Source organism: Pteropus medius, unplaced genomic scaffold (genome assembly GCF_902729225.1).
Source record: "Pteropus medius unplaced genomic scaffold, Ma_sr-lr_union100, whole genome shotgun sequence".
NCBI classification, from domain to species: domain Eukaryota; kingdom Metazoa; phylum Chordata; class Mammalia; order Chiroptera; family Pteropodidae; genus Pteropus; species Pteropus medius.
The window spans coordinates 5,797,667-5,941,845 of NW_024342475.1; the positions used below are offsets into that span (position 1 = coordinate 5,797,667).

Here is a 144,179-nt window from a genome sequence, read left to right on the forward strand (position 1 = left end):
AAATGTGTACAGGAATAATTGGATTGAGAGTTTTCATGCCAACTTTCCATTTGGAATGAAATCTAGAGATCGTTACTTCATAAACCACTGAAAATATGAGCACAAAATGAAAAGGGTAAAATATTATGGAATATAAGTGTAATCAAACAAAACAGACCCTAGAAGGAACCACTGATTTACCATCTCCCAGAGTGTGGTTCAGCACAGGGACCTCTTTTATGTAACAAAGCATTCACAAATAATTGGTTTTACCTGAATCCCATAATGACTTCTGGGAAGAGAAATGCAATACACATGAAAATCTGTATGTGAACACATAATGCAAAATGCTAATCCCACACTGGTTAGTTTTTAAGCACAATACTATTCTTGATTATTCATAAAGATGATATACCAGCTCCCGTAATTTTTCCTTTACAACACAAATCTTAGTTGTTCCTTGTTACTGACTCTGGCAAAAATCTAATCCTTGGGTGCTAAGCAAGTGCATTTTAGCACAGAAATCAAGTATAAGAAGTTTATTTCAGATTGAGATTTGTTATAGCAGTCCTGCCAAATGACCAGAGATGAATCATGCGCCCAAACGTGTAAGTATACAGGAAGATGTTACTTATCTCGTGATTTCAGATTTAATTTTCCATTCACACCTTTCATTCCGAAAGCTCTGTCACTTAGGGAACAGACAAACCCTCCTCCATTGCAAATCAAGTTTCTGTTTTCAGTGGAAGTCCCTTCCAAACCATTCATCTCTGTCAGTGTTTCCAGTGCACACTTTTTCATGAACAGCTTCCAGAATTAAGTAGAGCAATCCTGTCTACCATCTGGCTCTGTGAGCAAAAGTTGTTTTCTATGCAAAAATATAAAACCGACCTGCCCTATAGTCTAGACTTATAATCTTTCCAAGGATATTGTCCATCTCCTTATCCATTCCAAATGAATGGAATTTTAGCTGGACCAGTAATCAGAGGCAAAAGGACTGGAATCTTATTTCATATGCTTACTTAAGTTGTTTTTAAAGAACATAGAAGAAGCTGGAATAACTTTTTTAAGAGTACCGCTATCCCTGGGAACGAGCCCAATATTTACTTTTACTATGTGACAATTGAGCATATTTTCAAAAATACAGTAGGAAACATTGCATAACAGAAGCGACGTGGGTCTTATTTAGCTGTTGCAGATGTCGGTGGTTAAAACTACCCAGCTTTCACTGGCTGATCTGGAATTAGATGTCCTACCCTTGGTAATAATTCTAACCACATAAGTTTATGCTAATGTACTAGATAAAATCACAGTTAGGGAAAAAAAGCATAAACAATCACTATAACGAAAATTAGTTTGATCTCTCTTTAATTGTTCTTTTAATTCAATGGATTGTCTGTATGTGCCAAGTAAGTTTGGGTTTCAGGCATGAAGTTGTTTTTTTCTCCACCCTTCTTTGGCCCCACCAGAACAATAATTGTATAATGACAAATACGGTCAAGGCAGTAGAGAATGAGTCCTCTAGCATCTATTGCTGTGAAAATTTTAAATTGATCATTTTTAAAATACCTGAACCACCACGACAAGATTTTCTTAAACAAATCTTATTATCTTTGTTTTATAAAAAGCAATTAATGAAATTGGTGTCCATTACAAGGAAAAGAGTATTCTCATCTCTACCATGAAAAACCACAGAAGTTGAGGCCATCTGGATTCCAATTCATCAGTATAGAACACAGCTTAGCATCCTGAAGGATATGATATAATTCTGCATGCTAGATTAAGCTTCAGTACAAGGCTAAGCTCTTTCAGACATAATAGCACTGATAATCAGTCAGTGTTGTCTGAAAGATCTTGGGAGATCCACTGCAACGTGCCTGAGTCAACTGGCTGAATGTCCCACTATCAGAAAAGCTCATACTTCCCAACTCCAGCCACTCACTCCTCCAGCTGGATGAGCAGCTCCAGTGCCGTGTGCTGGCCAGATTGCCAGCTGGAATCTGCTCCCTCACTTACTTGCTAAGTGACTCTAGGCAAGTCTCAGTTTGTCTGTGCAGGGAATGTTATAACCACTTACCTACCTCATAATGTTGTTGGGAAGATTTAATGAGTTAACAGGTAAAATAAAGAATGAAGGTCTTTCATTCAGCCCCTTACCTATACCACTGACATTTGGGGGAGAGAAATTTTTGTAAGGGTTCATGAAGTATCCATTTTAAAAAGCAGTGCCCGAAGAGAGATGGAGTAAAGCTATGAGCTCCCTATTCACACTCTTTTCCAACTCCTAGAATGCTCCCCTTCCTCTGTCCCCACTTCTCAATCTGTTCTTTAGCTTCTCTGAGGCACGAACACTGACATAGCTCCTTACAGTACTGTTTTTCCCCCTCTTTCCAGTGTCTCAGAGTTGGGCGTTGAGGATTAACCAGGGAAAGGAGAAAGAGTTGGTAACTAACTTGAATAACATCTGCCTATAGGTATGAATATTTGACTTTAGCCCAAAGTAATTGTATCATTTGGCACAGGATAAAATTTTTAGCTGTAGAAGTATCTTCCTAGGCTTTTTCATATCATATGATTCATCACACCCTTCTTAAGACTATTATCTTCCTCAGAAACTCAGGCATAACCCTAGTGTTAGACAGTTTTTTCAGCTAAGCATGTTGATCCCACTCAAAAAGGCAATCAATGTGACTAATAACAATCTTACAGAACCATTTACATTGCAATTCAGATATAAACGTTCAGACAAAAACATTTATTTTTTAAAATTATTTTTTATGTGTAATCATAGAAATATATCTAAAAGGCTTGACTATATGACTGATTTATGTAGTTGTAAATTTTTATGTGTATATCGTAATCAAATAATAACAGAATAAGTATCTCACAATTTATGATGGGACTGTCTGTTGTGGTTAAAATAAAAGTTGAACCTCCCCTGACTGATACATGTTTGCTTACTCCCATTTTAACATCTTTTCAGTCTGCATTAGAGCAGATAAGCTGGAGCTGTTATAAGCCACACTCTAATGGGTGATTTGCCGTACTTGCCGCTAGGGGGAGGTGAAGCTAAGATACTGACTCTGGTCTGCAAAGAGAGAAGTGGAGAAAAGGCAGGTAACGAAGACAATGCCCAAATACAGGGGAAAAGAGAAGGTGCGAGGAGGGAGGGAAGCTCCAGCTGGACGTCAGGAGTATTTAGGGAATCAGTCAGCAATTTCTTCAGACTAATGATTAGATGCCCTGATAAATAAGCAAAGGTACAGCCTGCTAAAGCAAGATTGCCAGGAGCTTCCGTTTCTGAGGGAAGGGGAGTTCCAGTTCCCTCTTTCATCTTTGCAGGAAAATGAAATCATGCGTTCCTGACAAGAACCAGCATTTTTGAGGAATTATCGGCTGTGACATGGAGCCTACTGATAACATGCTTGGTTTAGTTTGGCTTTTGTTTAGTTTTCCTACATAACACAAGCTTCTTCCATAACCTCAGTGAGGGGACAATGCTAAGTGTGGGGGCTGCAAATCAAGCCCTAGGGAGAAGCTCTGTAAAAATGAGCATCTCCAGGTTAAAAAACCATCTCTCCTCCGAAAAGTCATGTTGCATTCAGCATTTCTCAAAAATAATGGCAAAAGTCACCATTGAAATGGATCATTAATTGTCTGGCTTCAGTCACTGCTAAGGGTAAATCTGCTGAGGCCAGTAGGGCTTTTGTCACTGTGACTCATAACACCCTTGTTCCAGCAGTAGGGATCCCAGGAGGATAAGCGAAATAAGGGAAGGGAAAGGAGGTACTTGGCCCTCTGAGAAAAACTACCACCCATATGACCAAACTCAAGGGGGCTAGAAGAACCCCCATCCAATTATCACCAGGAGCTCAGAACTTGTATCTATGGGAGCATTTGGGGCCAAGCTAGAGTCTGCACTATTCCTGAAGACAATGGGAAGCCTTAGATAGCCATTCCATCACTCTATCATATTATCCTAATTCTTGGCATTGTATTTGTCACTAATATTTTATCTATCCATTTGCGCCTTCATTTATTCATTTCTTTATTGCAATGTCCTACCTCTTTCCACTAAAATGTAAATACCATGAGAGCAGGGACTTTATCTGTATCGTTTACCATGGCATGCCCAGAAAATAATCTAAGTAGGACATGGCACGTGTCAGTAACTATTCTTGCATGAAGATTTGCATTTGAGAAAGTGTCTTCTAGCAGTAGTGTGGATGAGTGATGGGCTGAGGTTTGAGGGTAGAAGGAGAGAGCAAATTGTGCACCAAGACAAAAAGTAGGAAATATGAAGTAAGGTATCCATCCCATTTCCACTTTCATCCAGGTTGTGATATCAGTGCTGAGGACAAGAGGATGGAAGCCTGAGTCTACAACATGTGGGGCAGGGGAGGCAGTCAAGGCACAAGGACAGGGGCAGTGTTTAGGGGGCAAATCAGAAAGTTGGGCAGGCAATGCAAAATGTGGGCAGTCCAAAAGGGTGAGATTCAATTAGAAGTATAAACCAGTGGGTGGAAAACCATAACACTCAAGGCACAGGGAATAGTTAAAGCCACGGGAGTAGATGTAATGCTTCTGACCCCCATCTCCAAAGAAATGTGCATCAAAGAAGAAAAAGCCTGAGAAGGAGCCTGAGGAGAATCAATGCTTAATAAGAGACAGATGGGTCAAGAGGCTTTTTTAAAGAAATAGTAGTGGCTGCAGTGGTTCCCAGGACCCCCACATTGTTCCCCAGCTGCTGGGAGTATTGGTGGCTCTCAGATCTCTGCTGAGTCTCTCTCTGAGAACTGTCATTGGTGAAGAAGTTACCCTACCCAAGTATCTCCCCAGGGGCAGCCTGCATCCAATGACTGGTGGATAAAGTCGGGTATAGAGACCTGGCCCTTCTCTCATGGTAGGACAATTCTGAAAGGCCAACCCAGCTGAGACTCCCAGTGGGATTGACTGAGGCCCTTATTTATAACTTCAACAACAAAATTCAAATTCGCCTTCTGCCCAGGCTTACTTCCGTTATTACTTTATAGGTACAGATACCAAGGTCACTCCTCAATAAACTTGTTTCACACAAATCTTTATCTCCACATCTATTTCCCCAAGTATCTGACCTAAGACAGATGGTGCTGGAGTGATGCAAGGAAATAGGCTTTAACATGGAATTATAGAGCTGGATCATCCGCTAGCTAGAAGTGAAGGCCCAGCTCTGGTGGTAGGGGAAGCCCTGACAATCCTGGGCTTGCTGGAAAAGCACAGTTGTTAAAACCTTCACTGATGATGAACTGGGATGGGATATGAGTGGGAGAGAATGCCCTGGTAGGTGAGATAGCCAGGCTTTTGAGACATTCAGGAAAGGTGCCATGTCTGAGAACAATGGAATCTGATGTCTCTTGCTGAATCATTGATCATTAAAGAAAGATAGTGTGAGGCTCAGCAATGGAAAGTGAAGTGTGAAGGTTATAAATCCTCGTTGATGGCATCTAAAGAGACTCTCATCTCTTATGGATGGAGGACAGAATAAGTTGAGGATGTTGCCTAGGACTTTACTATGTGCATAACAGCACTCCAAAAAACTTGACTCTTTAGCCCTGGCAAATTTGTGATGACAATGTCAATGGTTTCCTTAGGATGAGTGGGACCTTACTACTTAGATGGGGATATCAGAGTTAATATTAATGGTTGAAATGTTAAAATGTCACTTAAAGCCATGTGGACCTGCAGAGGGGCCCTCTCCTCCCTGTTGAGGCTATTTGTCCCTTGTTTGAACATGAGACAGAAGTCTCTCATTGCAAGACAACACAGGATCTATCCACACTTCCACTCCCACCAGACCAATAATTAGAGTCCAGTGCAAACATCATATGGTGAGGAAGTGCTGGGCCTGCTGAGGAGAAAAAGGAACTAAACCACAAGGGAACTGCAGGATCCAGCCCATATATATAGTCCAAGCCAGAGATTGTTTACGGGACTGTATCCTAAGGCTGATGGATCAAAGGGGACAAAAGATAAAGTTGGATAAGAGTGAGTTTATTTACATAAGAGCAGTCTACTGCTATGTGTGATTTGCACTCTGGCAAAAACTCTGGGAGATGGTTTCATAATGCTGTTCTGATGACTCTTGGAACTTAGAAAAAAATTATGGCACACATTAAGTAAAACTGAAATGCCAGAACTGTTGTCACAGATGGTGGAAGAAGTAAATAAACAAATCTGAATCCCTGAACAAGTTTTCTGACCCAGAACCCATGAATTTAAGGGAGGTTGGGTCCTCAGGAGTCTCTATGACAAGTGAATATAGTAATGATTCCCACAGTTCTTTGCCAAAGGGATCTGTAGTCATTTATTTAGGAAACCGTACACTGGAAAAGTAGAAATTAAAGAATGGCAGTGCCCATGCACTTTAATGTCTTCGTGCCATAAACCCATCAGGCAAGAAAAGGACTAGTCATCCTGACAGAGGGATTGACCCTGGACATCAAGAGGAGGTGTCTTTGCTTTGACACAATGGGGTCAAAGAAGAATATGTTTGGTACCCAGGTAATCCATTGGGTTGTCACTTGGTGTTCTCATTACCAATACTGAAGTAAGGGACAAATACAGCAGCTATAAGCCTAAGAAGGGCATTGTGGCCAGGGGCTTACCCCTCTCAGAAATGAAGGTCACCTCACCAGGCAAGCTACTTATATCAGCAGAGGAGCAGGTACTCTGGAATTGTTAACATAAGGAAGAGCCAATGACTGTCAGTTGTGGTCTCAAGATCAGCTGCAGAGTCTGTATTTCATCCGCTGTGGATGGAAGGTCTGTGTCCACCACCCACCCCACCCCCCCATCCCAAATTCATATGTAGAAATCCTAACCCCCAAGGTGATGGTATTATGAGGTGAGGCCTTTGGGAAGTGATTAGGTAATGAGAGTAGAACCCTCATGAATGGGATTAGTGTCCTTACTAAAAAAGACTCCACGAGCTTTCTCACCCTTTCCATCACGTGAGGACACAGTGAGAAAATGACCATCTATGAATGAGGAAGCAGGCTCTCACCAGAAACCAGACCTGGTGGCATCTTGTTCATAGACTTCTGGCCTCCAGAACTGTGAATAATAGATTTCTGTTGTTTATCAGCCACCCAGTCTATGGTATTCTGCTGTAGCAGCCCAAATGGACTAAGATGCATCCCATCAACCTTCCTCTTGTTACATCCAAGGAAAAGAGATGAAGCAGTATTGAATAAGCCATGCCCACAACTGTTCTATGAAGGTAATGGATATGATAGCATCAGGAGTAGACTGCAGTGGTGAGCTACTCAGCTCCACTTATGTCAGCGGAAGAGAGCCTGCCTCAAGCTCATGTCCCCTTCTTGGGGAGCAGCCATGGCTCATTGACTGGTCCATGAGTAGAAGAGAATAACAAAGACCCAATCCCATGACCTCAAGGTGGGACAACTCAAAAGAATCCTAACTCCAGAGCTCCCCATAAAATCAGAGACTAAGAAGGAGTGGCTAGAAAGAAAAGAGATCATAAACAATGAAGTAGTATCCCAGAAACTGAAGAAGAGCTGCTAAAAAGAGTGTGTGGGAGTCTTCTGGGATTTGCTTTAATATAATCTCTTTAGAGGGGCAACTAGGGAGAGTGGAGGTGGTTATACATGAAACCCAATTGGCTATGCTAATTGTGCAGTTGGGTAATGGGTACAAGATGGCTCGTTTATAGTTTCTCTATTTTGTATGTATTTGACATTTTCCATAATAAAAAGTTAAAAAACAAAAAAGGATTAGATGTCAATGAATACCGTTTAGGTGGCAAGTACAGAAAATGAGGAAACCAAGACTCGTCTTTTTCTCATTACTCAGTGGCACTAGGGATATAGCAGTGAACAAAACAGGTGAAAATTATTGCCCTGATGAAGATTACATTCTAGTGGAGAGAGACAGACAAGGAATAAAATAATTGTCACCTGTATGCTGACCCTGCTTTTTCTTCCCTTACCTAAAGGTATAGGATGTAACCTTGAAAACACATAACTGGTTCAGAAATCAAGGTAGTGCAATGAAAATATTCCGCGAAAGATTGCCCATGTAAGTTTTTCTTGTACCATGCTGTTATATACTATACCCTAACCCGACCGTAAAGTAGAAATATAGTTTCCTCTTCCTCAAGTCTAGCAGGACTTACAGCATAGAAAGGATCACCTATAGGGAACCCAGAGTCAATTATGTATTCCATTAGGTTGATTTTTACTGTGGAGTCCACGAGATGAAAAGTGACTACAACAGATCTACACCCTATAACCTCTGTCATTCAGGTTGGCCAGGAATCTCTTTCCTTAGATATTAAGCAAAAGCTCCATTATGTGTCATTGGCTCTGATTGGGTGATGAAACCTAAACTAACCATTGTCATCAGATGAATATAATGCATTGATTGACTTAGGACTAAACATATGGGGGAGTCTTGCTCAAGGACTAATCACATATCACGAAAGGCAAGATTTGTTTTGACAGTAGAGTTGATAGGACTTGAAGATGAATTTTAAATAAATAACAGAGCAGTGATTTTCAGTTGGGGTACCACCACTCAGAAGGGAATTTCAAAAATTTGTTGGAGTATCTGTGATTGTCACAATCATTGAAGGGGAACTACTAACATTTAGTAGGCAGAAGCTAGGGATGTCAGATATCCTGCCATGACAGAGCAGTTTCCAAAGAGCTGATAGTCCTGAGTCCTCTTAATTTCCACGTATCTCATCCAAAATTAAGCCTGAATGTGTGCTCTACAACCAAGTGAGTTACAAAGAGATTTGTTTTCTATGACACTATCACCACCCCTGACCCATATCGTAACAAAGAAAATTACTTTGTCCCTACACTTATAAATAATAAATAAAGCTGAGCTCATTTATATTACTATACTTCCTCATTTTTTTACTTTTAACAGTCTCAGTCTCTAACTTACCTTGACATGTTAACAACTTATCTCCTCCAATTAAGGATATTTCCCTCATCTTCTTATTTTATATTCTTGTGGGAAAAAGACTACAGATTATGAAGTCCCTCCAAGATTTTCCCAACAGTGATGAGGGAAGGATAGGCTTCACACAATCGAATAGGGGAAATGGGACAACCTGATGCTCGGCAGAGAAGAAAAAAGTGCAGTTATAGTCAAAAGTTAGCACAGTTTAAGAGGAAAAATGCTATGTAAAAGAGTATAGATAATATGTATTTTTAAAAGATTATAGCTTTCGTGCAGGAAAACATTTAGATTCTATAAACAAATCACAGTGCTTGTCCGTGGAAGTAAAACATCAAGGATTTCAGTATTAGTTAAGTTTTTTAACTTAGACTACATGCTATGAAGATTGCTTGGCTGTAGAGGGCTGATTTTTGGTGGGGGGTGTCAACTTTGAAGAACTGGTTTTCCTAAAACTAGTTTCTAATCTAACACTGGTTTTTACTCAGTGTCCTCTCAGATCTCTGCTCTTTCCTGTTTCTGAACTTTCTGTTCACAATGACTTCTTATCTTACTTCTCTTAAATCCAAATGATTCCCCAGGAGCAGATGCAATCATCTCACTACTTCATGATAGACTGTTAGTTACTACTGCTGAGTAAGTCATTACCTTAAAATTTAGTGGCTTACAACAACATGTATTATCTCACAGTTTCTCTGGGTCAGGAATCTAGCTCAGGGTCTCTGATAAGGCAGCAATCAAGATATAATCTGGGGTTACAGTCTCATATCAAGGTTCACCTGGGGGTGAATCCACTTCTATGCTCTCTCATGTAGTTGTTGCAGAATTCAGTTCCATATGGGCTCTTGGACTGAGGGCCTCAGTTCCTCACTGGCAATGAGCCAGACATCATGCGTAGTTTGGTTCAACATGGGCTCTCTATATGGTAGCTTGCTTCATCTGACTTAAGCAAGAGCACATGTGCATGACAGAGAGAGAGAGAGAGAGAGAGAGAGGGAGAGAGAATAAAGTCACAGTTTTTATAGTGTAATCTTGGAAATGTAATTTAATTACACTTATAATGCAATCCCATTATTTTGCTGTATTCTATTCATTAGAAGCGAGTCACTAGGTCCACCCTACACTCAAGAAGAAAGGATGACACAAAGGTATAATTTAACTGGAAGACATTTAAAAAGCTACGTACTACACAGCCTAAGCATTTGAATATTAAAATATATTATCCTATTATAAATGGCATTTCTTTTATTTCTCTATTATACCTAAGGCATTTTATTAATTTTTTACTAGGTGTAAGTTATATTGACAATTAATTTTATTGTTGAAGAAAAAAGAGGATTGCGAAATATTTATTATAAAAGGGGGGTGTTGAGTCTGACAGAGTTAGAAAATACTATCTCAGATAACATACAGTTCTAAGAGGAATAAAGCATTAGAGAGGGAGAGATTGACGATGGGACACAGAGAGGGATTTGAGAAGCCAGAAGAGATGGGAATCAACACATCAGAGGGGCTAAATTTCAATGAAGATAGAAAACTATGTATTAAAGAATCTCAGAAGAAATAACATAATTATTTTCAAATATCCAAATGGATATTTGAAAGAGGAGTTGGATATATTCAGTATTGTCCCAACTGGCAGAATTTAGGCCGATGAATGGTAATTAGAAGTCATGATGATGTATGAATTGGCAAGAAGAAATTTTTACTAATCAGAGCCATTGAAAGACAAACAAAGCTTCTAGGAAATGGGTTTAACAAACTCTATTTCATGCCTGTATAGAGTTCATGCCCATGTTCTCATCAGATGATGGAAAGATTAGAACCACCTTTTATTAGTTTTCAGATATTATGAACTGACAAATGAACTGACATTTGCCAAGAGATTGTTCTATGAAAACATCTGTGCTAGACCTCTTTTGCATTCTCAAAGAACCTGTGTTTTAGAAGAAAATCTTTGTCTTTTAGATTCTGTCCTGCTTACAAGGAAGAAGTCAGCATCTACCCAAGGTTACAAATACTGGAGGGCAAAAGATATAAACTAGAACAAGGACAATATGAGGCAAATGAATAAAGTCCATCAGAGGGTTAAATTAAATAATTCCTTCATTCAAAGATATTTGTTGGTACCTTCCATGAGCCAGCTCTGTGTTAATTATTGGGAACTGTGCTAGAGGCTAGTTACAATTTTAACAGCAGAATATCCTTATCTGAGTGAATCTAGGTTAGGGAGAGAGAAGGACCTAAACAGAACTTCTTAACTATCTCCAAAAATTTCAGACACATGATAGACTGGCATTTTGGTAGAGGTCAATTATGATTATTAGGAACATTTAATATTTGACACAGATGTGGAAAGTTTTGCTCTGAACATCTTGTGATGAGGCATAGAGAAATGCCCTTACATTGGGGCTGCTAGAAGCAGAGCCTGAGACAGGCTATTTATCCAAGAGGTTTACTTAGAGAGTAATCTTAGGACAAGGGGAACACAGGAAGCAGGAGGAAAAGTCAGGCAAGAATGAGGTTTCCCCAGAGACAAGCTTTAGTCTGATCCCACAAGGAGACTGGAATGTAAATTACACATAGAGTTCATCCTGCCTTGGGGCAAGGGGTAGCCATTTATACCCTGTGTCATTCAGTCATTGGCCACAGTCCACATGGATTTACCAGCATGTCACTTACGACCTTAATGAAAGCAGGTTCAGTGGTGAAGTAGGAACACGAATCTATTGAGTGAATTGAAGAGAAAAGGGGAAGGGAGAAATTGCAGACAGCGGGTATAGACAACTCTTTTGAGAAGTATTACTGCAAATGAGAGCAAAGAAATAGAGTTGTAGCTAAATAGGTACATGAGGTCAATAGGAGAGAGAAGATGGTGCACATCAGAAGGAGCTTGCTTTAAAAAAAAAAAAAAGCAGTGGTGTCTTACTCTTATAACAGGCAGGATGTAGGGACAGATAGGTGTGTAGCCTTGGTGAACAAAAAATGAGGGATTTCTCAGCTGGTTGCTTTGAAGTAAAGGTTTTCAGCTAAGATATAGGGAAGTAGAAAGCAGGAGATGTAAGAGTTTCACGAAGAGTTGAAAAGTAGGAAATATTTTAGAGAACATAGCAGAGCAATGAGGGAATGTTAGTGCTTATGAATTTTCAAATGAAACCTGGTATATCATTTTCCCAGGTAACTTGTAACTTCCAACAGGTAAAGGTACAAAAGAGCTAGATAGTTGGGTCTGCAGGTTAACTAGGCTTAGGGGTGGCTGTCATTAGAGTGCGTTTTGTCATAAATTAGAGAAAAAAAGATCAGGAAATTGTGAATGTTAGAAAGCGAGGAAGGAACTGAAAACAGAGTGATGTTTCCATGTCACAGAATGATGAGAAAGTGGTCAAGTCAAAGAAGTAGACTTGTTGTGTGGTGCAAAAATTATTGGAAAAGGGTACCAGAGCAAGTGAGCTTGAGAAGGAGAGATGCCACATGAAATGACTGACTGAATGAAGGAACCCATTGCAAACTGTTGCATAGTTTGTACATTGCTAGGAGGGTGTCAAGAAGCCCCCCACAACCACCAGCTGAGAAAGCATCCTTAGGGATTAAATATCTAAACAGCCTCTGGGAGGCCAAAGAAGCTCAAGAGGAGAAATGCCAAATGGGCTAAGTCAAAAGATGGGGCTTAGGAGCTATAGACAGGCAGGGGAGTTATCTGGAGCTCTGAGAAGCAGAGAGAGTCAGGGTAAAGACAGAGTCCTACTGAGATTCACAGCAGTAATAATGTCTGAGATGGGCAGTGGAACAGGAAGTAAAGCCAAAGGGGCAGAAGTTGAATAAACAAAGAATGAAGCAGATGCTCAGAGGGAAGATGGCAATGGAACAAGAGATCTGAAACTCTTCATGAAAGTTGTCAGATGCTTCTTACTGCAAGTGTCAGCCTAGGTTCAAGGCACAGGGTCAGCATGAGTGCTCCTTCCCACAAAGCAACCTCTAATGGAATCTCATGACACTAAGAAGTAATCTGTAAAAGTAAGGTTTGGAAAAGACAAACAGCATTTCATCTAGAATGGATAAAGGGACACCTGCTTAAAGTGGGCATGAAGAGAAGATTCACATGAGCTTCTTTGTGAAGGTCAGAAAGAATGTATGGCAAAGAAGAAAATGAATCCTGACTTTCTTTTTCTTTTTTTCAGATAAAAATATGTGAAAGACGTTCATATTTAAAATTTACTAAAGTTTAAAAGCAATGAAATACTTAAAAAAAAATTTGCCACTGAAATTGACCTACATGAACCAAATCTATTGGAGTAAGTCAAACAAGAAGCCAGTTTAACTGTCATTGCTGGATCTTGTTTACCTTCGAATGAGTGAGAGTTGAAGATTTTGAAGGCTGTGGCTACCGATTGGTGGCCTCCTCCAAACTATCATCTTTGCTAATACCTGTGTGCTGATAATTCTTAACTCCTATCTCTAGCCCCAAGCTCACTCCTGAGTTCCAACCTTTTCTGTATTCAACTGCCAATGAAAATCTCCATTAGCTTATCCTCTGAGCATCACCAACACACTCTGCTCAAAGGAGGTTCTTCATTGTCAATGTCTCCCAATGCCTGCATTTTTCTATTACTATTCCTTGAGATTCCAACTACCAGAGTCTCAAATGTCCCTAAACCCTTGAAGGTCATCCTGTGCTGCTTTCTATACTCAACATCCTACTGCTCATCAAGGCTTAAGAATCTTACTTATTTAACATCTGATATTTAGTTTTTGAACATTAAACTAGTGCTCACTGTCACTAGTGATTAGAAACATCCAAATCAACAAAAAATTTAAAAAAAAAACATTTTTTGGTCAAACAGTTTGAAAACATGAAAAATGTGATACCTAATGCAGTTAGAAATCAAATCAAATGAATGGTTTTGTGTGCAGTTGGTGGGAAGGCAAAACCTTTGCAGGGCAATCTGGCAATGTGCATCAGTCTTTAAAATTGCATTCCCTTTAACTCAGTCACTTCACTTCTAGAAATCTACACTAAGAAAATAAACTGGGAAATACATAAGTATATAACTGCACTTAGCATCGCTATATTTTCTTAAATAGTAAAAAATTATAAATTGCGTAAATGTCTAAACAGCCTAAAAAAGAAATTTGTAATTTCTTCAAAGTCATTAAGAATAATTATTTAGGTACATTTTTGTTGACACAAATGATACTCATATATATTTTTAGAAAAAGAAAGATTGCAAAGCAATATATTTCCATTTTTAGTTAAAAATATATTAATATATGTATCTAAACAGAAAAAGATAGTCTAGGTACTACCTGTGTAACTCTTATATAAATGTAAAATTATTTCAAAATAAAACTACTAAAGAAAAAATTGATCTGTTGAGGATTTCTGTTTGCTAAAAAAGCATATGAACTTCATAAAGTTAAATCTTAGATCAGCACACAAATATGCGGGAGTAAACTTTGAGACCATAAAAGGTAGGGTGAATGTAAAACTGCATTCGTGGCCAGGCCCTGTCTACTAAAAAACAGAAGTAACTGCCTCCCACCCTCTTCTATAGCCAAGTCGTTACAAAATCAGGTAAAATAAATATGCCTCACCTTTTTACATAGAAATGAGATAAAATAAAACAAAAAATTTAAAATAAGACACAAGTTCTAGTTGGACAGAAAATACACTTACTTAAAGTAAAACACTCCCAGGCAACATATGTTAAATGCCAGAGAAATACAGGCTAAAGGTGAGGATGACAAAGGACCGATAAGGTCAAAGGAGATGTGAAGGAGAGAGCAGGCTTGAGCCTGAATTAAATGACAGGTAAATATGAGAAAGAAAGAATGAAAAATTAGAAGATCAATTAAAATGAAAAGAATGTTCTGGTAGAAGAGCTGTAAGAAATAAGGTTGGCAAGGTTTAGATGCCACACACACAACATAGAAAATACGCACACCATGCACAATACACATACCCCCACACAACATACACACACTCACACTACACACAACCCCGTATACAACATGCACACAAACACACCATAACACACCACACACACATAAAACACACAACACCCCACATGCACACCACACAACACACATCCCACCACACAACACACATCCTACACACACAGATGACAACACAGGTCATGTGCATAAAATAAGAGTAAATATCTAATTCCTTGATCTAAAATAAGTTATTTTATGGACAAAATTACATTTGGCTGTGATATGATTTAATTTACTCATATTCCTGTCATAAAATATCTGTCTCCACCTGTCACAATTCTGCCTTCCCTCCTCCCACCACTGGCTTTGCTTCCTGCATACATTTGGGGAACTGGACACCTCCTGGTGAATGGTGAAAGTGGAGACCTCCAATGTGACTATTCTACATTCAGACTTTCAACCATTCCTCCTCTACTTCCTAGGCCGGTCCCCCGTCTGCTATCACACCTGCCCCCTCCATTGACCCACTTCTTCTTGATATCCCCTTCCAGAATGTTTAGATCCCAGGCTCTGCTCTTCTCCTAAATCAACTAGTTACCATTTTGCTTCTACTTTCCAACTTGTAAAAATGCTGTGAATTCATCACTTATCTGATATTGTGTCTTCTCCTATTCTTTTTGTGTTTATTGTTTACACTTTTGTATTAAAGTGACTTTTCTGTAATTCTGCTGGAATTTAGGGAGGGTAGGAAGATTGTTAATTACCTGTGTTCACTCTGTGTTTAAACAAGAGTCCCCATAATAAGTTCTAATTGTGGAAATGAGAAAGGAGTCTGGATAATACTAATGAATGAAACTTATTCCCTCTTGTCTGAGATAAATTTTTGCTTTTAATCCAACATCTAAGGTTTTCAAAATAAACACACACAAAAGCACAGACACATATCTATTTTACAGCCATCCCCACACACTACAGAGCTTCTGAGACCAACCAAGGAGCACCACGGTTAAAATAAAATGATCTCAGACTCTTGGCAGTAGGAGTGCCCAGCATGATATATAGCCTGTTTAGGCAAAAATAATAATAACTTTCCCCACAGATATAAATTGACTGTAAGCATGCATGACTTTGCATTTCGATCCTGTCACTATGTGGTGGAACCCACTTTTATGAAACAAACTTAAAGAAATGGAAAGAAAAGTCAACTATTTAATAATGAGCTGAAGTTCCTATTCATCCAAAAAAAATAAGAAAATCATAGATTTAAATTTCTGGATAGCATCTGGTTTTACTTTAGTCTTCAGATATTATGCAGGTGAATACTGAAAGCAAACAAAGTATTTGTTTGTTTCTGAATTTTCATTCATTCATTCTTTATTCATTTAACCAATCTTTATTGAGCAAATACTACATTCTAGGCACTGTTTTAGACACAGGGGATATAGCATTGAATGAGATGGACAAGATTCCTGTCTTTTGTAGCATGCATTCAAGCAATAGGCACAGACAATGAGCAAATTGTGATAAGCAGAAAGAGAAACAATACAAAGTAAAGCAATATACTGATAGAGAGGAAGACAGGAGAGCTATTTTAGCAAAAGTGGTCAGAGTAGATCTCTGTGAGAAATGATATTTGAGTAGACACATGAAAGAAGCAAAAGGAACATGAATAACACAAGAAAGTCCCAAATGTAATGAGGAAATAAACTTGCGAAAGTCTAGGATAGAGGAACAGCAAGTACAAAGACCTTAGGGCTGGGACAGGTTTGGTATTTGGTGGGGAAGACCAAAAAAGGCCAGAGTAGCTGTGCTGGAATAAATGAGCAAAAGTTCAGAGATTTAGACAGGACTCTTTGCAGGCCATGAATGAAGATTTTCTAGGTAGGGAGTGTAGTCTGGTTTACATTGCTGAAATGAACATCTTTGTAGCTTTGTTTCCAGAATTTTGATATAATGAGACAGGAATAGGGCTAGGAAAGCCAGTTAAGAAGCCCTCAGAGTCATCTAAGATACACTAAGGGGAGAATTACAAAGATGGTGAGAAGGGATCAGATTCAAGCTTTGTAGCTAAGTTAGAGCTTATAGGACTTGGCAATCTATTGGACATAAGGATAAGGAGAGAATCTGGAGATGGCATGAAAAACAGGTGGCAAAAACTGGGGATGCAGAAAATTCCAAGAAGGTACAATAGGAGTTTTGTTTTCAACATGTTAAGGTTAAAATTCTTACTACTCATCCAACTGGTGATATTAAGCAAGTGGTTAGATATATAAGTTTGGACCTCAGCTTAAAGTTCAGAGCTGGAAATACAAGTTTGGGAGGGTCATTAGCATTAAGGTGGAATGCAGGGCCTGGAGATCTCCTGGGGAGGGACTGTAATTTGGGATGATCAGAGGGCCCATGGGAAGAGAAGGGGAATGCAGAGGAATGACCAGTGAGGGAGGACAGGATGTGGTGTCCTGAGACCAAGAGAGGAAAGTGTTTTAAGAAGGAAGAAATGATCTCTGTCAAAGCTGCTGAGGGTGGGTAAGATCAGGACTGAATGGACCAGTGGGTCTGGTGAACTGGGGGTCATTGGTAACAAGGCAAGAGCTGTTGCAGCAGAGGAGTAGGGATCCCACCTGAAGAGAGTAAGTGGTAAGGAGAATAGGAATGAAGACATAGAAACAGTGAAAACAGAAATATGTGTTTGGAAAACTGCTTGAGAAATGTAGAATCAGGGATTTTTTTTTTTTTTTAAATGGAAGCTAACTCAGCATTTTGCACACTAAGGAACAAACCAAGAAGAAAGAAAAAAAAAGAAAAAGCATGCACATGAGAAGATATAAAAGTAGAAACAAGAGAGAGTAGGATCTGGACCCAATTCAGGGGTTGAGCTTTGTTTGGGGCAAGGACACTTCTTCCATTTCTATTCCAACCCATTCATCTGTCTCTCTAACCTTGGCCTAAGTCCACTTAATTCTAGAAATCTATGGAACTTAATGTTTGATAAAGCAAGGGACCTTTTGCTGACATTATTTTTAATCCTTATTTAAAAAATTTATCATGAGTATTTTAGCATATATGTATTTCCAGCTGACCTAAGTTTTTAGTATCACATATGTTTCATTTAAAGTGATAGTTCTTTCATATGGTTTGAAATTCAAAAGTTAAAAAAGCATACAATGAAAAAAATCTCCCTTTTGCTAGTATCTCCCAAACATGCATTTCCCTTACTTGGGGGCCAACAATGTCAGCATTTCTTGAATATTCTTTCAGAAATATTTTATGCATATACAAACATTTATATTTCTTCTTTCTTTTCCCCTTGCTATACAATTAGTGACATACAGCTCTGTTGCTTTTTTTCGCTTAAAACATCTCATAGACTTTTTGACATTGGTAACCAAGAAACATTGCCATTCTTTAAAAAAGAAATTGAGTAAGAAAACAGTCTCTATTAAGACCCCATAAGAGAAATACAACAACACAAGTAAGAAATGGCAAGACAAAACAAAAAGAAAAAAATCATACCAAAATGAAGATAAATGGGAAGGTAAACAAGGGATAAGAAATACGATTGAAAACATAGTAAAAGAAATAGAAGGTAGAAATAAGAAAAATGGACAATGGAAACTAAAAGTTTAAATGGATTAGAGAGAAGATGAAACTATCAGACTGTAAAGAAAAACAATGTACACATGGTTAGAATCCTCCCACCTGTATTGATACAATAGTAATAGTGGTGAACTAGAGTATATATTTAAATACATAATTAAAAATAAACTTTCCACACATAAAAGAAGCCATTCTAAATAAGAAACGCACACACTATGTCTGAGAAACCATAATAGAATCATCAATACAGATACAAATCCCGGTAAAGTTATCCAACCTTAAAGACAAAGAAAGACTCCATTGGGCAGGTAGGAAAAAACATCAGTCTTGCTTCTGATTCCTCACAGCAATGGTCAACACCAGAAAACACCACAGCTGTTATTCTAAGATTAAAAATAAACAATCAGAAAGCAACAACAAAAACCATGACCCAAAGATTTTACATCAAACCAAGGTGCCCTTCAAACAGAAAGGTGACAGTTTTAAAGTTGCACAAACTCAGTGACCACAACTGCCATGAGACATCCTTGAGAAACTCTCAGAGGCTGCACTTCAGTCAACTAACACCACCACAGAACTGGCTCTAAAGGTACTGTGGTGATGAAGGAGAAGGAGAAAAATGTAAATGCCATGTGAGCTGATGATATAGAGATAACACAACTAACAAACAGGGGCAGGGGAAGAAAAGGGAAGGTAGAGTCAATCTGTTGATCGCTGGGAGTATGAGGATGTGATTCAGAGTTGACACACCAAGCAAGAGAAGTGTAAACAGACTACACTACTCAAATGTAGATACTAAGATATATATTATTATGGATTAAGATTGAGTTATAAAGAAAAAGATGAAGGGAGATGATTCTAATGTCATCACTGCTGTCTAAAAAATAAATGAGTAAAAAGTATGTATGATAATATGTTTATAAAAGTAGCCAATAAAATGAGCATATATACCTTAAGTATGAGAACTGTATATAAAGCGAAAGATTTTTTAAAAATACCCTAAACACTGAAATACAACATAAAATAATGTTACAGAGCTAATACCAAACTTATCTGTTAAACAGTAAATGAAAATAGGATTACATCACTTAGCAAAAGAAAGATCTTCAAATTTTATCATGAATCAAAATCCAACACTATGCCAAGAGACATATAAAAGTCCTATAAAAGTTATTTAGTTCATATGAAATAGAAAGATGGACAAAGTATAATTAAGTGAATACAAACAAAAAGAGAACTGTGGTCCTGATAGTAATATCAGACAGAGTATACTTCTTGCCCCAAACCATTAAAAGTGACATAAAAGTCACTCTGTAATGCCCTAAATGCCCAACAGCAATACTTAAAAACAACTGGAGGAGACACATGGATAGACACAATACAGTAGTGGAAAGAGATTTTCAGTCACCTGTAAGCATATGACAAATCTATGGGACAAAAATACATAAACATTAATAGTCAAAATACAACTTATAATATCAATAAATTAGAGAAAAAATATTCTCAGTCATATGTAAGACTAAGGACTGACCTTCCTGATATAAAAAAGTTACTAAGAAATTGAGGAGAAAATATAAGAACTTAATGAAGAAAACACATGCAAAGGATATAGATTACTCATAGAAAAACTAATGTGAATAACCCTTAAATATATGAAAAGATGCTCAATCTCCATCCATAGTAAGAAAAAGTTATTAAAACTACACTGAGATGCAGTTTCTCACCAAACAGATAAGCAAAAACTCCAAGTTTTACAACATCCTATGTAGGAGAGGCTATTGTTTCTCAAACTAGCCCTGTACATGGTAGGCAAAAAAAGACCAAAAAAAGGCAGACACCACCAGATCGGTAGGTGGCAGGTATAATAAAGAAGATAATTTACATACGAGGCTTGTACTAGGTGCTGCAAAACAAGTATATTTCCATACCCACCTTTTAGAATCTTAAAGTTAATATAAAAGCCTCAACTGGGGTTCAGTCACATATTCAGCCCAGATGATCTTAGCAACACACTACTCTCTCAAGGCTGCCTCCTTGAAATAGTTGCTAGTGTGGGAACAGTGGGCTGAACATACATTTCAAGGAAAGAGGAGGGGTGGGATCTTCTGCTTGCCCAGGGTCCAGCTCCAGGGTCAATTGGTGTCATGTTCTCTTGATGACCTCTTCCAACAGAAGCATTCTCTTATACAGCAGGTAGGGTGAACTTCTGAGGATGAACAAAAGCAATGCTCTGCAGGGAAGAGGCCGCTGTGGCAAATCTGAAGAATTTGGGGGTTGTCTGGGTTGTCTGTGAAGTATAATCAGTAGGTTCCAACAGTTCACGGTGTGCAGCAAGAATTTTCTTGATGAAAAAAAAATTGGGAAGCATTTATTATTAGTGTTGTGTGATTTAACAAATAAAAATACAGGTCACCCAGCTAAATTTCAATTTCAGATAAACAATGTATTTTTTAGAATGTCTCATGCAATATGTATATTCACTGCAATATTTGTAACATACTACCAATATGTCTAGTTAGAGTTTGGTGGCAAGTATACTTCGCATAGGATTTCAGTTGTTTGTCAGACACTCCACCTTTACCCTCCACCCCTCCTACCTCCTGACAACTTTCTACTTTGATAACCACACCAACTTTGCTTCTAATGCTCAAGATTCTTGATCCTGGGCTATTCAAATGAAGGCTGAGAGGAAGTCTCCACGGAAAGGTGGTGGGCCTTTAGCAGACTTCTAAAAGTGCCTAAAGAAATACCGAGGCTAGGGGTACTGTGAGTATGGAGAGCAAACAAGGCAAAGAGATGGCATCCAGCCCTTGCAATAAATGAAATCTATGTTTACTAGTAATTACAATAGGAAGAACTAGTAATTACAATAGGAAGAAATGTGTTTCTGCTTCATTCTGCTGTAGACAGCTATAAGTGGCATAATAGCTTCCTCTCGGGTAAAGGTCAGATATGAAATTCAACCATACCCTCTAAGGTTTTGTTATGTACAATTATAGGGAAAAAACTAAAATAAGAGCTCTGCAAAGATCTGTGGAGCCCACCAAGAGCAGCCCTCCATCTTGGATTTGAGGAAAATGAGAACTGGAGAGGTGTTGTCTCTTATTCCAAAGCATAGTCGACAGTATCTTCTAACTGGAATGTATGCCATTTTCATTACGTTATGTGAAACATTAACTCGTAAAAGGTATTGTGATGATTTTTAGACACAATGCACATTCTTTGAACTCTCATCCTGAGGTGGTATCTAAGTCTTCTCCCATTAAATCTGAGCCAACCTCAGTGACTTACTTACAACCAGTAGAATGTAGCAGAAGGGAGTAACACAGCTTCTGAAGGTACATGAGAGAAAGCTAAATAGCTTCTGTCTCACTCATTCCCATCACTCACATTTGGAGTACTGAGCTACCACGGGGCTGCCATGTTATGAAGAGGTCCAGGCCACATGAAGGGGCCACATGTACATGTTATAGCTGATAGTCTCAGCTAAGGTTCTAGACAATGGCCAGAATCAACTGCCAAATATGTGAGTCTTTGTGGCCCCCAGACATTGAGTCACACTTCCCTCTCTGCCTTCTGCCATTGAGTCTTCCTAGTTGAGCTCCCAGACATTGTGGAGCCATTCCCACTGCACTGTGTCTGAATTCCTGACCCATAGAATCTTTGAGCATATTTAAATAGTTGTTTTATGCCACTAAGTTTTGGGGTAGTTTGTTGTGCAGTAGCTGGAATATGAACACTTTTTTTCCTTTATTATTAGGACTTTTAAATGTGGAATGAAGAGGAAAAATTCATTCCTAGTCTATTTTATTTGTACTTGAGGCCAACTGAAGCCAAAACACTGTACTTGATTTGAGAAGAAAAATGAAATAAAACCTGGTTTGAAATTTTAACTTTCTGTATCACAGATTCACTGAAGAACAAATATAAGGCAATCTCAAGAGGTTTTTCTTTTTTAAATGTCATGAAATTTTCAGATGATAAACATTTGCTTAGCAATACAGTTCCTAAGCAAATATCTAGGCAATTAATCACACTTATACAAGACTCTCTTGTGGAGAAATTTTTTTGTTGTTGAAAAATATAGCTTTACTTTTAAAAGCATTAAAAAAGGGGAAAAAAAAAAAAAGCAAACCAGAGCCTCATCTACTATAAAGTACTGTATGGCTGATTTGCTTTCATGATGTAAATTTTTTCTTTTCTAATTTTCTAAAACATGGCAGCTTGCATTGGTGTGAAGTGTTTTCAGCAGTGACTGAATATGCCTGATGGCAATCCAGGAGGGCAGACAGACACACTCAGGAACAAGGAAAACCAAGATACTGTATTAGTGTTTCTCTTAATTTCCTAGGGCTACTATAACAAATTACCTCAAACTTGGAAGCTTAAAACAACAGAATTGTATTGTCTCACAGTTATGGGGGCTGGAATTCCTAAATCAAGGTATTGTCACATTCTCTCTGAAAACTCTAGAGAAGTTCTCTGCCTTTTCTAGCTTTTGGTGGCAGCTAGCAATCCTTAGCATTCCTTGGCTTTTAGCTGAATCACTCCAGTCTCTGCTCAGTCTTCATGGCTTTCTCCTCTCTGTGTGTGTCTGCATCACTCTCCTCTTCTTATAAAGATGTCATATTGGCTTTAGGGACCCCTCACTTTAGTATGACCTCATATTAACTTTATTATATCTGTAAAGACACTATTTCCAAATAAGGTGACACTCACAGGTACTGGGGCTTAGGACTTGAAAATTTGGGGGACATAATTTAACCTACAACAGTGTCCTAAACAGAGATCTAAATAATGGCCTATGGTTGTGGAGAAGAAAGGAAAATTAACTGCAGGGTACCCCTTTGCTACTTCTTTTGCAGCCTGAAGAATCTGGATTTAAATATTGACTAGCTATAAAGCTGTGTAAAAGCCATTTCACCTTTACAGAGTATTTATCTGTAAATAGGGTTAATTAAGACAAGTGCGACCACAGACCAGCAACCTGAGCATTGCCTTGTGAGAAACTCAGGCCCTCACCCAGACCAACTGAGTTAGAGTTTCCATTGAAGCCAGATCTCTAGATAATTCAAATGCACACTGAAGTTTGAGGAGCACTTAGCACAGTCCTTGGGGCATAAATATTTGCCAATAAATGCTAGTCCCCCTACTCGTAAATACCACAAAACACTTAAATAAAACAGCTGAGTTTACATTTAATTTAATAACTGTGGACTAAAATGAAAGAGAGAAGGGAAGAGTGTAGGCTATTCTCAAAGTACTTCTTTCAAAAAAAAATAAAATTGGTTAACTAGCCACAGGCTGGTAGTGAGACACTAACTTTTGAAATATCTTAACTTTTTTTTTAAATTTAAGAAATGACTGCTCACACCAAATGTGAAAAAAACAAACCCCAGAGACAGGACATAGCTCAGACACATTTGTTAAGATTCTGTTACCTGAAAAAAACTGGTGAATTCGTAGGTCACTGATGTGAAATTCTTGTGAGAACTAAAACAACTATTTAAGTATAAAAACAAAACAAAAGCTTGGGAGTCATGTCTTCATACCTCAGAACAAGAAAAGCTTAACAAACTGAAAATCAATGACTTTTCTTAGATTTATCAGAGAACTTAGGTCACAGGATAAACCATTGCCCTGAAAACTGGAGAAATGGGTAAATACAGAAAATACAGAGAATATAGACCAATTTTCCTGAAGCAGAAGTTACTGGAACCACAACAGGCAGGAACACTTAAGTGGTATCTTTAACAAATTGCTGGAAGCTGAGGATAGACTAACTTGTGAGTGAAAAACTCCTGCGGGCCCAATCTAAGCAAGGGTCCTCCACATTTTTAAAAATCTTTACCTCTAGTATCCCCATGAGGTTCTCGCCATAAAGACAGGAGAAAAATCCCCTTGTGTTTGGCTGGAATGGGAGGAGCAGCCATGTTGAAATATGTCATAACAAATGCCTACCAGGGAAGAAAAAAAGACTTCACCAGAGTCTTATCCGACCTGGGATAAGGGACATTGGTAAGCTCCAACCCCATCTATCCTGCCTGTCTCACCTAATGAAAAAAGAAAAAATACTGAGAAACTCTTATGAAGGTCACGGCCCAGGGGTACAGACTCACTGAAATAAAGACCTAATTATAGGATTATAGAATGAGTCCCCTCCTCCATACCTTAGCCCCAAATCAATAGGCCTCCTACATAATAACAGATTATTACAGCGAAAAGAACCGCAAGGCCCTAACTCTATTTAAGAAGGAATTCCTAGGGAAGCCCAAAGACAACAGGGAGACAAGATCAAGGACACAGAGGAAATTGAAGCCTCTGACACTTACAGCTACAGTAAACAATGAACAGAGACTGATTCCTAGCCAGAAAAACATGAACTTTATACCAAAGGCCTAGCTACCTCAGATAAATGTATCTATTACTCAATAACAAAAAGTTATAAGCCATAATGCCAAAAAGGTAAGAAAAAACAAAATCTGAAGAGACAAAGCAAACATGAGAAACAGACCCAGATATGGTAGAGATTTTGGAATTATCAGATCGGGAATTTAAAATAACAATGACTAAGGTGCAAAACAAGACAAAACGAAAAACCAAGCTCATAGATACAGAAAACATATTGGTGATTGCCAAAGGCAAGAGGTAGGGAGTAGGAGAAATAAGTGAAAGGGGTCAAAAGGTAAAAAGAATAAAAATTTAATAAATTTAAAAAAAATAAACAGGAGCTATTATTACTCATCCAAAAAAAAAAAAAAAAGTAAAGAAGAAATATAGACTTTCTCAAATAAACAGAACTGAAGGAATTTGTCACCAGACCTGCCTTGTGAGGAATTATAAAAAGTTCTTCAGAGAGAAGGAAAAGAATAAAGGTCAGGAATTCAGATCTATGTAGAGAAAGGAGGAGAGTCAGAGAAGGAGTAAGTGAAGATTCTTAGGTTGTCCTTCAAAGCCCTTAATGACAGTGTTGACTATTACCTGAAGCCCATGTTCTTGGAAAGCAGCGAAAATTAAGAGATTTCCCACACTTTGAGCTCTGGAAAATGACACACTGCAAGGAATCCCTCCTCCCCACATGACTAGATAAGACTCACAGGAGTCCTTGTGAATATCTATGACAAGGTCAGAGGCAGACCCTCTAAATTTCCATTCTTTGCCTCATAAATGAGATGAACTATTTTGCCCCACTGATCAAAAGGAAAAAAAAAAATGCTTGTTAGTTAAACTTTGGTTAAGTTTCTCTCCTGCCCCCAGGTGACTAAAGTTTGGCCTACCTTCTGCCCGAGTCAGTAAGAGGGTTCCTTCTGAGAAGAGGCTGGCCTCAGAATTAAACATTCTCTGACCTACTCTTGGATCATCCCCCACTTTCACCCCACTCCTGTGTACGTGGGTCTCTCTGACCTTATTTACTCTTTATAAAAGAAAATCCCTTTTTGCCTAACTCTGGAGACGGATCTTGTCACATTCTCCCTATTTCTATAGCCACACCCCAAACCCCTTGCAATAATCCTTTTGAATAAATCTATCCTTAATAAGTCAGGATTTGTTTCTTATTTGACCTAAATTTGGCCTCTCGATTTAGACTGGCTCCATGTCAGAAGCTTGCCAAGCTCACACTCCCATCTCTCAGAGATCAGCTTGTCACTGTTCAGGCTGAGCAAGTTTCCGGGAGGGCTTTCTTTGCCTTTTCTCTGCCTTGCTCTTCAGGCATCTGAGCAGAAAAGACATAGATCTCTGCATTTGTTGCTGCTTGGACTATCTGCATGTGCTTCTCTCAGTCTAAAAATATTTTTTTCTGCTTTCTCCTTTTGTTTCTTAGGCAAACTTGGATTTTTTTCTCCTTTAATTTTTGTGTAGAGGCACACTTACAATTTTACAATTAACCTTGCCTAGCATAGGGCCTCCAGACAATAGCTTTAGATGAAGAATTAGAGTAACATTTGTTTTAGGAAACAAAGGGGCTGTACGTTTTGTACAGAACTGAACATTCTGAATTAAATCAAAAGATAATTTTTGGACGCTAGAGTTTTGCTGATTTCATTGCCAAAGTTGTGATGGAAATCAGTTTTTCTATGTTCAAACTATGTAAAATTCTGTCATTTTGAATTGTCTCAAGTAGGTTTAAAAGAAGCACTGTTTGAAGGTTTCTAGAAGAAACCAAATAATGTACCCCATGTTTACTCATCTAAATTATGTTTGGTCCAATGCTTCCCTTGTGCAAGGTACTAGACATGAGATGAAAATATAAAACTGAACAAATCAGACATGGCTCTCTCCTCTCATCTCCTCAAGAAGCTCATTTTTCACAGGAGATACAACTATTAAATAACTAGTTGACATTTTTTAAAAATCACAAATATGAAAAGTGCTGTCAAGGAGAACTAAACTGCCAAAAGGCAAGGAGTTGAGTAAGGTAGGGAAGGATGGGTATGAATGGGGTTTCAAATAACTCAAGGAAAAGTTAGAGAGATATTAATCTAAGAAACAAGAAAGACTGACTGGTAGATGAGTGAGCTACAAGGATACTGGTACCTGGTGCCCAAGGGCTCCATCTATACATTAAGTGTAGGTATAAGTCCATAAGCAACTAGCACAACACTCATACAAACTAAGCACTTAGTAATTATGCTCTGCATAAATGATACGTCAACAAGTTACAGTATACATCTCAAATTCTGAAAAGTTTGCAAAAGACGTTGAGAATTACTAATTTAAGAATTAAGAGGAAAGATATATTCAGGCATCTCCTTGGCATTTTTTACATTAGAAGATTGTTCTTTAGAATGATGTTTTTAAATGATATCTTATTTATATTTGGCTATTGTAATTATTCAAAGATGAACTGAGGAAACACTTTTAATGAGAGAAGGGAATGGGGGAGAGGAGGCAACAGGAAATTTAAAAGGAGTCCAAAAACAAAACAAGAGAAATAGAACCAGCTCATACTCAAAGTAAAAGTCACTCAAATCTTATTCATTCAACATGCATTCAGCATACATTTATTAAGGTTAGCATGCTAACCCATGGGCTTCAATGAACGCAAATCAGCCAAGTTCCCTAGAACTGGATTCCAGTGGCCTAAGATAATCAATGAAAAAGTAAGCTCATAAAAAAAAAAAAAAAAAAGATTCGTTCAGGGAGTGTGAAATGCCTAGACCTTGATTATTATAAAGTAAAGGCATGGAATTTGTTTCCCTCATTCCTTTACTGCATCCTCAGAGATAATCCCTCATAATTCGGGCAGACTTTGACACACTTCTGTTTTCCAGGTTTTTCTTTTCAAGGAAAGGAAAAAAACTATGACTTGAGTGGGATAACTACCATCTTCCTTTAAAAGTTCCATAAGTCATTTTAGAGTCCACTCCAGTACACATGTAATTTAAATAAATAGATTACTTGCTCTGTAAACAATTTAAGACTAAGTTTCCCAGTTTACTCCTTCAATTCTAGACTTATCTATGTAATATGTAGCTATCACTCACATAGATAAATATACACACAAATATGCTTTTGGAAACAAAAATGAGATTGCAACCTACACATTCTTCTTCAGCTTTCCCTTTGCATCTAATACCCATAATTATACTGAAGGTATATTTGCAAATTAGTCCATATAGATCTGTACTGTATTTTGTTTGTGGATGCACCATAAACTTTTTCTCCTTTAATATTTAGATTGTTTTCAATTCTCTGCCATTCAAACAATGCTGTGATAAGTATTCTTACATATTGTTATATCATATCTATTGTGTTATTTATCTGTGGGACAAATTCTTGGAAGTGAAGATAGTGGGTCATGGGGTATCAAAAGTTAAAATGCTGATAGACATGTCCAAATTACACCCTAAAAAGGTTGTAATAAACTGCTAACAGTATATATGGGTGTTTGTCTTCAACACCTCTCCCCTTCACCTTATTAACACTTTATTAATAAATGTTATTAAGTAAAGGCATGGAATGTGTCTCCCTCATTCCTTTACTGCATCCTCAGAGATAATCCTTCATAATTTGGGTGGACTTTGACACACTTCTGTTTTCCAGGTTTTTTATTAGTAATTTTAAAAATAATTGTCGATTATAGGAAAATGAACAGATAATTGTTATTTAAATTTGCATTTACCTGGTTATTAGTGAGGTTTAGATCCTTTTACCAGGTTTTCTATCATTTTTTATCAGTTGTATTTCTTCTGTGAATGGCTCATTTATATCTTGCTCATTTTTCTATTGAGTTGCATTTCTTTTATTGATTATTAGGAACTCTTTATATACCAATGATATTAATGCCTTGCTTGCTAAATATTGCAAATATTTTCTCCCAAAGTTGTCTCTTATTTACATAATATATTAATCTATTCATTTATATCAGTGTTTCTTAAACTATGGTTGGTGGGATGCCTGCAAGAGAATCATGTGGATGCTTGTTAAAAAATGGAGATTCTGGGACCCAAGCACTATATGAGAATCTCCAGGAACATGACACGGCATTTTGTATTTAAAAATAATCTCCAGGTGGTATAACCATTGCTCCATAGTTGCTTATTTTTGTCTTACATGATTATATTTATAAAATATTTTAAACTTTTGAATATATTTAGACTTCAAGTCATCTTAGTTTTTGTTTGTTATAATGCAAAAATGTAAATTAATTGTATTTTATTTTTAATGTCTTTATTTTAACCATGCCAGCAGCATTTATTGATAAACCATTCTTTTTCCACTAAATTAAAGCATCATCCTTACATATACGAGATTGTGACATTTCTCATATTCCTGTACTATTTAAAAGAAACATCTCTTTATTCCTTTTGTAAAATATCATATATTTATTAGAAAAAATTTATAACATGGAGGAAAATACTAATAAAAAAAGTTTAAAAAAAATTTAACTGTAGTAGATTGAATAATATCCCCCCCAAATTCATGTGACCTGGACATGTGACCTTATTTGGAAATAGGGTCTTTGCAGATGTAATTAAGATGAGGTCATACTAGATTAGGGTGGGTCCTAATTTAATCATTAACATCCTTAAAATGGCAGACCACAAACAGAGACTAGATTACAAACCAGGGAACACCAAGGATTGCCAGCAACCATCAGAAGCTAAGAGAGGCATGGAACATATTCTCCCTCAGAGCCTCCTAAAGTACCAACCTTGCTGACATCTTGATTTTGGACTTCTGGACCCCAAAACTTTCAGTGAACAAAATTCTGTTATTTTGTACCACCAGTTTGTGGTGGTCTAGGAAACCAATCTACCAACTATTCGTAAATAACTGTCTTTAACATTAGATGAGTATCATTCCAGCCTTTTACTGAACTGTTTTAAAATTTGAGGGACCTAGGTTTTCAAGGTTTCTTATCACAGATGAATAGTAATGTCTCTTTTTCTTTGGGGAGTTGACAGTGACAGTTTGTTTACCATACAGGGCCACAGCTTTTGTAGCTAGGGCTTGGTGGGTTTATTGGTTATGTGCAAGGGCTTTACAACATAGATACACACTCCTGCTCTGCCTATGGTGCCTGCTAGTTGTGTGCTTGGACAACTTCTTTACTCTCTGACCTCAGCGTCCCCCTCCCTAAAATGAGAACATCAGTTAATAAACGCAAAGCATATAAAACAATGCCTGGTACATGAAGCCCTCTGCTAAGCATTGGCTTCCACTCATCAAAGCTTACTTTATCTCTTGTAATCTTCACAACCACCTCATAAAGTGTAGTTATTTCCATTGTACAAATAAGGAAACTAAACTCAGAGAGGCAAGCGATCTGCTCAGGGTCACTCCAATATAATTTAGGGCTGCCTGAGAAAACCAACTTAGAAAATAAAGCAGTTAGTTCGGGGCGAGGCATGATTTCGTTCGCACCAAAACGTGACAGGTTTATTCTTACAGTATTGGTTGCCATCTTACCCGAAAGCAAAAGTGCACTAAAACGGAAGCGAGGGACTTCGGCTTCCGCGCGTCAGGATGGCGCAGGTGATGGCGGAAGGAGCCGAGTGCGCTCGGAAACGCTCGCCTCGCCTTCGGCAACAATCGTCAGGGGGAGGGGCTCGTGCGGCGGCGCGTTCCGCGCGGGGCATTGTGGGAAGGGAGGCCGGTGCAGCCGTGGCTGCCATCTTAGCAACTCCTGGTGTTGCGGCCTTGTTGTTGGAGGCGGTCTTCGTGGCGGCCGTCGACCTCAGGGAGTGACAGAAAGTCAGCCGGCTGACAGTTTTCCTTCCCCCGGCTTCAACGGGACGGCCAGCCTGCGTCTGGAGTCAGAGGCTAAAGAAGCTAGGCGCGCGCGGGGCCCGAGGCCAGCGGTTAGTCACAGCGTCGCCCGGAAGGATGGGCCGGTCTCGGAGCCGGAGCTCGTCCCGCTCCAAACACACCAAGAGCAGCAAACACAACAAGAAGCGGAGCCGGTCCCGGTCGCGGTCCCGGGACAAGGAGCGCGTGCGGAAGCGCTCCAAATCCCGGGAAAGTAAACGGAACCGGCGGCGGGAGTCGCGGTCCCGCTCGCGCTCCACCAACACGGCCGTGTCCCGGCGCGAGCGGGACCGGGAGCGCGCCTCGTCCCCACCCGACCGCATCGACATCTTCGGGCGCACGGTCAGCAAGCGTAGCAGCCTGGACGAAAAGCAGAAGCGAGAGGAGGAGGAGAAGAAAGCGGAGTTCGAGCGGCAGCGAAAAATGTGAGCGCCAGCGGGGGAGGGGCGGGAGCCGGGGAACGAGCTGGGGGGCGGGGAGAGTGGGAAATTGGGGCGCGGGGCAGGTGGGGCTGGACGGGGAGGTTGGAGGGGTTGCAGGAACCCGCCCGAGAGCCTGCGTACGGGCTGTGGAAAGCCTGAGGCAGGACAGCCCCACGAACTGGTTGGGAAGGAGAATAGTGGGGCTTGAGCAGGAAAGGCTTAAGAGGGGAGAAAGCGATTTTGGCGCGCGCGAGGGAAGGAGAGTGCCGGAAGTAGGGGGTGGAGTTCTGAGTGGTGTTGGAGAGCTGCGTCGGCTATAGGGTCGAAGAATAAACCAGCCAGAAGACGTGTTTGAAAAGCATTTGCAGGCCCGCTGGAGAAGAGCAGGAAGGAATTAACCCGTGGGATGCAAATCGCAGCTGTCTAGAGCGCTCTTGTATTGCAACTTAAATATGCGACTGGGATTCTCTGGAATGAGACACTAGCTGATCGGACACCCCTAGAAATACATTTTACTTTAATGTATTCATATTGTTAAAAATGTGGCGGTCGCTTTTCTTTTCTTGGGCTTACTTAGTTTTTGTTTTTTTTTGAAGTGTAAAAACAATGCACAAACCTTAAGTGTATAGTAGATAAGTGGTGACACCTGCGTTCACCTGCTTAACCACAATCCCAATCAAAGCCTACTCTTTCTTAATTTTGATTTATATTCTTCTGTAGCAAACTTCTGTGCATTCCTGATAATTGTTTCCCCTTCTAAACCTGCTGTTTAGAAGACACTTGAATATTTGCTTTTATTTATGTTTTGCTTTGCCCACATACAGAACTTTCATGTAAGGAAAATCTGAGTCACAGTAAGGCTCTTAACATACTATTTGGGAAAACTGTATTTCTGAAAAAAAGCCACTTCAAGGGCAGAAGGAGCCCTTGCCATTCACTAGAAAGCTATGACTTGTAGGAAAGTGAAAGAAAATGTGGTATGTGAAGATGAGAACCATTTAGCAAGCTGCACATAAAGAGATGAGAATAAATATAGGGATGAAAATGAGAAAATAGAGCAGCCATGTAGTTCCAAGTTAGTAGAAGAAAACTTCTATTAGCATTTATGAAGGAGAGGGCAGCTACCTGTACACAGAATTTTGTGTGCCATGTGGTAGGCACTACCTAATGTGTTCTGTTGCCTTAGAAATGCAAAGGTAACAGTGGCAAGACCTAGATTTTGGAGCCATGCGAATGGGCAGAAGTCATCTGTCTACAAGTCCCTATTGGTTAGTTCATTCAACTAATATTTTTTGAGCATTTAATGTGCCAGACTCTATGCTAGGTACTGTTAATATAAAAATGATTGACCCCTCTCCAAGATCTTGATCTAGCTTAAAGACAGGTAGCCAGGTACTACTGCAGTGTGTATATTCAGTGATGGTGATGTGGTTGTAGAAAGGAAGCATCTAGGATGGTTAAACCCTTAGTTCTCCCAAGGAATGAGTGGTGGGTAAAGATAGAGACTGTCAGGCTAAGTATAGGAGGATACATGTGAACCAAAGGAGAACTCTACTGCCAGAATAAAGGAAGGGAGACAGAATGGTCTGAAGTGGGGTAAAAAGGTTAATGTTAGTTGGAACATGAAGTACTTTAAGTAGTTGAGTCAAGGAGTTACTGGAGAGGTAAAATAGAGAGTGGTAATTGTGGGAAAGGTCTTGTGTGCCATACTAAGGAACTTAGAAACAGGAGAGACTTTTAAGCAGGTAAATGCGGTCTTTCCACCCCCCACTCCCCAAAAGAAACAAACAAAAAAAACCAGATAACTAACTGCTGTATAGTATAGAAACTAGTTACATTAAGTGGACACAAGAGTAGTGTGGGAGCAGTTGTTGGAATGGAAGAGAGGGACAAATTTAAGAAACATTAAGAACAAATAAATTGGATATGAAACAAGAGAAAGAAAGCATTAATTCAGGCCCTCATGCTTATGTTGTGGCTATTGCATCTCAGCCACCAAATGTTAAGTAACTACTGTGTGTCAGACACTGGTTAAAATGTCAGAAACCCAATGGCTAGGGGAGAGAGAAAAATCAAAGGGAGTTTCCATTTTATACTTGCACTGTGGGTACTCATTTTTGGATATAGTGAGTTTATCCAAGGTTAATATGGGGGACAAGCCTGGGGGAAACCTTGAGAGTGTAGAATGACCCAGGAAGAGTGGGTGGAAAAGAGTAGTTGGCCCTAGGGACAGAAAAAACCTTAGGGAATGTTTGTATTTAGAGTTGGATGGAGGAAGACATGCACATAGTGGAAGCAGAGAAAAGGTACCAGAAGAATGTCTAGTGAGTGTAAAGTGTATTTTCAAAAGGTCCAGTGTGAATCTTCTGTTGTAAGATTGGAAACCGGATTGTTTTGCCATTTACAATTCTGAGGCCTTGAATAAATCACCTACTAGTGAGCTTATTTTCTCATCTGTGAAATGGAGATACCTGTCTTTCTTATTATGAAGATTAGAAATAGTGCATGTAAAATATCTAGGCAATGCTTGACATATAGTGCGCCTCAACAGATAATGTTATATAATATAATTTATGTACATATGGGCAGATCGAGCCTGGCGAATTTAAGCAGTGATCTTGCTAGTTATAATCTTAATTCAGTAAAAGGCAAATCTTAACATTCAAAAAAAAATTTTTCTTTCTCATTTCGAATAGCTAATTTACCTGGCTCAAAATTCAATTCAAAAGCTCTCTCTCTCCTGTGTCCCAGCCATTTAGTATGGTTCCCTCTTTCCTTTCCCCTGCACCCTTATCACTTTCATATTTATTCTTTTGAGATGCTTTATGTATGTTGTATTAACTGTTGAAAAGTGGGCAGCTGAAAATGACTTGCAGCAAATCGGGAAACTTAATGAAATAGTAACTTATTGTAGCCTGTGATATCTAGGTTTGAGTACGCTTAGTGTTCAACTGCATGATAGATCGAGAGCCTTCTCAATTATCTAAACCGAATCTGAGATCAATATGAGCGATTCTTCAAAGAGCAAAGAGTAGCTTTTATGAATATATTTAGTAGATGGAACTATGTATTTTGGGGAGGTTAGTGCTTTGAGGCAGAACGTCAGGGCATAAGATCTCTCCGGCGTTTGTAAGAATTTTACAAATTTTTTAAATGATTATTTTGATATTTAAATCTTTGTACATGGGTGCATGTCTTTGCCTCTCAGATTTGTCCTGGAGAAACAATGAAGGGTGCTTAAGATCATTAGCTTTGGAGTCTATACAATTTGAAAGTCACCTCTCAGCAACATGCAGTGCGCTGGAGCCCAGGAGTAAACTGCTTTGTCTCAGGAACCATCAAAGTGTAAATGATGACATGGTGCATAAAGCTGTAGGCAGAGTATTTAGTACCTATTCAGTACTGAGTAAATGCTGTTTGCTAATATTATGAAGCAGTTCCCATGAGTAAGCTCCTAGGGTTGAGTTCATACATTTTAAAGACGTTTTCAAATAATATTGAAAGTTGCTCTGTACAAAGTGCTACTCTTTAAACAATACTGTTTTGTTTTAATAGTTGCCATTTAAAAATTGATTGTGACTGGTGTGTTTAAAATACCTGAGAGCATGGAGAAAATGTAGACCTAATGTTATCCCATTTCCATTGAAAAACTTGAAGATTTTCTTTCAGTTCTTTCATCAGTGGCCCAGAATCTTGGCAAGGGAATGGATTCAGCAGAAGAGACCGATGAAAAGATTAGAGTGTTAAAAGAACAATAAGAGAGACAACTCCTATGGCAAAAGTTTTAAAGAGTAGAGAGGCAATTATATGATACATCTTTTGAAAGATACTAATGACCAAAAGTGTTTTTCTTTTCAAGAAAGTTTAGTGTCTCTTAGGAAGCTTAGCTGCTTTATTATGATAATAAATTTGTCATCAGTAAAGTTTAACTCATGCTTAATTCAGTTGTACACATGCCCATTGGTTTTATGAATTCAGTATGTATAGGGAGGAGAATTAAAGCAATATTGAACTTTATTTCAGCACTGGATCTAAAATCTGATTTAATTAATTAATTTTTTTCTGATTTACTGAAGTAGCAATTTTAATCTTACCAGGAATAACAGCAACAACAGAAATTATATTCTTGATAATACTTGTAAGTGAGCAGTTCTGCTGTGGTGCCATGACCTTGCCTGTCTCCATGTAGGACACAGCAGCAAGACTTAATTATAGTCATAGTGGGCTGCCCTGTGGTTCCTCCAGGAACAAAGAGAGATAAGCAGCCTTGTGAGAAACTCCAGTAGGCCATTTCTCATCCTCCTGGTTTCAGTTGAACTTGGGACTTCCCATTTGCCCTCCCCTTCAGGCTATAAAACTACTGAACTGTAGTTAGAATTGACTCCTTAGCAGCAGAGCAGCCCACCACCACCTGTGCTTGCACTGCCTGTCACCTGGCCCCTGTGGTTTGGTGTCCCATCAGTGGGAGCAGAGAAATGGGGAGCTAACACCATGCTGATCTGGCTTTTGCAGTAAGTTTCCCCTCTTTTTTACTTTATGTGAACAGTTTATTTGGAACTTTTTACAATTGTCTTTCTCTTAGGAATTTTAAAATAAAGTTTCTTCTTAGGCTTCTCCATATTTACGTAAGAACCAACAAGCAAAATGTATGTGTGTGGGTGTGTATACTTTTAAAACTTTGCATTATGAAAACTTTCCAACTCATGCAAAAGTAGAGAGAATGTTACAATATTAATATATCCATTCATTTAGCTTCAGCAGTTGTCAGTGTTACTTCATCTATTTTTCTCTTCTTCTGGATGAAGTAGATAGTATTTTTCTATTTGAAATATAGTTTAATTTCCATTGAAATAGCTGTCTGATTTCCTTTAGATGTCCCTGGCTATTCATGTTTAGTGTTGGGGTATTTGTTCTCTTTTCCTGAGTTGTTATAAAGGCTTTTTGAAACTACCCTAATGCTGTGTTTCATTGGAAGTTAAAAAAGAATTTAAAAAAAAGAATTACAGTGTGTTAGGCTTCTGTATCTTAGTTTTTAAATAAAAATTGCTAATAATGTAGTGTTGGAGAGGAGATATTTAAGAAACAAGCAACACTGTCTTCAGAATGGGTATTCTAAATATCTAGAACCTAAAAGAAGTTATGCTTTCTCAAGTAGCTACTATCTCCTTGACAGAAAAACATAAAGATTTTAAATGCAGAAACTGAAATGAATCAGAATGTTAAAGATACATTGGTGTTAGTGTGGTATCTCTGTGAATAAGTAACAAGAGTTGAGAATGAAAGCACTTGAATGGGAATTGAATCACCCCCAAAAACAGAGTTGAGTTAAAATGAATTGGGCGTTTAATAGTCACTTAGAAACTATAAAGTCTTTATTAAACACAAAGAAATTAGTCAAATTAATTTTAATGTAGTCCCAATCTATCTCAAAATAATTTTAATTGTAATCAAATAAAAGTATTTGAGATCTTTTATATTTTTTCTTCATACTGATCTTCAATTCAGACTAGACACATGAAGTGGTATAAAACGTGCAAGATTTCCAGTATAATTCTTTGATAAATATCAGAATTTTCAGCATAGAATTTTAAATAAATAAGTTGGTTCATAATATCTGTGTGAGATTAAAATAGTTAAAACAGTATTATGGTTCCGTGGACCTTTTGATAGAACTGATGATAAATACATGTTTTCAGTCCACTTTCTCATTTAATTGAAAATCAAATAACAAATGAAAGAAAAGTTACAGTAGTAAAGTTCAGAACCTGAAGGTGGTCTACATTTTTACTAAAAGCTACACAGCTATTGCCTTAGCAATCTGAATCTCTTTGAGTCTGTATTCTGACTTTGGAGGGAAGGAGAGGGAGAATGAATTTAGCTGGTCTGAATTGCTTGCTATATAGTGGTTGCTCCTGACTTCTTTGTAGCTCAACTCTTAGACCGGGTAGATTGGCAGATGAGCAAATCCATATGTTTCATAGCTTAAAGTTGGTAACAAAAGTAGATTTCCTGTTTCAGATTTGCTCTACATTCCTAAATTAAGACTAATGAATTAAGCTCTTTGAATATACTAGTTTTTTTATTCAGAAAATGATAGAGGGAAAAAACTCTCATATTTATTTGAATTTATCACTTAACATCTTGGTATCATTTCCTTAACTGTTAGATGAAAATGAATTGTAAAATCATAGAAATATATAATGAGGTGCAATTATGAGGTTACCTATTTTACAGATTTATAACTAGTTTCAATTTTTAAGTTTATTGTGTCACCTAAGTCATTTTTCCCATTTTGTTTGCTAGTCGGCAGCAGGAAATAGAAGAAAAACTCATCGAGGAAGAAACAGCACGAAGAGTGGAAGAATTGGTAGCAAAAAGGGTAGAGGAAGAATTGGAGAAAAGAAAGGATGAAATTGAGCGAGAAGTTCTCCGAAGGGTGGAGGAAGCCAAGCGCATCATGGAAAAGCAGTTGCTCGAAGAACTCGAGCGACAGAGACAAGCTGAGCTTGCAGCACAAAAAGCCAGAGAGGTAACGCTCGGTCGTTTGGAAAGTAGTGACAGTCCATGGCAAAACTTTCAGTGTCGGGTGTGCCTCCTCAGTTCAGAAAGAGATGGAATACAGACTAATTCCTTTCTCATCTAAACTTAACATTGCTGCGAAAGTTAATTTTTTAGCCTATTCAGAAGTGCTGACATTTAAAAGTTATTTTCATAAAACGTATTCAAGGAAACTTTGATTTACTGGAACTGGCTTACATATTTGAGAAGTGTTTGAAACTTTTGCCATGGCTGCAGGACTTAAATTCTTTTTTTGGGAGGGTGGGGGGACACAGGGAGTGGTAAAGGGAAAAGGTTAAAAATCCACCTGTGGTTATGTATTCTTTCCTGTTTATCACTCATTACTTAGACTGTGAGAGGCTTTTGCCTTCAGTCAGATTTAAAAGAGCAGGGCCTAACGTTGAGTGACAAAAGCACCTGCTTTTTGACAAATAGGTTTTCTTGCTCTTTTTTTCCTTGTTTAATCCCTCATCCCCTACCCCAAATTCTGCTTCAACACAGTGGACTAATTCTAGGATTCTGATCGTAAGGCCCTCCATTTTCCTAATGTGTTTCAAAAAATCTTTTTAGGAAAAATGTCCAGATTATTCATCCACTTTTTTAGTATCTACTAACAACTCCTTTTTTTCTCTAGAGAGTTATGAAGGAACAGGTTGTCCTTGTCTGGAGTCAAGCTAAACACATGATTTGTTTTATCAGCAGCTGGAGCAGAAGTTGAAAATGTCTTTCTGTGAGACAGTAATTTGCTACTGAAGCTTTATGGCTTATTTGCACTGATTACTCCAGGATCTTAAAACTTGTTGAAAGTCACTGAAACACTCAAGGCAAATTACTTTACAGTACTGAGTGTCCCTCAAAATAGTTTGCATAATGAATACGAATTCCATTGGTATGTGCTACAGGAAATCCTGTTATATTTTCTTGAATTGAATTATTTAACTCAAAATATAAGACTCATTGTCATTTTTAATCTCGGCATCATTATCATGGACAAGTTGACATATTCTCTGTTTTCCAGTAAGCTTAGCTTTTTAAATGTATTTTCCCTTGTGCTGTCTTTAATTAGATATACATGTCTATATTTGGTGGATATCAGACTAAATGCAATTGAATGTAATGAAATTTTTATATCAGCGCTTTTAATAATGAAGATATTTTTGGAGTAATGGTGCTGTCTTGTAGCGAGTTATTAATCATAGGAAGATTTTTTTTCTCTTCATGTGCTTTTTGTTTCATATTAACAATTTTTTTTTACACGGACACAACCCTCTGACAGACTTTCCAAATATTAAAATCATTTGAATATGTATGCTGTGGTCTGAACACTGCCCAAGCCATCAAGCAATCTTCATATAGTTTGCATTATAAAGTCTCATTAAATTCTCCAAGAAAAAATAAATTATAGAATTTTATTTCCTGACTATGCACCCCTTGGATTCCTGAATTTCAGATCAGACTGTAGATGACAAGATAAGCTGCCTTTAGAAATTGTCAACATCTGAATGTTAAGTCCATTTTCCCCATGGAAGAAGCCCTTAGTTCCATGAAGTATGGATTACCATTTGTATTTTTCACTAACAGTAAATGTATTTTTCTTATTAATTGTTTGCCTTAGGAATGATGAATTACATTTTTTGTTCCTTCTTACCATAAACATCTGCATTCCTCAGCTCAGCCTTCCTTGTATGTTGTTTCTTTATAAATGGTTGAGCTGCTGATGCAGGTATTGCCAAGCTAACAGTACAAATCATTTTAAAGAGGAAGCTGGCGCGTATGGCAGCCGAGGAGCACACTCTGCAGGACACTGGACAAGACAGTAAATATTCAACTTTTAATGCTGATTAAAGGAGTATAGGTAAAGAATACGTAGGTATACATAATTGGTGAGACAAATATTCACTTTATTTATATTTTATATTATTTTTTTAATTTGGTAAATACTATCCAGTTTTGTAGTTGTCCTTGTTGATTTGTGTGATATTAAAATATTAGTAATAATTGCCAGGAAACTATCAATTAGGGAGGGTTTAGTCGGTTGCTGTTTGGACTGGGAGGGATGATTGAAATTTAGTGTTAGAAACAAATTTTAGTGGCTGCACAGTTTATCATTTGTCAGACAGAAGGTAGCTATAAAGCTACCCTGTTAAGTCAGATCAAAAAAGTTCAGAGGAAGATTAGTAAATATTTATCAATAAAAATAAACATTTTATTTTTCTAACATCTAAACATGTCCTCCCCTTTAGGAGGAAGAACGTGCAAAACGTGAGGAGCTCGAGCGAATACTGGAAGAGAATAACCGAAAAATTGCAGAAGCACAAGCCAAACTGGTATGTATAAAGCATACTTAAATAGTATTTTGTATTTGTGTTTTTTCCCAAATTTTGTGGAATGATTTTGCACTGTATAATTATTTTTAGGTTTCTCAGGGCCATTTTAAGGGATATGAGGCGAGAGTAAAATAAAATAGTTGACTAGATTTTAGCTGTTGTGTCCCAGAGTAATCTATTTGGAGGCAATCCAGAATAATTTCTAATTAATCTGAAGAAAATTCCAAAATTTACAGTGACTTAACAGGTTTCCTGGGGACAATTGCACTATCATCATCCCCTAATTTTTTTTTTTAGCCTGACCTCGTTCACATTTCTCCTATGTCTTAAAAAAAAAGAGAAGCAGCATTTCACTTCTCATTTCTTTACTTGTTGCCAATTACTAGATGGAATAAGTACCTAGTATATATTTGCTAGTAAGTATACCAGATTGATGAATTCTTTTTCCTATTCAAAGTTTATAATCAAGGATACAGAGACTTAATTATGACATGATACGGATATGTAAAAGGTGATGTCAGCAATTTTTAAATTTTAATAGGCCAATATAAGAATTTTAAGGTAATTTTTTTAAAATAGAAAAAAATATGATGAAGAATAAAGCTAGGCTTTAAGGACTATGGATATAATCCAGAAAAAAGGAGAATAGTCAAGTGTTACTGTGTAAGGAAAAACCTTTTCCCCATGAAGGTGGCATATGGGAATTCTACTTCAAAGTAAGACTGTAAGTCAGAAATGGAAATAAATTTACTTAGGATGAATGGGTGATTAGTGGTATTTAAAACCCAAGAATGGAGACACAGCCCAGAAGGAACTTGGTTCTAGACATGTAGAAAAGTTTTGTCTATTTAGAATTGTGTCGAGAATAATGCAGCCATAGGAGGACATTTGCTGCTAAGTCATACTGATGACTGGAGAGAAAGAAGCCAGTTGCAAGTTCCAGTTAAATGGTTTAGAAAAAATATATTCTGTGATGGTGTTTATAAAAGCACCGAAAAAGATCTGGGTGGATCTAAGTAATTCACAGCAGACCCCTTTGAGAGTAGGGGTGAAAAGACGACCACAGATAATGTGTCCCTAGTTGATAAGAACGTATAAAGTTAAAACTATGGGAGTAGTTGGTTCCAGAGCATGATCTTTTAAAAGATAGTGTGTCCTAGGTAAGAGCCAATGCTAGAAATATCCTGAGTAATATTGCTGTCCTAGTTATTTCGAAGGCCATAATGGAAGGGGAAGACTTGATCCTGCTTTTCTAATGAAAAACTTAAAATCTGCTTTGGTAGAAAAAGCGATATGAATTGAATAGATAAGGAGTCATTATGAGATATTACTACATGCTCATTAATAAGTATGTGATGCTTTTTTTAGTGATTGCATATAAGGAGAAAATCTCAGTGCAGGTAGGACTTAAGAAAGTATGAATCTTAATTTGACTTTTGAAAGTTGGGCTTTGACCAATAAATACAGTCTAGTTTGTAAGGGCATGGTTATTTCCAGAAGAGAGGAACAGTGTAACTGGTATTTAAAACATCGAAGCAAAATTACTGAGCAGGTAGGATAGAATTTCTCTGAAGGCTTGATAAGAGGTTGGATAGTGTTCAGTTTGTGAGTGGCCTGGAATGCCAGATTGTGACTTCTAGAGTAAAGTTTCTTACCTTAGTCTGCTCTGCCAAGATATTGATCCTTTCTGACCCAGGGTGGGTGTCTGGGTGGCTAGGGACAGCTTGGCCTCTATATTCTTCTGGCAGCCTTTTTTGTTTACCCTCATGAACTATAAAAATATAATTTTCTGTGTGTCATTACTGGAAAAACATTAGCAAGTATAGAGCAGTGTTTCTCAAGTGGTGGTTATTGGCCACTTTTTTGTGTTTTAATTCCAGTCATCTCAGACTTCTACTTTTGCAAAATATAATTAAGGTGAATTGTTAGAAAAATGAGGTCAAAATTGACTATAAAAGCTTCTAAAACACTTACATACCTTGTTTTGGATCTGTTAGTTTGTAAACTGTCACTGGTCCACAGGCTATACTTAGACTAGTACTATTCAGAACATTTGTGTTTGACCTGATAGACTGTGGTGGCGCTATTCTGACTTCCTGTTACCGATAAAACTCCAGTGAAAATATGTCTTAAGGAAAAGAAATTTTAGTTTGGAAAATTTTGGTGAGAATGTGTACATAATTAACTAGTTTGCTTCTTGTGTTCAGTAAAGTTTGAAGCATAAGAAATTATTGTTGATATTAGAGAAAATTCAGTTTTATTTGGTTCTGTTGGTAGTCATCCACTTGTAGGGAAAGTAGAACATTCTGTGTGTAGGGGACAAATGTTATTGTATAAAGATACAGGGCACATATTGAGGATTCTTTCATTTTTATTGCCCTTTCCTCTCCCTCTCATTTTTTTGAGTACACAATTCTTTGATCTTTATACATGTTTATTAAGAAATATTACATGGAATATATTCAAAGCTCCATGAAAATAATAAGTCATTTAAGAAAGGAAGAGGAAATAGTGTTGTAAACAGCATGGGACTTTTCTTGATCATGTTAGTAGTAGTAGTTTATCTTGTTGAACCCAGTAGTCTTGTTTGCTTCATGACGTAATAAATGTGGTAGTAATATGGATCGGTTCATTGTTTCTGTATAAAGCAAGAAGAATGGGATGCTTTCTCTCACGAGGGAGCAAGAAGATTGGCCAAGCTTAACTATTCATGTAATCAATATTGAGAAACTAATATGTTTAAAAAGCAGTTTGAAGATAAAACTAGACAAGCCATAAAATTCTCATAGAATTTACTGTATTAATTGTGGAGAAATGGATAAGTCTAATAAAAGTTAACTAATAGTAATGGAAATATTTGGTAAGTTGTATGGATAATGCAAGATAATTGACATAATTGCCTTGGGAACCTTCCTAGAAGAGATAATCCTAAACTGGGTTTTGATAGATAGTTAGAAATTGACTTTAGGATGGGGACAGGAGTGTGAAGAAAAAGAAGCAGGTCAGAGGCCTTTCTGAAGAATTAGAGTAGAGGCAAGAGTGTGTGAGATCTCTCAGGCTAGTGGGAAAAGTAGTAATAGTTGTAGTAATAAACCAATTTTATGTGTAGTAAGAAGTTTGTGTGATAAATAGCAGATGAGGTTTTCAAAGGAGATTAAAGATAAGAAAATACCCTGAGGGAGATTTCTTAAACATTATAACCATGAAAGAATAGTACAACCTTACAAATCAATAAAGACCAGCTCCTTAATGGAGGAATGGGGAGAGGAATAAATGAAAGATATAAAAGAGGTAATACATGTAAGTAGAAAGAAAAGTAGCTATAATAATTTCCTGAAAAGATATCCCAACCTCAATAGGGAAGCAAAGAAATGACCTCTCTCTAATACTAAATATCAAATTAGAAAATACTTTTTTTTTTTTTTTTCATTAGTAGCAAGTGTTGGCAAGGATATGGTATAAAGAGACCCATTATATGGAGATCCTGGGAGTTTAAAGGGATATGACCATTTTAGGAAATAACAGAAAAATCAGTAAATATGAGGAACCTTATGTTAATTCTGCTTTTACGAGTTTATCTCATGGAAACTGAACCATATACAAATAAATTTACACACAAAGACGTTCTCTCCGTATTTAGAATTGTAAAAATTGCCCAGGTTCTTAAGATAAACTATAACATAAATACAGTGGATTTTTCTGTAGTCAAAAAGAATTTGATAATACAGGGGAGAAATGGCTAAAACACAGTATGCTGCTAATTTGAAAAATATTTGCATATTTTATAGATGGGAAATATGCAAAGTGCTAAGAGTAGTTATCTCTAATTGGTAGACTTGTATGTAACTTTAAACTTATGATCACACAAAAATATTAGTAAAGAAAGTAAATTTAAGCCATATTTTGACTTTTAAGTAGGTCTTTGTGGCAAAAGTTCAAAGATTGGTCTCGGTATTGACTATAATAAGAAATACATTAGCTTAACCACATGGATGTTCTCTTGTATAAGAATCATGTTAAGTGTAAGAGTAAGTTTCGCTCATTTCAATTCCAAATTGTTTTATCAAGATATTTGATGATATTTGTCCATAAGGAGGCAAAAAACTTAACAGTAGATATATTTGATTTATCTAATCAAATAAGAATATAACTGTAGCTTGGTTTGACCTGGCTTTTTGGTCAACAATAAAGAATAAAGAATTTTTATTTTCATTAAAATGTTAAAAAGTAGTACTTAAATTTTTTTTAAGTTCTCTTTTCTATACCATTTTTTTAATGATGCTCCTGGCAAAAGCCCAGATATTCTGAAATGTATATGAATCTTATTCATAAAAGGAAACAGACTAAGAAAGGTGATAGATATTACTGTAGAATAAAATATGTTCTTCCAAGAGATTCTGTCAGTAGCAAAAAAGACCTTCAAACTATCCCCTAGTGTAGGTGATAGATAGGAAAATGGAACCTGGTTGGTTATTCTGCATATAAATACCTAAACTATAATAAAGACTGACAATTTCTAATAGACTTGTAAACACGCTAAGAAGGAAAAATCAGTTTTAACTGTGGGGGCTTTCTTTGAAGTTTTAAAATATATGCAAATTATAAGTCCTAGATTTACAGAATGATGCCTCAATTTAATATTGAAATAGTTTTCCCCTTACCTTTGCCAAATAGGGAGATTTACCATGTTCATTGTGCTTTAAGGCTTTGTACCTCAGCAGTTTGAGAGATGAAAAAATAATACCATGCTTGAAAATGAATTACATAATATATGTGTTCTACATACTTAAGTTTAAAGTAAACCAGATCTCACTTTGCATTTAAGAGATTCCTCTGAAAAGAGTTCATAGAAAAATGTAACCAAGGGTTTTTAAATGAGTTTGTGTTGTAAGCTGAAAAATATGCCCCCATACACTCCCAAAAGGGTATTTGTATCCTAATCTCTGGAACCTGTGAATGTTACCTTTTATGGCCCTCCCATAAAGAGTCTTTCCAGATGTGTTTGAGTTACGGGTCTTGAGATGGGGAGTTTATCCTGGATTATCCACTGTGCCCTAAATGCTATTACACGTATCCTCACAAGAAGGAGGCAGAATAATTTACTATATAACACACGTGAAGTTGAGACAGATCAGAGAGAGATTTGAGGATTCTGGCCTTGAAGATTGGAATGATATGTTCATAAGTCAAGGAAATCTTGACAGCCACCAGGAGCTGGAAGAGGCAAGGAAGACTGTCCCTTAGAGCCTCCAGAGAGAGCAAGACCCTGTTGACACCTTGATTTTGGTTCAGTGGCACTGATTTCAGACTTCTGTCCTCCAGAATAACTTTGTGTTATTTTAAGCTACCTAGTTTGTGATAATTTACTTAAAAATGCGGAAGTGGTTTTGAAATTTGAGAGTGAGTAGAAGCTGGAAGAATTTTGAGGCACATGATAGAAAGTGCCTAGACTGCTTTAAGAAGCCTGTCGGTAGAAATATGTACTTCAAAGACTCTTCTGGTAGGACTCAGAAGCAGCTGAAAAACATGTCATTGGAAACTGAAGGGAAGCCTTGTTGTAGTAAACCAAGCTGAATTGTGTCCTACAATTGTGTAGAAGGCAGAACTGAGACATTATAAACTTGCATATTTAGCTGAAGCTATTTCTAAGTAGAGTGTTGAAGATGAAGTCTGGTTTGTTCTTGCTGTTTATAGTAAAATTCAGTAAGAGGTAAGTTGAACTGATAAGTAAAAAGGAATGAGCACTTGATGTTTGGGGAAATTTTCAGCCTATCTAGATTACAAAAGATGCTAAATTAGGAAGTTCACTGTTAGAAAAACTTGCTCCATAAAGAAGGCCAAGAGTATGTCTGGACGATGTTTTGTTAATGTTGAAGAAATTATGTGTGTGATTCATAGGTTCCCTCAGCCACTTTAGGAACAGCCAGGATTAGATGAGCTTATCTAGGAAAAGTCTGGAGGAGCCTCTTATCTAATGGCTTGACAGACATAGGAGACCCACAATGTTTTCGAGGATGTAATATCAGCAGAAACACTGCCAACTTGGACTGAAAGGAACAGAGAGGGACATGATGATGAAAGGCTGCCAAGACTCCCACCAGACTCCACTCACATAGGAAAAGGTGATAATGAAGACAGAACAGAGATTTTAAGATACTGGCCTTAAATATTTGATGTTTCTACAAGCCAAGAAACCCTGGCAGTCATCAGAAGCTGAAAGAGACAAGGAACATATTCCTTTCTAGAGCCTCAAAAAAGAATATGGCTTAGTCAGCACCTTGATTTTGTTCTAGTGATACTGATTTCGGATTTCTTGCCTCCAGAATAAATTTCTGCTTTAAGCATCCAGTTTGTGGTAATTCGTTAACAGCAGTTATAGGAAACTAACAGTTGAAAAGAGAATGGGGCATTTATGGTAGAGTGAGCATATATAAGTTGAAACAGTATAGTACTTAGGATAGCTTATAGTGATAGATTTACACATTTTGAAAGATAGAAAAATATGGTCTGGCACCAAATGTAATTGTCAATTAAATATTTTAATTTGAAATGAAATAATAGTAAAGTTAGTTAATGATTTTCTATTAGTGAGAGGCTTATACCTACCTACCTGATAAGAGAAAAAGCCCATTTAAGATTAATGCATTCTGGGTAACTATTTAAAAAAAAAACTTTCTGGACATTTATGTATTGTGAAGAGTGGCTTGAAGGACAGAGACTGGAAACCAGAAAGCCACTGAGGCCAGTCAGAAAATAGGTACTTAAATTGCTAAGATGGCAGTAGAAACTGTAAAGAGAAAACTTAGTGAGTAATAAGGGTGTCCAGAGGGAGGAAGAAGAGGAAAAGTGAAGGGAAAGAGTGTTGTCTGAACCAGAGAAGACCTCCTGTTGTAATCCTAACAGCCATACACTTAAGGAAAACTTCCAAAAAAGGGAGCGAATGACCAAGACAAAGGAACTGACCTGAAAGAACAGAGAGAAAGAAGTTAGGGTACAGAAGATTAAAAGAACCACATCAAGATGAGCACATTGTGAAATTTTAGGACATGAATGATAAAATCCTGAAGGTATCCGATTTCTTTTTGTGGGTATTATAGAGTAATCTCTATAGAGTTGTGGAGGGCAGTGATTTTGTACCTTATATTCTTTACCAAGTGCAACTATTATTTCAGTTACTTTTTGAAGCTATTGTTTCCACTTTATGTAATATGAACACTCAGGAGATGTTATCTAACATCGACTTTTTAAAAATACATTTAAGGTTATAAAGGCAACAAAAAGGGATGTGAGAAGAAAGGGCTAGAAGGAGTGGGTTGGGTGGTGGTACAAATTCTCTTTAGATGGTAGCTAATGATATCCTATATTGATAGTTAGTATATAGCCTAAGGAGGTAACTATCAGAATAATTAAATTGCCATAAGCCCCTGGGGGTAGGGGTAGAGATTGCCTTTTTAAACCTTCTGTTACTGTTTTTAACCTTGTACATGAATAACTTCAAAACATTTTTAGTAAAACATAGTTTTTACTAAGGGTCAGTACATCAGATTTCTCTAATATTTTCTTATTTGTCAGTTACCTAAAGCGGGACACATACATTATACTTATGGAGGGGAAGATGAATCAAAGAATTAAAATTACAAGTCTCATAGAGGAACAGGATGTGTCTTGGAAGGTTAAAATGCAGAAATTCATACTTCTGAGTAGTGGCATGATTCTTAATTATATTTTCCATTGTTTCCTATCATTCTTAAAACGCTTGCTAAGTATTTCTATTCAGATTATTTTTTGTAAAATTTCATATGTATTTCAAGTAAAGAGTAGTAAATTTCAGTATCCCTGTTTTGCTAAAAACACTGCTGCTAAGGACCACCTTGATCTAAAATTGTAGGCAGTGTAAGAAGAATGCTTACAGTAATTTTTTAAAAATAGTAGGACCTCTAGGGTAAAGATGATTGGGACAGAAGATACTGGGAGGAGTGAATAGGCCTTTCTACTATAATGGTAGGTTTTGCTTTTGTGTATTTCATTTCACTAATCAGTTTTTGGAGTGGGGTGCAGGGTTGAAAGCCACCTTTGTGATACAGAACTTGGTAATGGGTGTAATGGCTCTGATATTGTGGATGTTAGCTTTCTCTTTGTCCAGGTAATCCTTAGAGGAGAGCTTATAGTTTATGTGTATACACATGCCTGTCCCTCCCCCATTGGGAACAATGCTTTCTTTGCATAAATTTGAAACAGAAGAGGGGAAAGGAAAGATGGACATTCTCCAGCAAGTAGGTTCATCAGGAAGGAACAGCAAGTCAGACAGTTACTGCAGAGGATGGATAAGGTTTAGAAGAGTACCTAACAAGGTATAAGGTACCCACAGAGATGAATGGGCAGGAAATCAGTATTTCATCACTTGAGAGCCATTTTATTAAAATGAGAAATGGCTTTGGTATTTGCTCAACTAGTCTTCCCCCGCCCCCCCAGGATGTAATTGAATAACATTTATACTTAATTTAAAGCTATAATAGAACAGAATACAAATATTTTTATGTAATGACAGAATGTTCACCTGTTCTTTTTTCAAAGTTATTTCATTATTAAGTGCTTTTAATAAGACACGATATGCTTAACATTAGGCATACCACTGTTACCTATGTCCTAGAGAGATTATAGCTCTCCCTTTACATACATACATACGTTTATCTCCTATATAGACCTAAATGAAACTGAAACGTTTATTTAATCTAAAGATAATTTCAGTGCCGTTGAATAAAAAAATTCTGTCTATAAAGGAAGTTACTTTAAAAATCTAATTTTTAATTTTTTGATTTGGTAATGTTATCTCATGATTCAATTTTTTCTTAAGAAAAATAGTGGAATTCCTCTGCCTTTCCTCCCATCCACCCACTTCCCATTCCTGTCTCCAAAAAGTATATTTATTGCATTTTTGTTTATTTTTCCGGAGGTTAAAATGCATATATAGGCAGATATAAATACATTCATTTTTATGCTTTTTTCACAAAAATTGCATATGACACATAGTATTTGGTACTTTGCTTTTCTCAATAGTATAACTCGAAGGTTTTTCCATTTTTGTATATAGGGTATAATGGGGATTCCTTTTTTTTTTCTTCTTCTTCTTTCAGCAGCTATATAATATTCTGTTTCATAGATCTATAATTTATTTAAAAGTCCTCTTAGTGAATATTTGGGTTTTCCAGTCTTATACAAACTATGTATGCATTGAATAACCGTGTTCAATTTTGCATGAGTACAAGTTCACGTAGAAATTCGAGAAAACTAAATTGCTGTGTAAAAGTATTACGAAGATGTAATTTTAGTAAATACTGCCAAAATACTCTATATAAGATAGCATACTTCTGAATTTCTATCGTTAATATAGGGTTAAAAATGCTATCTCTGTGATTTTAATTAGATTTCTAGTATAAGTTGAGGTTGTGGTGTTCAAACCCTTTACTTCTAAAAGTTGTGATCTGCTTTCCTAGGAGCGGAGTTAGAATCTTAGGGAAAAGTGACTCTTGGTATTTATATTGGTAAGGGTTTCCCAAACATATGCACACATACTTTTACTCCAAATGTGTGACGATTTATTAAAACTGTGGATAAACTAATTGGTATATGATTTCTCTAAAGATAGTCATAAGCAGATAATTCTTTCTGTTGTAGTTATCAGTGAAAGTTCAAGCAAGAAAGTGGTGATTTGAAATGGATTTTAATATACTGGTAGGATTTCAGCAGGAGGAAAAATGGCATGAGCTGGGGGGAAGGGGGCAAGATAGGATAATTTAAGAGAGAATAGTAGAAACAAAGTTGGAGCAAGATTATACAAATTTCTAAATAGTATGCTAATTTAGGAAGTTAAGCCATATTCTATGCACAGTGAAAAATCAGAAGTATGACAGCAGGAGAGGGTAATGTTCAAGCAAGGTGAGATTTGCAACATAATATGGGATGGACCAAAGGGCAGAGACTGGAAGTAGAAAACATTTTAGGTTTGTAAGAAATCTGAGGCCCTGAACTAGTAAGGTGGCAATGGAAATGGAAAAGAAACTCTAGATGAGAGAACGTAAAGGAAGAATTAAAAAACTTGGTGACTATTTAGGCAGTGTTAGGGAGAAAGGGAGAAGACAAAAGAAAGCTATAGAATGTGGTTAGCAGTAAGGAAGGTAGAAATGGCTGATTTGTTTTAGGGTTAGGCTAGAGGAATTTAAATCTTAAACATATTGAATTTTGAAAGTACCCAGAGGTCTCCCGGGTGTGTGTCCCGCTGGAAATGTAGCTTAGGAAAAAGATCTGAGAAATGGAAGATATATTTCAGCTCTATGTTGGATTTTCCATTTTATGAGAATACAAAGACCTAGAAATATCTGAATATCCACTGCTTTTCCATCTTTCCTACTCACCAGATTCCTGCTATTTTTAATTCTCATTTTATCTCCGAACTTACTTTATTTACAGTGGATTTGCCCCCACACACATACTCTACCTTCCACCTTTTAGTCTGTCACCACATGCATCAAACCTTTCCACACTCCCATCTTAAAAGTATAAAATAGAACCTCTTTGTGTTAATTATGTATTTAAATTGGGTTTTTTCTACCCACAAGGTAAAATTTGAATGTTTTATATTACACACCAGAGTCCATTACCTTTCCCATTTTCTGCCATACAGTCTATAATTCAGTCGCATTGAACTTTACTTTTCCTAAACAAAAACCTATCAGTGGAGACAAATAGGAGACTCAAGTCGAAGTGAACAGAAGAATGAAGAGGAAGATCACTAAACTTAATGTTAGTTTTTGGCCATCTAAAAAAATAATTTCAGTAGAATAATGAAGATGGAAGTAATGACTTTAAATTTTGAGTTTGAGAATAGGAAAGCATTCAAAGGATGCAGTGAATGTTTTAAGATCAGAGTCAAAAAAAAGGGGCAACACAGTGATAACAGATTAAAACGTCAAGGATTAGAGCAGGTTTTCTCATCCTCGGCACTAGTAACATTCCTTGTTGTGGAGGGCTGTCCTGTGCATCATTGTAGGATGTCTGGCAGCATGCCTATCCTCTCTCTGCTAGAAGCCATGAGCTGCTCTCCTAGTTGAAAGAACCAAAATCAACACCACACATTTGCCTGATGTCCCCTGGGAAAGAGGAGTAAAATTGCACCTGTTTGTGAATTAAGGAAGTGGGCATGGTTACTTTGGGAAGCAAGAAAGAGACTTGATGAGGAAGGAGCTCATGAGTATGGCTTGCGTTGTCATGATAAAGAGGGGAAACCTATAGAAGACGTTGGAAGTTTGTTGCTTGAGACTAAAGAAGATGAATGCCCTGCAGGAGTTAATTATACACATGTCTATTAGAAATTAAATAGCGTTTTATAGTCATCCAGGTCAAAACGGTTTCCTGATTTTTTCTTTAGGGCAGCAAGTGGTTCCCAACCTTTTTGGCACCAGGAAATGGTGCTCCTGTGAGAACCTAATGCCTGATGATCTGAGGTGGAGCTGAAGCTTCACTTGCTCGCTGCTGCTCAACCTCCTGCTGTGTGGCCTAGTTCCTAACAGGCATTGGACCAACACTGGTCCTCAACCCAGGGTTTGGGAGCCCCTGCTCTAGAGAAAGGGGTCTTTAGTATTTCTTTGTCATATATAAACAATATAATGTAGTCTCGGTGAGGGTTTGTCTTATAATTTTTTGTATGCCTTTCTAATTTTGAATCTAGTTATAGTAATTGATAGATAGCATACTTTTTCAATAAATCCATGCCTTGGTTCATAATCGACAATCTATTATGTACTGAAAGTATAGATAAAAATAGGTAGCAGGACAGAATCCATACTGATCTCCACACGATTTGTAGGAATTTCTTTCCATTTTCAAAATATATAAGTGATTTTCTACAATTTCTTCATCTTTTTTATAAAGAAAAATCAGAAAATGTAGGGATAAGTTCTTCTCTAATTTCTCAATATTTTTTTCCTCACTTTTTGTGACCTTAAGCGTTTTATTAAACATACTGTTATATGTTCCTAATGATTGTAAGTTCTCACTTGATTTCCCAAATGCTGCTAAATAGAAGACATGAAATTCATAGAAATTTCTGTTTTTTACTTTTAACTTCCAGGCTGAAGAACAGTTGAGAATTGTTGAAGAACAAAGAAAGATTCATGAGGAAAGGATGAAACTAGAACAAGAACGACAACGTCAACAAAAAGAAGAACAAAAAATTATCCTGGGCAAGGGGAAGTCCAGGCCCAAACTGTCCTTCTCATTAAAAACCCAGGATTAAATTGTAAACTGAACTTTTTACAAAGAAACATGGAAAAACTTTGTATTGTAGCTTCATGTTGAAGTGGTTTTTTTTGTTTTGTTTTGTTTTTGTTTTTTTAATTTGGAAAATCTGGAAAGTTAGCTTGTTCTAATAGGGGCTATGCTCTGCAATTCCACCCCCTCCCTTAACTTCCATTAAGTCAAATCCTTATCAGATCATTATTGTCTTCTAAAAGTGATATATTTTTCACCCGTTTGGATTCTATAGTAGTGGTCTGAAGAAGAACAGATCACTTTATAAACTGTGGGTGGTCTGATAAGGTTTTTACTGAACCACGGACTTCAGAGTTATACTCTGTTTACTACATCATAATGCTGGTTTTGCTGACTTTTTGTTTTTTTATATATTTATAAAAAAAGAAAAAGTTAGTAATTGCATTGGAAGCTCCCAGGGTGTTGCTGGACCTATGTGGTGTATTGTTAAGCCAGTGTCCTCATGATACTGTTGCTCTTGATGTTCCCGATACAGGTAAGGAAACAGTTGGTCAGCTCTAATACAAAATATATATACAGTTCAGTATTGTCTCTGTTCAGTTTGTTTTTATTTCATTGACAAAATCAAACCAGCATTCCCCATTGTGTAAATAAATGATTTTGCTGAATAAAGTAAAGTCTTAAATTCATATGTCGAAGCAATTTTTTTTAAAGTTATGTTAAGTCTTAAAGAGGGTGGTTTACTTTTTGATGGTCAACAATTTAGAAATCCAAGAACTATGCTATACTTCCTCTCATTTATACTTTTAACATAGGATTTATATGTGCATTAAATATACTTGTGAATTAGTATTTAATGGCTATTTTTACAAATATCTCATTTATGCTGATATAGCAATTATGACATCAGTATTACCTTTAAGAAAGACTAAGCACCCGGAAAAGGATTTAAATTCTCAAACCTGTGCCTCTGTTTTAGGATATAAGTATTATCAACACAAATTATACTTAAAGACTAGGAAAATGCTTCTAAAAATTTATAGAATCCTAGATTATTTTCAAAGTGGGCCATCAGAAAGAACTTAGCTTTGTATTTTCACAAGAGGCTCAGGTAGTCAAGTCATCTTCAGTGTAGGGTACTTGCACGTTTATTTTGGAGACAAACATTTAAACTTTTACGAGCTTTTGTTTTGCTTTTGCATGTGGTATGGATGACTTATACACTAGAATCTTCCTCATTTATCTTTACATATGTTTCTTTTAAGTCTGCTGGTATTAAAACATTCAAGAAAAGGATATGGATATAAAAATGCTACCTGAGATGCATAAACGTCATCAAAGTAGAGAAAATGTTCTCTAATATTTTTGAGACAGTTTGATGAGTCTTTAAAAGTGAAAACATAATGGGATGACTAAATAATAGATTATTTTGTGTGTGCATGCTAAGAAAAATGCTGTTGCTTTAGTTTGAGCTCTTCAATGAGTCTAATTGTAAGGAACAATAAAATCAGTTTACATATCTTTAAAGATAGAATTTAAATAGGCATGAACTGTAGTGAGAACTGACTTTTAGTAAACATGAAACTTAACTACTCTAAAACATTCACTTTATATACCTTAAGAATATAGGTTGCTTTCAAATCATTTTTCAACCTCTAAATATAGGTTAGCTCTAATTTCATGGTTCTTAAATTTTTTTTAATGTAAAATTTTTTTGGTACAGATCCATTGTTCCTAAGTTGTGTATTTAAGTTTCGGGAAATGTTTATTTAAAAATTGTTTTGCTATACAAGTGTTTTAAGCATTGTATCTAAGAGAGTAGCCTGGACTTAAAATATTTGAAATCAGCTTATGCGTGCCTTTTAATTTTTAAAAAATTTCTTACTGCCACATATGGTGTGAAATCACAGTAAGTTGCTTAGTGACATATTGCAGTATCGGCTTGCTGTTGGAGACTCACATCAGATATTGAAATTGTTCCTTATCAGGCTACAGGAAAGAAGTTGTCATTGTTAAAATACCCAATCTTTTCTGTGCTACAACAATGTTTAATAATTTGTTTTCTTCATTTGTTTCCACTGCCTTTGTGTATAAATTATAAAAGTTCAAATTCTCTCAGTCTATTAGCAATTCAGATGTTTTCTAATTTATTAAATATGCCTTTATTCACAATTTGTTTTTTTTAGATTATTAGTGCATTATAGAATTAACTAATGACTGTTTATTTTTATTACAGTATTTAAAATATGTAGTTATTGCCATTTATATTGTGGAGTTTGCAGAATTAAATCAGTTATATAAACTAAAACTTTAAATTAGCTTGGTGTGAGGACTCTTTAATGTTTGCAAAGAGGGGAAGGGGTTTGTATTTAAAGATTCAATACTCCAGTTTCCCTTATGAAGATATAGCCAATTAGGCTGTTTCTGTCCTCAGTTAAATAATGAATCATTTAATTGTGCTAGTATATTAACATAGCTTTTTTCTATGGCCATCAGTACCTTAAGAATTTTCAGTGGTTTTGTACTTTTTAATTTTATAAAGTAAAGTGAGCATAGAATCCTGGCTAGTTGCACATTATGTCATTTCTAATGTTTCATTTTATAGTAAGAATCCTCCATTTATCATTAACTAAAATTTCTCTAAAGTTGTTACGATTAACTAGAGCTTCTTTTTTCAATTGTCCCATTTCTCTGTTCCTTTATACTCAGAACCATTCATTTGTTTTGTGTTCTGGCCATAAGAAATTCTGAAGACAGGATATCTTATTTTTTGAGACTTGCCACTCCCTCCAGAAGTTTTACAAACACTCAAATACTAGTGTTGTTATTTAGTGAAAGGACCACTTAAGGTAAAAGAATAAGGACCTCAATCTAGAAATTGATAATAGGTGCCGAAAGCCCAAGCAGTTGGCCACACTTTTTCATTTGTTGAATTGCCAGTTAACAGTGGTCTTGATTACTTCGCTTTTACCTTTGTTATTCATGTTTGTTTACTCTTGTGTTTTTGTTTTGTTTTTAACACCCAGTACATAATTGTGGAGTTGTTAGTGGTGTAGTAATCTAGAACAGTGGTCCTCCAACTTTTTTGGCACCAGAGACTGATGCTCCTATGAGAATCTAATGCCTGATCTGAGGTGGAGTTGAGGCAGTGATGTTAGCGCTGGGTAGTGTCTGCAAAAACATAAAGCTTTGCTCACGTGCTGTGCGGCTCAGTTCCTAACAGGCCACGGACCGGTACCAGCCTGCGGCCCGGGGGTTGGGGACCTTTTTTAGAAGATTTGCATTTGCTGTTACGCTGCACTATACATTTTGTAGCAGATTGACATTGGTTTTCAGATGATTAGATCCACGGCCTGATCTATTACATCATATATATCTGTAGTTACTAGAGTAACTGATTTGCAGCTAGTAAACAATGGAAGGGGACACAGGAGACATAATATCAATTAAAATTGGGTGTGTTTGTGTGTGAGAGAGTGACCGAACTTCATTGGAAGTCGTTTGGAAATAATGTTCTTGCGGCTCCAGTGGTTTGGTCAGAGGGTTTTGGAAGAGTTATATATTTTATACATATTTCTTTAGTCATTCTTTACCTGAAACTAGTAAGTAAAAAAAAAAAAAAATCATCAATGACCTGGAAGTTTCACTATCACTCAGGCAAAGGTACATGTGTATTTAATAGTGTCAGTATATTTTCTAAGGTTAGTACACACTTGATGACTAAACCTGGCTTTATTAGGGTTAAAATAAAATGGATTTGTACTTTGTATGCATTTGGATGGTTTCTTTCACTTTCCAGGCTTTCACTATGGATTAAAAGACAACATAAGGAATATTTAATTGCAGCTGGATCTAAGTGATGTTGAATCTCATTGTAAAATGGGTTAATAGGGAGCAAAAATGGTTTTATAGACCATTATAAGAGAGCTGCTATCTCATGAATGCTGTCAGAAATAGTCTTTGTATGTTTAGAGCAGATTTTAACTTTGTTATGCAGTGTCTGTAGATACATATGTCTATATCACATCAGTCCATAAAGTGGGAATACTGTTTATAAAAGTTCAAGTATTGCAACTGAGTGATAAAATCAAAACTGCACAGCAAGCTTATTATCTGCTCGTTTATCTCCACCAAACTACCTAATCCAGTTTGGAATGATGCCTCGAGATTGGCTGGTCCTCTAAACCTGTTGGTTTGCAAATAAAGAAATGAAGTTTCATGCCAGGTGCCCAAGCTAGTTGGAGCCATAACTATTCTTTCCACATGTGCTGCTTTTCATTAATAACATTAAAACAATGACAGATTGAGTTAGAGATTTAAGTGACTACTGTAGTGGAAAATAATGGTATTTTGTTTCCACAAATAACATGTTATGGTCATTAAGGTATGAGTTGTCACTAAACTCAAAGGGAAAATTTTTTGACCAAGAGCCCAATAATAACTAATACTTTTCCTAGCCAACTCATAAGTACATTTAAGATGCTTCATTTTGTAATCAATTTTAGAAGCTGATAGATGGGGCAGGAGTGAATGGCAAACTTCATATAAGAAATGGTTCTATGCATGTTTCAATAGGTCTTCCCCAGTAAATTGAGCAAAATGTCATTTGCAAAAGAATTCTAGAACCTTCCATGACAAATAAACATGCAGTGCAAGAAAAAAGTTTTGGTAGAGGCATACAGCTACATAGAAAGTTCATGGTTTAGACAACATTTAATCATGTATATAAAATTTCAGTAATTTTCCCGTAATGTTATATTTAGATGAGGCTTTTTGTTTTTACAGAAGTTATGTCAAAATATCTTTTGAAGTACTTATTAGAATTGATGGATTACTGTACAAGGAATATATAAGAAACAGCCATAAGTTCTAAAGATCAGCACATGCCCAGGAATTTAAAGGGGCAGAAACATAACAAGGTGAATTTACTTGGGCAAAATTGCCCTCTTGTTTTTTAAACGGAAATTATCAAACATTTTCCACCTCATTTGACATTCAAGTATTTCTCTCTACATTTTTATAATCGCCTCTGAAATTCCCAATTTTTTTAAACTTGACTTTTAGAAACTTCTTAACTCTGGAAACTGAAGTAACTTCCTCTACTGAAATAAAATTATACTTTTTGCTCTGTTAATGTGTTGGTAAAATTACAGATTTTCAAAAATAACCATGTTTCTCCAACGATTTAATTGGAAAATGAAGTCCAAATACAAAGAGGTATCAAATAGAAGAGATTGATTCTTCTTGGTTTGGCATGTTAAAAATTTTAATTTTGTCTTATACATGCCTATATGACTTATTTTTTTTGCCTGGCATAACATATGTACAATAGTAGAAACAAGTGGCTTGAGGTGATGCTTTTAATCACTGAAATTACTATCTAAACAGCAGAACATTAGCATCTTGAAGGTGCTACTGCTGATGCCTTTCACCTAGTCTCTATAGCTAATTATTCCATATTTACTGAAATTAATGATGCATATTCACATTATAGCTACACGATAATCTTTTGTAGAGGATTTTATTTTTTGGTCAAATATCGTTTAAAAGTTGGAAGCATTTTAAAATGTTTAAGAGAATATTCGATTTACTGAAAATGGAAGCCAGGGTTATTTTTGGACAGTGCAAATTTCCTTTATTTCCTCTGGTTTACTTGAAGAGGATGTAGGAGCTAAGAGGTCAAACAAAATTTCACAATATAAGTTCGCTAAATGTGAAACATGGTACTGAGATACTCAGTTTTAGTTCTTTTAAAAGATCATTAAGCTAGCTTTATATTAAATTTCAAATGAATTGCTTAAATGTTTCTAGCTTATTAAAAACAACTCCTTTTTGACCCTTGTGAAATTACGAATAATACTGCCTGTCCTTTCCTGGTTTTTCAGTCCTCCTGGGAATCTGCTGATGACTTCGAATCAGTTTACTATCTTTAAGTCTTAAAAATTATTTCCTCAAATGTGAGACTTATTTAAAACTAGCAATTGCAAAATATTATGTTTTCTTCTCTTAAAGATCAACTTGAAATAATTTTATTTGCCACCTCGCGTAACTTAGTGTTTTCTGTCTTAAACTAGTCTTTGCAAATTTTTAACACCCTCAGTTGAAATGAACATTAATTTATGGTTAATGTTTCAAAAAATGAGTACTTAATGAACTATGAAATCTTCAAAAGTTGTTAAAGAAGAGTGGAAGAGCAACGAATCTAAATGAAATTTTTTAAAACCTATTTTCTCAAATTTAGCTTAATACAGGGGTCCTCAGCCCCCAGGCTGCAGCCGTGTACCAGTTATGTGGCTTGTTAGGAACCTGATAGCACAGCAGGAGGTTAACAACAGGCAAGGGAGCAAAGCTTCATTGTATTTGCAGCCGCTCCCAACTAGCATCACCGCCTCAGCTCCACCTCAGATCACCAAGCATTAGATTCTCGCAGGACAGGTATCTGGTGCCAAAAAGGTGAAGGATCGCTGGCTTAATGGATAAATTGGCTAAAAAAAAAAGTAGGAATACTGCCCGGGCGGTTGCGTTTGAAACATTAAATCCTGGAGTAAACGTTTTTGTTTTAACAATGTTGTGAGTATACGGTATACTTATTTTTTCAAACTGAATTATACATTTGTATACATTTGTACCGTGCCTTATTTCTGCCGTGTTCTCTTGCTCTTGGTCATTTAAGATTCTCCTTTGGACTTTCTGCGCTATTAGATTAGCGAAATACAGATTAGCGGGATACAGGTTTGGGATGTGTAGATATTGTGCTCTTTCTCTCAGAGAAGTCAAGCTGGCCGCTAGTGGGCGCTGTGGGTCCGTAGAAACTGTGGACATGGTGGCGCTCGACCATCGCGCTCCTTGGGCAAGCACTTCACGGAGAACTCAAGTGAAGAATTCCTGCCACCTCTTCGTTTGAGCGCTATTTGTTACCGTCACCCCTGAATTCCCGGTCACCTTGGGGAGGTGTGAGTGTGTATCAGAGGCTAATTAAGGAGAAGATCCCGCGGCCGGCGCTGGTGTGCCGGCGATACTTGCACGAAGAGGTGCTGCCCTCATGGGAAGCGAGACTCATAGGGTGCGGGGCCAGGACGTCCGCCCCGCAATGTCTGCAGCTCTGCCGGCGCCTCCACCCGGGAGTTGTTTCATATCTCCCAGCCCCGCTGACGTAGATCGGTCCTCGGCTAACGTTTGGTACCAAAATCAGGTCTGAAATTTATCACTGAGAGGTCTGGTGGGGGCAGCGAAGGGATGTGCGTGCAGGATTTGAGCCAAACCATGCTGAGAGGACACTTCATTTAAAGAAGGAAGACCCACAGGGGAAAGAACTGCCTTCAACTCCGAAGAGAAAGTTTCGCCCTCGACATTGTCCTTCTGTTGAAGTTAGGACACTTGCCAAGCAATGAAGTCGTGTGCTGGGCGCAGGGACAGCTGGCACCATGCTGTCCCTGAACCCCACGCTGCCCTTCTATCAGCGTTTCTGCCCCGCCGCTACAGGACCACACCGAGCACACGCAGGCCCCTCTGCTTCGCGGACTCTCCTGTGTTCCGCTCGCGCCGCCGCCCAGGGCCGGGGGCGGGGCTCACCTGTCAGCCGGCGCACCGCCTCTCGGTGCCCAATGTCGGACGGGGGCGGATGACGGATGGGCCAGTTGCCCAACCAGCACGCGGCTGCTGCACGGCGAGCCAATGGGCTGAGTTGTGCGGGGCGGGGCCCCGCGTTTATAGTGCTCTGACAGCACGCCGACAGAGCTGACTCTCCTCGGCAGGGACAGCGGCGCCGGCGGGATCGAGGAACCGCGCGCAGAGCGGGTCCCGGCGCCCTCCACGCACACAAAGGCCCGCGCGCGTCCGGCGCCCGCGCCTGGGACCTAGCCCCTCCTGCCTGCTCTGCAGGCTAGGAGCCTAGAGGACTGAGGAGGCTCCCGCGCGCACCAAGACACCTCTCGCTTCTCAGCGCTCCGGGACATGGAACCGCGCCGACGCGGCACTCGCGCGCTGGGGCCGCTGCCCGCCCCCCTGGATCTATAGTGCGAGGCAGCCCAGCTCGGAACGCAGCGCCCGCTTCCCGCGCCCAGTCGTTTCTCTGCCTTTGTGTCCCGGCCACGCGCCCTCCCTGCTGCCCCGCTCCCGGCACGCTGGAGCCGCACGGGAGCCGGCGGTTCGAACTGGGTCCGGCGCGGCGCCCCGGAGCCCCAAGCCCGCCGCACCGCCGCGCCCCGCGTGTGCGCTCCCACCTCTCGCCCTGAGGGCCCCGAGGGGAGCACTCCCGGCCTTGGCGACCGCTGGAGCTGCTCGGCGCGCCCCAGAGCTGCCTACGATCTTCCCCTTTTCTGTCTGGAGGATTGGGGCTCCCGGCCCGCCCCCCGTCCCTCCGCCGCCCGGTGTGCGCGGAGCTGGGAGCGGCTTGGCAATGGCCGCGAGGAGGGACTCCGTGTGGAAGTACTGCTGGGGAGTTTTGATGGTTTTATGCAGAACTGCGATTTCCAGATCGATAGTTTTAGAGCCCATCTATTGGAATTCCTCGAACTCCAAGTAAGTGGCACCCGCGATCCCCCTCGCCACCCCGCGGTCTGCCGCGCCTCGCGGTCCCTGCAGGAGGAAGGGTCGGGCCGCGGAGCCTCCAGAGCCTGTTTCTGGAACCTCGATTCTCCCCTCTACTCACCCTCCCCCTGTCCCCAGTTCCCAGTCCGCACCACGTATCACTTGGTGGAGTCTCTTTGCTCGGCTTTCCAGCCGGAACGCCAGCCCTGAGGAGCGCCCTCCTCGCCTTCCTTCCCCCATAAGCTCCCAGGCGCTAAAAAGCCACTGGCGGCTCTGGAGCCATGTCCGCAAAGGTGTCCGATGGCGATACCTGACCCTCACTTCTTTTCTAGGACGGAGAGGACGGCCACAAACAGGGCTGGCGGGCACGCAGGAGTTGGCGGGCTCAGGAGAGAGGTGGGATGCTGCTCCCCAGAGGAGCGCCGGAGCGCAGTCCCGGCACGCGGGTGGGCGGGAGCGACAGGCCCGGGGCAGTGGGCGCATCCGGAGAAGGACGCCTATGGTCTCTGGGCCGCCCATAAAGCCCCAGAGCCCGCGCTCCTCGGCGGCGCGCCTCCTGCCTGAGGGTGTGCGTGGAGCTCGCCAGCTCCACCGTAGAACTCCGGGATCGGCCCTCTCCTCCCGGCTCAGGAGACTGGCCTTAGGGATCTCCTGGAGAACCCTATGCCCGTTGGCCTATCGCTTCGTTTCTAAACCAGTAGGTACTCTGTGAGGTCTCGATAGCTGACTTTTGATTTCAAGGACGCTTTCTGCAAAAAAGCTCAAGGCCCTGTCCAGTCGACACAGCTGAAACCTTCGCTCTTGGGGAGTATAGGCAGGAGCGGAATCCTTAGATCCCACTTGCTTTTATCAAACGGCGCAGCCGGGAGAAAGCCAGGCCTTGTGGAGATTAACTTTCAGTGTGAGCTACCAAAGTACATACAGAATTTAGAAAAGGCGATAACTATCCCTAAAGAACTCGTAATTAGTCGTCTGTAAACTCGGTATTACATATTACCTCATTCTTGGGATGCATTTTGAATCACAGCCAAAAATATTTTACAGAATCCTGGAATTTTAGCCTTGGGGAACTTGAGGCGGGGGGCGGAATAAGGAGACCTTGGCTGGTTCCTGGAATAAGCGTTTGAGATCAGAAGCAAAATCAATGGCCTAATTGAAGTTAAGCAAGTTGGCCATGGATTTAGAAGTAAGGAGATGAGGGATTGATTTGGAAATCACATCTTAATTAAAGACATATCTACTCCTTTAAAAGTGGTCAATTTTCAAATTCACCAAGAGTTAACCAAGAATTTCCTATTACGGGAGTAAAAAACGTCATAGCTGTTAATCGGATCAAACAAATTCATGCATGATGCTGGATGGCACTTAAGAACACGGCTCAAATTTTAAAAGTTACTTTAAATAGCCTTCTTTTATGTAGCTTGATCTTGTATGGACGTCTTTTTTATTCCTAATGTAAGATACTATTTTTGCTGAGAAAATAGTGGCAGTGACATCTTTACACCGATACCAAATCGTGAGGCACCAGGTGGTGCCAGAAAGCGCCGGGCTCGGACCTGCTCGCAGTAGCCTGTGTCCTAGCGAGGCCGGCGAGGAGCGGGACTGGGGGAGCCGGAATGAGGCCGGCCAGTGCTTTCTTTGTGCCTACAGAGGTCACTCTTCCATGCGCAATGCTCACGGCGCCAGCCTTTACCTTTTTCCCCATGCTGCCTGCTCCGCTCCACTTTGCACTTTCACTGATGGACTGTCTTCGGGGCAAATTTTTTTCCCCATCAGGATTTAACATTTATATTTAAATCTAAGAAATTACCATTAACCCCTCCAGAGTTCGGCTTTATATATATATATCTGTGTTAACTACTAGTTTGTGTGTATCCGGGGAGAGCATTAGAAATACCTACTTGGAAAACAAGGTAGAGCAATAATTATTTCAATTTAAGGTTTAGACATTAATATCTTCTATTCCTAACGTGTGTATGGGGGAGGGGTGGCTGATATTTTCTCGCCATCTTAATGATTAGGATTAGTCAGTTTTTCCTACCTGTGGCCACAGATTTAGAGACCTGCTGGAGGCCTGCATTTTGGAGAAAGAACCCTGGCTCCCTGCACTGCCGATGTTGCTGTTGGCATGATTGTCCCCATGCTCAAGAGTAGAATCTCTTTAATAGTTCTCATGATAATGGCTTGCCTGGAGGACTGGGTATTTGTCTCTGGAAAAGGTCTACTTTAACAAAGTATGTAGCTGAATGCTAGCTTGAGATCAGAAAGATTTCTTTCTGGAGAAATGAATAAAAACCCCTCATGCCAAGGGGGGTCACTTTATTTGGGGAAGTTGCATATTTATTTCCATGGAAAAGTTTGTCAGTAAATGTGATGTGACAGGAAGGTAATCAAATGCACTGAAGTTTCACATCAGTTCATATGAACTGGGGAACAATTCATTTGTAATGAAGCAACCATCAGTAATTAGATTTGTTTCATTCAGGGGTCAGCTTTTTTTAGCAGGTGGCCGACATAGGGAGCATGCAGCAGCTGTTTGGATACAGAGTCCAGAAAATCTTTTGTAAATTCACTGTCTCCCTAACTACTTTAATCACACTGTCTGCTGCCCCCTTCTCTGAGAGTTTATGCAGTAATCAAAAGAAGTTCTGTATCCTGAAATATTAGCCCCGTTAGATTATTCACATTGCATCCATAGGCTCTGGTAGAGTTGGGTCAATGGTAGCCGTTTAGGCTGTTTAAGCAGTTTTATTTATTTACTTAACCTCAGGAGAGAATAGCAAAGCCTGACTTTCATTTCTAATTAACATTTCAGTAGAACACGTTTTTCCAAGTATGATGTTTTTGCCAAAATAAAATAGTTGGCTCTTTTATAAAATATTGATCTCATTTTAGAGTGAGCAAGTGTGTATCGGTACGATATTCTATAATGAATTACAGACTTTATTGAAAATTTTGGTTGAGCATTAATTTCTTAGGTCTAGGGGTGATATTCCCTGTACATCGCATACTACTTAGTTAACAAAGCATTATACTTTTCCCATGTCATTTTTTCCCCTACATAATACTGAATTCCTGATATTGATTGACTTGATACAAAAGAATGGCTGGATAACATCCAGATAACCTATAATACATGGGCTCTACCACAGTCAGGCTCTGAATAAATACGGACCTGTCAGAGATTGATAAAATAAACTACAATGGATAGTACTGTTTAAACAGTCCATTCAGTACCATATATATGCCAGCCTGCCTCTCATTGTGTCTGAAGTTCTTATTTTTGTAGGTAAACAAATGCACATTCAGCACTGATTGAATAGCCCCTTGAACTATGCTCCACAGTTTGCGTTTGGGTTAATCTTGTCGGTTTTAATATAGAGAGAAAAAAGCACAAAGCACCAGGGGTGGAATTGTTAGTGCTTTCACATCCACATTCCTCACATTTTGTCAGGATGATAAACTGTAGGTAATGGACTGTCGTTGTTCCACAGGACAACTGAGCCAGAGAGAGCACAAAGACGAAGCTAAAGCGATATCTCACAACATGCTTGGTAGTCTTCTTTCAGACGAGAAGAGAATTTATTTGGGAATCGTGTGTCTAGGGACTGCACTTTTTAACCTTAGCAATTACAGCTTCAAGCCTCAGAAATGGGAGCTGGAGGTTAAGATGATTTGTTAAGCACTTGGTTCTAAATCTTTCACAAAGCATAGCTGTTGACACTTGCCAACCGATGCAAAGAAATGCAAATGACTTCAACATTCCTAAATGTTTCTGACTCCTAGGCTAAAGTACAAGGACAGGTGAATTAGCCATCATCTTAAAATTGGCTAAAACAAAAGGAAAAAAAAAATCTACAGATTGGAATGGTTTCTTCATAGAGAGTCAGCTAAAGAATAATGGATATATTTTGAGTAATTATCATAAAACCTCATAAATGTAAATTTACTTAGATAAATCCTGTGGTTGGTGGATCAGCACAATAATCACCTTCAGACTGACATTGCAAGTGGAGCAATTTAAATCTTTGCTACCTTACCCTTCACTGAAATGCTCCAGGTAGCTCCCAGTTGAGTATGACACCTACCTTAGAGCGAGGTTTCCCAGTGCATTCTCCTAATAGGAAACAATTTGAGATCTCAGCATGACTGCAGTGGTGCGTCATACGAATGAGAGTGGCAGGGGGTAGGAAATACAGACTCTGGATCCACACCAAGAAAAAAAAAATTAAGGTTATTTCTTTAATATTTATGAAAACTTTATTCTTAAACTCTAACATTGCAAATTAGACCAAAAGAAGCACTCTTCTAAGAAAAATAATAATTAAAATGGTACTCCTGTCTGCCTAACCTCTGCCTTCATTTGCTGCTGACATACAGAGCCCGTTTTTCAGGTCACTTATCATACATCTACATAGATTTGCTTATGAGCTCACCCTTTGTGTAGAGGAGTAGAGCCTTAAATAGGAGTGTTCAACTGTTTAAAATATTTTGATTAAAATATGCAGAACCCATAGAACTATACGCTTCTAGTTAGGAATTAGCTCTTTCAGGGAAGAGCTCCCCCCACCACCTTTTTTAGGATAGGAATTAGAATGGGGCTGGGAGAGGAATATAAGAAAAGCAAAGAAGGAAGGATAGCAAATGGGACAGTGTTCCGAACAGCTTGGAAAAACTCCTGTGGCTCCATTGTCTCTCTAAAGCCAAAGAATACAAAGACATAAGCAATTCAGCCCTTCTCCCATGATGGAAAATGTAAACCGTTGACATGGCTCCCCTGTTTAACTTGTTTAATTCTCATTTTAAATTCAGTACTATACTAGCCGTGTGAACTCTGAAGATTTCTTTAGTAATCCATTTTGTAGTTCCGAATCAAAAACAAAGTGAAAGGGTCTGACACAATTTGCTTTTATTTTTAGGCAAATCAACCCTGGTCATAGTTAATAAGGGGATTACAACCCAGACTAGGTCTTTACAGATGTAATGTAAATCAAGGGCAGAGTATAAAGAAACTGATCCCTTTTGATTGAAGTATGGTAAAAAGGCATAGAGAAACTAGAAGCAGTAATCTGATTGTATGGCAATAAAACCACCATTTTCTGTCTTTCAGATAAAAATAATGTGGTAAATCCATGCAGTTCATAAGATGTAAAGGCAGATAAAGGGTGAAGCCATGGCAACATATAGATTAGCTTGATGTTAGAAATGACACGTCTCTGAAAAGGGTGTAGAAATGGAGGCCCTTGCTCCAGGCTGTTGGCTATTATGTGAGAACCACACAGACTTGGAAACTCGGATTAGAAAGTATGAAAGCCCTACTTGTGGCCTGGGATGGTTAAAGCAGGAAAGAAAAGCTGCTCAGTTCTTGCTCATTGGTGGCGGATAATATGGCAAAGGTAGATTTCATTGACTGCCTTTTTTAGAGATTGAGATTGGGTCTGATTAAAACTTCAGATCACTGCAGTTGTTAAGGCCTGCAAGATTTTCCTTTTTAACTCCTGGCCTAACAGCGGCAGCCATTCTGTAGGATTAACTGCACTTGGCGGTCCCTGCCTTAATCTATTTGGGCTTCAGGCAGGAACACGCTGGGAAGGAACAGAGACCAGAAGGGATAGGTACGGCTGGAGTTATCTGAAAAGAAAACAGAGACCTTTTGATTTCAGCCATCTTTCAGAGCCGAGCCATCTCACACAGAGTAGGAGAAAAGGTAAACATTATGTATTGTTCCTTTCCCTCAGCCAGATAGCTCTACTCGGAGTTTTGTCATTCTCACTCTGGGGAAAAAAAATGTGTGTGTGTGTGTGTGTGTGTGTGTGTGTGTGTGTGTGTGTGTGTGTGTGTGTGTATAAAAGAGAGAATTTAGGTTTCATTCTAGTCAGCAGTAATCAGTATGCCCAAACCAGTGGGCTCTATCTAGATGATATTTTACTCATGAATGTGAGTCTTAACCTTTGAATTGAATAGAATAGGCGTCCTTCGTGTAAACAAAAGGATTATAAAAATGTTAGCACAACCAGCCTTAAAGTTTAAAACAAACAAAAATGATGTTGAATCTTATTGCCCCCTGTACTGAACAACTTTCTAAATAAAGCTGTACTTTTGTTTTTGCCTTCCACACTTCCCATTTTAGTCATTAAGCAAAATAAGCCATTGAAGCCATGATTGGGTTACATGCAGAGTGACACCCACAATCGGATCAAGCCAGAAAGGAAATATTTGCTTTATTGCCTCCTATTTGGTGTTTAAGAAAAGTTTCCCCATTTCTTTAAGAGAGTCTGAACTCTTAAGACATTGACAATGCTGAAAGTTACAAACACCCCAAGTGTCTTTCTTGATGGAGTGGCTGGCTCAAGGGGATTCGGTGCTGTTTTCTTAACAGCAACATGGGACCTTTCTAGACTAACATTCTGTGAGTGTCTGAAGATCTTCGTTAATCTTGAATCGTCTATTTCAGACCCATTTCATTGATTTTTATTCCTAATTCTCAGTTGACTCAACCACCTGTTTTGGGCTGTAGGTTTATTGCATTTATTGACTATTTTTTCTGGTTATTATGTAGCTTTCATAGATTAAACACATTTTAAAAATTATTGCACATAAATCTGTCATATCCAATGTCTGCTACTTTATCTCCTTTTCTAACTTAATTCAGTATTCTATATCAAAAGATCCATTGCACTTGTCTAGATTCATCAAAGAGAAGGGACATCCCTAATTTACAAGCTGGTCACATCCAAGCACCTTGCATTCTACATTTGACAATGATTGCTAATGGCCCATTCAGCTAAAGTATTTGCTTGTTAACAGGGAACAGAGCATGATAAATGTCCAGCAAGCTTGCAGCCTCCTTCAGCTTTTCAAATGCAGACTGGTGCATATTTATGGCAGGCAAATGACAAAAGAAGAAGCTGAATTGCCCTGGCCTCCTGGTTTCTATTAGGAATGGGGTTAAAGTGATTAAAGAAATGATGCAGGAAAACCCTGTCACTTGTTTACTAACCGTCATCCAATATTTAGCTTCGCGATCTACCTGTGTGAACATATTTCAGAAGTGTTAAAGGTAAGGATGGTTGGATCTGGTGAACCAGTAAAAAGTATAGGTGATCGATTATGAAATGTTTTCCATGCACACTGAATGCCAGGTAAACCTATTTCTTTTGCTCCCGCAGAAAATGATCAGTGGGTCTTTATTTTTCTTTTCATGTATAAATTCAAATATGTAATTCTAGTTCACAGCATTTTGTGACAGATGAGTATATACTTGCTGGTTTCAAATAGAAAATGGAATAGGAGAATGCTCCATTAAAGAAAAACAAGTTGTTTCTGCTCTTAGTAACTCTCTAATCAAAATATGAAGAAAAATTCGCAATAGTGAAGTATTAATAGCTAGCTGTTTCCTTTCTCTAAAGCATGAATAGATAAACGTTCTAACTATACCCAGTGATAGGTAGACATTCAGAACGCAGTAAAAGAAACACTGGTGCTCTGCCTTGCTCTGAAAACTTCACGAGTACTATAGAGTCTTCATGTTTTCTATATAAAAGCATTAAACAATCCAGTTCATTGTCTCGTTTAAGTTTGGTTGCATCCAATTTTGACTACAGTCCTTGTATCATTTTTCCTATACTTGCTAGTGAAGTCCGTATTGCCCCCGAGGCATTACTCTACTTTTCATGTATGGACTACTCCTGTATCACCCCAGAGTAATTATGAGTGCTGCCCACATTTTTGAAACCAGTTTGTTAGTGTGTTTATGTAGGAGGAAAATGAGTGATTACAGTCCTAAGGCTTCAACTTGTTAGGTAGGGGTGTGCGTTTCGGCGGGGGTGGGGGGTATGGGGGGGTGCGAAACTCCCTGATGTCTGCCTACTCTGCTGTTGCTCCCCAGTTCGCACTCCCTGCAGGATACCTAACCTCTGTGCATATCAGAATCTCTGACCTGCAGAGCCAGAGTGTCTGAAATGCCCCCTTCCAGTATCTTTGTGGCCACTTGTGTTTCAGCCCAGGAAGGTGAGACCCAGCGTGGTTCCACCACCTGATGAAATGCTTCTGAATCTGAGTCCTTGCTTCTTCCACCAGTTAAGCTGTGGCCTGAAAACATTTGCCCCGAATCGCAGCTGCCCGAGTGAGTAAGGCCAAGGCAATTATGTTCAAGGCCAGCTCAAAATGTATCTACCTACAGAAGAAATTAGAAAATGTCAGTTTTTACTTAACTACCAGAACTATATTTTGGGGATATTTTAGGTAAAAGCAAGCGCTCTTAAGCCCTGATTCCCCTTTTGTCTATGGGAAAATGGATCTTCATTATAATGGACTATCCATAAATTTCAATTTACCCTAGATGAGTGTCCTCTCTTTATGACATAGTAGATCAAACATAATTTCTTTAAATGTTTTCTCTGTAAACCCACAGCACTTCAGTTAAATACCTAAGGCATAGGAAGATCATTATAGACTGCACTGTCATGATTCACATGCAAATCTTAATCCCCTTCACCACCTTTCCTATCCCTAAAAGGTACGGACAAGAATTGTCTCATTTTATCAGTCTCTACCTACTAGTTGTCATTGACATCCAGTGAATAGTAGTTGAATGAACAGACACAATCCAGATATATATTTCTGGCTGCCCATGTTGTGCGTTAACAAAATCACCTGCTACTGAGGATCTACCTTTTGACCAGTGGCTCTAGAATGTTAGGGCATCAGAATCACCTGGAGGGCTTGTTAAAACAGGATTGCCAGGCCCACCCCCAGAGTTCCGGATTCCTGAGGTCTGGGTGGGACTTGAAATTTACATTTCTAACCAGCTCTCAATTGATGCTAATGCTGGTCTGAGACCACACCTTGAGAACCTTTGCCATAATTCACCTTTTATCGAAAACAATTCAACATTAGGTCATCATCCTCTTAAAGACTGTTTTTGGGATCTCAAAGAAATCTGAGGTCCTTAACTCATTGTTGCATGCCCCCATTCTTAAGGCCACAGGGGATCATCTAGATCATTGTTAGTGGATAATTCACTGATTTATTTAACAAGCATTTACGAACTGTTACTAGGCTCTGAGAACACAAAGAACAATTTCTACCCTCAAAACTTTTAAATTCTAATGGAAGTAGAGGGAATCCTATTGGAAACAAAAGCATTCGGTGGTGTGGTGTATGGGAACTATGTGCAGTGGGAACGCAGAAGAAGAGAATAGTATTCAGAAAAACAGCCCAGGGGAGAGGAAACTGAGTCTGGAGAGACAACAGACATCTCTAAGCAGAGTCATGTAGATTTCTGAAATAAAGAACACAGTACACAAGTCAAGGTAACGTTTTAGCTAAGGCTAGTGTGTCTATAAAGTGTATATCTGCAAGCATCTACATTATTTCATCTGAGCATAGCTCAAAGACAGATCCCATAAATGAAAAAAAAATCAACCCTGTGGGATAGCTAACCCAGCGATTTCAAGCTACCTTATTAATATGAAAATTAGCAGTACCCTATTTCAAAATGCCTGTGTTGATAATGGAAAGGTCAGGCAATTCGATTTAGCAAAGACAGCCAGGCAAGTGCTATTTTAGTTTAGTTGAGAGTACATACTTTGGAATCTGGCTGTATGAGTCCAACCCCAGTTTAGTTATTTTTTAGCTGCGTAACTTTGGGAGCCTTATCGTCTGTGTTCCTCAGTTGTCTGGTCTATAAAATGGGGAAAATAATCTAACAATACTGAGTAAAGGAGTAATAAAATTGTGGTCAAGATTTAAGGAGTTTAGCGCTGTGCTTTGCACAACAAACCAGTGAATGTCAACTACTGTTATTTAAAAGTAGGTGAATATCTACTGTGTGCCTGGCTCTTGATTCAATTTGCCTTCCACACGCAAATGTTGAATAAATAAAATTAAAACATTAATAAAGATTATAACATGGCACTTTTTTTTTTTCACCTTTCAAAGTCTCTGATGTTATATTGTAGCTTGTTTAGCTGCCAGACTTCTATTCATTCTTTAGGACTTTTCTGCTATATAAAGTACTTTATTTCCTTTCTACTACCAAATTAGATACTCTTTTCTACTTCCTACCCCTATTGCCTGGGCCGAATTCACTTTGTATATTCTACTACAAGTACAGTATGAAATTGGGCTGTGAATAAATACATGAATTTAACCTGTAAGGATGGGCAATGTAACATTTTTTGCTTTAATATTATATGATATTTGTTATTTAGAAAACGACCCTCCTGGAGGACATGGTATGTTTTATTTAAAAACAATTGCATATAGTACTATGTGCCAGCTGCTGTTTTAACTGCTTGACAAATACGGACTCATTCAACCTTCATAGTAACCATGTGAGGGTGGTACTTTTATGATCCCCATATTATCAATGGGGAAACTGAGGCACAGATTGGTTAATTATCTTGCCCAAAGTCCTATAGCTAGTAAGTGTTACAGTCTGCATCGAACCTGATTACTCTGGTTCCCGGATCCCTTCTAATCCTCTGCCTTTCTTCCTTATGCTGCTGTGTGGAATAATTAAAAATTGTGTATTAAGCATATGTTTTCTCAAAGCATTACATACAAGGTGGATAAAAAAAGTTTGAGGTATAATTCTTCCTTTGTCCATCTTGATTTATAGTCTTTCCTCTGATGGGCGTACAATTCTAAATGGATCCTTTGAATCTTTGATAGAACAAGGTTCAACCCAATGGTGACTAGACAGTAATGAAAGTATATAATATTAATGCACTCATTGAGTATTATTCTTTTGACTGTTAACATTTTCCTTTTAAAATTTTAAATATGGTCATTTCTTTGCTAGGAGAAAAAGTCACATTTTTGAGGAGAGTTACATTTGGTTAGATGCTAAGCGCGTGTCAAGCTAAGGAGATAGTATGACATCTTTTTTAGAGTCTAGTCACAATTAAATGCCATTTTATTTTGGATTTTGGGACGTGTGCCAGCTTCCAGCTTGTCAGAGCTGAGAAGACTCAAATCAAGTCCAGGCCTATTTCTACAGCAAACTGGGATTCTGGCTCCTTGCCTGTGGATTCACTCAGTATAGCCCATCTGGCTTTTGATGTTCTGCAAGCTTGGAGCAGTTTGTTTCAGGAAGCTGGGCAGCAAGTATTGGTGGGACCGGGGTTCTCTTGACTCCTGAGTGAGCTTCTCAGCCGTGGCTTTTCCCTGGGGCTTGTCATCTGCTTATAGCTATAGACCTGGCAGCCAGCAGGAGGTCTCAAACTACCAGATCTGTATTCCTTTTAGAGGGCCCCAGGGCATCCTCTTATCTTCTCCTTGTCCAGTTTCCTTCAGTTTTGTTCAGTAGCAACCTGTTTGAATAATTTAGACTATTTTAACTTTTGATGGGCTTTTGTTTTTTTGGTCAAGGTAATTCCAGTCTGCTTGTGGTGACTGAACAGGAAATAAATATATTGTCCACAAAGTTCCAAGGGCATGCCATTCACATTTTTATAACATACACAGTTTTGGGGTGATCTGAAAGAAAGTCAGTAATCCAATCTTTTACTCATTTTACACTTTAGCAGTACAGACCTGGCTATTGAGTAGCCTGCTTCATTTTTCTTTCCTCTCTTTTTGTCCTACTCTCTGGGCTGTTGGCAAGAAACTATGAAAGGTGCAGGAAAATGTCCCTTGTCATACGTCCACCATAGCCCTATCTCTGACCCTGCTGTGGAGCCCTGGAAGGTGGAAGTGTCCTGGAGGCAGCCCTTTAGGAGGTTGTAAAGCGATTACACACAGCCTTATAAATTTTGTTGCTAGACTTACTATGCTTGGCTGACAAGAAGAATCTCCTCTTACATCAAGAGAGAACTAAAATAATTTTGTCTCTTCTTAAACCTTACTTATTAAAGTATTCATTCTTTCTTTACACAGATAGCTGTTGACCACTCATTCTGTGTAATGAGTGGGGGACGGGGGCTGAGGTCCAGGAGAAACACTGCAGGCTCAGTCCTAGAGTCACGCTTCAGCTTCAAGTGCAAGCACTGGTCCCCCTTGGTGTGCACAACCTTTTCTTTCAGGGCTGTTTGCCCCACCAAAGTTTCATTCACCCATAAAACATGAGTGAATTGTTTTTCTAAGTACGCAAAGTTCTTTGAAATTTAAAAAAAAAAAAAGTGATGATGGGAATGAAAGGGATGGGAGGGGTTGGTAGAAAAGATTCTCCCAAACTCTAGGTTGTGATATTGCAATGCACTAAGATCTTAATTCCATTTCTTTGAGTTGTTAAAATGCCAATCCATTCCTTGTGTGATTTACGTGTGCCTTTCATCTCTGTGATTTTCCTGCTCGGGTAGATGATCAAATAGATCTCCACACTCATATCTAAAACAACAGAGAGCCAGCTAGAAATGCCCTTTAAATTTCTATATGAAAGTGATTTTTTTTCCCTTGGTGTCTCACCTATAAATAACGAGAGTTCCACCTTCCTTTATAGACTACTAAAAGCATAGTTTGAAACAAGACCGTACAGGTGCAAACAAATTACAGTTGGGAAAGAAACTTGCGCTGTCTCTTGCCTCTGAGGGTTGTGAAATACTTGTTTCGATAATGGAGCCAGCGTGGTCAAGCCAGCATGACAAAGGTTGTCCTTAGTGATTCACTCCATGTTCACTTTCCCACTGTACGTCACAGCATCCCAGCCTTACTGTTCAAGTCCTCCAATTTTGCTTTACGTGACTGTAAAGGTCATGACATAGTTTTCTTTTTCAGAGAGTTTTGAGAGGCGTATTTAGATCAATAAATAACTTTTCCGGCCTTAGCTCGCTATAGGTGGTTCTGTGAATTCCAGGTTTTTATTACAGTGAAAATCGTAGTATAGATAAAAATTAAATAATTACTTGTGTAATTTTCTTCAAAGAAAGTTTAAACTATGAGAATACTACGTTTGAGCATTTAAAAATTAACTTTTCTTTAGCTACCAGTGTTTTGAGCATTGTATCACAAATAAAAAAAACAAGATTAACATCAAAAGGAGTCAGTTTTCATTCAATTGTGCAGCATCACAGGCTGCGAAATTTAATATTATTTTGACTTGTATGGTAATTGTAGAATGACAGAGGGAAATTGATTGCGTTTAAATAAAAGTATACACATCAGACACACACCGTAGAATGCAAGTTAAGGTCACTGGGCCACGAATGAGACCCTCTAGCTCTGTCACTGCAGGTTAGAATTTTATAAACAAAACTTTTTTAGACTAGTTTAATACTTTCCTCAAGTGTATGCAGAGATGAAGAGGCACAAATGCTGTTTGTCGCACCTCACCTTGAAGAGTTGCTAAACTGGTTTGTGCGCCTGTAGGTTCACAGTGCATTTAAATTTCTGTGTTTCTCGGCTTTCCTTTTCTTGAAAAGATTTTGCTTGTCATTAGTGTGAAGTTTGAAATGCACACCCCTCCTCTTAGTTATCAGATTTATAACATTTAATGGTCCCAAATTGTATAGCCTGCTTTTATGCCCCTTTTCTTTCCCTTGAATAAATCAGGTTCATGTTGCACATAATATTTGTTTTAGAAAAGTGTGAAAGACGGGGCACCTGTGAAAACAGGCAATTGTTCCAGCACACATACCCATTCGAATTAAAGCAGAAAATGTCAATTAAAACCTCCAATTACTACCTTATTTCTTGGTGGTTTAAAGCCCCTGAGAAGATAGTGGTGCACTCACTTGAAGTTTTAAGGTAATTACTTGTTACTTCGAGCAGTGGTATCTGGTAATCTAATTCTGTATAAACCTGACACCCTATAGCTACACCCCATTATCTCTCTGTTTTCAGAATATGTTTGTGTAGAAACTTGTTCTGATGTAAGAGTGCAAAAGGGGGCAGTAAAGTGCTATCCACAAAAAAGGAAGTTTTTTTTCCCCAAGTATTTCTTATGGCCGATATAGCCTAAGTCTTTTTTGGGCCCTGCTTTTATTTATTTATTTTATAACAAACTCTTCTGTTTGGGGTATTTAGAAAATTTCTTATTAAGCTATAGCAGCAATCTAACATTAGACGAAAGTAATGCAAAACTGAATATCCTGCCTGTTTATGCAATGTGCCATCAAATTCACACACACATGAATTTGTCGTTCATCCAGAGTATTTATATTCCCAAACTCGCAGAGCATTTCTGAAAGGAATCTTGGGCTTCTGTGTTAATGCTATTCTAGCTCCACATAGATGTGGAAGGCCCAAATACACGGTGAAGTTATGGGTCAAGGGTTTGTGCCTATCCAGAGCAATATGCATCTTTTTTCAGAAGGTAACTGGAAAGACTAGCCAGTTACAGCAAAGCAGCAGAGTGATTTTTCTCACTCAGAATTTCAGACTAAACCAATTGATAAACTGACTGCTCTTCTTCCCTGCAGCCTTTGACATTTAATAAAAATGAAAATTAAAGCATTTTTTTGAAACAGTGCATATTTTCCAAAATACAAGCTCAGAATGTACTTAATGCAGAACTTTAACTTATGTATAAATCTATTTTATGACGTGATAAGATTTTTGGTGTACCAGCTGCTAAGGTAAACCTGTTTCTAAAGCCGCGGTTTAGATTCCCTAAAATGTTAGCCATTTCCCAGATTTGTACAGTTAGTGATAACGTATAAACTATCTAGCCTATATTTTTCATGTATTTTAATGAACTAGTTGTATATTGCATACAAGTCATTACTACAGCTTTCATGGACTTAAGAACTGATTTGTTAAATATACCACTATTCAGGCTGTAATAACTTTATTTAGTTGCTCTCTAAGGAACTGCATCAAAACGTTAAAAAGTCTATAGGCTTTAAATATTCTAAATGCTTATTTTTAAAGCCAAAGTTATGAAATTTGCTCAAGAATATGATATAGCTTTTTGAAACTGTACAAAAATAATTTTCCAATCTATCACAAAGTCATTTAGTGTTTATTGCAGAGAATTCTGAAAAACACGGAAAGCTAAAAATCATCCTAAGTCCACCATCCAGTAGCCTAAAGTAGTCCCAGGTAAAGACCCAGCGTTTGATCATCTGTGTATGTTTTCTGTGTCATCAGCAAAATAAGCAGAATAACATACCACATATTGTGTGTATGCGCATATTCTCCACTGAAATTAGCCATGTACTCATAATAATCATATACTCTAATGATGTAATTTTGAAATGAAAGAAAAAATAAAAGCAATTCTCCATGAAAAAAAGTAATATTTATTTACTTATGACTTTTTTGGCAATTTGCTCTAAAGATAGAAGACCATCATGTGTAGATCTCTTGTCCCCTTAGTCTGCATACTGGCAGGATTTGTGTTGGTCCTTTTACTGTGGCACCATGGTCCTAGTCTCAGGTGGATGATACCTGCTGTGTATTAGACCTTTAAATAGATTTTTATGTGCATAATAGTAAATAGAAATTGCTCTGAATCTGAGTTGACACTTTTTATATTAGAACCACTGTTGTCATGTGTGGTTGGAGGGGATTTGCTTAACCTAGTATTTTGCTTAGACACAGAAACTGGTCATTCCTGTCTATATCTTTTTATTCTGATCTCTTTTATTATATCAGCTTGATGTTTTTGCATTTGGTGACAACATATTGATTTGCCCTTCTTTACTTGGTAGTTTGGCATATTCAGTCATTTACCTCCACGTAAATGCTTTCCTCGGGAGAGCCAGGTCTTTTGTATTTCATGTATATTTTCATAGACTATATCAGCATCGAGAGGCTACTAAGCAATTTGGCTGTTCTTCTAGGTTAACTTGCATATTTTGGGCAACCTTGAAGAAAAGCGAAGGAAGTCATTGGATGTTTGTCCTGAGATGCATGTGTTATGGTCAGGGGCAAATGCAGGAGTGGATAGGGAAGAAAAGAGAAGCAGGGAAAAGGGACGTCCATGGGGATGGGATTGGTGAGGGCAATTACAATTCCACTACACAGTTATCCCTAAGCATTTCAGCTAACTGGCTTCCCATGGATCCTCTTGTTCCTTTGGGACAGGTTCAGGAGTCAGTCAGGTAAATCATGTGATTTACCCTACGAGACCTGGTAATGCAATACTGGTCAGTAGAAGAATTCAGACTTGAGATCACAACGTGTGAGGTTCTGGTCTATCAAAGAAAATTGCGTGTCATGATCGCTGAACTCTTAAGTGGCCGGTTTGTACTTTAAATGCATTATGCTACTATTTTAAACAAGCACTGGTTCCTAGTGTGGATTAAAACGTTAAGGAATATCGTGTCACATAAAAGCTATATTATAAAAAGAGTTTCTACAACGATGACTATGAAGTTGAAATGTCAAGTTTATTAGAGATCTAATTTAGATTATTAAATATTAATGTCTGATTTAAGTTATTAGATTGATTCAGAGTATCTCTCATGGAAGTATTAGAGTCTAGTTTGCAGAGTAACTTTTACAAACTTGGATGAAGTTCCATAGATAATCAGAAGATAAAAACATATCTGATCATTTAATTTCAGGCAAGTTAACCCTACTTAGGGTTTCCATTTTATTCCTCATTATACCATCTCTGTACTTCATTCAAAGTCATCATATCTGCTGTCTTGCTTGAGAGTGATTCATTGCGAAGAAACACACTATTTCCACTCAGCATACCCCACTTTAATAATATCCCAAGAAGATTCTCCAGTGAGAAGCACAAAGCCACAATACCAATGTCCAGAAAGTAGTCCTGAGCCCCAGTTCTCCTGACGAGGAGAAAAATTCAGCTTCCCCCACTCAGAAAGGCACCAAGGTGACTATGACCTGGAGTAGTTAGGCTCAGAGAGGAAAATGCCCTGACAGTGTTCTCTCTTCTGTATGGGACATGAAGCACTTCTTTGGTTTTTGCTTTATGTTAAAAACCAATGGGCTTCATTAAGTAACACCTCTAACCACTTTTTGTTTGGGAATTAATTTAATAACAACAACCTCACCTGTGTGGTATGGTTTGTAACTATGGGCTTTTCCCTCGGTGTTCCTTTTGGTTACAAGGTGAACATTATCTCGTCACACAAAAAGAAATCTGTATTTGACATCCACTATAGATAGCCAATTTAGTAATAAAATTAGAAAGTTGTCACTACTACTGTTCTTTTTTTTTTTTTTTTTTGAACACTTCCTTGGTCAACATACAATAAATTTATTATTGAATGTTACAAAATATTTGGGGTCTAGGTGTGATGTGTATAGTCTGATGTAATACATCTCTAAGCAACCTTGAGGTATCCAAATATAAATAACCCAGCTTCAAAAATAGAACTCTGTAGTTACTGACTTGATCTTAACATATGGGACGCATTGTTTTCCATTCGAAAATGTTATTATTAAGAAAGTCACCCTATTTCTTTTCACGTAAATTCTGCGATTCTCATAAATTGTCTGGAGTCTATCTGTAATATTACATTTAAAACACAAATTCATGTAGTCAGTCAGTTTCTTTTGGTTCTTGGCCTCCTGGGGAAAGATAGGGATACCAGATGGCTGCCTATGTGAGCTGTGGTCTCAGGTGCTTAGCATGGAGTTAGACTCTGTGATGTTCATAAGTCGGTGTATATATTGCCTTTGAATGTCTTGTGATTTTCCTTAACTTCATGGCTTACCTATGAAAAGCTCAATTTAGAGAAAAATAAATTTCACAAACCAGATTTATTCTTTAATGTAATACAGCGAGAACTGAAAAGTGTGTAGAGAAAGAGGGCTTTTCCTGTTGTGTTTCATGTTTGGCACAGGTGTGCCTTCATCTGTTTTGCGTGTTAGGTACGTGTGCAGTGTTTAAATGAAGACAATGTGAGTAAGGTGCTTTGATCAGAGTTTAGCAAAGAGTAAGTGCTCAAAAGCCAGCAGCGTTTTTGTTGTTAGTCGTTCTGGAGGTGGTTAATTGCCTTACATTTTTAACAGAAAAGGATTGTCAAAGACTGCTGATACTCATAAATCCTTCCAAAGAGAACGGGTCCGAAACTCTATCTGCACTGCTCCTTGTTCTCCAGAAACAACATTGTGCTTGGTTTGATGTCTCTTGGAAATCTCATCTCTGCTGTCAGCACACCCCTGTCCCAACTCCAGGTGGCCCTATCTTCAGAATTCCTTCCATGCCTGTAATCTGCAAATAGTTTGTGACACTTAATTTTTAGACTTATATTTATTTGTGTATGTCTTGGCTTCCATTTGTTCTTTCATATATTTTTTTTTCAACTAATACGTTATTTATTGAGGTGCTGCCATGTCAGCCCTTGGGCATTCAGTATTGAATCAGACATACATGAGAACTCCCTGCCCTCAGGGAGCTAGATTGTACATTCCTGGATAATCAGGATCTTCTACTTTTCTACTTTTTTGTCACTCAGAGTCTGGCACAAAATGTGTTGCTTTCGTTGTTATACACATGTTACTTTTGTTTGCTCCCATGTTGCCTTAGAAACTGCGAGTGTTCCTGAGAGGCAAAAAGCCTTCTGGGGCTTAACCGCACATCGTGGTAACAAGGGTGAAGAATCTACAATTCGGACTCAGCGCCTGACCCCACCCTTTGTCCTCTGAGAAACCGCAATCTCATCGATTCAAATCACTGACATGCTGACTGGTTTATGTACATAACATCTATCTATGCTTAAAAATTAAAGCACTTAAGTATTGGGATCTTTTTGTATTTTAATAATTTAAAAAAACTCTTGAAACAATTACCATTTAGGGAAAAGGATCAGATTCTGGCCTTACTTTTGCCACAATGTAGTCTATAGAGTGAACTGACTCTTTTCAAAGCGTTAGGAATAATAGGTTTTATTGGGATTTGCTTTTTCATGAGCATATAAAATATGCTTAATGAAATTTGAGGTTCCTCTCCTTCTCTTCCATTTTGATAAGCCATCCCATGGGTTATACCTCCCCGTACATTGCTCCCCCATCACTGACTATTATTGCTTTTTTATGTGATTTGTGCCTTCTGAAAATATGGTCTAAAACTGGAGATCCTTATAGCCACACCTGCCCATGTGTCATATGTTCTGGGCCTCACTTCATCACCACCTCAGTAACGCTGTAACTCAGCACTAGTGAGTGAAGAGGGAGTCATGAGGAGTTACATGGGTGGGGAGGGAATCTCCGGTGAGTCTGGTTAAGCAGGAAGAAAACCCATCTCACAAAGGAAATGGGATCTTGGGAGCCAGACTTCAGCCACAGGGCATGACATGGGGGAGTTCTAAAGTGTGCAGAGATGATGTATGGCTTGGTGGGGGCGGGGGAGGTGATCCGATGTGTTTTCTTAAAAAAAATGGACTGGATGGACAAGAAAATGGGTCCATCTGTCTGCTATGGATCCTAATCTCTGAAGCCTGTACAAGCCCCTGGGGAACTGGACCATGGTAAAAGTTGATGGGTGTGAAGGCCAGAGCTCTGACAGGAGACAGGTACAGACATCCAGGCTGCAGACACTGGGGGGTTGTGATTTAAGAGCACTTCCAACAACAGCTAACATGTGACCATTCTGTGCCAGTTACCGAGGAGCAGATTTAGGATAGAAAATGTTTGGAGTCGGGCAGGAATTGGCCTTTGGTTCTTAGATGCAGTGAAATAAAACATGAGAAAAAGGATGTGTCAGAAAGGTGAGCAATATCATGCTCACCATATTTCATTTATACTAATTGCCAGGCATCCTGACCCAACTTTTTAACCACAGGGACACATTGGAATCACTGTGGGACACAGGGGTAAAGACTAAAAAGCTTCATCCACAGGCATTCTGGTTCAGTCCTTCAGTCCCTCCACCAGAACTCAGGGTGTGTTTTAGCCATGAAGAAGATGGGATTGCTTAGAAAGACTGCACTGGCACTCAGGAGATGGAGGAAATACCCGGGGAGTTCTTCAGCCCTGGAGTTGAATTTCCAAAGTGTCTCCTGAGGAAACTGGCCAAGAAATGGCCAAGAAGGTCAGAGAGAGGCTCTTACTAAGTGGTGATACTCCCTTCCTTCCCTTTCCCTTCTTTCTTCCTTCCTTCTTTCCTTTTTCCCTCCCTCCCTCCCTTTTCTCTCTCCCCTCACCCTGCCTCTCTCTGAATGAAGAAATGTCATATGTCCTTGCTAAAGGAGCTCAATAAAAAAATAAAAGACTACTCTCTCTTTGGGATTGTAAAATAACGTATTTCCAAGGAAGATGACACACCAGCCTGCAAAGTGCATTTTTCCTGCCATAGAGAATTGGTTTTTAATATAAATCTATAATGTAATTTCTGTTCTGTGATGCTTCATAACCAACCTCATTCACTTTTCAGAAAATTAATGCCATTCATTAGCATAAATCATAACCTGTTCCCTCAGTATGAATTTGAAATTGGGGGTGTCCCATCGTTCTGGCTTTCTCTCAATGAATTATGACCCATTAATTGTCATGGCTGTGGGCTTCCCTGGTTAAATAGAGGGTTGGATTGCAAGAATTCAGACATGATGCTTTGTTCTTGGGCTTTAATATTTTAATGAGCCTGCAGGCTTGGCTGCTTATGGAAGAACGAGCTGGGATTTCTAAGTGTGTTGTTAGTGTTAGCACTTGTAGAAGGATGTTCATTAGGAAGCTCTTGTTTCAGTTTCTCAGAGAAACTCCCCATTAAGAAAGATCTTTCAGCAGCATGGCTAGCAAAAAGGAGAAAAGGGAGGGGAGAAGCTTTTAGCTGTAAGCATTAAGGGGATATTGTATCAGTAGTCTTAGTTCTAAAGATTTGCTTCTAAGAATTAATTGGAGCAAATACATCTCAAGGGATGGGGGAAAAAGGTTTGTGGAGCAAGGACAAGAGTTGCTGTCCTTGCAAGTCAGGAACTCTTCATCCTGCAACTGAATCAATACTACAACTAATTATTTCTAGTTATCTTTTATGGGTTTGTAAGACATTTCTTTTGTTCGGTGTAATAAAAAACCCATTGTTTGATCAGTGACTGACTAATTATGATAAGTAATTTGAAACATTCTTGATGAAACTTGTCTGTTAATTAACATCAACAGCCAATGGAAACTAACAGGACAACACAGTATTAGTGCACCCGCTGTTCTCTGGCATCCATGCCATCTTTCTGCGGCATGCCCAGTAAACGAAAGCTGCCAATGGTTAAAAAATAACAAACAGGTGGGAATGTCTGACTCACCATGGAGGAAGAGTTATTGTAAAGTTACACAAAGGAGTACTGAAATATTACGAGCGAGGAGGTGGTAAAAAAATGTCAGCAGGTCGACTGATCCTATTGCTCAGGCTAAGGAGAGTGGATCTTTCTTTTTTCTTTAAAGGTTAATTCCTAACTACGTTTTTTCCATGCTGATCTGACCTAAGATACTTTTGGTAAATAAAAGTGTGGATCTATAAAATTGTAGTTTGGAATTATTGACATCGTCTAGCTATATTGCAATTATTAATGCTGTTAACTTTTATCAACTCAGCGTTTTGTTTTGTTTTGTTTATGCTTTTAGATTTCTACCTGGACAAGGACTGGTACTATACCCACAGATAGGAGACAAATTGGATATTATTTGCCCCAAAGTGGACTCTAAAACTGTTGGCCAGTATGAATATTATAAAGTTTATATGGTTGATAAAGACCAAGCAGACAGATGCTCTATTAAGACGGAAAATACCCCTCTCCTCAACTGTGCCAGACCAGACCAAGATGTAAAATTCACTATCAAGTTTCAAGAATTCAGCCCTAACCTCTGGGGTCTAGAATTTCAGAAGAACAAAGATTATTACATTATATGTAAGTATAATCCTATTCATTTATTATATAGAAATTAGGATAAGCTAAATAGGTTTGTATCAATTTTTGCTTCCTTAAAATTGTTATTTTGGCAAATAAATGGTGAGAATCTTTGCTGAAAATGATCCTCTGTTTTTTGAAGAAACTGTAATTGAATGTGAGACCCTGTACTAACAGTACTCATTAAATATAAATACTAAAGAGAAAAAGCCTCCTAGAGTCATTATAGTATTGAAATAAATGGTTATGTATGAATATAGTCAGCATCTCTACTGATAAAGCCATTTTTAACAACCATTGGTAAGATATTGATGGGTAAATCTTATGCTGTGACTTTTCTCTTCATCCATTCATCCGTCTATCCATTCAGTCATTCATTTAGCATTTACTCTGTGCCAGAAATTGTACCTATGTGCTAGGAATTCAACAGTAACAAGATGGTGTATCGTTACCCTTTCCTCATGAAGGTACCAGTGAGGTGGAGCTCATAGGTTTGAAGGATGGGGGTTACAGGCAAACAATTACACATGGGCATGTCAAAACCAGAGTTAGAAGAATAAGGCAAAACTTGGATTTGCTCAATGAATTACTTTTTTAAAAGTCTATATAGTTTGACACATTATTTCAAGAATTAGATACTGTGTATCTTTTGGTCATATCTGAGCTGCTATTCACTCCTGAGGCTGTCAAGTCAAATGATGCACCCCTTGGCGTGCCTACTAAGTGCAAATCATGACCTAGCACAAGGCCAGGGTCGTTCCAGAGCCAGTGTTTTGTCAGGGTGCAGTCTGAGTGACCGACAGCCATTCACATCACTCAAGCAATGAAGTATTCTTTTTCTTAATTTCTTTGGTTTAATTTTTGTTCATTCCTGAGTCGGAGTCTCCACTCACATCTTACCATGGACTTCAGTTCTTTAGGAAATGCTGAACTACTGTCCATTGGCTATGCCCTCCCATCTTTTGGTGACCAGATTGAAACTCTGGCTTTCTCAACCTAACAGCTGCTCTCTAGAACACAGAATCAATAATTCACTGAACACTGATTTAGTGCTCAATTACATACTATTTTTTACTACGTTAGTAATTAAAACAGAGGTGGTCAAAGCCATCTAATTATCTCGTTGTCCTTTGCTATGAACCCGAAATGCCACAGAGACTGAAACCTATTTTTAAAGAAACTTGATATACAGAGTATGGATTAGCAAGAATCAGTAACAAAGAAAAAGGGAAAGTAGTAAATTATATCTTTAAAAAGTAAGTATCATAAAATGAAAATAAAAGCATTCCGAGTGATGAAACAAGCAGATGGATGCAAAATGTGCAAAATAATAAAGAAATCTTTGAAAATAGAAAATAATGATTAGGTAAAATAAATGGAAACCTTAAGCTTTTGGAAGCCTACCAGTATTTTTTTTTTTTAAGACTTTTCAAGTAAGACTGTTTACAAAGAACATTAATGTTTAGTGTGCCACTTATAGGGAACTGAAAGTGACCTCATGTGAATTCATTAAGTAGGGTGGAAGAAGGAAAGAATGTGGGGTGGGGGGACCTGAGGAGTGGATGCCCTGGAGTATCACATGTTCAGTGTCAAGTGTAATGTCAGTAGACCTGCACGTGCGGCCCAAGTCCACCGATTGGCTCTTCCATGCAGGTCAGCCAGCAGACCCAGATTCTCTCCTCTAATTTTATAGTTTATGACTTCATGCAGACGGCTTTTTAAATTCTGAGTTCTCACTGAGTGCAAGTGGGATTTCAGCAAACATAGATTTATCCTCTAGTCCTGATATGCAGGAAATGCAAATAAACATATTGTTTAGCAATGTCTTTTTGTTTAATGAAGTGGGCATTTAATAATGAATGACTTGTTATTAATACATAATAGGTTTGTATTTAGAAGCACAATTTAATATGTAATTGTAATATTAATCTACACAATAACGGCATTCTTATTTTTCTTTGTCTAAAAACTTGTTATTAGGTTCATTAGTAGGTAGCTGAGCTCCACTGACCTCAAGAACTCTCTTTAGAGTTATGATTTACAGTACAAAAGCATGTGGAAGCCTGGGATAAAAGAATCTTTCATGAAATAGAGTTGAGGGTTTCCAGTTAGAAACAGTGAGAGGCTGTTTGAATGCTGCTGGTTGGGTTATTGTCACAGGGCTGGGTGGCAGTCCCAGAGCTCAGAAGTCAGCTGGCAAGTCCAGGAGACTCCACAGAGAGCTCAAAGACGTCCGCCACCGCCCCACAGACACAGGAAGGCATTTCCGATACTTGGGAGAATGCAAGTGCCAACTTCTCACCCACCCTACAGCAAAGCACATTGATGTACAGCTTACCCTGAAAAGGAAATGAATAATGAGAAGAATGAATTTTAAAATAGTTTAAATAGTTAATGTTGACTTTCTTTCTTTGCTTCTTCAAGAATCCCAAGGCACCAAAACATTTGAGTGTTTAAAAAGTGACTACTTTCCACATCGAACAATTTCAATCTCTCTCTTTCATGCACACACGGAGTCACATTCTACTTAAAATAGTAATTATACTAAGTAGCATGATGAAAAATACTCAAAGTTACAAGTATTTTTTTTTAACACTTCAAATCATGGATTCGCTTTGAGACAGTTAACAGTACTGGTGTTTTTGAGTTGCTGCAATGGCTACTACATGTGCTTAATTACAAATCTTAGTGTTTACTTAGTATCTTCACAACTAAGAGTTTTAGTATGAAAATCATCATTATTGTGTGCTGGTTTCTTTCTGTAGGGAGGAAAAAGAAAAATGATAGTCTGGAACAGTGCTTCATTAACTCTGGTAGGGAACAATCCAAATTGCCAATGGACTGAACCTGGTGCTGGGTAATTCCTAGATGAACTGATTCCAGGAGCACTGAGCCCAGAGATGTGGGGTCTGGTCCTGCTGTCTGAGCTTAACAAGAAAGTAACTTTTCTTTGAATTTTAATTTCTTTCTTCTCTAAAGACTGCCTTTGTTGTTGTTGTTGTTGTTGTTCTGGCTAATGATGGAAGTCTCCAGTTTCCAACCTTTTTATGGGTGGACGTATACATCTAATATAGGATCTCTTGTTAGTGTGGCTCTTCTCCAATTGAAATGAACAAGATCTGCTGTAAATTTTCTAAAGACATTTATTTTGATTTGTAGTGTTATCAGATTTAAAATACAGGCATCATACTCTTCACTTTTAGAAATAAATATTAACTTTTAATTGGAAGTGTATTATTAAACCTGATGAGTATCCATCCGCTTAATTCCCTTAGAAGATGACATGACGAAATGCTATGCATCCTCATTAATTTTTCTCATAGATGGTTATTTGCTTTGATGTGTGACAAAATGATATATATGGTTGTTTTTTTTTTAATGTTTAGAATTGACTTTTTCAAGTGACCAATTTCAGTAATTAGCCTTGGGCCTGATTTGCATAATAAAATCTAATCTTAAATGATTCAAAGGTAGGGATGTTATAATCATTTGGTCTGGAAAAGCCTCTCTTTTTTTGTTTTTTTGGGTTTTTTTTTTTTTACATTTAGATTCTTAATTACCTGAAAACCATTAAACATTTTACATACCCTATAGTTATTATATCTTTAAAGCTTAAAAAGAGTTTATGAAATAACTATCTGTTCTGAAGTTGCCCGTTGTCAAGGGAAGTCTGTTTCACTTCAGTTAATATTAGGAAAGCATTCCTAACTGTGTTCGCAGGCTTCGTCAATATTTGTATCATAAAGTTTTCTTGTAGACACTTTATGTGCTTGGTTTAGTTTCCTTTTAGCAGTGTTGGAGCTGGATGAGTCAGCAATTTTGGTGTGTTGGCTCTTTGCAACATCCAAACTTATGAAGGTTCTGTAGGTTGGTTAACCAACCTTAGCATAAAATCTTGCAAAATGCCTACTAGAAGGTTTTCATCATATTACCAAAATTATAAATCAAAGATGGATGAAAATGAATGGCATTGTGTTAGTATTTTGTAAATGCACAGTGGCCGTGACAGAGTTGTTAGACAATACCACGTGCTCAGAGCACCTCCCAATTTAGCTTTATGTGGCTTTTATGATATTAAAAATCTGTAGCAAAGACATAGATTTGTGGAAAATAATCTAAAAGTCGGCATTTCTAATGATTGTTTGATTAAAAGTTGTTCTATAACGTATACCCTGCCGTATTCACAGCCGTCCTTCCAAAAGCCATCCCTCACTTTCCATACCTTAAGAAACTCTTCCATGAGAAACTACTGAATGAGTTAGAATGAGTCACCATTTCTTAGACACTTCATTGGTTTAGTTCTCCAAAGCAATTTTTTTTCATCAGAGCATGTAAAATTGGAAGCCTCCACGGTGAGCTTTGCAATGTTTTAGGCGTAAATTCCACTGCTGAGCAAAATTGCAAAATAAATTAAAACTTGCACACAAATATAATGAAACACTATTTAAAAAAATCAAAACAGAAGAACAGGTTCCATTTCTTTATTTTTGTTGAGTGTGTCTATATATTTGTTTGTTTTCTTTTTTTTTCTGCTTTTGATTTATTTATATCTGGGGAGTAGGTATGGCAAGTGGCACTAAAATATACTGACTATACTGTAAACTCTTTCCCTAGCAAAATAGTTATGGGGCTTTTCAAATATCCTTTTACATGTAGATTTCTTTTCGAATATATAAAAATGTCTGGCCTCCCTAAAGTGGTTATATGCTTTATTTGATGAATTATTAATATGATAAACATAGCAAAAGCTACATTTCTGTCAAATTTAGCTGTATGGCTACATTGGCTTATCACTTATGTTCTCTGACTTTGAGATGAAGATTTATGTTTGATACCTTACATGTAAATACTGAATTCAAGCATTTAAACACATTTTTATTTTAAACCTACAACTGTCATTTTTGTAATGGAATGTTCATCAGAGTCTTGGTGTTTGGGGGATGTACACGCACACACCACGTAGAGCTGCAGGTTAACATTGTAGTTAGAGTCTGGAGGCAGACAGACCTGGGTTCTTGAATGCCCGTCAACAGGCTACTTACACAGTCTCTGCCTCAGTCTCTTCATCTGTAAACTGGGGATGATGACAGTATCTGCCTTCTCTAGGTGATGTGTGTTTACACGAGGTAATATATATAAAGTGCTTACTTCCATGGTTGGCACCAAATGGGCACAACTAAGGATCTCTTTGGAGTGGGGGAGGATGTATGAGACTGAAGCCTGAAGGCAACCTATGCTTTCCTGCAAGCCAGAGGAGGGAAAGATGGATTTAGAAAGTATCATTTATTTGAAAATGATCCATAGAATGAAACTCCATGGAGTTTACAAGTTTCAGTAATGCTGCATAACTTAATTATAAGATCTTCCCTCTTTGTCTTCTTGGAGTGTTATAAAAAGTCCTTTTGTCCTTGGGCTTTCCTTACTGAGAAACATGCATTTATGTAGTTTTTTGTCGGTAGATTTGCCCAAGCTTGTTAGCAGATCATCTGTAAGATCCAAAAGAGACAGGACCGGGAAGAGTCTTCCAAATGCATAATCATTTTCCCCACTTGCCATTTAACCAACTTTGCAGGGGCTTTTTCTCAGTTCCCTGTTATACAAAGGAAATGCTGTATTTATTTTGATAATTTCAGCAGCATCCTAATGTAATATGACTATTCTTCTAGAGAAAAAAAAAAAATGCGTCAGAGTTGCCTTGTCACCGAGACTAGCTGGGGAAGTACATCATTTCATTAGTTGGATAATTAGAAGTGTCATTTCTGTTATTTCTTAACATAATGTGAAAACCTTTTTTGACTGTATTGAAGGCTCTTCCAGAGTATATCAGTAAGACTCCTTATTGAATTTAATATGAATAAAGCTTAAATTCTTTGCACTTACAGAATAAAGTTTTGGCTTCTGTTTAACTGGAGATTGTGCTGAAAAACTTCTGGCTCGTGGGTCTGATGGAGTCATGGCCATTTGGATATTTATCCCAGATCACTCGGGGTTTAGGGGAAGAAGGCTGTAGTAAGTGAGACTCTGTTCACATTCTATGGTGTCACCTAGGCAGTAGTGACAGCGTATGTCATTTAGAGCTAGACAGAGAGAGTCCTGCGAACACTATTATTAATTGCAAAATAACCAACCAAAAAATGAGATGACGCTAGCTCTTAAAGTAATGGGAGAGACTAAAACCTCACATGCAAAATAAGAGCAAAGCAAGAGCAGATCAGAAATGAAAGCGATGACTTAGGAAAAAAAAAATTATTTAGAAATTCCTCGGAACGAAAAACTGCCTTTACTAGTTCATAAAATACATCTGAATATCTCTTAGCAACCTGCATGTATAGATTTTAAAAGTTCACTTAGACTTATAAATAATTGAATACTGAAGACTTAGTACACGCATGAGAACAAGTTTCTTAATAGCCTTTATTCATCATGAAGATCAAAACTTAAAGCAAAATAAAGCACTTTAAGGAATAGCCAAGAGGCATAGAGAGATATAAAAGGTTACTTTGAAAAAACTTATTTATATAGTTTAAGAATCACAGCTTGTTCCTAACATTCTGAAATCTCAGGCTGGGTGTTTGACCAGTCAAGGAGAAGTGTTGGGCCTCACATACTCTATTGTCACTTTGGAGTCTTGAAACACGGGTGACAGAGAAATTTTTATCTCTGTGAGAAAACTGAAACTTAGAAAGTGTGAGTTGTTCAGTACATTTCACACAGCCGTGAAATGTCAGGGTCAAAATCTAAACTAGGGCTGTCAAGACCATTAGACTGGAGTAATTAGTTTATAACAGTGCCTCCTGAGTCACCAAGCAAATAAATGAATACACAGTGGGAGGAAAGATAGTATACATATATATCACATCACATACATAATTACAGTGGAAAGAGTATACGTACATACGGAACACATTCAAAGCACTAGCAAAGAAACTCGCTCATGTGATCCAGATACCTAAGGAACTCTATGCTTGTATCAAACAAGCCAGGCCTGATGCCCTGTCCTGTATTGTGTAACTAACTTCGGCAATAACTATGTTCAATCATATGCCCCAAAATTGAATGAAGAATATCCTACAAAGCAATAGGAAAGGAGAAAGGGCCATTGTGAAAACGTGGTTGTAATAACAGTTTGTCAGATCATCTAAATTTCCTTTTTCCTTTTAGATCTACTATCTATTAATTCCATTTCTTTAATAAGACTATGCTACTTTATTTTGTTTAATGTTATTAAGTATTTTGAGGCCCTCAATAGAAAGTTGCTAAATAGTAAAATTATATTTTAGAAAGTGTCTCAAATATACAAATAGAGGGATTAAGAAACTAAAAATCTCCTTAGTCAAGTGTAAGTGCTGCGATTTGGATAGATGGGTAGATGGATAGATGGATGGATGGATGGACGGATGGATGGACGGACGGATGGACGGACGGATGGACGGACGGGCGGACGGACGGATGGACGGACGGGCGGACGGACGGGCGGACGGACGGGCGGACGGACGGGCGGACGGACGGGCGGACGGACGGGCGGATAGATGGCCGGATGGATGGATTGGCAAAACCTGTGGCAGGAGCATAATTGATCACTTCAGGGAGGAACTGGCTATATGTTGTTAAAAGACAAATGTGCTTCACAAATGGCTTTTTGCATTAGTGAAGTAACCTAGTTTCATTGTTCCTGATATTAAACCAGGAGATGAAGGTATTCTTTTATTGAAGCAAACATGTGGAAAATTGCTCTGGATTCTTAGGGTACAGAACATGTCCCCTGAACAGAATAAGGTTCATCTATAGGGCAAATTCAGACAGGGCCTTTTATTGGGGTTACCACTGCTGGCTAAATGGTCAAAGCAAATAACATCATGTCCATCTAAACTATTATGCTATCAGAGTGGCGCGTTTTCTCATCCGTAGTGTTGTATTCTAAACTGTCAGCAAACATTAATTCAGTCCCTGGTGAAGTCTTACCACCCAGAGCTGAACTCTGCCTCTGCTGGGTGTTTTCCACTTCAGTGCTGTGGTCTCGCAATTACTGGGTCATTAATATCATTGCATGTGATTAGTGACAGTAGAATGAGCAAGAGGTTTGTGAGATGTGCATCCCCTCCCCACCATGAACTTTTTACTCTGGCCCTTTGCTATCTAGACATTTCCATATTTCCACAAAGATATTTTAATGATTAAGACTGTTAAAAACTCAGGAGTGGGCAGTGGATTGTATGCTAGAAATATAATTCGCTCAAACACATACTTCATGTTTCAGAATATTTTCATTAGATATTATCACTATCTTTTGACTGGGAAGTCTCATTTTTAAAAATTTGAATACTTAAGTTTAGATAGACAATAGGGAATTATGTTTTATCTTTAGAACTCTTATATCATTGTTAAAAAAAAAAAAACTGTGAGTGTGGTCATTATATTGAAGTGGTCATCTGGCCACCTATTTTTAACACACAATTCCTCTTGTTTAGTAGATTTGGGCCTATGTTAAGGTTGACTCTCATCCATAAAGGTAATTATTCTTTTACTGTTGACTGTCACATTTTCATATTCTCATGATGTTAATTTTGTTTGAATCATTATGACAATTAGATAAATTCTTTTAAAACATATTAGATGAAAAGCTTTTTTTATGGATCCATGTTGAAATTTTTTAACCTAATAAGAGAATCCACCTGCATAAAATTATCATAACTTTTAGCAATAAAATCTTAGTCTTAAGAAGGAATGTTTTTCCTCAACAGAATTCGTTTAAAAAATAAAGATAGTGCAATATTTTGATGGGAAATAAAATAAACCACTCATAAATAATCTCATGTGTTTAATCATATTTTTAATAAATGAAAAAAAAATACAGGTAATTTATTGCCAGGACTGTTTGATATTTCTCAGAAAAGTGTTAGGGTACTGAGTTGTGCACGTGCGTGTACACACACACACACACACACACACACATGCATTCACTACTTCCCATCTTTTTCACTCTGGTTTTATGTTATCACTGACTTTTCAGGACTATGTTATCAAAGATAACTGTGACTCTTAATATCTTCAATGATTGTCACTTGATCTTTGTATATAGTTCTTAATAGTTAAAAGATTTCATGAGTAAGCTATGACAATTTGTTGTGTTCTAAATGTGGCATTTATTAATTTATATTGTTACTATTCTTTCAATAGGTCAACCTCCCTCAATGTCTAAGTATCATATGATGTATGAGATAAGAACTATAATAATATATATTATATTGGCACCTTCAGACTCAGTTCTCTAGTATCCTCATATCTCCTGTCTTTCCAAAAAAGTTCTGTAAAGCGGCAAAGTAATATGTCATTAAATCTTTTCTTGAACACACAAGCACAGTTTACTTTTTTAAAAATTACTCTTTCTAAGCTGTCAATATAACATCCTATCATTGTTAGGATGAACATTTGAAACTGAGGAAATAAAATTATACCGTTTTAGTCAAGAGTTATACTCGAGCTACCATAACTCATTTTAATGCTAGAATACTGGAGGGAAGGTCTGAATTGTGACTTCATTTTAAAATTTATTTTTCCAAATCATTCTGTCTAGCAGAGAAACTAATTAATTGTGTTGTGTGGAAGTCACTGGGGCTAAGCCAGTTATTACTTCTTAACGCTTGATTTACTGCTTTAAATTTTCAAAACACAGCCATAGTGATGTGGTTTTAATTCAAATGATTCTTCATATCATACTGGAACAATGTTTTCTTGAGTAAGAAATACACACATCCTATATTATGAATAACTTATTGAGTGTTTTAACTGTGAACTATTCCCCACACACTAAAATCAGTTAATCAAATGCCAGTAAGATCTATTTCATCAGGTGGAGATTTTTTTTTTTTTTTTTAAAAAGCTTTTGCAGATACATATTTCTTTTGAAAATATCTTCCTTTGTGTTTTTCTTTCTTCAGGGAGGCCGTTTAAGTATTTATAAAACGTTTACTCTAAGATCAGACATTATGGGATGAAATGCCATATCATTTGAAATAATGCTGATTTTTCTTTTTGATAGTATGCCAAGCAAAAATAACAAGGCCCTTGGAAAGTCATGATGATATATTCCTGATTTCTTTTACTGTAAAGCCACAGAAAAAAAACATAAAAAGGAAGAAGTTAGAAGTGAATTTTTCTTCTTTCTTTTGGCACGTTATACAGATGTTTCTGTTTCAGAAGCTTTAATTAATTTAAAAAAGGCATTTATTTTTTGACATCTAGTGAACATCATCATTTCCATGTTCAGAATTTTTCTCCTGTGTTGGTATCTTAAAAGAGAACCATGATGCCCAAGGCATTACATTACATTAATTTTAGTTCTAGAAATTGAATCCCTGATTCTGTAGTATATATTTTGAATTTGAATCACAATTTGAATTTGAACTGATGTCAGGATGCTAAGTAGATAAATCTTAGCTTCCTGGGTTGTTATGTTCACATTAAGTAATTATATTTTAATCAGCTCCCTTGTTTTTCAACTTACTCTCATTCCATTTTTTTTTCTTTTAGACACTCAAAGAGTTATTAGCCTTAGTAGAAGAAAACAGTGGTCTATTTTGTGTATCAAGTTTACTTTAATGTTCTGGCTTTACTTTCCATATTTGTCACTTAATTCTGCTTTTAGTTCCTAAGTTTGTCTGGTAATAGGCTTCCAGTTCTTCAGAAGACTGTGTTGAGCTCAAGGAGACTGATGTGTTGGAAGGCTGCCCTAAGAAATCAAAATTAGCAGGGCCAGCATATAATATAATAGTGGAAAAGAATAAGTACAAAAAGGATATATTGATAGAGAATTTTCATAAAATGGTATCTGTTTCATCTTCAAATAAGAGCAAATATGTCATGTGCAGCTTTACATAAAGACAAGGTTTTCATTCTTAACTTGAAAACTGAACTTTGGTTTTCTTCACTTTGTATACTTTTACTATCTTGGTGGACTTCTTTGATGACATTGATAAAAATATTTGCTTTCGGGTGTCCATTAACCCCCTACCCTATCCTGGCCCCATCCCAATAAGCTATATTTTAAAATAGTTTGAAATATCTTCCAAATTATGCAAGTATATTGATATTTCATTCTTTCCATCATAAGCTAAGAAGTTATTATTCTGAAAAAAATTTTGTGCTGCACTCATTCCCAACCTGTTTGTGAATAAGACCCATATATCGGCCCCAATCCAGCAGTTGAGTTTTCCATCTGATTTGCACGTTGCTCATATGATAGACAGAAAACCACAGAGATCCAGTGCAGCAGCTTAGCCTTCTGCGATGCAGAGCAGTAAGGAGCAAATGAAGACACGTTAAAATGCAGTATTACTTCCTCTCCCTGGGCACCGTCTAAAAGCCACAGCCCAGGAATATTCTTGCCCTTTTAGTCTGCTTTGCTCACAGATTCTCCTTTTCCCACTCAGGTAACCATTGTGTGCTACTATTCCCAGTGAGCTAGAACTACAGATAAGTTTGCGTGCAAATTAGTGGGAAACCACAGATGATGGCAGTGTAGTTTTCAGATATAAAGAGAACTTTTAGGCAGTGTGAACACAGGGTACTTTTTTTGCTGAGCAATGATCACCCACTGAAAACCAGGCCCTGGGGGAACAATGTAGTGATTGCAGTATACTCACTGTATACAATTAGATTTCCTGAAGCAAAAGCTTTTAAAAACAGGCTATAAAATGTATTTTTATTAAACCTATTTTCTAACTAGATGGAGAAATTTCTCTTGTAATTTTTAATTTTATAAAGTCTGTTTCCCCTCCCCCCCGCCCCCCCGGGCCAAGAGGAAAAAAAAAATACCTGGGCCTTAAAAGCTTAAGTATAACAATTTCTTTTTCTGTCTCTAAATGATTAAATGAAATTTCATCCATTTAGTAACAGTGATTGTAGCGGGATTAGATAATACTGGTAGAGAGATACAAAGAAAAATTATAATGAGGTAATAATTTATTTTTACTCTTTTTTTCTGTGTTAAAAATTCCCAATACATTCCAATCAACAATAAAAATAATTGCAAAGTTGTGTCTTGAAATGGAAATAGATTTTATTACCAAGCATTAACGATTGTTTTTTAAGTCAGCCACTAAACCTTTTAAAACTTCTTGGTGACTGGCTATTGCAGCAGAAATCAGAATATTAGTCTATGGCTTTATTTCAGAGGTCTCTGCCAGTAAAGAGGCACCGTCAGTGCAGGACATTTTGGGATGTGCCAATTCCCAAAGTGAGGGCAGAGAGACCTCTAGAATTAGAACCATAGGCCCTGTACTCCCTGATAAGGTAGTAGAGAGAGAGAGGTTAATTTTTACCATGCAATCAAATATAAAAGAAGTTGAAGTTACTCTGAATTATTTTATGTTTGCTATAAAGCTTACCTTCTGAAATTTCAGTTGGTAGTAACATCTCGAAACAGGGTTTTCCGTGACAACTTGGATCATATCTAACTTAGAACAAAAATTTTTCATGGTGGAACATCTAAGCTGTTTTAACATTAGTAGTGAATTTTTCAGTATCTTCCAGTAACTTTTACAACTTCCAGGTTGACTTAAAGGGAAAAAACTGTCCTCACTCACAGTCTTCTATCCCTTGGTCCACTCTCCCCCTTACCCCCATCCTCCTGCAAACCAGCAGCAGCCTCTGCCTTCAGGACCTCTGCAAAGACAGCGCCTGTGGGTTTCACTCTATCCAATACCAGGGCTTGAAGGCTTTTTTTTTCTCTCCAAGGAATAAACAAAATTTCAACTGTTACAGATGCAATGCAGTTTCATTGCCACAATTTTTTTCCCTACCATCTCATAGTCTGTAGATGTTAAATTACAGATTACAATTTAATTTGAATACTTTTAGAGTTCTTTATAGTTGCGGGTTTTTCTGACATTATTTTGGGTAAACCAAAGGAAACTCTGCACAAAGGCATTAGTATTTAGAAGAGGCATTGCTTACAAATTAAATCAAAAGAGAAAGTCACTCGAATTATGTGCACTTCTCATGCTTCCAAATTGACAAAGTAGAAGTAGTCAGTAGTTTCTGCCTCTGCAGATGCCGTTCTTAATTATATTTTGCCAGTGACTCTTCTCTACCCTGCATTGTCTTATCATTTGTGCTATTCATTTGTTTTTTTTTCTTTCACACCAATATCTTTGTACTTTTTTCCTCAAGATTAAAATAAATCTGTATTGTCCTCTATTTTTTTTTCTGTGCACCATCCTTCAGATCATATTTTTATCATTTGTCAGCTTAGTGTTAGCTTTTAGCAAGAAAATTTAGTTTGGGTGCACTTTTGCATGAGGGTGCATTTATAGGTATATGAATTAGGAAACATTGAGATTTCACTTGAGTTAAGTAAACTAAACCTTTGAAACTGGCAGCCAAAAAAGACATTAGTTTTCTAGTTTTTTCTGTATGAAAACATATTTTAATATTTGAGAATGATCAAATGAGAAAACTCTAAATAACTAAGTGAAGATTATAGCTCTACTCTGTAATGTCCAGAAGTAGTTCCTGCTGAAAGATATCCATACTGCTCTAAGCCTTTAAGAGAAAAGGATTCTTTGAAATTTAGGCACATATTTGGGGGAGGGAAAAGGGAAAGAGAAGGATGTAGGAATGGGAAAAAGAGATAATTTTTTTAGATTCACATTTTTTAGTTATTAAGTATTTGTTTTAATTTATCTGCCAAACATTTTCTCAACAATCTACAAACGAATACTCTCTACTTTCTACCCACCCCACCCCCAAATTATTATGGCAACTTTTGCCCAGTTTCCCAGGAGAAACTCAGTGTCAGCAATAACAGAAGACTGAGATATGATTGTGAGTCTGAGAATTTTAAGGAAACACTCAGATAAGCAAAGTGATATTTATACACATAAGAGGCAGCCATTATTTTTAAGGAAAACAGTGAAAGTAAAAGTCGTTAACTCAAGAACACAAAGACAAGTAAATAAGTGCCTTATTTTCCAGCTCATATAATTATCTATGGCATGCATATTTCTATGCATGCATTTAGAATTTGTCTGCTGACCCACCATTTGGAAAACAAACAGGCCACTTAAAGAATGTCTTTTGGATTTATTTTTACCAGAAAGTCTCCTTTTTTTTAATGCCTTTAAAAGTGTAATGTTAGTAGACAAAACTTTGATAATCAAAGCAGAGGATGATTTACATTGCAGAAATGTATTATGAAACACTTCCATTCTTTGCCCCGTGAACTTTGGAGAAATGAAAATGTCTAGCACTCTCCACCTTCTTTTCTCTTCTGGAATTTGACCTGTAATTTAAATCTTGTTCCTCAGCAAAGTACCTGGCAGCCTCCTTTTACAGCCTTAGTTACCAAGCAATTCAGAGAACTCACTGTCCTAAAAGGACAGAACAATAATGTGTTTAAATAGAGTAGAGCATAGACTGTTTACAAAAAAATACTGTTAAGTGGTCAAATGTTCTATGCTTCTTCCTCTGTCCCTCTTGAAGTGGAAAGAGAATGAAGCTGGTGAACGTGAGGCAAGTGGCAGCTAGAACCCTCGCCTTATATCCTTGTTTGCCACGGGACCCTAACAGAGCAGTGGGATATGTGGATCCCCCCTCTGTCCATCCAGAATTGCCTTAAAACAAGGACGTTGGCTGAAGGTTGATCTTGGCAATAATAACACATTCGTTCTTTCTGGGCCAGTACAAAATGATGGGACAAACTTCAAATTTGAATTCTAGTATATTTCTTAAGCTCAAGTAAGGCTTGGGAAAGAAGAAAAGGGTTGTGGGAGTCTCTCTTTTAGTGTTTACAGCACTTGGATGCTTGACAAACAGGGAGCATCAAGCTAATTGTTCTTGAAGCAGGAAATCTGTAGTAGAGGAAGCAGGTGTTGTGTGATGATTACCATATTTTGAAATTACCGTACTATTTTGCTCTTTTGAGTTTGACCCTGAAATAGTCAGTAAGCTTTTGAGAATATGCTGTCCCTTTTATCTATATACTAATACTAAATTAGTTGATTACGAAGGAAGGAGAAGTGCTTAAGTAAATCTGAAACCAGATAGTGTACATGCGGCAGTGTTGACAGTATCCATTTTTCTTTATTTCTTTTTATTTTATTTTCGACTTTCAGCATTCCATACTTTCAGAAAACTTGTGAGTAAGAGTGAATTCTTATTTTTCAAATTGTTTTCAGACATTTCATGTTCATGTAAAGTTGGCTTATTGATTTCCTGATTTTTCTTTATTTTTTTGTTTTGTCCATTTTATTTTTAATCAGCTACATCAAATGGGTCTTTGGAGGGCCTGGATAACCAGGAGGGAGGGGTGTGCCAGACAAGAGCCATGAAGATCCTCATGAAAGTTGGACAAGGTAAAGACCATCTGCTGCTTCATGAAGCCACTATAATCTGGTTGAACCCCCCAGCTAGTGTGGCACCAGTATTGCTAACACTCACCTTCAGTCACTCTTCAGTTTAGTTTTGAAAGCAAACCTTTCTCTGCACTTTGAGCCACAGAGATGTCGCCAAGTCAATGTAACAGACTTCTTTTATTGAAGATAACAATTAAAGTCAGCCAGGTAGAATATCTATTGCCATATATGTGTATATATATATTTTTTCCTTCTTAAAAGCAAAATGCCTCTTTGGTTCAAAATTAAAATATCCAGAATGAAAACAGTTTTTTGCAGTTTTGCCCATTTCTGCATCTTGACTACAGAAGACTTTTGTTTGTTGAGCCTTTTCACTTGTAGATAACCTATTGTGCAGAAAGAATTATTCTTCTCATTAGAAATTGGTATAGTAGTCAATCAACTTGCTCAGTTAAATTGAAATGTCATCTGCAATGCTCTGCCTGCCAAATGCAAGAATCCCTATAGTTTCCACAGATGGCCTCACAATCTAAACCTTTGAAATAACTAGAATAACCATTTCGTTTTAAAAGGAACATTATATTCTTGTATCTCATAGTACTTTGCATAAAGAGTCTTATGTTCATTGCTATTCATGCCTCCTGAGATGCATACCCAGCTCCTATAGCTAGATCTTATCAGATGTCTATGCTGTAAGTAATCATTTGTTTTTCATATAGATGCAAGTTCTGCCGGGTCAACCAGGCATAATGATCCAACAAGACATCCAGAACAAGCACCTGGTACAAATGGGAGAAGTTCAACAACGAGTCCCTTTGTCAAATCGAATCCAGGTATAGCAGCATGACCTGTGTGTGTAGGTCTGTGTGCATCGTACACTTAGTATCTCAGGAGGTAAAACAGAGTCAAAGCGCTTCCATACCAGTAGGGTTAACTTGTACTAACCTGAAGTCAGTAATCATCACTCTCATTTGTTATTAATTACTCGATAAAAACAAAATATTTTATTTTTACAAAGGTCCTACGTTCAAAAGAGTAGAATTCATCAAACGTCAGTGCTATTACTAGCACTACTCTCTCAGACCAAAGTTATTTTCATTGACTGACACTTTATCATGCTAGTTGCAACACTAGCTTAAAGCCAATGTTAATGTATATATAATTAATGTTCTAATCCCTCATTATATCTAAGCCACAAAGAGCCTGATTGATCCTCTTGTTCGTTTTAGATTGTAACATCTTAAAGTATTGCATAATGTCATGTTTTTCAGGTGGTTATTTTTGAAAAAATGTTTTTTATATTTTCAGTGTAAGATAAGCTATTAGATAGATCCGTGGCAAAAGTTTAGAATACTAGATAAAATTGGCTGTCATTTAACTTTATTTTCTTAACAGTATTTGAACAAAGCTATGTATTTTTTACCATGCTATTAAATTTGTTATGTGGTAGTTGCTGAGCAGACGTCAGCAGTTTTGTATTAGGAATCTGTATGCCTGGCTGGTAGTCATGTGAATTTAGCGTCTGTAGCAATATTCTATCTCTTTCCAAGCGTTAAGGAGGGAAGTTGTTATTTCTAACTTTCAATGACAAGATGTGTCAAATTCTTGTGACAAACTGATAAATGGATAATATAATGATGCCAGGCAGTTTTTTAGTGCTTAACATTTGGGTTGGCAGTCTGTTCAGCGTGAGAGTTTCTGCCGCCTCCCAAATGTATTTTAAGTGTAAATCAAATAATACAAACGAGTTACGAGTCGAACATTTTTCTAGCCCCTCCCCATCTCTCCTTTGGCGTTCTCGTGTGCTCTGCCAGTGGGCAGGGCTTGTGTTGAGAGTGCAAGGCAGTTTGGATTCCCAGGAAGCCACAAGTTCTAGAAGGAAGCACAAGAGTAGTGCAGCATGGGTAGCAAACCCTGACGACCTAGAGAATCGGCCACTTCCTTTTTTTCTTTCTGCCGCGGCCACACGCTGGCTGACGTGGGTTAAGACACGAGGCAAGATCAGGGTCTGGCTGTCACAGCCCATCAGCGTGGTTGATGGATGATGATGTATGAAAAGGAAACGATGTGCTTTGGGAGCAGCGTGAAAATCCGACCTAGAATCACATCTCCTTTCATATCGATTGCTGACTTCTGCCTTTTACATTTAGCTATTAAATGAGGTAATTGGTTTGTCAAAGTCTAGCTGCCAGTTAAATCTTTGGCCCTGCTTAATTTTCACATTCTGAAGGGCCCTAAAAGCAGCTCGTCAGCACTCGGGGCAGTGATAACTGTTCTTTCTCAACTTGTGCAGGTTCTAGCACAGACGGCAACAGCGCCGGACATTCTGGGAATAATATCCTCGGTTCCGAAGTGGCCTTATTCGCAGGGATTGCTTCAGGATGCATCATCTTCATCGTCATCATCATCACACTGGTGGTCCTCTTGCTGAAGTACCGGAGAAGACACAGGAAGCACTCACCGCAGCACACGGCCACGCTGTCACTTAGCACGCTGGCCACGCCCAAGCGCAGTGGCAACAATAATGGCTCCGAGCCCAGTGACATTATCATCCCCTTGAGGACTGCAGACAGTGTCTTCTGTCCCCACTATGAGAAGGTTAGCGGGGACTATGGGCACCCGGTGTACATAGTCCAGGAGATGCCTCCCCAGAGCCCAGCGAACATTTACTATAAGGTCTGAGACTTGGCGGTGCCTTCGCTTTCCCGGAGGAAACTTACTGTCCCGCTGCCGCCAGCCCGTGGAGGGTTTTGATGACCCCCTGTGTCTCGAGTGGACTGACGCACGGCGGGGGAGAGGGAACACTCCTTCTCGGAAAAGCCCTGTTGAGTTGGACAGCTTACCTAGTCTGTAGCGTTTCGGCCGTGGTGAATACAGATGCTCAGTGACAGCTGGAAGACTTGTGTAGAAGACGCCCATGCGGACTGCAGCGCTTGCCTCACACCTCTCATCCTCGAAGCCATGTGCTGCGGTCACTCAGGCCTACACAGAAGCCAAGGGAAGACAGAGTAATTGGTAGGTGAGAGAGAGCCTTGAGCATCCTGGGTAGGTGCCCCGGGATGCCATGCCTGGAACCGCCGTCTTCTGCCTCGGCTGTGCCCCTCGACTTGTCGCATAGACTTCTGGCTGAGTGGGGCTTTTAAAGAGCTCTAGCCTTTAGTCCTCACTGTTGCACACTCCTGTTATCCAGGGCTCTGCAGTACTTCACATGAGAGTTCCTCTCACGCCACATTCTGCATCACTAATGGAACATTAATGTTTGAGGTCTCCTACTCCATCCATTTACAACAACAGCTACAGTTGAATGGGTAATACGTTTATAGAAACTCTGCTAATCAGGAACCTTCCAGTCAGATGCTAGGCTGTCAGCCGAGGAAGACTAGGAGTTGGTGGAGGGAGTGGGTGGGGGGAAAGGGCTGTCTGCAAATGCAGTTCAACGCTGCTGCCTCTTAAACAGAAAGTTGGGAAGGAGGAAAAAAGCCCAGTTAGGTAGCACAGCACTTTGGTTTTGCAAAGATATTAAGAGGCAAGTAGGAGACACAACAGTACACACAGTGGATTAAGGTGCATTTGAAGGAAAGAATTCACTCTTATCAAATAGCAGTGTGCAGGGAAAAACATAGTCCCTCTTCTCTGGGTGGAACAAAGGGGCATTGTCAGCAGAGGAACAAACTTGGAGAGGGAAGAGAGAAAGTAGGCCGCTGATGGTAGGTTCCGGCAGGACTATTGCGGTACTGGCAATAAGATGCACAGCTCCGAAGCTGTAGGAAAGTCAGTCTGCTTTGGATGATGTCTAAAGCAGACTCAGCTGCTATACTTATCACATTTTGTTAAACACAGGGAAAGCATTTAGGAGAATAGCAGAGAGCCAAATCTGACCTAGACGTTTAAAAGCCAAAGGTCAAATAGGCTGCAATTCCATCATCATTGACGTTATTAAAGAATTCTCATATATAAAAAAGGTAGGTCAGATTCTCCTGTCCCCGCACTGTCCCTTCCCTTCCCCTCCACCCCAATCGAGCCTTACAACACTTTGGTTTATGGTGGTGCTGTCCTGGCTGCGAGGACCACGGGGTAGGTACTGAGCGAGGCCGCAGCGTGGGTGCTCTGTGTCAAGGTGAAGCACATATGGCAAACCTCTTAGAGTCCTTAAGACAGAAATAAATTATGATGTCGAGGGGGAGAAGGAGGATAGGACATATTTATAATAGGTATATAGAACACAAGGGATATAAAGTGGAAGATTTTTACTAATATATATTTTAAGATTGCACACAATATACACCAGAAGATGTGAAATTCATTTGTGGCAATTAAGTGGTCCCAACGCTCAGTGCTTTAATGAAAAAAAAAAAAATTGGACAGCTACTTCTGGGAAAAACAACATCACTCCAAAAATAACAATAATGAGAGCAAATACAAAAATAACCAAGTCCTCTGAAGGCATCTCACGTAACTGTAGACTAGGAAATGCAAGCCCCAAACACCAGGAAATCGATGTTACTGCATCATATATTTAACAATGACAAGATGTTCCGGCATTTATTTTCTGTGTTGTGTTTTCCCTTGCCTTACGGCTGAAGTGTTCGCTAGAATCCACCTGGTCACGTGAGGGGGTTTCAGCTGAGAGTTTGGCTTTAGCTCCCTCCCTTTTTCTCCTCCTCTCAAACCCCTCCCTTTTGGGAAACAAAATGAGTAAACAGGAAACCTACTTTTTATGTGCTATGCAAAATAGACATCTTTAACATAGTCCTGTTACTATGGTAACACATTGCTTTCAGAATTGGGAGAAAAAAAAGATGTAGCAACAGCATTTTAAGGTTCTTGAACCTCCAGTGAATACCTGCAAAAATGAGTTGCAACAAAAATTATTATTCTGTATTTCCTGAACCTGAAAATGATGTTGGTCCAAAGTGCGTGTGTGTATGTATGAGTGGGTGTGTGGTATACATGTGTACATATATGTATAATATATATCTACAATATATATTATATATATCTATATCATATTTCTGTGGAAGGTTGCCATGGTGACCAGCCACAGTACATATGTAAGTCTTTCCATCACCCCAACCTTCTCCTTTATGTGCATTCATACAAGATTTTCTTGTAAGCCATCAAAAATTACCTTTAGGATGGGGGAGAGGGGTGAGAAGGGGAAAAATGGGAAATAGTCTGATTTTATGAAATCAAATGTGTGTATCAGTTGGCTACATTTTGGTTATATGCTAAACTGTGAAAAATCAGATGAATTGATGAAACGTTACCTGCAACCAATTGAAAAGTGTTCTGTGCGTCTGTTTTGTGTCTGGTGCAGAATATGACAATCTACCAACTGTTTCTTTATTTGAAGTTGGTTCAGCTTTGGAAAGTTACTGTAAATGCCTTGCTTGTATTATCATCCCTAGTCACTCGACTTTGGAATTTGCACCATAATGTTTAAGTGAAGATGCTGTAAATAGGTTCAGATTTTACTGTATATGGATTTGGGGTGTTACAGTAGCCTTATTCACCTTTTTAATAAAAATACACATGAAAACAAGACAGAAATGGCTTTTCTTACCCAGATTGTGTACATAGAGCAATGTTGGTTTTTTATAAAGTCTAAGCAAGATGTTTTGTATAAAATCTGAATTTTGCAATGTATTTAGCTACAGCTTGTTAAACGGCAGTGTCATCCCCCTTTGCACTGTAATGAGGAAAAAATGGTATAAAAGGTTGCCAAATTGCTGCATATTTGTGCCGTAATTATGTACCATGAATATTTATTTAAAATTTCGTTGTCCAATTTGTAAGTAACACAGTATTATGCCTGAGTTATAAATATTTTTTCTTTCTTTGTTTTATTTTAATAGCCTGTCATAGGTTTTCAATCTGCTTTAGTTCCACATTGCAGTTAGCCCCCAGAAAATGAAATCCGTGAAGTCACATTCCACGTCTGTTTCAAACTGAATTTGTTCTTAAAAAAATAAAATATTTTTTTCCTATGGAAAAAATGCCTTCAAAGTATTTTCCTTTTCTTTTTTCATTTTTCTTCCTTTTTCATTTGTTCTTTTAATTTGCCTTTTCCTACTCTGTTCTCTATCATTATAGTTATCTGGAGTCCTCTGCCTGTGGGCATTTCTGTGCCCATTTTTCAAATCAGGACATGCACATAATGTGAGTGTTAATCTTGCAAAGAGCCGTGAGCCCACTGGTTTCCCCATAAAACTATTAGGAAATGTCTCTAGTTTCACCCGGATTGCACAGTCTGAATAGCGACCTGCAAAGCGAACTACGAGAGGAAAGAAGGGAAACACACTTTTGTTATCTCAATGCTAATCCAGGTTGATCTAGTTTCCATTCAAGCAAAGCAGTTTGCTATCGACAGCTTCATTTTTCTTCATGAAATAATCCCAAGAGGAAGGAAAAAGTCAAATGTCCTTTGTAAAAATTCAACATCGATTAAAGCATGTTTTGTGATACTGGATTGAGGTGAGCCAGAGGCCAGCAGTCAATTCAACCACATTTCCAATGCTGGCCTTCCTGGGGAAGGTGACTGGGTACTTTTAGGGTTGGGAATGTTTCCCCTTGCTCTTGGGGCCTTTGGGGTCTTAAGACTGAGATCACCAGACTTCCCTCAGGGGACATCTTCACCTGCAGGATCTGAGGGTAGCAGAGTAGTCAGGGCAGAGGCAGCTCAGATCTCTATCTACCGTCACCTCAAGTTAATCCTCACCACAAGGCGTGGGGTACTTCAGGTAGGGTGGTTAAGAAAGACCCCTGAATTAAGAAAGCAATCCAGAAGTTTTTCCAGGCCCGACTGAGTTGCCCAAGATCACAGTCCTCACAAGTGAAAAATGAGGAATTTACATGCCTCAAAAGCTCCCTGGGAGATTCTCACAAAAGGCTGGTTTTGGAAGCAGGGATCTCTGCAGCATCTGCCTAACACAGTACTTATATCAAAGAAATGTTTGTCAAATAAATGCTCTCCCTTAAAAATTCTCCAGAGGTCCACAGTTTTAGCTGATGCTGGAATAGTAGTTTCATCTACTCCAGCGTTTTATTTTGTTGCACCCAACTGCCCCTCCATTGCAAATCCAAGTTTAGTGGCACAATTTATAGTCAGGTCACTAAGCTGAATGCTGTATCCTGTATACCAAGATCACTAATAATTAGTCTGGGTAAAAGAAAAAAACAGCGAAGTACTGCACTTTCAACTTTTACTTAGTGGCCTCTATTACAATTTAAATTACCAAATACACTATGTCCCTGTGTTCCACTTTGTTTTTGAAAACACGTTTTCCAAATCAAGTAAGCCAAACCCAAAGAAGAGAGATTGAAAATGGGCCCAGTTGTTCTCTTCAACGGGCAATAAAGAATCTCACATAGCCAGATGCTGTTTGTTTTGTCTGAAAGGTGAGCCCGCCGTGGCAACATCACTGCGCTGCATCACTGAGTGCTGTTCCTGCCAGCTGGCCACTCAGAACAGCTCTTGCTATTGTCAGTTCCCTTTTTGGTAAAACAGTTGCCTATTCAAAGACTATGATAAAGGTTCATGATGGAAATGAGAAAAAAAAAAATCAATAAAATATCAGTCACTAGACTGCAGCTTCCTGTCAGTCTCTGGACCCAACCCAGAGAAGAATCAGCAAAAGAAGTGAAAAATGAAACCCAGAGGAGTAAATTTAATTTCCTAATGTATACAGGAAAGGATGATTACCCTACTTTTCAGTGTGATAACAAATAGGTCTTCGGGTGGCTCAAAAGGCGATAGAATTGCTACTCTAGTGCAAAAGACACTAACTTGGGTATTATATTGCTTTTTTTGTTTGTTTTCAGTGGATTTGAGATTATATTTGCAATATTTACACTGTAGACATACACAAAGGCAAATTTTCAGGGTTGTAATAGAAAAGACTATTTTCTACCTCTCGTTTAGAGACAGAGGCATTTACCAATGATTGGGGGAAGTATTAAAATACTATATTTATTTATAATAAAGTATAGAATTGTAGGTGGATGAATCAATTTTGTGGTTAAATTCTGCTCCAAAAGCTAAAGATACATTCATTCACCTCAAGATTTTTATACTGTGATAAATTGATTAAGAGAATCTCCTAAAAACCATTCTTCATATAAAGTTTTAATTATATTTTAAAAAATAACCAACCCCCTCATAAAAAATCTCCATATATCTATAAGTACACAGGATGAGGGAAATAATATTAACAATACCAACATAGTTTGTGGCCTATCATAGATAGTTGATAAATATGTAAAATGAATCGAAGGTGAGACTTGACTTTCAGCTCTATTTCTGCTACTGATTGCTCTGGGGCCTTTCAGCGAATCTCTTCACGTTTTCTGCCTTGAGAGGCAGGGACTCAATATATTGGAGTCCGCTTTTAACTTTTTATGGAATTTGAAGCAAAGCCATCAGCATTTTCAGCGGTGTAAAAAGTATTTTGATGCAAGCTTCTGTTTGTCCTGTCATCCCACAGGCAGAGCTCTGAAGACCACTAGAGTGGTTCACAGTTAACCATTGTCTGCCTTGAGGCTACACCAGACCGTTCAACCACCTCCATCACAAACCCACATTAAGGCTCAGAGCTTTGCTGTTGGTTCTCCATCCTTGCTGGCATCAAAACTCAAAAAGATCCAATAGCTAACAATTTACACATACTAAGTAAACTGCAAGCCATGCTCTTGTGTTTTCAGACTTTTATGCATAAGTGTTAAGTAGATCTTTTTTCTTTATTTCAACACATTTTCAGGTTACTGTAAGCAGGTCTCCAGCTTCTACTTAAATATTTCAGAAGGGCCCACTACGCATCGGCCAGGTAGCTGTTAGATGTTGGTAGTGGTCTCTTCCACCAGCTAACTTAGTCCAACTTCACTTTGTCTTTCTTGTAGACTTGAGCTTTAATTTACTTCATTAGTAGTTAGTTCTTTTCACGCTGATATCTGGAATATACCCTTATTACTTACACCTCTGATTCTGTATTTTGTGGCAAAGAACTGTATAACCGAAAAAACATCTTTTAGTTGATAATAGTGCTATTATTTCCTAAGTGCCATTCATGCTTAATAAACAGATTAGAATTTGTACGTGTGTTTTGTTTTTAAAGCCATGGTGATTGTTTTAAAAAGTCCGAGAACAGTAGGGGAGATCAATGTCATCAAGAAAATTGCTTAAAATCAATTGAAGGCAAACACTACTAGATTCCTCCGCAGATACATTATTTTTGTACAGTGGCTTCATTAATACAACATTAAAAGACCAAATAAATGTGGTAGAAATTAATGTCTAGTTCTAGGATTCTTCAAGTAGAGAAAGAGGGGAAAAACACTATGGGAATTGCTCGGGGCTTCCTACGTCTTTCATCCTGGTCTGGAAGTAGTTGGTCTCTTAGTTCTTTATCATCTGGGTAATCAGCATACTACTCAAGATGCTGAGAAAGATATGAGAGGTTTCTATAAACATAATCCAAATTTCATTGTTTTACATGTGTAATTTAGCGTAGTTTGGATTCCTTTCCCTCCTTTTGATGATGTGTTATTTGACGCGGAGAGAAAGCATACAGCCCTGGGACATCTCTGTCTGGAACTTCTGGCTCCTTCCATGATCCCAGGCAAACTGCAGAGCTGCTTCTCCACATAGGCCAACCATCTTAATGTGAGTTCTTTGGGATGTTCATGGAGACTTCCTAAGGTTTAACTTGATTACATGCATCTAATTCTGAAGCGTAGCTTATAAAACATGACAAATTCCAAAACATTATCACCGTAGCTTATCAGCACCAAATATAGGTTAGTAGAGAGCAATGGTATAGAGGCAGAAACCCTGGTTTCAGCCATTCTCAGCTAGAACTTTTTAGACTAGTCCATGACACAAACAACAAGCCTACCCAAGCAGACTCATGCTTATCTATAAGTCTAGAAGCTTCTATACAGTGAACACACACTTTCTCACACACACACACACACACACACAAATGTGTTTATTTATCTAATGTGCATCTACTTAGTCCTTTACATACGCCAGGCGGTGTACTAAACCTTGGAGATGACATGAAGGACAGAATTTCTCCTATTAGGGGGTTCCTAGTTCAGTCAGCAATTCAAAAACTTTTGTGAATAACAATTAGGCCTTTCAGATCACTTATGAAAGGAAGAAATAATGATCATAACCTCTCTGTTTTATTTTTGGAGCATCTTTTGAAAACAAGTACTTGTCTATTAGGAGCCTTGTTTTCATCCACCTATATCTTCTGTTACTGTGGGTTTAATATTGAATTTGATTCCTTTTAAATCTTTCATTACATATATGCCAACTGAGTGGCTAGATGCTAAATTTAGTATAACTGTTCTTTAAAACATCCTAGGAGTTTGCCTTAAGTGCCTGACTCTGGCCTTAAAGGGCAAATCAAAATGTTTCCAATTGGTTTCCAGCCCACATTACAATGTGTGTGTATATCTGAAAGACTGTTTCTTGGCTATAATTGGTAGTTTTCTTGTAGCTAGTTCCGAGGAAGAAATTGCAGAGAGCTTTATGTCTGCTGACAGTAGTTAGCACTGAGCTCAAAAGCAGCAGGAAAAAAAAATGATTGAGCATCTGGGATGTTTGCCAGAGTGACCTACGAGTTATGGGCAGCATAAGCATTTCAGCCGAGCAGACACAGGGCTCCTCCTGCAGAAACCCAGGTCTCTGCCTTTTAACTTCCCTCCTTGTAAAAGGGGAGAGAAAAGATAAGGGGCTCCTACCAACTCCCTTAAATATTTCAGATAAAAATAATGACTGTGTTAATCTCACTTTAACTTACGAGAATTTATTCCTCCGAACTATTGGCCTAGTGTCAGGAAAAGACTGGAACACACCATTTTCCAGGAGCACAAGTATCAGAAGTTCATATTGTGTGTAGCAGTCACATACAGGTTTACAAGAAAATGTCTCCTGGACATGATAGAAGCACTATTCACTCTTTCCAAAAAGGAAGCTATGGTTTACTTTGCCAAACGTAAAAAATACACCTTGATGTTTCCTTCTCTCAAGCTCCCTCATCACACACTGTGAGGACAGGGTTTTGGCTGTAGAGAATTGCCAAATGTGGGATACATCAGAGTTTGTGTATAACGCACTGAGCAGGACTCATAAACCTTTGTGTGCAGTGATTATTAAAGACACAGAGAGAAGCAGCTGTCATTTGAAATGGCAGCATACTTCTCCTCCTAAAGAATGACCTGGAGGGACATACTTTCTTCTTGAGTCACTACCACCTCAAGGACCTGTGAGAGAATGAATTAAAGTCATCTGGCTTTCCATCCCCCTGTGCACTTTTTTTAAGAGTCTCTTTTATGCTAACTTGAAGAACAGATTTCAGAAAAGTGTTTGAAATCTGCCTACAGAATTTTTTAAACAGCATCACCAGCCAAGCAGGTACCGTGATTACGACAGTGATTAAGCAGTTTAAAGAGTCTGGTTCTGCTTAATAGGGTTGCCCTAGCCTTTTATAGGCCCAAACAGAAATCCTTTTAGAGAACTTGTTCTGCAGTCCACCATCACCACTGCTTTCTGTGATGTATCTTGATTTCAGATTTTGATGTTTATTTCTGACATTTTAATATGGCTACCTCTGAACGACACCTACAACAAACCTGAAGTAGAAAGATGGGAGATCTAGGTGGGACGCTTTTTATCATTTTGGTTCATTTTATTTTCCTTAGTTTTTGACTTTGAAGATTTTCAGATACACAGAAAAGTTGAAAGACCAGAACAATGAACTTCCACATATCTACCATGTAGATTTGACAACTAACATTTTGCATACATGGGCGTGCTTTTTGTACACACACACACACACACACACACACACACACATACACACACACACTTCCCTTGGCCGAAGTATTTGAAAGTAGTTACAGACTTCATGAAACTTTCTTCCCACGTTTCAGCATCTGCAATACCATTATCAGTCTTGAGAAAATTAATGAGAATTTCGTAATATAATCGACTAATCTTGTTATATTTATCTTTTTAACTTTTAAATTTTTTGATAAAAATAATGCTGCATTTGCACTGGTAAGAAATTATGTTTTCTTTCCCACCCCCTCTCCCATTCCTCAAAATAATCTTCATGAACAGAATCTTGTCTATTGGTTTAGAAAAATATTTTATACATATATTTATATAAAAATGCATGTTTTTAAACAAATGATCTCTATAAAGATCACCCTATGTACATTGTTCTATGTCATGCTTTTTTGGTAAATAATACATCTTGAAAATTCTCATTCGTGCATTCAGATCTCCTTTTTTTTTTTAACAACCACATAATATATCACAGTTTACTTAAACAATCACCCACTAGGAAATTTGATTTTTAAGCTCCTATACCTCGTGAGCATCTCATGGTTAATGGCAGAGACAGCGGGGCTCCTCAGTTAATGTACATACTCCTCTATTTCCACCAGCCTCACTTGCAATTAAGTTAAGGGCAATGGCCCAGAATGGGAATGATGTGAGAAGGATAAAAGAGCAGGTATGGGCTCCTCATGCTCCCCTCCTTCCCTGCTGTTGCAGCTGAGGGTGTCACAAGTTCTAAAGGATGCAGTGCAGCTCAGAGATGATGGAGGCTCAGTCAGCCTAGGTTCTCAAGCAACTGTGTGGGGCAGAGCCTCCTGCCTACCAACCTGTAGCTATGAAATATCATATTTACATATTAAATCAGAAGATTTGGAGGATTATTTGTTACAACAGTATGCATCTACCTCTCCTAACTTGTACATGCTTAACATCTTGAGGTATTTTTCCAAGCACATACTTAAGGTGAATTCCTAGTGGTAGATTGCCATACTAAAGGGAATGCATGTTTGAAATTTTAGTAGATACTTTTAGATTGCCTTCCAATTTCCTTTTTTTTTTTTTTATGGTTTAAATACATAACTTATGCTCCACTCCATTGCCTTCCTTCTCCAGTTTGTTTACATGTTAACTCTGTGATATGCTTTAAAACCTACAAGAGGCAAAGAGGATGAAAAAGATTAAAACTAACAGGAGCTTTTTGTTTGCATGTGTGTTGTATTTAAAGCACCACCTTTTTAAGTAGCAATTGTTAAGACATTCTGTATCACTTTGATGCCAAGTTCTTGGAATTAAAAATAAGTCATATACATAAATATCTATCAATGATAATTAGTTAATTTGCTACAAATACAGGACCTAGTATTTGCTAGTATGTCCAGAACCTGTTCTCTTGAGCTATGATCTGAGATCATAATGCAGAGAAACATATTTTTGCTTCTAGTAGAAAAGATGTCTAAGTATAAGCCACTGGATCACAATTAGTTATCTTGCTAATGTATCCAGGATCTAACAGAAATTTCATTTAGTGAGATTTAGGTAGTAAGTCTCTCGTGAATCTCATAGATTTTGTTACTTCTGTCTCTGTTATGCACTTGGGCTGGGAATGAGAAGCAGAAAGAGGATGTGTTAATAGCTCTGTATAAACATCGTGAGACATGGCTTTATTTAGTTTACCTCATATTTACTAAGTGTCTCCCCAAATGACTCATTATTTGCCTAATGCTGTGCTGGAAGCTTTGAAGGAGAAACAGAAAGCACCTAAGATAAAGCTGCTATTGAAGTAGTAATCACAGCCCAGTACTTGAATTTTAGTTTCAGGGGGAATACATTCTTTTGAGGTAAATAAATTTTGTTTATTAAGAAAATAAAATTTTAGAAAAGAATTATTTTAAAAATTATGACTCTCTACTAAACTAGTTCTGTAAACTTTGATGCCCCATTTTAAAATAGAGCTTCTTGACAAAGACAAATACTTCACAGTATCACTACATGTGGAATCTTAAAAAAAAAAAAAAAAAAAAAATTCCTGCTCATAGAACAGAAAGTAAAAAAGTGGTTGCCAGGGGCCGGGTGATGGGGAAATAAGGAGAGGTTTGTAAAAGGGCACAAACTTTTAGCTATAAGATGAATAAGAGATGAATGAAGTCTGAGCATCTAATGTATAACATGATGACTATAGTTGATGACACTGTATTGTATAATTGAAATTTCCTGAGAAAGTAGAACTTAAATGTTCTCACACTCCTCTCCCCAAATGTGAAGTGATAGCTAGGTCAATTAACTCAATAGGGAGGATGCTTTCATAATGTATACATATATCAAATCATCATGACGTACACTTTAAATATCTTACATTTTTTTGGTCCATTATACTTCAATAGAGTTGAGAGGAAAAAAAGAAAAGAAAGAAAAATAAAATAGAGTTTCCTGTATCCAAAGCCAGAGGTTCAGATTCAATGACTGGAGTGTGACCTAAAAGTCTTCTTTTCCCAATAAGCATCGAAGATTGCTGATGCATAACTAACTGGTAACATCCTGACATTTTCTCTTTCATGGGGTAATTTTAAACAGGGCTTAGTCTCTTCAGTTAAAGGACGTAAACGCTCTAATATAATTACAGTTATTGGATAAGAAGGAGGAATGGGGATGAGGAGATATGTGTGCATATATTTTTTTCTTTGGACAATAATTTAGAACTTCCTAGAGCTAGAACTGGAACTTAGATTTCAACCTCCCTAGATTGCACTGCATGAGTGGTTGTCCACTTTGTCTTGGGTAAGGCCATCCTAACCCTCGAAGCCTCCGTTTATGAACAGACACTTACTCTCTATGTCTTTTCAATGCCCATTTAGGCCTCGCCTATCTGCACATATTACAGATGGTTTGGAAATAGAGATTAAGCTAACAGATCAGAGACTTTAAACAGAGGGGCTGGCAAAAGATCAGCCCGTCATAAAATGGAGAAGTTGGTTTGGAATGAGTTTAATGCACCTCTGCTTCATTCTTCCTCCCAACCATCGAGGGAGGGTCATGGTGCCTCCTACGTAAGCCCCCTTGGGCTTGCACTACTCCTGGCTGGCCCCCTTGATCCCATCGCTACACTGCAAAGTTTGCTTTGGCATAGAACACACCAATTGGAGTCTCCCTGTTTAGTATCTCAGCTCCTCCGCCCCCAAATTTCAACGATCTAATCTGATGAACAGTTTTTAAAGGTTAGAAAGCCTTGCTCAAGAAACACGTGGTTTATTTAACTAAGGCCTTCTGAAGACTATTCCTATTTTTCTTGCTTTTCCTAATAAAATGTCAGCTCATAGCAAATCAATATAGAAATATATTTTTGGCAATGAAAGCCTCTCTGTAGCATTCAAACTGTGCCTTCACTGTCCAGATGTAGAATTGGCTTTGGCTGTAGTTCCCTAGGACAGTAAGGACCATGAATACTCTTAATTTTTTCTTATAAGCATTGAAAAACTGGACGAGGCTTTTAATTATTGCAGCAAACACGATCAATAGCTAATGAAGATAACCAAGAAGAGAGAAAATGGAATCCATTTGTTTTCTCCCAGGCTCTTTTCCTTTCTTTTTTGCCAATTTCCACATGCAGGGAATTAGCTCACAGGGCTTACATTCTGTGGATCTGAGCTACAGGAGGTTTAAACAGAGCACTTTAAAAATACATTAGAAAAAGATTATATAGCAAGAAAGAGCAAGCTGGACCGGCCACTGATATCTCCCTGCTGTGTTTGGAATCCAGTGGTATGCAACTTAGTGCAATGTTGCTCATCACCACACCTTCCCTGCTTCCTGCACCGTGCAAAATCTGCAGGTGGTGGCTTTTCTGTGCAATCCAAATTATGCAGTATTTGGTATGTTAAGGGTACTTTAAAAAACTTAATGCTGTCACAGTGATAGCTTTCATGAAAAATAGCTGAAAGTGCATATCTTTGGCGATGGATGGCAGTAGTCATCCCGCTCCTATTCACCACGAGTTTTTGAGAAAGCTACTTAACCTCCTGGAACCTCAGTTTACTCATCAATGAAAAGAGGTCTATTAACATCCACCTTGAAGAGCTGTTGTGTAGATTAGCGGAAGTAATATATGTAAATGGGCCTACAAGAGAATAGGCACTCAACAACAATCTCAGAGTGTCTGTATTTCAAAATAGTTGATCTCAGGACTTGGCTTTGTGATGGATTATACTCTTGACCACAAGTAATCCCATGTTGTTGATTTTTTTAAAAGCTATATCTCTTTTACTGGACATGCAAAACATTAATATTAACAACATTACATTACATATAGAGCATCGTTAGATGGCTCTAAATGAAGGAGAAAACCATTAGCAATTTTTTTTCTAGAGTAAGGAAAGGACAAACTCTCTTTGCACCTCACTTTCTGCCTTTATTATTTAAGCCAATACCGATATATACTTTATAGTAAGGTGCTCTTGATTCAAGCCCAAAGTAAGATCTTGTTTTGTTTTTTTTTTTTTTTGGTTTATATAATCAATCAAAATACGTGGAGCTATAATAATATAAAGGTGAACATAGAATATATTGTTGCTAAGGTTCCTGCTCATATGTTTGTATTTCACATTTGCTAACGGCAGCCAAACAGCAAAATGTTCCCAAACACAGCTAAGAACAAGAATGGAGATGTTCCCAGATAGCCACTGAGTTGCAGGGTTAGTGGACGGTGATAGCTCTGCATCTGGACACAGCCACAATAGTTTGGTTTTCACAAATTGGTAGAGAACCTGACCATCTTCACAGTATGTCTAATGGGTGTACAAATTCTCCTCTAACCAAGCATTATGGGCTGAAGAGTGTTTCCTCCCAAATTCATGTTTTGAAGTCCTCATCCAAAAACCTCACGATGTGATCATATTTGAAAACAGGGTCTTTACAGAGTGATCAAGTTAAAGTGAAGTCATTAGCCTGGGCCCTATATAATCCAATATAACTGCTGTCCTTATGAAAAGGTGAAATTAGGACACAGACACAGAAGGAAGAGATTGTGAAGACCCAGGGAGAAGATAACCATCTTTGTAAGTCAAGGAGAGAGGCCTAGATAAGGTTCTCCCTCAGCCCTCAGAAGGAACCAATCACACCAACACCTTGTTCCCAGGATTCCAGCCTCCAGAACCGTGAGAAACACGTATCCATTGTTAAGCTTCCCCCCCATCTCTGGTGCTTTGTTACCTCAGCTCTAGCCACCTAATGTACCAATTATCTCCCTCAATTATTTCTTGGTCTGAAAGAAATGCTTAGATTCCTTGTCACCTGCCTTTCATAGCATATGAAGCCATGCAGGTATGAGAAAAAAAGATGCTTTAGTGGAAAACTAGACATTATCTAGGGCAGGAGCTGGCAAATGTTTTTTTTGGGGGGGGGCAGATATCACACATTTCAAGCTTTGCGGGCCACAAGGTCTCTGTTGTGACTACTTGATCCCGCTGTTCGGTGGGAAGGTGGCTGTAGACCATAAGTAAACAAATAGGGAGGCTATGTTTCAATAAAACTTTACAGAAACAGGTGGTGGGCTGGATTTGCAGATCCCTTGAGCAGAACTCGCTAGTGAGCTGATTCGTGCCTTTCTGTGCCTTTGAACTAGTGTATAACTCTGTAACTGACAACAATGCGGTGCTATCTGAAGACATGCAGATAAAGTATATCCAGTAAAGGTAGGAGTTCAATGGACTTGTCTTCCTCACTGTTGAAGAAGCTGACTTTGCCTTCATTGGCACATTTATTTTAATATTTCTGACCTAAAATGATGTATGTTCTTCGTATTCTCTTTTAAACTGGTTGTTGTATCTTACAAGTTCTCTCATTAACGTGCTAAGTAAAATTTTCAACATGTGTTAGTTTTCATGTCAGTAGGAGAGCCATGATTCTCTTCTATTCTACTTACTTTTGAAAAAAAAAAATTCTTTAACACTGAATAAAGAGATTATGTTATCTGGGCAGATTAAAATACCAAGAAGTCCAAGTGTATGAGGCAGTGAATAATAAAGTTTTAATGTAGCAGGCTGTTCCTTTGTACTGGATCTATGAGTGCCAACTTAGAACCTGGGCAACCAAACCGAGTGATGCAGAGCTTGGAGCAGGAGCCTGGAATTCAACAGATTTTGGCCTGCATTCCAGATGACAACTTCATTGTTTGTGACTTTGAGCATCTCCCCTAAGCTCTAGTCCAAAGTTTTCTCACTGTAAAATGGGCATTGTAGTTGTAGCAACCTCATGAGATGTTATAGGAATCAAATGAGACAACAAATATAAAAAGATTTGTCATAATGTGCAGCACATTCTAAGATCATGGTAAATAACATATTAGTTGATTAAACACAGGCAGTTATTACCATGGAGACAAGAATGAGGACACAGAAAGAGTTTGCAAGCATATGCAACATAGCAAGGAAAAACTTTTGCCCTATTCTTAATTTTATTTGGGTGGCAGCATTAAATTTTTAGAGAGGACTGTGAGCAGAAAGCAGCGCTACAGCCAGGAATGCAACTTTTTCATATCTTCCAAACTGACAATAGTCAGGAATTTTCTTAGAAATTTTTTGCCAATGATTCATACTTGCAAATTTTATGATAAGTAGGTAACAAAAACACTCAGTCCCAAAGCTATTTCCACAAAGGGTTAGGGGTAGGGACACGCTGTGTTGCTTCTGGATCCAGCGCAGCCAGAGAAGTTTCTGAGTCCAGAAAAAGTATGGGGTTCAGATTGCAACATTAAGCTAAAACAATATGGTCTTGGAAGCCAGAAATTTTGTCTTCTTCAGGATTGCTGTATATTGCCTAGCTTAGATATATGCTGACTATGCATGCATCGTCTCAAAACGTTATATGTTACTTAATTTTTACGCATTTATTTGAAGTAATTGTTTTTTAAAATGATTATATTTAAATGATGTTTCAAAATGTCTGTACACACCGAAACAAACCCCCTCACATTCAACAAATATGGGCTTCCGTTAGGGCTACTGCTCCTGGAACAGTATCCATCAATAAAGAACTCTTACAGAGGCTCTTACACAGTGGCTCCCTAGTTGCCAGGTCAGTGGAAGTTACCCTAGATGGAATGCCGGTGCAGCTCTGTTCAGGGCTGGTGATCAGAAGAAGGGCAAGGAAGCCTTGTTGCCAGAGCTTCCTTGTGATTATCATCATAAGTGATGTGTGTTCGTGCTGTGTGTTCAGCTTCATTTCTTGGGGTTCTGTGTTTAACTCATGCCATGAAGATAATATGCTACTTTTGCTTTCACCATGAAAGAAACAGACAGATAGCTGTCATTGTGTTCCAAACGCAAGGGGATATGATACCTTAGCTCAGATCAAGACAAGGAACCAGCTAAGCGTTTTCAGGTAAATTCAGTTAACTCAGCATGAGCTCAAACTCTCACAATCCTGCCCCTGGCCAAGCACAGGCTAGAGGCACTGTTTGTGACGTTCTTTCAACCGTAAGCTAGTTATATGTTACACAGTTACCTAGTGTGAGCACACACACGAACCCACACACACACGTGCACACCATACACACACGCACCCTATATGCTGCAATAAAAGTTTCACAAAACATTTACCATTATCGTATTTGAAGTAATCTAATATTTTGTATACTTTTTGTTTTATTTCAGTTTTTTTTTTTTTTAAAAACAGTCTAACTCATTTTATCTATTTCATGACTTTTTCCAACTTCCTGAGGGTCAAAACCCACACTTTGAAAACCACTGGTAGAGGAGTTTCATGATTCTCAAAAGGAATTCAAGGTAATGTGGGCATTAAGTTAGGGTCATTGAAGCAGTTAACAAAGTGAGAAGTATTCTTATATCCACGTAGTTTTTCCTCTTGAAATCTCGCCTTATAATGAGCACGAGATTTTAACTGAGCTTGTGCCTCAGTTTTCTTCTCTGTAAAGTGGGAAAACTAATAGTACCAACCTCATAGGTTCACCATGATGGTTAGATAGATCAATAAAAATAGAACGCTTGAAACAATACTGTCTAGAGTAAGATTGTTAACTTTTTTTGTTATTATTATTGTTGTTATAGTTACATATAGCAGATTTAGCAAATGGGTAAAGGTACAAGTAATTTTTTAAATGATTATTTCATTTTTAAAAAACCATACTGAAGATGAAAGCTTTTGCTTCCTTTCACTTCCCATTTTAGGGCAACCATTAAAAATTGCAATTATAACATAAGAACAAATTAGCAGCTCCCACGGGGTTTGTCTTAATAATCTTCACCAAGTTACTACTGACACTGTTTCCACATAATCTATTATTAGCACAATAAGCTGATGAAAAGAATATTGGCAAGCCCTTATTTTATAGAAACCACAAGTTTCATTTCTGTTGTTAAGACCTCCCCCAAAGGCTCAGCTAACTCTGCCTCTTGTTTAATTGAACTTCAGGACACATAGAGGCTCAGGTCCAGGACTGGGCTTTGTCACCCGTGATTCAGGATCTAGGCCCGTGCCTGCACTCTGTCACCCAGGATGCATTCCTGTCTTGGGCTGCAGGAGGGCCAGGGGTGTTGGCCTACCCAAGGTTTACATCTATGCAAAGTTTCCTGGGACAGGATCGCTGGAACACCAGAAAGAGACAGTGCTCATCAATTTGATTCAGAGCCATGTACCAAGGTCTGAGGGGAGGTCTGATTCAGACACAGCTTTGGCATTGTTTGGGTTGACCAACTGGCACAAGCAGCAGAGCCTTCCACGCCAACAACACCACTGGGCCCATCTCGTGCAGCAACCACAATGGCACTGCCCTGGGCAAGAATGTCACGGAGTAGGGACTTCAGTGGACACCTCTGTGACTCAACAACAATGGGAAGCTGTTTCACAGTCAGCTTTAGCAGTGGGAGGAAAATGGTGATTATGTCCTGGTAGTCTCGACAAATTTGTTGAAAACACATCAGACACTCCTACATTCGCTAAGGAGAATTTAAAAAGCTTAAAAGGGAGGTGGACACGTGAGAGAAATACTGAGTCATGAGCAGAATCAGGAGCCCATTTACCTCTACTTTAGCGTGATCCTACAAACACAAGTTACCTTTTAATCAGCCAGAGCCAGGATTTGAGGACCCACAGAGGGTTTGCTGGACCCACAGAGGGTTTGCTGGATATTATTCAGGGATCCCTGAACCCAGACAGAAAACAAAACCAAACAAAACCTGAATCTTTATTTTCTCTAACCTCTAATTAAAACTTTGCATTTCATCAAATAAGACAGAGAAAGACAAATGCCATATAACCTCTCATATAAGGAATCTAAAAGAAAAAGAAACTCACCAAGTTCATAGATACAGAGAACAGATTGGTAGTTGCCAGAGGTGGGGGCAGAGGGTACGGGAGGGAGAAACAGGTGAAGGGGACTAGAAAAATTTAAAGAAAAGAAGGAACTTAGCATTTCCCACAATTGTAAATAGAAGCGTTTTCATTTTCAGCTGCACCTTTTCCTTAGAGGAACAACTTTATTCTACCACCCCTTCGTGTCATATCGGGACATTTGGTTGGCTTGGTCATATAGGGCATTTCTAGAGAAGCAGCTTAGTCAGGGAGCAGGCAGGTAGCAGGAACCCTCCGGCAGCCAGGAGTCGGGCCTCTGAAGATGAGTCAAAGCAGAGATGGAAACTTCAGACATAAGAAGTAGAGATAAAGTGGAGAGAGCCCAACAGATTCTAGAAAACCAGAAGTCAGAATTAGATAAAGAGAAATGCCACAGAGCCTGGGCTTTGTAAAGTTCCCACAGCCTTGGGCACAGCTGACTCAGTCCCCAGCTGATTCAGCCCTGGTGGGGCTACTACCCCCCACCCCCAGGCAAAAAGTAACTGATTCCAGATTCCAACTGGCCCCACGCCTCAGGCTGCAAAGGCAACCGATGTGACTCTCACTTCCCTTAGTGAAGGGGAAGCTAATTTTCCATTTCAAAAAGATTGTATCACAGCTGAGGAAGAATAATTTCTGTACCTAAGAGAGGAAGTAAAACAGAAGTTCTCAACCAATTTTTGAGCCAAGGACTCCTTTAGCAGTCTGAAGCCCAGAGACCCCTCCTCGGTACAGTGTTTTAAACATTATAACATAAAACACATAGGATACCAAAGAAACCAATTGTATTGAAATGGAATTATCAAGTGATACCAAATATCTCGAAATACGGTAATCAAAATACTACAATAATTGTGACACAGTAATACCAACGCCTCTTTATTAGCTCATTAAGTAGCAAGATCTGTGTGTAATTCAGAAGTAGTATGAGTGGCAATGACATTTCAAAGTATTTGCCGAAACTGCAATGTGCTGTGAAAATATCTATATTTCCTGTCGGTAATAAAGCAACACTTTATGTCGCACATTCTTTTAGGGAAAGAACGGCGTGTTTCTCTCCTTCTCATAGAATAGTGTGGTGCTTACAAGGAGGATTTCACTAAAAAAGCAGCATTCATGGATGCTGCTGATGCACTTAGAGTAAAACATTCCATTTCTCAAGTTGAAAACTACAGGAGGAAAGTTGCTATATAGCAATATTAAAAATGACTTGAACATGTTGTTTTGGTTAGGAGTAGGGGCTTTGCTCTCAGACTGAGACTGCTGCAATCCTGGCTCGGCTCTCTCTACTCCCTTTGTGACCAGAGGTAAGTGTCTTTACCTCCATCAGCCTCAGTTTCCCCTTCTGTCATCAAAACAGCCCTTAGAGAATTATTATGAGGCGCACATGAGATAATGCTCTGAGGCTCTTGACATGTAGCTGAGCACATGCTGCATACTAAATACATTTTATTATTTTATTTCCTGGTACTAAGCACAGATACTAAGCACGTAATTTGCTTATAAACTCCTAAGCTGGCATTAGACATGAATGGAATTAACTAAACTCTATCTTAGAGTGTTGATAACGGGAACATCAGTAAGGGTGGCTGGTCTTTAGAAAACAGAGGGAGGAAATGGGCTGGGTGGAGAAGGAGCCTGAGTAAATATCAGAGACTTGAGGGAACTGGTTTGGCCCTGAATCCTGGGAGATTGGTGAAATATCCGGGGACAGAGCACAACAAAGCAAAACAGAGGAGAAACTGCGATGGTCACTGGCATAACTGGAAATATGAGAAATTTTATTTTTCAATGAAAATATTTTCTCTAGAAATAGGAAAAGGGATGCTTGTGAAGATAATGCAGGAACCATTTCCTTTTTTATTCACTTTACCATATTCAAAGCAAAAAGTATTTTTATTTGACTTTCCTCAACACAATTCATAAAATTAGAAAAAGTTGGGCACAAACAGTAGGGAGCTGAACACGCACTCCCTACTTTGTAGAGCCTCCACTTCTCAAGACAAAGCCATCTAAAAGCATAAATAATATTAACATAGGGTGGGATTCTTTGTTTGTTTTTATCATTGATGTAATCAATAGGATTTTATTTGGACCTAAATAAACTATCTAGTAATTATGAAGACTGGTCTAAAAAGCTCTTTTCAAACCGAACTTACACGGAAAGACAATAGACCTGGAATAGCTAACACGATATTGAAAGAGAACAAAGCTGGAGGACTGACACTACCTGACTTCAAGAGTAACCATAAAGCTGTGGGAATCAAGACTGTGGTGTTGGTGAAAGAACAGACAAAGCTGTCAACAGAACAGACTGGACAGGCCAGAAATAGACCCACATAAATACAGTGAACTGGCTTTTGACAAAGGAGCAAAGGCAATATAATGGACAAAAGACAGTCTTTTCAACAAGTGGATGGAACAACCGGACATCCAGCACCAAAAAAATTAATTAGACACAAAATGAATCACAGATGTACAAGAACAATGCAATACTATAATCTTCTAGAAGATAACATAGGAGAGAACCTAGATGACCTTGAGTTTGGTGATATGTTTCAGATAGAAAACCCAAAGCACAATTTATTAAAGAGATAATTGATAAGTTGGATGTCAATAAAAATTTTAAAATCTGCTTTATAAAAGACAGTGTCAAAAGAAAGAAAAGACAAGCACAGACTGAGAAGAATATTTGCAAAAGAAGAATATATAAAGGACTGTTATTCAAATGCTCAAAAAACACTTAAAACTCAACAATAGGAAAATAACCTGATTAAAACATGGTCCAATGACTGTAACAGACACCTGTATAGATGTATAGATAGCAAATAAGCATATGAAGAGATATCATATGTCATCAGGGAAATGCAGATTACACCAAGGAGATACCATTACACAGAATGGCCAAAATCCAGAACGCTGACAACACCAAATGCTGGTGAGGACGTGGAGCAGCAGAAACTCTAATTCGTTGTTGGTGAGAATGCAAAACAGTTCAGCCACTTTGGAGGACAGTTTGGTGGCTTCTTTACAAAATTAAACATACTATTACCATACAGTCCAGCAACTGTGTTCCTTGGTATTTACCCAAAGCAGTCAAAAACTTAAGTTCACACATAAACCTGCACAGATGTTCATAGAAGCTTTATAATTGACATCTTGGAAGCAACTGGGATATCCTTCAGTAGATGAATGGAGAAATAAACTGTGGTATATCACACAATGGAATATGATTCAGTAACAAAAAAAAAAAAAATGAGTTATCAAGCCATAAAAAGACATGCAGAAAACTTAAATGCATATTACTAAGAGAAAGAAGTCAATTTGAAAATGCAACATACTGCATGATTCCAATTATATGGCATTCTGGAAAAGGCCAAAATATGGAGACAGTAAAAGAATCAATGGTTGCTAGGGGTGGAATGAATAGGTAGAGAACAGAGGACTTTTAGAACAATGAAAATACTCTGCATGATACTATGATGAAGGATACAGATCTGTATACATTTGTTCCAACCCATAGAATGTTTAGCACTGAGAAAGAACTCTAATGTAAACTACGGACTCTGGGTAACAATGATGTATTGATGCGGGTTCATTCCGGTTCATTGAATGTAACAAATATACCACTCTAGTGGCAGATGCTGATAGTGGGGGAGGCTGCACATGTGTGAGCCAGGGGGTACATGGGAACTCTCTGTACTTTTCCCTCGAATTTGTCGTCCTAAAACTACTCTAAAAAATAAATTCTAATTTTAGTTTTTAAAAAGCAATGTAACGTACCTTTTCTCCTTGAGATTTCCCTGTACGTGCCAATGGTTTTAATATTTTTGTAATCATCTACTACAGGCTCAAAACTGTAGTAAGAAAATAGCACGAAGAAGCAAACGCACAATTCCAAAATGTGGGGCTTTCTGCAGCTAGGTGATGGGATTTCCACACAAGTCAATGACACGGACAAACAATGACCAAGGAAGATGGTTCTAGCTGACAAGTGACTTATAAGTCATACAAATGAAATATAATGTATTGACCTTGTTTGGACTTCGATTTGAACAACTTAAGTGTAAATGGACATGTTTGAGATGGTGGGGAAACTTTTTGTGGGTTGGGTTTTAGATCACTCAATAACTTATTCATTTTGTGGGGTGCGATGATGGCCTTATAACCATGTAAGAGAATCAGCATGCTAGTTAGAGATTCAAAGTACAGTGGCACGCTCTTTGGGATTTCCTATAAAATATCTGAGCAAAGAATAAAAAAGTCTAGATAAAGCAAATATGACAAAATTTCAAAATCTCAATAACTATTAAATTTGTAGGATGAATATGGGAGTTCATTACACTACCTTATTTTTAATATGTATTAAAAGTTATGTAATAAAAAATGTTTTAAATTCATCTTTGATTTTCCCTCTCTGTTCAAACTATTTCCCATGTTCTCTCAAATGCGATGCTCTAAAAACCTGGTAAATTGTCCTCGCCTTTCTTCTTCTACTCCTGTGCCTCAGTTCTGTCCTTCCTGGCTTGTCTGGGCTACTGGAGGCGCAATACCAATGAGCATCCCTTATGCTCCAGGACCTCTGCCTGAAAATCCAGCAAAGCCCAGCTATGATCTCCTCACTCTCCTTCTTCAAAAGAATAAAAACAAAACTAAAAGTCAGTCAAACAAACAGAACCTTATTTTCTACACATTCAGGGTTTCTGAAAGATAAAAGAAGTTCATACCTGTATATAGAATCTGGAGTGAAAATCTGGTCTTTATTTAAGCAAGATATGCTGGAGAGCTGGCCTTCACCTTGAAAAGTAACACTACTCTTTTAATTTTCTATTTTTCACCTTTGAATTCTTGAGTTTGTTTGCAAAATGAAGAGCTAAATAATCATGCTTGGATCAATTTCAGAGTTAGTACAGGCAAACCCTCTTTTGGGCTTTGAGTAACAGCTTCTTATTCACTCCTATAGTATTGATGGGAATTCTCTGCTCTTTGCTGGTGCTGTGTCTTTGCAGGCAGCCTGCAAGGAGTCCCTTTGAGAAGTGAATGGAGGGTTTCAAATCTCTTTTTATACTAGGTCAGAAATGTGAGTTTCTCCACGTATTTTTTAGGACTGGTTTCCACACCGTTATAGTCAATAGTTGTTATCAAAGTGATTTCTCCCCAGTAAAATCATCTTGTGTTGTGGCTATCCCCTAACCATGGCTGATGCCAGAAGCTGGACTGTTGCCTGCAGGTGGATTTTGAAACAGGGTTCCATGCCTTTCATGTGCTGGCACAGGTAAAGCCCTGTGCCCAGAATAGATTTCTAGAAGCACCTGTGAATTCTGCTCACACACCTGCAAGGAACTGATGTTTTTAATATGAACTTGCATTTTGCACTGTGTACCATAAAACATGGCAAAAGTGCTTCCCGCACTGACTGCAGATTCCTAAAGAAAGGGGAGCTTTTAGCTGTATAAGGTTGTGTCTACAAGGTAACACGGTAAAAGAAAATTGAGAGTAATCATGTCGGTCACTTTAGGGTAAGTTTTAAAAACAATTTGTCAACATTTTTTAGTCTATAATATATTTTGTCTTGGATTCCAAACTATCAAGGTGTCAACATAATTATTTCTGAAACAGATAAATAGGAAAGCTATAGGGAACCTATTTAAAATTGGGGCACAGAGAGTCGAGTTTCTGACTTTTGTAGAAAAGTCAGGTCTGAACTTGCCTTCTTATGTTCTTGCCACATTCCACCTGTCCCCAGAGGCAGGAGTTTCAGGGATGGCTGGCCCTGTCAGCCCCATCTCTGCCTATCTCCCAGTTCCTTTTTCTAATTTGTTTTTGTTGCTTGACTACGTTAACTGCTGCCTCTTTTTCACAGATCTGGCTATGTTGCCCCTGTCTGAGGTAGTGGATGGGCAGTCTCTGTGCCAACTGACAGGCTGGCTAGCTCTGCAGAGCAAAGTGCTAATTGAAAGGCACTGTCATCACCTGGGGCTCTCGGTTGCCTCCTCCTGATGGCTGATGCTTCTGACAATCTTATCAGCCAAAGCTGCAGGCCCAGATTGGAGAATTGGGGACCTGTGAACCCCCATCTTCACATTGGCAAGGGGGCCTGGCATTCGTTGCAATGCAAAAGGTTGGCACATGCCCGAGGCCACACAAAAAATCTGGCATTTTCACTCGTGATCCAATTCCGATAGCTTCCAGGGCCGAGGAAAATACTTTGATTGTAACTTGTATCTTTCTGCTGAATCATTTACTAAGGGAACTGGGTTTGTCTACTTAGATAATTTGAGGGAAAGTTAAAAGAAGTTAGTTCTCTGTGCATTACTCGTGAGCTCTTAACTCTTATTTGGCTTCTAAAAGAACAGCTTTGAAAGGCCCTAAAAGAAAAACGTTTAAGGTAGCCCCCTACCCGCTGAGGGGAGATGCCAGCCAAGCAAAGGGCAGGTCTGAGGGGTCACTGGAAATAATGGAATTTCAAAAACATTGTAAAGGAGCTGTCAGGCCCAGACATGCTGAGAGGGGAATGACCTGCGGCTCCCAACAATTCAATGTCCAGGAGTAATGAAATGATGAGTCTATCTTACACAATGGACCTGTCAAGAAAAATAGTGTCGCTTCAGAGGAATCTTGGAAAGCTCTTCTTAGTGGTCCTTGAAGTATCAATTTTCAGGTGCTAAGTGGTAATTAAAGTTTGCAAGTTATAGTAGCATTCAGTGAAATTAGATCACGTCAAAGACCACAGAAGGGTCAGGATTAGTGTTCACTGCCATGGATGGAGCATTCCAACCACGCCGATGTTGACAATACTGTAGAACACTTTTAGGCTGAAAGGAGAATACATCTTTTTACTTCAAAATGCTCTGTTCTTGAGGGTTGAAAAATTCTCCTTTGAAGGAAGGGGTGGCTTTATTTACCTTTCAAACTCAGAGAAATAGTTCATTGTTGTAAAAAAAATTATACTTCATTAAATCTTTTATTTTTTCTTAAAGTTTGACTGCAGAAATTTTTTTCTCCAGATGCGCTAATATGCTTGTTTTATTTGATAAAGTCATATTACTTGTACTAATTCATAGTATCTCTACCCCTCCTTTTTTTTCTTTTTCTTTTTGACGTGGTTTCTGTGAAGCTAAAATCTATTAAAAGCACCATCAGAATAACTGTGGGTTAGCCTCAGTTTTTTGTCTGTTTTTTTTTTTAAGTATAATTATCCTTTGCCCTCATTACTTGAATTTTACTCTATTTTTCTCATTTTAATCATTTTATTATATCTATATATTTATTCTGAATATTTGTTTCAGAAAATAATTGAAAATAGATAAACTAATCTATCAGTAAAATAATTAAGTAGTAATAAACTAATACAAATTAAAGTAGATTAAGCCAGGTTTCGCCCATGCGGCTCTGCTGATGCGAGGACAGGTCCAAGGGCCAGTGGACCAGGATAGGTGTTGACGGGAAGGTTGTTTGTTTTATCAAGGAGTCAGAGAGATGAAAGCCAGAGGCAGGAGGAGGGTCGAGGTCACAGACAAAGAGAAGGTGGATCATGCATCAAATTAGAGTGACAAGAAAAGGTATAAACAGAGATTAGACCAAGAGAGCAGTAGCAAAGGAGGTTGAAAAAATGGAACAAGAAGCCAGGTGCAAGCTAAGGGACATTTGACAGTTTGGGAACTAAATCTTCCAATGCTGGTTATCCAGCCGGGTATTTGTTTTACATAGACCATGCCAGATAACATCTGCAAATATCCTTATGCTGACTGGTCAGAGAATGGGGCCCCCTGGGGCTGACTGGAGGAATAAAGAGGGGCTAGTGTGGCTGCATGTGCATCTGTTCTGTGATTAGGTGGGTGGACTAGGAGGCGCACGCTCCATCTACTGGAGCCACTAGTTAGCTCCAGCCTGTTGGTACAGTGGAAATGGGATGCTCAGAGTTGCCAGAAGTATGATTTTCATAAGAAAGCTGGGAATTATTATTATATGTTGCCTCGAATCTGTGAAACTGTGCAGGCCAAGAAGAAAACACCAATAAAAACACATCTGTGGACTGCATATGGCCCCAGGCCACCAGTTTGCATCTCTAAATTACAGAACTGCATTTTAGAGTTGGTAGAAGCCAAGTTTTAGTCTAGTCTCTGCCACTTGATGGGGGTATTTGAACTTGGACAATGACTATGGGGGCCTGTGGTCCCCTGGGAATTGTCTGTATCTGTACTTGTCCCTTGGTTTCTATCAGTACCACTAGATACTTTTCTAAATGCTTACGTCCAATTCTCCTAAGTGTATTTTGAGGTCTGGGAAGACAAGTGCTGTGGTTTACATTTCTTTGAGTCTCCTTTTTACACAACACTATAACTAACACATAATGAGAGCTTAACAAATATATATTGCTTAATGGATACATATTTGAATTGCCAAAGAGTATAGAGCTATTTATTTTTATATTCTTTGTATCTTTTCCCATTCTATAGCACCAGAACTCAGAATCTTGAACAGATGACCTCTGTAATTTTTCCTCATTTTTCATTCCTCATGTTCTATTTAGGTTATTTTCTTAAATAACTCTGAGCTGTACATTCTAATTCTTTTTAAATGATAGTAAATAAAATACTAAATTGTAAAATTATGTCTTATTTTTCAATAAAAATAAATGGATGCAACATAATGTGTTGTGATATTCAGGGATGCTAGAACCGTTACACACCTGTCCAAGTATGAAATCCCATCTGAAGATAAAGAATTTTCAGGAGGGACATTTTCCAAGTGTGCAGACGACTTCTTATTTTCCTCCTAATTTAGGAGATTGGATTTGTCCTGATTCGTCTGTTATTTATGGTGATCATAGGGAATTACAGAAGTTCTACTGTTCTGATATAAGACGTTCTAAGTAGGGATAAAACACAGCATTTTGGTGTTGTCCTCAAACAGCAATTTGCACATCCCTGAAAATACTTTCCCTACTCCGCAGTCATTCATTCATTCGATTTCTCTACAGCTGCTACCACCTTTGCATCTCTTCATTCTGAAATGTCTGTAACTGGACAGGCGCGGTTATGCTGTACCAATAATGACCACACCAACTAGGTGGATTCCAGCAACAAAAGTTAATATTTTATTCCTGCTCTGTGTCCTAAAGCCTTGCAGCCTGTTGCCTTTATGGTAAGTCTTCACTTAAAATCCTCATTGATAGTTTCTGTGAACTTTAAGCAAGATGACGTATAACAAAATCAATTTTACCATAGGTTCATTGATACAAATAAGAGTTAAGTTTCTACAGCATCTCATCAACAGTACAAAGAAATGACATTGAACAAAACAATGCTATTTGAGGACCTGCTGTACTCTGGGAGATGCATTGAAGAAGTGGCCCCTAAAACTGCTGAGCAAAAGGAAGAGGGAGACATGGTAGCCATGGCTGACTCTTAAAACTTCTGCTCAGAAATGAACACTTCTCACTTTCTATTTACATTTCCTTGACAAAGGTGCATGGGGCCAAAGAAGCATAATTCTCGCAGAGTGAGGGCTACCAAAAGGAAAGCCCTGCAGAGGGATCACCAGAATTTTTGGCAAACAGTAATACAATCAACCTCGATGCCTTTCGTGCTTCATGAAGCCTTTCCTTATTCTAATCCATCGTTCATAAACAAGCTTGTCTAAATTGTCAGGCCACCCAACTGAACACCCAACTTGCTTTTGGATAGAAAGCTCCAAAAAATACCAATGTAAATTGTTGGGAAGATAGATTAATTCAGTGTCTTTAGAGAGCAAGTTGGCAATTGTTAAAGTTTCAGATAAGCTATTCAACTTTGAGGCATATATTCTAGACAAATTCACGCTCATGTGCAGAAGAATAAGGGTAATCACCCCACAGCACTGCAAATAGATAAAATATTTGTAATGTGTTCATACAATGGAATTAAAATGAATGTACAACTATTAAAATGAGGGGACTAGATACGGTATATTCATGCAATGAAGTTAAAATGAGTACGTGATAATCTAAATGAATAATATAGATGCATATCAACATGAATCATTAGCAAAAACATACTATTGAACCCCAAACAGTAAGATTTAGAATTAGAATAACATACAATATTATATATATGGATACTTAAAAAGCAACACTATCTAATTTGTGTGTGTATATGCATGCATGTGTGTGTGTGTGTGTGTGTGTGTGTGTGTGTAACCTTGATGGGAAATACACACATTGAATTCCTATAATGACCGTCTCTGAGGATCTATGGAATAGGACACAAGATGCAAAAGCGAAAGGACAGTTCACATTACCAAAATGTTTTATTACTTTCTTTTAAAAAGATTAAAAACAAAAATGTTGGCATTTGTGGATTCTGAATAGTGGCTGCACAGGTGTTGTTTGTTATTTTCTATACTTTCTTGCAGTTTTTAAAACATGAAAACCAAGTTATTATATTTGCAGATATTTCACCTGTTTTTGTAATAGGACTTCTCCTAAGCATTTCCTCCTCCTCCTCCTGAAGTTTTTTCAAAGTAGACAGCTAAGTTTTTCTCCATGGCTTTCTACTTTTCATCTGCGTATCATCAGTGAACTCACTTATATTTATTATGCAGAATGTATCACCTCCCTTTTTTCTACTGCCTGAAATTTAGCACTTCAACCCATGGGCAGAGCTGGCAAATACTCAGTGTTACCTCATCTCGTCACTCAGAGTCGCTCATATTTCATTCTCAAATTACATAGTGTTTACCCTTCAAATATGTAGCTACTCTTAAAGACTGAAGTGAAATACATCAAGAGTTGTCAGATATATTTATCCATGGCCCAAGTGAAGAAATGATTCCATTCCCTTTATACCCATCACACTTCCAAATGTGTAAATTATGCCACTCTCCCGATATCCCCACCAAGCACACAGTGCAGGAAGATTCTGGGATTCATGCCAACAAAGCACCCCTATGCTTCAGACAAATGCAGCTTTCTCAGTATGCTTTTATAGGTAGCCTATAAGAACTAAGAGGATAAGAATTAAGGCTTATGTGCTACTCACCACTTTAATAAAAATCTTCATTTTTTTCCTACGTTGGAGTTAGTCAACAATACTCTTTCTGATAAATCTCTGCATTTTTCTTTCTAATCCTTGGCTGCTCTTACTCTGGCAATACAGAATGAGTGTGTGTCACCTGATGACTGGCTTTCCATAGCCTAATAGATGACTCTTAGAGCACTCCAACCGTAAAGTCAGCTTTTAAACCTTTTGGCTATGACATTGCTATTGAAACTCCTGCAGGTCACTAGTAACTTAAAACTCACAGCAAGAAAGCCAGAGGGAAAAAAGATATAATAAAGACGATTTCTTCACATATTGGATAACTACGGGAGTGTGGAGGGGAGGCGAGAAATGTGAGCTGTTGGCTCCTCCAAAATCATTTTTTCCTATCTTTACCTTTTGTATCAACCAGCCAAACTGCCTACCTTAGCCAAACTTTCACTCAATGCAGTTCACATCCTGGACAATCAAAAACTCCCCATGAATCTTTGAAACTCTAGAAGTAGCTCTGGCTGTGTCCTCTGTCTTCAGGATTATGCCATTGACCTCACGGCGCCAAACATCCTAATCAGGCTCATGACTTGAGCCAAGCTCTCTCTCCAGAACTTTATATTTCCATATCTAAGTGCTGAAAACATCTTCATCTAACTGTCCCACAGGCGCCACAAATTCAAGACGGCCCCAAGCTCACTTCAACAGCTTTCCACTCCAACCAGCAAAGGGCAAAGTGAAATGAACAAAGCTGACTCTATAGTCAGGACGCTACTTCTGGTGGTGAAGCCACTTATTGCAGCATTTTTTTTTTTTTCTCCCTTACACCTACATTCAAGCAAGCACGTGATCATTTTACTTCCTAAAGCAGGTTTTCATCCCTATCTACTTCAGGCCATCATCATCTCTTGTCCTGACTACTTATGAAACAGGCTCTAACTGCTTCTTCCCCAACCTACTGCCCCTAAAATCCATACTTTTCTAGTTACCATAGTAATTTAATTAAAACTCAGATCTGTCTACAGTGAGTATTTTTCCCAAGGTCTCCACTTGTCTAGAGGCTAAAATGTGTGGTTGTTAACATGTCATAAAAATCTCTCCAGATTTCTGCCAGTTTTAGACTTCACCTCCTTTAGAAAGCCTCCCCAACCCCTGGGGTGGGCATGGGCACACCGCTTTTGTTTTTTTTCCCCTCCCATAATAACACTGTCTTTCTTTATTTCCTTTCAAAATGTAACTTTTCAAACATTTTCTCTCCTTCATTGCTAAATCCAATGGCTAGTTCTATTTCTCCATCTTACAATAATTTCTCAGCATCATTTAATAAGCTTGCCTACCCCTTTCTTCTTGAAACAGCTTTAGCCTCGCTGTCATGAAAGCCTACTTTCCTGATTTTCTTTCTATTTCAGTCTTTATTAATTCCCAGCCTAATATGTGGGTTCATGACTCTTGCTTCAAACATTGAATACGGGGGGAAGTGTTTCATGATTTAATCATAGTCCTTTTTCTCTATTTATATTCCTTCTCTCTAGAGGGTCTCATTCCCTTCCTTGGCTTTACAAAAGGTTGTGTATCTTCATCCAAGACCTCTCTGTGAGCTAGCTCCTCAATGGCACTCTTACCTCTCTGTTTGACATCACCACTGGTGTGATAGCCCTATGGGTCAACATGGTTGCAATACATACCCAGGTATTTAATCAAACATTAACATTGGTGCTGCTGTGAAGGGTTCTGTAGATGTGGTTAACATCTATAATCACTGCATTTTAAGTAAAACTGATTTTTCTCAGAATGTGAGTGGACATTTTCTAATCAGTTGAAGGCTTTAAGAGCAAAAACTGAGGTTTCCAGGAGAAGAAAGAATTCTGCCTCGAGATGGTGCCATAGAAATTTTGCCTGGGTTTCTGGTCTGCCAATCTGCCCTGTCGGTTTCAGACTCGAGACTGCAACATTAATTCCTGCTGGAATTTCCAGCCTGCAGATGCAAGGATTTAATTTCTTAAAAAATTTATCTGTCTCACTGTCTATCCATCCATCTATCCATCCATCTGTCTATCTGTCCATCCATCCATCCATCCATCCATCCGTCCGTCCGTCCGTCCGTCCATCTATCTTTCCTTCCATTCATCCATCTATCCATCTATCTCTTTCTTGTTCTGTTCTCTGCAGAATCCTGACTTGTTAATGGCTGTCTCACAGCCACCTCAGACTTAACCTACCTCGAACACCCATACCCTGGTGCACTCCCTTCTCCATATTATTAGTGCCAGTTACCCCACAAAAGCAGGAGTCTTTCTTCATCCCTTCCTCCCCTTACCTCTGCCTATGTCCTAGTTTGCTTGGGGTGGCCGCTTCAGTTTGTTGATCCAGTGCATTCATTAATAGCACCCCTTTCACTCTCAAAATTGTTGCCATTTGGACAATAAATTACACATTTTATTCTATCACCAACTTCTTTAATTCTTCTCCTAAATTAAATCCCCAATCCGTCTATCTCTCTTCATCTCCTCTGCTACCACTCTACTCCATGGAATTCTTTTCTCCCGCCAAGCTGCTCTGAGAGACTCCTCAGTGCTTTCTCTTCCCTCAGCCTCACTCCGAGGATCGCCAAGATGGCCTCTGAAAATGCGGATTGTATCATTTTAGTCTTAAAATCTTCCAGCAGGCTTTCATTATCTTTAGAAAAATGAAATCCCAAATTCGTGCCCCATAAGGCCTTCACGGATCTTCATCTGGCCACCTTTTCGTTCTCACCTCCTTTCGCTCTTTCCTCAGTCACTAAGCTCTAGCTACAACATGTTTCTTGATCTGGCCAAACTCATTCCCAGTTTAGGGCCGTGTTTCTCTTTTAGTTTCTGTCTAGAACACCCTTCCTCTAGACCTTCAGATGCTATTTCCTTCTTGTCATTCAAGTCTATTTCAGGTACCACCTCCTTAGAAGTGCTTCTGTCCAAGGCGCTGTTCGCGAACCTCACCCGCCTCCAATATTCGCTTCCTGCCTCAACTATAGGAGTTGGAGAAGCAGTCTGCTTGCTCTCCTGGCCTCACTTGCATCTGGAGGGTGGCCACATGATGTGACTGTGGTTATGATATGCAAGTGAAGGCTTGGAGGATGTCCCCTAGGAAGCAGACGTCACAAATACTGTTCCTGTCCCTTCTTTTCTGCCTGAAACATTGGCAGCCTGTCATCTATCAGTCAGCCCTTAAATTGCATCAAATGAATAAATGAATTAATTTAATTGGTGGAAAAACATCGTCCTTTCACATATTAATTGGCCTGTGCTTCTCCCTGAGCAGAGAAAACAGGTAAAAAGAAAACAAAGTAAAACAAAATTTAAAGAAACTTAATGGTGTTTATAGTTAGCTCCTTCAGAGACAATATGCTATTTCAATTTAGAAATGGTGATAAGCTATCTTCTCTCTCTCCAGAACCCCCTCCTCCTCCTACCTTACATATATGAATCCTATATATATATCTGCAACATGTATAAGATCTCACACAAACAGTTCTCGGGCTCCATTTACCACCTAAGTACTCCATGACAGCACACTATTCCGGAACCTCAAAAGCTAACCTGGGCCAGCATTCCTCACTCACTCTAACTTAATTACAGCATACTCACAGCCAGAGAATGTCCTTCTCCTGCCTCTGATTGGGCTGTCTTAAGCCCTGGGGCCTTCACAGATGGAGGCCTAAACTGCCTCATTAGAGATAATTATAATGCTCTCAATCTTTTAGACTCCCATACCTTTTAAAAACTTGCTAAATTTGTTCAGAATTTTTTTAAAGGAACAGAGAATGTTTTCTTCCTAAATTTTCCTGGTAATTAGTATTGGAAAGTCAATTAATATGGGGCCTACCGCACCTTGCGTGCACTCCTAGAGAGCCAGGACAAGGCGTCACGATGACTGGGACCTACCAGGTCTTCGTGATTGCCGCATGAAGCAGAGTGCAGGTGAGATCTGAAATGTCATGTGCCCTGTGTTCTCAACTTGTAAAAACTATGTCTTCGAAAGCTAGAAGTTATGGATACCTGTGCTTTGAATAAGAAACTATGCAAGACATTTGCCACAATCCTGTAGGACGAGCATACTTAAAGCCATCTTACCTAATTACCTATACTTGGTCAGGAACCTTAAACTTGTGAGTCTAAACTTTGCTCTGCTTGGATTCTAGTGGTTGGTGAGAACTTCAAAGCCGACCTCAATTACAGACAGATTCGATGGTGGTCTCTATGGTATAATTTGCAGATTGCCAGGTAAGCACCCTAAATACCTTTCTATTTTCCTTCTGTAAAACCTTTCATTTCACCACAAGGTTTTGCATTATTGGACTGAAACCCCATTTCCCCAAATTTTAATCTGAATGAATATTAGATAATTTCCTTTGCAATAAGGAGCTAAAGTTAGGGAACTGGAAACTTGCACAAGAAATACTTCTTGACTTTAATAAAGTCAAGATGTGGAGATTTGCTTTCTTTTCTTATTATTTGTAGCAAACTTGTTCAGAATGAGCACTTCTGAAATAAATAAATATTAAGATGCTCTAAATTATCATCAGGGAGTTTTTTTTTTTAATGTGTTTTTATTGTGTTTATTGCTACTGCCGCCACTGTCATAATGGTTGTTGGAGTTCTTCAGGAGTAGTTTTGAAGCAGGGGACACTTCCAGGAAGGGAAAGCCTGTGATGAATTGTGTCCTCCCCAAAGATATACCTAAGTCCTAACACTTGGTACCTGTGGATGTGATTTTATTTGGAAATAGAGTCTTTGCTGATGTAAACATGTCAAGATGAGGTCATCAAGGTGGGCACTAATCCAATATGACTGGTGTCCTTATAAGCAGAAAAAATACCATGTGAAGATAAGAACACATAGAAAAAAGGCCATGTGACAATAGAGGTAGAGACTGGAATATTGCCGCTGTGAGCTGAGTAACACTGAGGATTGCTGGCAATGCCAGAAGCAAGAAGAAGCAAGGAAGGATTCGATCTAGAAGGAGTAGGGCCCTGCGGACACCTTGATTGATTTTGGACTTCTGGCCTCCCAAACTGTGACATGATAGATTTCTGTTGTTTTAAGTCACAACTTCGTGGTATTCGGGTAAGACAACCCTAGGTAACTGATGCATCATGATTAAGATCTAGAATGGCAGCAGAATAGCAGTGGCCTGTGGCCTTGCTCGTTGGGAAAGAAGAGGGATAGAGCGGCTGGAGGACTAGTGAGACATTATATTAACTTTAGCTTATTTTGTAATTTTGCCTCTAATTGGCACAGCACGATAGATTAACTGGGAAACCAAAGACTGGATGTGAATAGGTAAGAAATTTCTTTCTTTCTTCCTTTCTTCCTTCCTTTCTTTCTTCTTTCCTTCCTTCCTTCCCTTCCTTCTTCCTTCCTTCCTTCCTTCCTTCCTTCCTTCCCTTCCTTCCTTCCTTCCTTCCACCTCTTTCCTTTCTTTCTTTCTTTCTTTCTTTCTTTCTTTCTTTCTTTCTTTCTTTCTTTCTTTCTTTCTTTCTTTCTTTCTTTCTTTCTTTCTTTCTTTCTTTCCTTCCTTCCTTCCTTCCTTCCTTCCTTCCTTCCTTCCTTCCTTCCTTCCTTCCTTCCTTCCTTCCTTCCTTCCTTCCCTTCTTTCTTTCTTTCTTTCTTTCTTTCTTTCTTTCTTTCTTTCTTTCTTTCTTTCTTTCTTTCTTTCTTTCTTTCTTTCTTTCTTTCTTTCTTTTTCATTCATTTAATAAGTATACTCTCAGTGAATGCAGGGCTCATATCAGGCACGCCATACATACTTATTTCTCTTTGCTTTTCTCTTTTCTGGGACTGTAAGGTGGTGGGTAGAAAGAGTGGGAAACAAATAAAAGAAGAAAATAGGTAAAGAAAGAACTTGTACGTTGTGTGTGAACAGGGTGGAAACTCCCACTGCTGAACAGGGCAAGCACAAATCTCATCAAGAAGGGGAGTCTGGTCAGCAGCAATAATAGGACTTGGAAAGCTCGATATTTCAAGATATTTGGCTTCAAGAAACAGAACTTTTTGGAAATGTTCAGTAGAGAAAGACATGAGGAAAAACAAATTTTCAGCCATTCTCAGTTATTTGCATTTGTGTCTTTTATACAATAGAAATATAGATAAATATAATATGAAAGTTTGTTATACAAAGGTTTTAATTTATATAATAAATATACAATAGCTAAAAAATTTTATTAGACTTTAATTTTTTAAATAGAGAGTAATTGACTTATAACATTATATTAGTTTCATGTGTGTAACACAATAATTCAATATTTGTACATGTTGTGAAACGATCACTACAATAAGTCTAGTTAACAACCATCGCCACTTAGTTACAAATTTTCCTTGTGATGAGAACTCTTAAGATCTATTATCTTAGCAACTTTCAAATATACAATACAGTATTAACTGTAGTCACCGTGATATTTATTACATTCCCATGATTTATTTATCTTAAAAGTTTGTACTTTTTGATCATCTTAGACTTTATTTTTTAGAGTAGTTTTAGGTTCACAACAAAATTGAGCAGAAGGTACAGGGATTTCTTATATACCTCCTGCTCCCACACAGGCATAATTTTTACACTATCAATATCCCCCACCAGAGTGATATATGTGTTACAGTGGATGAACCTACAGTGTGACACATAATAATCATCCAAAGTCCATTATTTACATTAGGATTCACTCTTGGTATTGCATATTCTATGACTTTGGACAAATGAATCCAATCTTATGGTATTATACAGAGTATTTTAACTGCCTTAAAAATCCTTTGTGCTCTGCCTATTCATCTCTCTCTCCCACCTAGCTCCTGGCAAACACTGATCTTTTTACAGTCTCCATAGTTTTGCCTTTTCCAGCATAATGTATTTTAGTAATTTGAACAAGGTAGCAAGTGAAACAATGCCAATCCCCAAAGCAAAGTAAAATTTTTATAACAGTTGATGTTATATTAAATAAAGATATTTCTTTAAGTTCTGCTCACAAATTTTTGTAGTGCAGGTTAACAATTTCACAATATCACATGAGAAATAGATTGTGACTAAAGTGAACAAATATATAGGAATTATTGGCTAACAAGAATTTGTTTGCTTTTCTAATTATTTCGAACAAAACTGCTTATAAAGAAAACGTCTAGAATAAAGAAATATTAAGCTTTTCTAAAGCATTTGAACATATAGTTTCAAATTTTTGCTATTTTAATTCAAGACATTTGTGCATGTGGTTAATTTAGACTCATGTAAATATTACTTAATCTTATTGTGTTCTAGATTTCTGCTCAATATTTTTTTTCAGATATCAATACAGATGTCAATTGCTTCCACACTACTTTCTAAAAATTAGATTTAAAACTTGAGTACCACAGTAGTTTCATCTAATAGACAAAATGTGTTGAAGGAAATACAAATTTACAGTAGAAATACTATTAACTTTAGTGAAATTTAAATATAAGGATTTTTGTTAAAGATGACAATGTGGTTATCTTTATAGTAAAATTTCTTTAAATGAGTAAATAGCATTAGTAAATTGTTATTTTGAATTTCTCTTTCTCTTTAATTACAACATTTGCAATTAAAAAACATAGCCTAAATTCTAACATTTTTATTACCTTTCTTGGAAGAAAGTTTGTAATATACACTAAATGAGATCCAGTTTGAATATTAGCTACATCCTAAAAATTAGACCTACAATGACATAAATATTAGTTTTATTTTTAGATAACGTGTTTAAAACCCAAGTTCTAACTGAGCATTTTTTTTTTTTTTGGCAGCATTTATGGAACACTTTTTTCTGTAATTAGTTTCTTGTGATGACATCACTGTAATATATTAAGGTTATTTCCACTATGCATTTTATGAAGAAATGAAAGCACATTCAATGATATGCTGAATGTGACAAAAAGTATAAGAATCAGGCATATAAGTCTATTTTCATACTACCATCTCAGAACACTGTCCATGTAATATTGTTTCTAGTTTATACTTCTTAAAACGTATACATAGATAAACTATAGCTTATTAATATAAATCATTCATCACAGATTTACTGAAGCTCAAAAAAGCTAAATATGATGTTTTTATTTTAGAAGATACATTCTACTAAAAATTGCTAAAACATTCCTTAATTGTTATATTTTTCTATCTCCTATTAATGTGTTTAATGGAACATTATCAAATTAAAATGTTATCATAGGGTTTGGCTAAAAAAAATAAGTAAAATAATAAACAGCAAAGTATTTAGTCATAAGGATTTTTTCCAGCTTTTCAGCTGATAAAATAAGTAAGCCTGGAAAGTAGATTAAGAAAATAATCAAAAATATAAGAATAACAATACACATGTGAGAAGAATTAAACATTCCTGGACCAGTGCAGACTTTCATTTTAACAACTATCCAGCATGAAAGAAAAATTGTTCAACTGATGAGGGATGTAAATTGCTATTTCATCATTGCAAAGTTCACTTCTGTGGTCTGTTGCAACAAACTATTACACCTTGAAAAACAAGCCTGTCATTTTCCAAACTAAACTAGCACTTCAGCTTAACCTTGCTCAGTATGCGTCAAACATTGATGCCCAGGTGCCTAGAACAAGACTCTTTCATTATTATTAATTATCCCAAGTTCAAAATTTTTTTTCTAAGCAACTTTGAAAAAATGCTAATGATCACTGAAATTATTATACACTAAAAAATGCTTTAACACTTGGAAGGAATTTTATAGCCTTGTATTATTTCTCCTAGCAGCCCTCTGGCGTTGCATGAAACTTTCATCTCTATGAAGCAGTTGAGAAGACTGAGCATGATGGAATACACTCCTGTGCTTAGGGTCTACAGTGAAGAAAGGTCCTAATTCAGGACTTGGCTCCGTGGTCACAGCAGGGTCAGGATCTGATTTAGGGTAGAAGTGAACACCATGGATCAGCATCTTGTGGATTTGGAGGATGAGATCCAACTACTTAGGAAAGATCTGTCCTCTGAAACTGGTCACAGGTCCCTCTTCATCCCCAACCCCTTCCTGCCCCCACAACAGGGTCCAAATCTTCCTACCATTCCTGATGTCAGGGAGAACATTATGGCTGCCACACAGAGGGTTAGTTATGGAAGGAAGATGAAATGACCATAAAGAAGTTCTCAGAACTCATCATGAAACGGGGAGGGGAACATGCCTCTCCTTGGTTTCACCAGCAATTTTCAACAAGAACCTTCCTGTCCATTTCAGCTTTTATGCTGACTCTCCTCTAAAATCATCATTCTAAATAGTTTAAGTATCTCTCACACTGGCATTCAGTAATGCAGGTGAACCAAGTCTTCCATTCTGGCGTTGGAAGCAGAACAGCAAACACTGGAAGATTTGGGAAGAGAAAAATGTCTTTCCTCCTGCCTTACATTTCAGCAGAGGATGTGGCTTTTGTCTAGTTTTGGAGAGAGACTCCAGGCCAAGCAGCATCCCAGGCAGGCAGACACAGTAGCCAGCCTGTCAGAGACCACTCCTAGAAGAAAGCGTCTTTGCTTCCCCTTCTGTATGCTGCCCTGGGGGGTGTAGGATACTTGTTGATTGAATAAATGAGTAACTCAGTGTGTGAACACTTCCCTCTGCAGAATTATGAAGGCCACATGCAAATCTGCTGATTAGCTTGTATTAACAACTCACGACAAAAAGAAAAATGCTTTAATGCCTCCTTCCAGGATTTGTAGTGAACATAGCTAATATTACTTCAATACTCTCAATAGGTCTATATTGAGAGATCATTAAATAGAACATTTTTCTAGGTTTTGTGGGGAATAAGAGGGTTAAAAAGCAGGATTCTACCCTTAAAATAACATATTTCAGTAAGGAAAAGTAGACATACATAACAACCATGAGAAGTATAATTGAATAATATATTATATTTTCATACAATGATGGGAGTATATAATAAATAAATAAGTGACTGACTGAATGAATGAATAAATATTAGGACCTTCCCCAACTCTGCAGCTTTTACCATTATAGATCTTCACAGCAACTTGTTTTAAGTTGCTAATAGTCTTGTTTGCAGCACATCCCATAAAGAAATGTTTTACAAAGATAAAGAAAGCTAACAAGGGCTTTAGCTTAAGTGGGAGGCATGAAGAGAGAAATTTTTCTCCTCCCCAAATCTCTTCTCAAATTCTTCCTGGTTTGAAATTCTGTTTCCTAAAGCCTGAACTGAAGATTTGGCTCATCTGCATTCTTACAGTAAGTATGAGATATTTAAACTCTACTTGGGTGTCTAGAAGGCCCCTCAAACTCAGTATGACCAAAACGACTCCAAATCTCCCAAGATTAATTACCTCGGTAAGTGAGATAAATGCTTTGTTCATCCCACAAGCCAGACATCTCAGTCTATCTTCCCACTACTTCCCATATCCAAGTCATCCTCAAGTCCTATTGGTTTCAGCTTCTAGAAATTTCATTTACCTATTTTTCTTCTCCTCCCCAATGCCACTGCCATGGTCTAAGTTGTCACTCTCTCTTGCAATGATCTCCTTGCCTGGTCTCTCTGCCTCCATTTTTCCTTCTTTGTTTCTTTACATGGTGGCCAGAGAACGGTTCAAAATACCTATTAACTGTGTCACTCCTATGCTCAAACCTTTCAGTGCTTTCTCATTGCTCTTGAGATGGCCAAGCATTCTTGGAGTCATCTGCCCCTGCCTCCTTCTCTGGCCCCACCTCTCTCCCTTATTTTTGCTCTCCAGGCACACTGACTTCCAATGTTCATGTCCAGGTCCATGTGTTGTCCTTCTCTCTCTGAATGCTCCCAAATTTGTCTCTTCCCCAGTCTCATTGCCTAGTGAATTCCTGTCATCCTTCATGGTAGGCTGGTTGACACATTCCCAAGAAACATGATCCTCCCAGAACAGGTTCAAGATCTCCTTTAATGCATATTTTTAATTGATCAATTAATTGATCAATATCTATTGACCACATCAAACTCTGGGATTTATGAGGCTGGAACCTATTGTATATTTTGCTCACTGTACTTAGCATTGGCACATGGTGGTTGTTCCATAAATATTTGCAAAATGAGACTATGATACGTTAAGGTTGGAGAATGTTACCAAACAAGCTACTAACTAAATTCAAGGGTTCATTTAATACAGGTTGGTTAAAAAGGCAAGAAAAATGCTTTGGAAAGTATTTTTCCCTCTTTCTTTTCCTCTCTTTTTCTTCCTTCTTTCCTTTTTTCCTTCCTCCTGAGTTCACATTAGGATATGAGTAGGATTCTTTTGGATTTAGATTGACATTAGTGTTAAAGATTGGGTTAGGGTTAAACATTTTCCTTATTTTTTAGGAAATTACTTAAGTACTCATTTGTTTAACCAGTGCATTAAAGCCTTTGTAGCTGGTACTGTTAGGAAAATGAAGATGACTAGAATGTTGTGCTTGTCTGTGATGGACCCATCATTTAGTCAAGAAAAAAAGGTAAGTAAAAATGCTTGCAGTGTGACTAGTCTCTAAGAAGGAAGCATGTGCCAGGTGCTATGGGAGCATAGCAGGGAAAGTGTCTAATATTTGGGGATGAGAATAGGGAAAGAAGAAGGTGAAGGTTGATTTGAGTCAGAAATGAGAAGGTGGAAGAAGGAAGAATGAGGAGGAATCTGGGCAGAGGGAACTTTGTGCATAAAAGCAGGAGGTAGAGCCTTCAGCACTTCATAGAACTCCTGCATTCCTCAGGACCACTGCTCAGAGGCCATGGAGGGAGAGACCCATGTGCTTTGCTAGGGATATAGAGCTGGACATTTTTACGGTATACTCAGGTGGTGATGCACCAGGAGCTCCTGCTGTTCTTTATAAAAAGGAAATAGAATATCCATGTTTTAAGCTTGAAACCAACATATAATTTAGTCTTAAAGCAGATACCATTTTTCTAAAAAAAAAAAAAAAATTCAAAGGAAGGCAAGGAGTAGTAGGTTCCAAATGTTTAAGAACTATATGAGAGAAAAAATGAAAACGTATGTTTTTACAGACGGGAAAAGACCGTCAATGATTCAATTTTAGCAGCAAAACCCGGAGATCTGGCCCTGGGCTAATTTCAGGACACACAGTTTCCCTTGTCAGACTGTGGTCTAGAAGGACTCCTCTGGCTTTGGTTTGCTTTGTTACTTTCAAAGTTCACTGACATAGGTGGGAACATAGCATGAAGCTGCTTACCAGGGAGATTGTTAAGAGTTCACCAGAGAAAGAGAAAGCATTCTGGAACAAGACACTTCACAAAATCACTTTTTAACGTATAAGCAACTTTAAAAAATACTTGAGCAATCGTTTCTATTCCCAAAAGACTGTAAGTATCACATATTAGAAGTGGTAGATGATAAAAATGTTGTTTTGGTTTTGATTTTTCTGATTATTAAAAAAATACATATTCATTATTGAAAAAATAAAATAGAGAAATTCATAATACAAAAATTAGATTTTCTCATACATCCTCCACCCAGAGATAATCACTGTAAATAGATGTATTTTCCTTAATTTTAAAAAAGTTAATTTACTAACAAATAGAAATTATAATTTTTGAACCAAAATGGGATATTTCAACTGTTTTTTTTTTTTTTCTTAACTAAATACTTTGGTAAACTTTTCATGTCAGTGCATAAGTCTAGTTAAGTATTTTAGAAACATTTTTATCTTGTCTAGGCATTTTAATTTCTTATTTATTTATTTATTTATTTATTATTTTTTTATGTAGTAGAATAGTAACTGGGGGGAAAACCCATTGTTGTACAGCACTAAATCTAATTTTATCCTTTAGGATTTATTTTATTTTATTTTTGCATTAAGTCAATGATAAGAATTGTTTGAAAAGGAAAATTCATTTACTTTTCCATTGCAAAATGGACCTAGGTTGAAGGATAAATGTTTATGTTTATTTTTGAGGGAAAAAATACTTTTTGTTGAGAAATTATTTTTATATTTCATAGATTTGTGTTTTTTCCCCTTAATTTCCCAAAATAATAATAATAGTAATAATAATAATAATAATAATAATAATAATATAAAAAAAAAAAAGAGTTCGCTGGTCCTGGAATATTTTACAGAGACCCCTTATCTCATGTTGTGTGCTAATGATGATGGGAGTTTCCAGGAGGCTGCTCTGAGTGGGTAGTCCAGTATGTAGTCCTTTTGGGACTCACCCAGCATGAGAGAAATTGTTAGTGCTGGGATTATAACAAGGTAATAGTGGGCAGGCCAGGGAGCACCTCTGATACCAGAAAAGAAAACTAAGGAACATATTCCAGTCCCAGAAAATGTCTTTTCTGAAGAAACTTAAAGCTCTGTCTATGACCTATAACCTCGATATGATGTCCATTTATGGGGACTTCAATATATAGATCTCATAGGCAAGAATTTTTTTTTAAAACAAAAACTAAACTAAAAGACAACAATAATAAATAATCAAACAAAAAGCAAAATGAGGCAATTTGTATGCTGAGCTGAAGAGAGGTGAAATGCAATGTGACTTGAAAGGGGCTGGTGTCTGGATTCTGTCTTTAGTGAGTGCTCCCCAAATGCACCAGCTTTTGTGCTCCTCTACCTTTTTGGAGCATACTATTCCCTCTTCTTGACTTCCCTTTTCACCTACTCGTCCTTCAGGGTCTAGTTTAGATTTCGTCTCCTTTTGTCAACTTTTTCCAATAGCCCCAGGATGAATTAATCAATCTCATTCTGTGTTCTTTTTATACTTTGTTATGACATCTGTTTTTTCATATTATAGTCTCAACGACAACGTCTAACTCAAGTGCCTCACAGTTGTTGTCCAGACAAGCACCTGGGACAGAGTGGATATGCCATACACTTTTGCTCAGTGACTAAATGTCCATATAAGACAGCATGAGAGAAGTATTAGCTTTCTCATCCAAAAAAGGATAATGATACCGATCTCCTACTACTTCTTGGGCATGAAATAATTTCACAAAGTACTTTGAGTTCCTTGGAATAAATATAAATAAAAGCAGTTATTACAGAACATATATAAACATGTTTCATCTTTGAACCATGTAATCAAGTGGAGCTAATATCTGCCTGGTTCTTTATTAGGTGCTTTCACAGCTATACAACTTTTTTT

At 38.1% G+C, this 144,179-nt stretch overlaps 2 protein-coding genes across 3 annotated transcripts; both read left to right on the forward strand.

The window, feature by feature from the left end:
- Window positions 1-30,563: 30,563 nt before the first annotated feature.
- ARGLU1 (arginine and glutamate rich 1) lies at window positions 30,564-52,992 on the forward strand. 2 transcript variants are annotated; one of them, XM_039866311.1, is made up of 4 exons: window positions 30,564-31,154; window positions 37,455-37,680; window positions 39,953-40,036; window positions 52,164-52,992. In XM_039866311.1, the coding sequence occupies exons 1-4, from the start codon at window positions 30,808-30,810 to the stop codon at window positions 52,326-52,328; spliced, it is 822 nt and encodes a 273-aa protein (XP_039722245.1). In that variant the 5' UTR covers window positions 30,564-30,807; the 3' UTR covers window positions 52,329-52,992. The 2 variants fall into 2 exon arrangements, 1 of the variants encoding a protein (XP_039722245.1); XR_005653617.1 differs by having other exon boundaries at window positions 30,573-31,154; window positions 39,468-40,036; window positions 52,164-52,259.
- Window positions 52,993-60,025: 7,033 nt separating this feature from the next.
- EFNB2 (ephrin B2) lies at window positions 60,026-103,432 on the forward strand. Its single transcript, XM_039866310.1, has 5 exons — window positions 60,026-60,823; window positions 82,250-82,533; window positions 97,794-97,886; window positions 98,606-98,719; window positions 100,180-103,432. The coding sequence occupies exons 1-5, from the start codon at window positions 60,702-60,704 to the stop codon at window positions 100,566-100,568; spliced, it is 1,002 nt and encodes a 333-aa protein (XP_039722244.1). The 5' UTR covers window positions 60,026-60,701; the 3' UTR covers window positions 100,569-103,432.
- The last annotated feature ends 40,747 nt before the right edge of the window (window positions 103,433-144,179 follow it).

Excerpts from the sequence above, each read along its gene's own strand:
- ARGLU1 (XM_039866311.1), top strand. The coding sequence starts at position 30,808 with ATGGGCCGGTCTCGGAGCCGGAGCTCGTCCCGCTCCAAACACACCAAG. Across the intron at positions 31,155-37,454 it reads TTCGAGCGGCAGCGAAAAAT|TCGGCAGCAGGAAATAGAAG; the intron begins GTGAGCGCCAGC and ends TTTGTTTGCTAG. Across the intron at positions 37,681-39,952 it reads CAGCACAAAAAGCCAGAGAG|GAGGAAGAACGTGCAAAACG; the intron begins GTAACGCTCGGT and ends CCTCCCCTTTAG.
- EFNB2 (XM_039866310.1), top strand. The coding sequence starts at position 60,702 with ATGGCCGCGAGGAGGGACTCCGTGTGGAAGTACTGCTGGGGAGTTTTG. Across the intron at positions 60,824-82,249 it reads TGGAATTCCTCGAACTCCAA|ATTTCTACCTGGACAAGGAC; the intron begins GTAAGTGGCACC and ends TTATGCTTTTAG. Across the intron at positions 98,720-100,179 it reads CTTTGTCAAATCGAATCCAG|GTTCTAGCACAGACGGCAAC; the intron begins GTATAGCAGCAT and ends CAACTTGTGCAG.